Source organism: Oncorhynchus tshawytscha, linkage group LG33 (genome assembly GCF_018296145.1).
Source record: "Oncorhynchus tshawytscha isolate Ot180627B linkage group LG33, Otsh_v2.0, whole genome shotgun sequence".
Lineage (NCBI taxonomy): Eukaryota > Metazoa > Chordata > Actinopteri > Salmoniformes > Salmonidae > Oncorhynchus > Oncorhynchus tshawytscha.
In genome coordinates this window covers 35574837-35710107 of record NC_056461.1, presented here as the reverse complement: position 1 = coordinate 35710107, position 135271 = coordinate 35574837, and the positions used below count along the sequence as shown (strand labels likewise).

At 41.9% G+C, this 135271-nt stretch overlaps 13 protein-coding genes, 1 long non-coding RNA gene and 2 pseudogenes across 19 annotated transcripts in view; 7 read left to right on the top strand and 9 right to left on the bottom strand.

Annotated features, from left to right (window-relative positions):
- ehd1b (EH-domain containing 1b) overlaps positions 1–6746 on the bottom strand; it is a 24599-nt gene extending 17853 nt beyond the window's left edge. Inside the window, exon 1 of the mRNA XM_024398013.2 lies at positions 5895–6746. Coding sequence (XP_024253781.1) covers positions 5895–6283 — 389 coding nt within the window. The 5' untranslated portion in view covers positions 6284–6746. The remainder of the gene's footprint in view (positions 1–5894) is intronic.
- Positions 6747–24152: 17406 nt separating this feature from the next.
- LOC112231320 lies at positions 24153–28231 on the bottom strand. The gene is made up of 3 exons (XR_002950436.2): positions 27971–28231; positions 27139–27263; positions 24153–24915 (listed from the first exon to the last, which is right to left on the bottom strand). It is a non-coding gene; the product is annotated as an uncharacterized LOC112231320 (long non-coding RNA).
- A 3407-nt stretch (positions 28232–31638) lies between these two features.
- wdr74 (WD repeat domain 74) lies at positions 31639–35082 on the bottom strand. Its single transcript, XM_024398012.2, has 10 exons — positions 34928–35082; positions 34614–34720; positions 34338–34462; positions 33921–33984; positions 33635–33778; positions 33419–33520; positions 32968–33124; positions 32498–32640; positions 32306–32359; positions 31639–32199 (listed from the first exon to the last, which is right to left on the bottom strand). The coding sequence occupies exons 1-10, from the start codon at positions 34986–34988 to the stop codon at positions 32017–32019; spliced, it is 1140 nt and encodes a 379-aa protein (XP_024253780.1). The 5' UTR covers positions 34989–35082; the 3' UTR covers positions 31639–32016.
- An 897-nt stretch (positions 35083–35979) lies between these two features.
- On the top strand, positions 35980–46362 carry cnih2 (cornichon family AMPA receptor auxiliary protein 2). The gene is made up of 6 exons (XM_024398011.2): positions 35980–38047; positions 41745–41813; positions 42295–42342; positions 43131–43243; positions 43950–44093; positions 44322–46362. The coding sequence occupies exons 1-6, from the start codon at positions 37967–37969 to the stop codon at positions 44347–44349; spliced, it is 483 nt and encodes a 160-aa protein (XP_024253779.1). The 5' UTR covers positions 35980–37966; the 3' UTR covers positions 44350–46362.
- A 6160-nt stretch (positions 46363–52522) lies between these two features.
- Positions 52523–54826, top strand: LOC112231317 (ubiquinol-cytochrome-c reductase complex assembly factor 3). Its single transcript, XM_024398009.1, has 2 exons — positions 52523–52786; positions 54155–54826. Exons 1-2 carry the CDS (start codon positions 52670–52672, stop codon positions 54290–54292), a joined length of 255 nt encoding a protein of 84 aa, XP_024253777.1. The 5' UTR covers positions 52523–52669; the 3' UTR covers positions 54293–54826.
- Positions 54827–57613: 2787 nt separating this feature from the next.
- On the bottom strand, positions 57614–59042 carry faub (FAU ubiquitin like and ribosomal protein S30 fusion b). Its single transcript, XM_024398008.2, has 5 exons — positions 58962–59042; positions 58480–58561; positions 58223–58364; positions 58045–58100; positions 57614–57908 (listed from the first exon to the last, which is right to left on the bottom strand). The coding sequence occupies exons 1-5, from the start codon at positions 59036–59038 to the stop codon at positions 57783–57785; spliced, it is 483 nt and encodes a 160-aa protein (XP_024253776.1). The 5' UTR covers positions 59039–59042; the 3' UTR covers positions 57614–57782.
- On the top strand, positions 58998–62973 carry LOC112231315 (annotated as a pseudogene).
- A 1611-nt stretch (positions 62974–64584) lies between these two features.
- znhit2 (zinc finger, HIT-type containing 2) lies at positions 64585–66962 on the top strand. Its single transcript, XM_024398006.2, has 2 exons — positions 64585–64770; positions 64860–66962. Exon 2 carries the CDS (start codon positions 64944–64946, stop codon positions 66831–66833), a length of 1890 nt encoding a protein of 629 aa, XP_024253774.1. The 5' UTR covers positions 64585–64770; positions 64860–64943; the 3' UTR covers positions 66834–66962.
- A 251-nt stretch (positions 66963–67213) lies between these two features.
- On the bottom strand, positions 67214–70247 carry LOC112230664 (annotated as a pseudogene).
- Positions 70248–72369: 2122 nt separating this feature from the next.
- vps51 (VPS51 subunit of GARP complex) lies at positions 72370–79425 on the bottom strand. Of its 3 annotated transcripts, none has more exons than XM_024398002.2 (11): positions 79089–79425; positions 77806–77935; positions 77523–77669; positions 76551–76770; positions 74741–75662; positions 74387–74602; positions 74152–74235; positions 73908–74042; positions 73623–73744; positions 73370–73457; positions 72370–73270 (listed from the first exon to the last, which is right to left on the bottom strand). In XM_024398002.2, the coding sequence occupies exons 1-11, from the start codon at positions 79284–79286 to the stop codon at positions 73010–73012; spliced, it is 2523 nt and encodes an 840-aa protein (XP_024253770.1). In that variant the 5' UTR covers positions 79287–79425; the 3' UTR covers positions 72370–73009. The 3 variants fall into 3 exon arrangements, with proteins under 3 accessions (XP_024253770.1, XP_024253772.1, XP_024253773.1); XM_024398004.2 differs by lacking the exon at positions 79089–79425 and adding an exon at positions 78815–78939; XM_024398005.2 differs by lacking the exon at positions 79089–79425 and adding an exon at positions 78212–78304.
- Positions 79426–79493: 68 nt separating this feature from the next.
- frmd8 (FERM domain containing 8) lies at positions 79494–88620 on the bottom strand. The gene is made up of 11 exons (XM_024398007.2): positions 88392–88620; positions 87974–88061; positions 87664–87831; positions 86037–86138; positions 85694–85752; positions 83704–83870; positions 83366–83581; positions 83115–83238; positions 82757–82906; positions 82416–82641; positions 79494–81137 (listed from the first exon to the last, which is right to left on the bottom strand). The coding sequence occupies exons 2-11, from the start codon at positions 88059–88061 to the stop codon at positions 81025–81027; spliced, it is 1413 nt and encodes a 470-aa protein (XP_024253775.1). The 5' UTR covers positions 88392–88620; the 3' UTR covers positions 79494–81024.
- A 1190-nt stretch (positions 88621–89810) lies between these two features.
- On the top strand, positions 89811–100064 carry LOC112231311 (solute carrier family 25 member 45). 3 transcript variants are annotated; one of them, XM_024398001.2, is made up of 7 exons: positions 89811–89846; positions 93748–93803; positions 93902–93945; positions 94056–94127; positions 98510–98698; positions 98780–99032; positions 99327–100064. In XM_024398001.2, the coding sequence occupies exons 2-7, from the start codon at positions 93767–93769 to the stop codon at positions 99608–99610; spliced, it is 879 nt and encodes a 292-aa protein (XP_024253769.1). In that variant the 5' UTR covers positions 89811–89846; positions 93748–93766; the 3' UTR covers positions 99611–100064. The 3 variants fall into 3 exon arrangements, with proteins under 3 accessions (XP_024253769.1, XP_042166937.1, XP_024253768.1); XM_024398000.2 differs by lacking the exon at positions 89811–89846 and adding an exon at positions 92440–92600; XM_042311003.1 differs by lacking the exons at positions 89811–89846; positions 93748–93803; positions 93902–93945; positions 94056–94127 and adding an exon at positions 92439–92600.
- Positions 100065–101691: 1627 nt separating this feature from the next.
- On the bottom strand, positions 101692–111534 carry LOC112231309 (neutral alpha-glucosidase AB). 2 transcript variants are annotated; one of them, XM_024397998.2, is made up of 25 exons: positions 111374–111534; positions 111013–111114; positions 110735–110843; positions 110434–110561; positions 110116–110295; positions 109759–109824; positions 108965–109031; positions 108586–108679; positions 108373–108469; positions 107894–108065; positions 107661–107781; positions 107246–107481; positions 106984–107110; positions 105302–105381; positions 104941–105081; positions 104695–104791; positions 104466–104567; positions 104122–104365; positions 103490–103554; positions 103253–103329; positions 103050–103124; positions 102794–102907; positions 102579–102691; positions 102382–102482; positions 101692–102171 (listed from the first exon to the last, which is right to left on the bottom strand). In XM_024397998.2, the coding sequence occupies exons 1-25, from the start codon at positions 111391–111393 to the stop codon at positions 102062–102064; spliced, it is 2838 nt and encodes a 945-aa protein (XP_024253766.2). In that variant the 5' UTR covers positions 111394–111534; the 3' UTR covers positions 101692–102061. The 2 variants fall into 2 exon arrangements, with proteins under 2 accessions (XP_024253766.2, XP_024253765.2); XM_024397997.2 differs by lacking the exon at positions 109759–109824.
- A 4859-nt stretch (positions 111535–116393) lies between these two features.
- On the top strand, positions 116394–118988 carry LOC112231310 (phospholipase A and acyltransferase 3-like). Its single transcript, XM_024397999.2, has 4 exons — positions 116394–116743; positions 116921–117017; positions 117272–117540; positions 118206–118988. The coding sequence occupies exons 1-4, from the start codon at positions 116690–116692 to the stop codon at positions 118317–118319; spliced, it is 534 nt and encodes a 177-aa protein (XP_024253767.1). The 5' UTR covers positions 116394–116689; the 3' UTR covers positions 118320–118988.
- A 3335-nt stretch (positions 118989–122323) lies between these two features.
- On the bottom strand, positions 122324–125351 carry LOC112231308 (zinc finger protein-like 1). Its single transcript, XM_024397996.1, has 8 exons — positions 125212–125351; positions 124829–124945; positions 124601–124712; positions 124299–124492; positions 123963–124038; positions 123591–123797; positions 123245–123368; positions 122324–123036 (listed from the first exon to the last, which is right to left on the bottom strand). The coding sequence occupies exons 2-8, from the start codon at positions 124928–124930 to the stop codon at positions 122850–122852; spliced, it is 1002 nt and encodes a 333-aa protein (XP_024253764.1). The 5' UTR covers positions 124931–124945; positions 125212–125351; the 3' UTR covers positions 122324–122849.
- A 3728-nt stretch (positions 125352–129079) lies between these two features.
- Positions 129080–132811, top strand: LOC112230612 (sororin-B). Its single transcript, XM_024396885.2, has 5 exons — positions 129080–129423; positions 129864–129931; positions 130067–130135; positions 130252–130743; positions 131896–132811. The coding sequence occupies exons 1-5, from the start codon at positions 129390–129392 to the stop codon at positions 131974–131976; spliced, it is 744 nt and encodes a 247-aa protein (XP_024252653.1). The 5' UTR covers positions 129080–129389; the 3' UTR covers positions 131977–132811.
- Positions 132812–135271: the final 2460 nt, after the last annotated feature.

Here is a 135271-nt window from a genome sequence, read left to right as displayed (position 1 = left end):
TTAAATCATGGTGTACCTGACACCTGTTTGATTGGTGCCTGTCTGATTGGACTAATCCATTGTGAATGCTGTGGGGCTGGCACATTAGTGATGTGATCCATTAGTCTAAGACATGCTACTGAAATTGTATATAGTTATATTATGTAAGAACGGTGCAACAAATAAAAATGATATTATTCTATAACAAATGCGCTTTCTCCCGCATTGGATAGTGGTAGCTGTCCACGGTTCTGAAACAATTGCGCTGTTGAATTGGCACCTTCCTAGACCATGCTGCTATGTGCATAATAGCTAAGTAAACAAGCATATTGGTGTTGAGAACCATGTGGGGGAGGCACCAACAAAGAGTTAGGAGACGAGAAAACAGCCCTTCCATTAATTGTATAAGAACAGTGAGGAGAGGAAACCAACTTGTCTATAATCAATACCCTAAAATGTTATGTGCCTTATATATACAGTGCATTCAGAAAGTATTCAGACCTAGACTTTTTCCACATTTTGTTACATTACAGCCTTATTCTAAAATGGATTGAATTGTTCCTCACAATACCCCATAATGACAAAGAAAAAAATCAAGTTTATGCATTTTTTCTAAAATATTTAAAATTAAATATCACATAAGTATTGAGACCCTTTACTCAGTACTTTGTTGAAGCACCTTTGACAGCGATTACAGCCTCGAGTCTCATTGGGTACGACGCTACAAGCTTGGCACACATGTATTTGGGGAGTTTCTCCCATTCTTCTCTGCAGATCCTCTCAAGCTCTCCACAGAGTAATACTAGAGCTCTGTCAGAGTGACCATCAGGTTCTTGGTCACCTCCCTGACCAAGGCCTTTCTCCCCCGATGGCCCAGTTTGGAGGCCACTGTGTTCTTGGGGACCTTCAATGCTGCAGAAATGTTTTGGTACCCTTCCCCAGTTCTGTGCCGCAACACAATCTTGTCTCAGAGCTCTACGCACAACTCCTTCGACCTCATGGCTTGGTTTTTGCTCTGACATGCACTGTCAACTGTGGGACCTTATAGACAGGTGTGATCCTTTCCAAATCATGTACAATCATTTGAATTTACCACAGGTGGACTCCAATCAAGTTGTAGAAACATCAAGGACGATCAATGGAAACAGAATGCACCGGCGCTCAATTTCGAGTCTCATAGCATAGGGTCTGAATACATATGGAAATGTGTGTTTTATATTAATACATTTGCAAAAATTTCCAAAAACCTGTTTTTGCTTAGTCATTATGTGGTGGTGTGTGGATTGATGAAAAAAAAAACATTTAAAGCCTGTTTGAGTGTTTGTTTAATAACCTACTGATTCCGTGAGCACAAAGCCTCACAACACGTCGTATAAACAATTTTACAAATTTGTCTGTTATTATTAGTCATCAATCGTTATAATAAGTAATGTCATTATCATTAGCAGGCTTAGTATAGCCACCTTGTATAATCACCATTGAGCTGTAGAGCGCATCCTGTTTAGTTTTAATACTGTAACTTAGGCCTATATTTAAATACTTATATAGGCTACTGTATCAATTATTTGTTAATGTCATCACACAGCATACGAGTCAGTTTCAAATGCAATCAAGCATTTTAGTTGAAAAAAATAAACCATTAAATAATTAACGTAAACAATAAATAGGCCTAAACCGTTTCACTTCAGAAATTGAATTCACAAATGAATGCAACTTTTTTCTGTAATATAGGATTTACAAAACCAAACAAATTCTGGTATGCTTATAACTTTAGTGTTTACAATGTTCAGAAAAATTATAGTAAATCTATCAGCACCTGTTTGGCATGCAGCGCATGCTCCTGGCCTTTTTTTAATCTCCGGTATTTTCCACAACTAGTCAAATTTATTCCACACATCTGAATTCCCTTGTTTATATAGTTTAGTTGATCCTGTTTTTCCCATTCACATTATCAACACATTTGATCTCATTTATGCCTATAAATTCAGATGACAAGTAAATTACTGGAACTGAGCTTTGATGCAAACCTACATCCTCCGACATCTTACAAGACAATAGATGAGGAGCTGTATCTGAGCTGTCCAGCTCCTCTAGAAATAGACTGACTATTGTTTTTGGAGACCCTCCAAATCAAAGGCACAAAACCATATGCTACACTCAATACAACGAGCACACCCACACTTTCTGTCCACTCTGTTATAAAACTATTTAGAGGAAGAGCTCAACAAAATCACTTGTGGAAATGTTGGGCAACTACCTAGGCCTTAACACCAGATAACAATAAAACACATGACTCCTGCATGATTATTTGAACACCATGTACTTGAAGTAGCTTTCATTTTTCACCCACCCTCAGAGGCAGTCAGTACATTTAGTTGGCAATCTAGACATTTACTAGACGAGACAGACTTATCTATCAGCTGTCAGGCAATTCAAATGTAGTAGAGTCGTGTGACGGGCCTTCAGTGGAGTGATATAGTGAACCTGTACATGAGTTAATTTTCTTAGAAATGAGAGTAATGGCAAAAAGCAGAGCATACTGGAAAAAGTGATTTTCGCTTTCCTCTCCCTTCAATGTGACAGAGTGGCAGGAATTCCCTTATTGTGGCAGAGGTCTTATCTTTCTAACCCCTTACCTCATCTGATCATGGGAAAAGTTTCCTCAGTGTATCTGGATGCGTGTGCAGAACTCCTGACTAAACCACTCCATGTCGCTCACACAGCCACCATCACCCAATCCTAAAACATACTTGCCGGTTACAGTCATAAAATTAAATAACATAAAAAATGTAAAAAACACTAACCCCTCAATTGCAACCCTCCACATATCACTCAGCCAGAGGCAGCCCTTATCGTCACGACACACCCACCCTTCCTGGATGTTTCCCTTAGATTTTCCCCAGACCCATCTATGTTGGGTATCTTCCTCAGAGCCGCCGCTCCCTCAATTTTTTTCCCACATCTACTCTCATCCCGAATTCCTGGAGTTCCCTTGGCTCGGTTGCCAACGAACATGGTCTGTGTGTAAGCTGCAAACTCAAAAACAGAAAGGGGGCTCTGGGAGGCATTGACAGCAGCAGCATACACCACCCTGACAGGTTCATCATGCATCTGGAGTACTGTTAAGGGGTTTAGGGGTTGAGAGATGCAGCAGAGAGGGGCCGGCTAGAACAGCAAGGTTATGGATGACAGTGCTGTGCATGATTGCCAAGAGAGAAAGGAAACATTACGAGTCAGAATGTGCTGCCTATTGTTTGAAGGAGAAACGGCTGATTCAGTACCCGAGTTCTTTCTGCCAAGGCAAAGCTGAAGTAAGGGACTGACTGGCCTTTCTGCTCAGAAAGCCTGACCAGTCTACAGACACAGAAAGAGTTTAAGAACCCCTGGACTAAAATAGTGAATTAACGAGCCAAATGTTTCAGGACAGGGGGTGACAGTCGCATAGAGCCAAGTATAAACTCAGCTGGTAAGTACCGCTATTGTAGCTTTTTATCAGCGCTTCCCCAGGAGAGCCTCACCCCTCCTTCTTACTGTTATAACCCCAGTCCCCACTCCATCCACATGACGACATTCAATACAGAGGATCCCATTCCTCAAGTGGCAGGCTAGTGTCAACTTGGGTCACACCCAAGGGAAAAGCACAACTTATTGAAAATAGAGGTGTTCTGAACACAGTGCTAAAAACACTGACATGTGAAATGACACATCCACCTCAACTTTCAAAGGCAATTTTAAGTGGGGGGTTGTACAGTCTTTCTGTTCTCACAGTTCAAAATCCATAACTGTGTGTGAGTATTATAAAATATTTTTTACACAAAGCAAAAGACAAGCCTACATGTCAAAAACAGCATCTGCTTTTCAACTGCCACCCAAAATGTTATTTTCCATATGCACTACTGGAATGCAGGATAAAGTGATGCACACAGTGCAGGTAGTCACAAAATGTAGCTACAGTAGCACAGCCTAATGTGTAACCTAACTAATATATTTAATTATGTGAGAAAATGGAGGTGGGTCTTATTCTGTTGACATGATGATCAATGCTTGACAACCCTTCGACAGAAAAATATTCTCATCATGTAGACTAGCCTACCCACTGTATCTGCAAGCTATTGGCTAGAGCACAAGTGCCAAGGCCAGTCCACAGTAGGCACATTTGCCATTTAACGCAACGGTTTGTGACAAAACTATCGATAGAGGGGAGTCAAGTGCAAGTGTTGGTTCAGGGACGTGATTTATTTTATTATCGTTTGTGGAAACGCACCACTGGTGGGAAAATACAAATGTTCTATATGTGGATTTTTTAATAATCACCTGAAAATCTGTCACCAAATGGATGGAAACCTAGCTATAAACCATTTGAGTTGACATATTTTTTATGTTGAATAAATGAATGCGAAAAGGTGTATTTCCTAATCTAGACGTACTCCATAAATTAGCGCACACTACAAGTAGTATGACACCAAGATGTTGTCTGTATCATATACGGTTCACATATGATAAAGGTGTTGTATTCAGCGTATGTGACAAATACAATTTGAATGTATAGGTCTAAAAAGGGCCACTTCCATCATGATTTCCTCAAAAATGGTTTGTGATACAAATGTTAAAATGCATGTCAAACATAGAAACCTCATGGGAGGAACTGTGATGACTGTTGGAACAATCCGAGATTTCAAACATATTTTCCGCTCCCACTGGCATGGAATCGCCATAGACTGTTGCAAGTGTAATGATTCACAGAGCAATGGTCATGATTTGGCATAGTTTTAGTAAAGCAAAAAGGTCCATACCACTGACAATCCACTAAAGATTATGAGTATGTTTCTGACATCAGTTATACATTAAATAAAACAATGGTTGGTCAGGATACAACATTGTAGAATTGGTGTGTAAATTACAAATTTATAATGCCTTTTTAATGACTTGTTGCAGTTTCCCAGGAGGATAAATTACATATTTATTGGCTATTAACATGTCTTATCATGCCTTTTTTTCACTGATACAGGTCCGGTCTTTGTAATTTAACCAGTTTGATGCTGAAGTGATAAAATAATGTCCCAAATTGGGATTAGTAAAGTACTACTCTACCCTGTCTGTCCAGGTATTCTGTATGAATGTGGAAATCAATGTAACAATGAAAGCAGCACCAGTTAATAATTGATCAAACCCGACAGCCGCTTCCGCAGCTTGTACCAGGACAGAGGCTGTGTCAATGGGTCCTCTGAGCGGAGACATTCTGCAATACAATTAACATACTTACGTACAGTACATACAGTGTAATTAATAGGTCACACATTTTCTCTCAGAGTAAGGGTAATAGTCTAGCTACTATCAGAGTTGACTCTCATTTCTTACATAAGTTATGACATCTCTTGCATTCATGTACAGAAGTTGATTGCAAGTTGATGTCAAAACAGGATGGACCTATTGACCACACCCCATTTCACTTTTTAAGAGATGACCTTAATAAGATTTGCCATACTCCCATGACAGCTCTGTGTGGGAGCATTATGAAAGCATAGGGGGGGGGGTATTTTGTTCAGGTAGTAAACTTGTTAACTTGATCAGTCTCAGTCAAAGGACATGGGCTGAGCAGAGGTGGCTCTTCAACGTTCAACACAAACACACAGCCACTCCCCTGCATACTGTCACACACTGAACCGAGGATAAGAATGAATAAAATACAAAATATGAATATATGGAGTGAAAAAGAAAGTTGCATGTTTATCCGATGATCCTCGGGCAAATATGAGAATCAATAGAGAAGAGCTAGCTAACGTTAGCTGTCCACCAACAGTGCTAGCTCAGGCCATCTTTTTAATTCACTGGCTGGGGGATTCATAAAATATTCCAAGTTAGCTGTCCAAATAAACTATTATTTCGCTAAGTAGTTACACTGGACTGGGACTCACCTGTTAAGAAAAGCATTGCCAAAAGCGTTGAGTTTTCTGAAGGGTTTCTTGGGGTCAACTACTAGTGCGTTGCCTGGGATCAGCCCCTCCTGCTCTCCATGCATGACCGCTATGAAGGAGTCGGTGGTCGGTTCGGGCCCTATCCGCATGCCGGGGAAATCTTGCTCCATTAGATGCCGGATAAAGGTGGTTTTACCTGTAGAGTATTGGCCAACCAAGAGCACCATAGGCTTGTTGTCAAAGTCGGCATCTTCCAAAGCGGGTGAATGGAAATCGTGGAAGCGGTAGGTGTCTTCCAATGGAAAGAGTTTGGTCCTGTACAGTTTTTTCAGCCCTTCAGAGACATTTTGGAATAGTTCTGGGTCCTTCTTGCCATCCCTTTTAAACATGGTGCCCAAATTCGAAAATATTGCAGATGTACTTGTTATCTCAATGCAACGGTAGATGTTCAATAAGGTAGTTGTTGATATCGCTGGATAACGGTTCTGTGTCTCTCCCCGATGAGGTAGAACGTTTGAATTAGTAAATTTACTTGCCAGCCAGCCGGTTAGCTTTCTACGTGTCTTAAATAGATAGCTAGCTCAGTTTCTCCTCTTCACTCAGAAGAATGTGTTAACGGTCTGAGGGGTTCGGCTAGCTACCACAGTTTGTGCAAATTAACAGACGGTTTAACAGTTCGAAGCTATTTAGTTTTACAATAGATTAATGAAGCTATCAAACACGTTTGCTCTAACTCTGGAACTCAAACCGCAAGGCTAGCAGCAGACCAAGAAACCGTCTCTTGTCAGACAACCGTGCTTCTCCAGTCAGGTCTCAAGCCCTCCCTAGGTGGAACGTCAGAAAGCGTGTAACAGTGAGGGGATTCGATTAATATTGCCATGGTAGGCGTGTTTTGCACAGGGTGAAAGTTGATTGCATTCGTTTTGGAAAAGGGCTAACCCTCGGGCGTGAGCCAGGTGCCCCGTTCAAAGCCCACGGCGAAGTCGGCTCAAAACAAAAGTGATGTCATTATGCACGATGAGTATAATGAGTAGAATTCTGTGTTTTAACATGCAAACGTGATTGCTTTTGAATAAAACGCTTTATCTGCCTTCCCAATGAAAACTAGTTTTAAAATTCAAGCATATATTTTATGTAAAAGAGATGTATATTTCTGGCCAATGCACCATGCTGCCTCGTTGACAACATGGCCGAGCGGTGCAGATTACTGTTAGATTTGATAAGGACACTCCTCCCTCACCACTTTTGCCCGGTCACCTCACTGGCCATAGACCGGTGTCTTGCGGCTCAGCATAATTGAATCGATTCAGCATGGCGCCTGTATAGCAGTGTAAAAGGCAAAGCGAAGGGTATAATTTTGCCCAAAACCTGTCTTCTCCAGCAGTTGGCGTTTTTTCCCACTCACCTAGCGATGAGTTTTTGTATGGAGGTCAACGAGAGTGTCGAATTTGGTTAACGAAAATGGAATGGCTTATTTGCAACGTGTGGTTTATTTGATCGAATAGAAGTTATAAGTAGGACTGATATAAGTAGCACGGACACGTGACATCCCGGCAACTTTCTAAAAAAAAAAAACGTTATATCGTGGCGCGGTGGTCTAAGGCACTGCATCTCTGTGCTAGAGGTGTCATTACAGACCCTGGTTCGATCCTGGTATCACAACTGGCCATGATTGGGAGTCCCAACGGGCAGTGCACAATTGGCCCAGCTTGGTTAGGGTTTGGCCAGGGTAGGCTGTCATTGTAGATAAGAATTTGTTCTTAACTGACTTGCCTAGTTAAATACATGTTCAAAATAAATGTCAGAGTGTATCTGCCCTCTCATTGGCTAGAATCTTGCTTCCTCCCAATGCCTTCCATTTTTGAAGATATTTATTTTCATCCTTAGAGCGGCCACTATAGCATTTGATCAATATGATGGATCATCTGTGATAGGGCTCACCAGTCCTAAAAAACACAAATTAGTTATCTCTGGTTTGTTCATCCATTCCTATGGGAAAAATCTCAAAACCATTACTGACACCCCTCTCGACCCACTGCAGTTTGCCTACAGAACTAACAGGTCTGTGGAGGACACTATCAGCATGGGCCTACACTACATTCTCAAACACCTCAATAACCCAAAGATGTATGCAAGGATATTGTTTGTGGACTTTAGCTCTGCATTTACAGTTTTTTCTGAATGCTTAAACACTAACAGTGATTCTTGAAGCACTATCTCTGAAACCATTAATACTTGTAGCCAATGCATTTACCAAGTGTGCCAAACTGAATGCACGTTCTCTGCTTTACACTCAGTTTGCAATTTAATAACACACTTCTAGCAAAACTGTAAACATTGGTCTCTACATTGCTACACTATTTCGCCAATTGCCATCCCACATTGACAGGTGAAAACACTTTCAGATAATGAGTTAACTTACAAATCAGAGCTTGAGCACTATAAATAGGTAACAGGTAAACATTTGGTTTGGACAACAATGGAGGCCAATATTGGCCAGAGAGTAAGAGGGGTGAGAACTAGAGGAGGACAAGGATGAGGAGGTGAAGAAGTAAGAGGAGGAAGAGGTGAAGTGGGAGAAGGAGAGGACGGGGAAGAGGAAGGGGTGTCAGGAACACAATAACTGATGAAATCCGAGCGACTGTGGTTGACCATGTTGTCAACCAAGGGATGAGCATGAGGGAGGCTGGGCAACGGGTTTAACCAAATCTGAGCCGCTATAAGGAGAAGATGGGGAAGGGGAGTCAGGAACACAATAACTGATGAAATCTGAGTGACTGTGGTTGACCATGTTTTCAACCATGGGATGAACATGAGGGAGGCTGGGCAATGGGTTCAACCAAATCTGAGCCCCTATGCTGTTGTAGGTATCATCCGGATATTTCGAAATGAGTAAGTTACTGTTAGTGCTGTAGTCTTACTGGTACAGTAATATGTACTGTACTTTCATAATGAGAAGGATCTATCAATAAAACCATTCAAATGTTTTTAATTAACTGCAAGAAAACCAGTATCTGGTGGAATAGGTTGACTGTTCAACCCAGAGCAGGAGACCCACATTTTAAATATGGTCTTTGCAAATAACTGCATCAGACTCAGAGAACTGCAGGACCACATAATGGCAGATAACACCATATTCCAAAACGTCAACAGAGTGAGTCTCTATGCACTGTCTCGTCTACTGAAACTCAATAGAATTAGGATGAAGCAGCTGTACTGTACAGAGTTCCTTTCGAAAGAAACTCAGACCGTGTAAAACAACTGAGATATGAATATGTGCAGGTAAGTTATACTATCCTACCATTGGTGCTGGCTCTGGAAGTGTATGGTGCTACATCATATTGACTGATCCCTGTCTTTTCGTACTGTGCTACATTGTTTTGTCTTGTCTCTTTCAGAGAGACATGGAGCTAGAAGCAGATGCAGTGCATCATTAGCTAATATATGTGGACGAGGCAGGTTTCAACCTTGCAAAAACAAGGGGCCATTATCATCGGACACCGTGCCATCATCAACGTCCCGGGACAATGTGGTAGCAACATAACAATTGGTCCGCAATTGGTTCACAGGTCACTTTTCATCGCACTCAATCTCCCCCATAATCTCCGTTCTTGAATCCTATTGAAGAATTCTTCTCTGCATGGCGTTGGAAGGTGTATGATCGCCAGCCCCATCAACGCATACCCCTTCTACAGGCAATGGAGGAGGCTTGTGGAGACATCGATCAGGGGTCATGTCAGGCCTGGATACGACCAGACCCACAAAGAAGGCGAGATGTAGCCTCATTTTTTTCTGTTCTTTTTTTTTCTAGCACAAATGTTTTTGTTTTCTCCTACTGCGCTTTTGTTGTTTGAGGAGTGTTGGAACATTTTTTTTTAACTTAAAAAAAAAACTTTTCCCCCTTATTTGTGTTGATAGTGTGTTATGTTCGGAATACACAACAATAGTTTTGTGTGCTTATTCAAATTATGGTTTGTGTGGATTGTATTGACACAAAAACAAAAACTTTTTAAAGTTTGAAGAGTTTTGCAAGAATTGTTTGCTTTTGCAAGAGATGTATACTGTTTTGCTGGTTTAGTGAAAGGGTTTGTGGTTAGTGTGTAGAGTTTTGCAAAAATAGCCTATAGTTTCAAAGATAGTGCCTAAGCAATCAGAAAAAAACTGTCATACCATCATCCCAGAATTGCTACAAAACAAATTCTCCCAGCTGAACGTGTCCAGCTCCATCTGTCAGTGGATCAGACTTCCTGTCCAACAGGACACAACACGTGAAGCTGGGAAAAGACCTTTCGTACTCTTTATCCCTCAGCACCAATGCACCACAGGGATGCGTGCTCTCACCTCTACGATACTCACTCAGCGCCAATGATTCCACCTCCAACAACGCATCGGTCAAACTACTGAAGTTTGCAGATGACACTACTCTGGCCGGTCTCATCACCGACAGCGATGAGTCCTTGTAACCTAGAGAGGTCTACCAGTTAGTGGCCTGGTGCAGTTACAATAACCTGGAACTTAAAACAGAAAAAAACAGTGGCCCCAACTGGTCGATACACAAACACTCCCTAGATAAATGTGTATGTACTTTTTGTAACAATGGTTCTATTGAAACTGAAATTCATGCCTTGTTTTACTGTGGGTTATACAACAAAATTAGGGAAGTTATTTTTTGTCAGCTGTCAAGCCAAAATAAAGATTTTAATAGTAACAATAATGTAAATGCCTGTGCCAAAGCCTGCCATTTTGTCCTCCAACAGAGACGTTTCTTTATAAGTGCCTAATTGTTCTTTATGCATACTGGTTGAAAAACAGATTTAATGACTCCAACCTAACTGTATGTAAACTGCCGACTTCAACTGTACATCCAGGTACTCTCCGCAGGTTCTGGAGTTATAGGCAAACTCATGGAAAACAGAAATATATATATAATATGGGGCAGTACTCAGTGCCATCACTTCCTGAAACAGGAGGTAAAAAATGTATAACATAGTTTCACAATATTAACATTCAATGTATCAAAATATATGATCATACACAGGGAACGTGATCAATATTTACAGTAATATACATACACATACAATATTTACAGTAATATACATACACATACAATATTTTCAGTAATATACATACACATACAATATTTACAGTAATATACATACACATACAATATATACAGTAATATACATACACATACAATATTTACAGTAATATACATACACATACAATATTTACAGTAATATACATACACATACAATATTCAATTAGGATTTAAAAAACACAATTTAGAAATATTGAAACTATAAAAATGGTTTCAAGTCAAACTCCTCGTCTCCAAGAGGAGACAGTGTGTTGAGCCTGTGGATCCAGAAAGATTCCCTTTGAAGAAGTTTCCTCTCAATGTCCCCACCCCTGTGTGACATCTTGACCATTTCTATTCCAATGTATCTCGGAGAACTAATAGGATGTCCAGCTTGTACAAAATAAGCAGCAACCAGATTTGTTTTCTCACCTGTCCGTATATTGCTGCAGTGCTCACTGATCTGTGTCTTAAGGCTTCTATGGGTTTTCAGACCACAAGAACAGACCACAAGGACAATTCAACATGTAAATAACATTCGTGGACATAGGGGTAACGTTAGGAATTTTATGAATAATGACTAAACAATATCTACATTTTAAATAGAACTATAACTAATCAAACTCTACTCTGTTTTATTATATCTGATTAATAATATTAATTCATAAGGAAGGGATTGTGGAGCATGAAACAGGGGGTAATTAAATAAAATAAATACCATTCCAACCAGGTTGGAGAGGACTGGAATTGTGGGTTTTTAAGCAAGCAAAAGGGGTCGTTAACCTATGGTTGAACCGACTCAACTTAGCTCTGGGATGTTTAGATAAGGCAGTGAGTGTTTTCCTAGGTTTTCCATTAGCTGGAACTGTCTGCTGAATGGTGATGGATGAAGACTTCAGAAGTTTAATCTCAATTTAACTGTGTGTCTGGAGTGAGAGAGAGAAGGGGTGGGAATAAACTTTTGAACTGTTGGGAGAAAGGACGTTTTATAACCTATGATGTCATATTTTGTATATAAACTGTTGTTCGTGGTTACATGGCAGCGCGCTCCGAGAATAAATACTATTATAAATACTATCTAATTTTGATAAGACTGGTCTCTGTTTATTTTATGCAAATAGGAATCTTACAAATTCTTATGAAATAGACTGAGTGATTTAATTAATTTACAATTATAGGAATTATGAAATTCCAGTGACAGGTAATCAGGCCCATGATCTGTGAGGGGTTGGGTAAATTAGTTGCATTTGTACGCAAAGCTGCATTGAGCACATTGGCCACATTTGTAATTACCCTCCTTAATTACCCTCCCTCTGGTGGGTAATTAGATTTAACCACAATATCTCTCACGTTTGGGGTCTTCTAAAAACCATACGTGGGGGATATTTAAAAATGGGTTTCAATTGTGGGTCAGTATCAATAATGTACTAGTGCTTCCGGATAATGTCCTTAAATGCCTTCCCCAATGGTGAGTATTGGGTGAAGCATGATGGTACATGTTCTGCTTTTTCTTTGACTTTTGGTTGAAGGCTTTCCAACTGTGTCAGTCCTTCAAAATGATCATTGGCATGTTTAACGCAATTGTCTTTGTACCCCGTGTCATGACGTTGCCCTCTTTGGGTATAGCAAGCCCCATCCCCCTCTCCCTGCCTCCCCCTTGCTTCCTTCAACTAGGCTGCTGTAGTCAGAGAGAGGTCGTAAATTCCTGAGAAGACCCTGCCACATGACCACATAGTATAAGAGGCAGAGTAAATTTTCATAGAGCACAAAGGAATTTCTTCCACCTCACAGAACTTGAGGTACGTATACATTCAAATTGGTTGTGTGTGTGTTCCCATTTGAAGAGGCTACAGAGCGCCTCCGGTAGTGGTCTTTAGCGTCAGAGCAATGAGTGATAAATTCCAGATTTAGTCCGTTAGGCCAAACGGTACTACTTCTGTCAGTCAATATTAATTCATAGAGCCAGTAAGGTTCGGAATTAGAAGATAGAACTTCGGGGTTCGAGCCAAAGTATTTAGCTGCCTACCGCACTACACCAGTGTGGACAGACTACAGGCATATCCGTATTATGTACCGTGTCGCTCCGGTCAACATAACGCTAGCAAAGTATGCCGAATGGTTTAATGTGAGACTTCACTAGTAAACCCACCCTTTCCATGGTAAAAAGGGACCCTATTTGGTGGTTAGAACGTAATTTAGCTGGCACGAGAGGCTAAGCTAACAGAGAGGGAACATTTTTCACTTCCTGTGTTCTGTTTAAATTCCTCCGCCTTGCGCGACGGAAGTCCCGCCCTTTGTGCATCTGTTTGATTTCATCATTCTGCATCACTGGTGGTGAAGAATCGCAAGTACATCTCTTAAAAGAAGTGCTGGAAATCCAAACGTGGATCACGTTAAAATAATCCAGCAATCTCAATTGCTTGGGTCTCATTCAATTTATTTATTTAAATTGTTGGACATACCTTTCTAGGTTCTTCCAATTAAATGAGACACCTTAAACTTTGAAATAGTAACCTAGATGAACCAACTTTCCAGGTGAATTTAAAGTTTAATTCCCAGATTTCCTATTCAGGTTTGATTATTCATTAAATTTGATCAATCAGTAAAATCTGCTTCTGCAAAGCACAATCAATCAGTCCCGCCTCCAGCGGGAATCCCATATGGCTTTGGCCTGAGGGGAAAGTGTACCATAGTGGTAAATGTACCTAACATTATCTGTATGATAATCCAGCAATCTTAATTGCTTGGGTATTATCGTCTCATTGATTAATTAATTTAAATTGTCGAACATACTAGGTTCTTCCAGTTAAAATGAGACACTTTAAGCTTTGCAATAATAACCTAGATGAACCAACTTCCCAGGTTAATTTACAGTTTAATTCCCAGATAGCCTATACAGGTATGATTAATCATTATCATTGATTAATTCAATTTGCTTTTGCAAATTCATTCACGTCCAAATTCCACAGTACTGTCCAGTACTGATGGTACATTAACGTCTATAAATAGATTAAAATCGTCTTTGCAGCTCCCAACATATTCCAAAAACCAAACTTTGGAAAATTAGGAAAAACTATTTTTCCTTTCAAATGTTCTAATAATGAGCAAGCTATCAGAGGGGGTAGTCCCCACTAGCCCGCTAATTAGTGAACCTCCACCCGCAAATGGATTGACCTCAGCAGCGATACCAACCCTAATTATGCCATTAGTGGAAAAGCAGACAACAACGCTTTCCAAAATCAACCATCGGGCGCAGGCCTCATAAAGGTTCTCTCCAGTCTAGCCCTGATGTCTTGCCACCCGAGATTGGCATCTGTCCAATACCGCAGTGCACAGCTGAAGCACGAGCAGGCAATGGTAGACATAAAGGGACAGGTGGAGAGAACCGGGAAACCAATGCAGACCACAGACAATCAGTTAATGAACACAATGACAAAGTTGAATGACAAATCAACAGAACTCATTGAAGTCGCTGACCAAATGAATGATGAGAGAACTCAGGTGATGAAGATGGAAATATTGATTTCTAAGCAAGCGGAGGAAATCTCAACACTAAATCTCTCGCTCCGTACTCAAGACCTCTATCTGCAAACCATGACAGATAAGTTTGAGATCGAAAGGAGCAAGTGTGACACTCACGTGTCCAAAATCAGTACTCTAAGCGCTCAAGTGGACTCTGCAATGCAGCAGAATACCACCCTTAGGTACCATCTGGAGGAAGTCCAGAATGGTCACGCTCTACCTTGCCTCCCTCATGTGTCCCTCAGTCTTCTCCTCTTGGCCGTTCGGCACTGAGTAATATTGCACCTCTTGGCCAACAACAACAACAAGGCTTGGCTTCTCCTCTTTGCCTTTCGGCCCCAATCTTTCCACAGGATGAAGCCAACCCTGTCCGCCCGCTTGGCTAGGAATACCTTGACAAACTCATCAAGAATTTCCCTACCTTTGACCCCGTTCCAGGTCAGCCAAACGATACTGAGACGTTCCTAGCTGACATAGAGGACGCGTTGGATGGCTACCCGAACGCTACGGGTTGTGACAGGGTTTACCTGTTGAAGAAAACATCGAATAGACACTTGACAAGGTTCATTCGTCTACAACAGCAACACGTGCTAAATGACTATGCTAAACTTGCCACAGCTTTGAAATTAGAATTCAGTGGTTCTGCGACTCGCAAACACGATAGCTCACTGGCTAACACCGTCAAACAACCTCGGAACGAACACCCACAAGCTTACTATCATCGGCTTCGTTCAGCTTACTTTGGCCTACTCACTGAAACAGGCATGGAAGACCTGTTACCTTTTAAACAAATGTTCCTGTCGAACATGTATCCTACCTTCATTACCTATTTGGGCCCTGCCACCCACGTTGGCTTGCCTATCTTACAACTCAGAGAGCTTGCAAGCACAGCTTTTGAGGCATCAAAAGTTCACAACGCTAAGAGCCCTGACCACTTGGTTTTGAAGTTTGACCAGGAGCACTCACTCCAGTCAGAGGGTGCATTATCAGGTATTGGAGCGTTGAGAGATGACGCACAACAACAGTTTCTACCATGAAACCATGATTCCAATAACCTCAGCAGTCGAAATAACTGTAAAGTACGTCGCCATCAACATGACTACCACTACAATCGACCTGTTCACTACGTTCCTGCACCCAACCCACACCAAGTGTCAGAGCACAAGGGTAACAAAGGGTTGAAGGACGATCAAAATGTAGACCAATGTTCTCCAGAAGTTCCACTATGGGATGAACTAAAGCGAGAACAATTTGAGAAAAGGGTAAAAGATCAGTCACAAGGACTAGACGAGGAATTACCGGACACCAGGTCCGCAGGAATTAACACCCATAGCAAGGACGTTAAAGTTAAAATTTCTCCCGCTCTCATTCAAGACCCTATCCAGGGCTCGCTTGATCAAGAAACAAGCCCCCGGGCTTTGTCTATAGACTCTGATACAAAGGTTGCAAAGAAAAAGGTCAAACGCTTCATTAAAGCCAAGCCCACTCAAAATCGGAAAAGTCAATCTGCTTCCACCTTGAACAGAAATGGCACATCACATCGTTGCAAACAACCACTCCACTTTGTGGTGAATATGTCCACTAACCACGAATCTAAACAGCCATACCTGGAAACAGTCCTGGAGGACTGCTTAACTTGTCATGCGCTAATTGATTCGGGTGAGACAATATCACTCATCTCTCAAACATTGTTTGATGGACCTCAAAAGGGCTTTGAAGCCAACTAAACGTTGATTAAAAGTGGAACGATGCGACACTACACTTCGAGGGGTCACTCAGACTACCTCGTCTCTCACATTGAGAGTCATGCTGAAACTACACTTCAAGGATGTATTGCTTGTTCACCCTGTGTATGTTACCAGCCTCAAAACTGTAACCCTGCTACTTGGAGCAGACTTGATGGATCGGTTACTCCCATTGATGGATTGGAAAACCAACCATTTATGGTCACAGGCCACAGTGCCTTCTACACTGACCACACTGTCTTCCCCTAACGCTAGCTGCAACGCAGTCATTCACAAGGGGTATCTGTCGAAGGCAGCCCTTTGGAAAAATATGTTTAGAAACCTCTTTGGGCAGAATCCGATCCAAGGAGATATTACGATATCTCGACACATTCCATCAGCCAACTTGATTACCATTCTTTTCATGATTTAGAGCCAGCTGTCTCTGTGAATACGCAACTTCCCTCCTCCTTGCAGTCGTGCAATACGGTAGTTGAGATGAACTCCTCTTGCCCTTCGGACACTTCCGCAAACACTGCGGCCATCTCAGCAAGAAAAACATTGATGCGCAGAGTATACTCTGCTTCCGATGATTCACCTTCCGCTTTGTTGGGGACACTAATGGCATCAGTCCAGCAACTGATCCGATGACTCCCACTGGTGAAACACTTTGCGATATCACAGACAGATATCCTCGTCTCAGTTCGCAGGTACTGAAGAGGTTGCCACACGCGGACGCAGTGGTGACTGACATGCCTCGACAGCCACTTAGCGTTTTGAAGCACAAACACCAGGAGATTTGGTTGAAAGGTTACAGCCATTCTCATAACGCGGCCGCTGACAACTCGTACATAGCGTCCGACCTTTTCGTTTGCGCCTCGGACACCAACACCACCCGCTGGTGGGGGGGGTCCGAAGACACAAAGGGGGAATAGTAGCCCAGACCCATGATGAGCCTCATCGAGGCCGGTGGGGGGGTCGAGACTACGGACAACACTGTACGAGGCCGCCAGAGAATAAATCAAATCTAGTTGTAAACTCCCCTATGAGAACAGTGAGGAGCAGACAGGCCCCTAGACGGGGATTATCTTAGAACACATCTAAGATAGTACTGAGGTGTACCACACTGGTCGTAAAGGAAGTCCAGTGGACTTGTCCACCTCCAAAACAAATGGCAACAAAAATCATTCCTTGCCATGTGTAGGTTCAACTACAATACAACTAGTAAAATGCTCCAATAATGTGTTCCGGTAGTATAATATTTCAGAATAAATCGGTAGGATAACTGGTCCCTTTAAGCACCAGTACCAATACCAGCGACAGTCAGTCTAGCTACAATCAGTAAGAAGGTTAGAGACCTAACCAATCAAATTACCCTTAACAATAGCGACATAGGAGCCACTCAGAGTGCAACACGGGGAAGGGAATCTCCAGTGCACTCTTCCAATGGTTAACACACATGTCACTAATAAATAGAATCCTCCATTCAGGAAGAAAATTATTAGAATCATTATCCACGATCACACCACGTACGACTGGTCCAATACTTAAAGAGTACTTCCGTCGTGAGGTTAGCTCCTCCGTGGATAACATAGCTATGAAATAGACTTCATACCTATCACCACTACAATAGTGGAAGACACAGTGACTTGTAATAAAAACTACTACAGACTCCCTTGACACAAATTCTGACGGACCTCCAGGCATTGACCTGAAAATTATCTGACTACGTCAGACTCATTCTGAACAAGTTGTAATCTGCCAGGATACTTGGTTTTCTTCCCTTGACATGCGCACTTGTGTAAGCATAAACGCACATGCACAATGGAACATCCAATTAGGATTTATGCTAGGATCACTTAAGGGTCCGAGCAAAATACCAGCCTTAGTAAAGTTGAACATTTACTTCTAGGCCTTTGACTCTACAGCACTCACCAGTTTTCTTCCCAGAAGTCCATAGGTCATCCCTGTAGACTGCCCAAAACGAGTGCCATACAGCTGTAAACTTATCATATAGTTATCAACTTAGGATAGTGCCTAAGCAACACACCAAGTAGGAAAACCCTAGATATGGCATTAGAGACAATGCCATGATAGTCATTTTGCCAGAACATTGGATGTATATAGAATACAGTCCAATTAGATGATATTTGTGTGAGAACTATAATTTGTATATCTTTTGTTTATGCTTTCATTCCTTTTCGGTTCAGTTCCTTTGACACTTAGGAAGTGATAGAGCCATAAACAAAGTCCCCATACAACCATCACTTAGTGCCACAGCGCCGCTCATTGGGGAATGAATGTAATTATATATATTTCCTGAGTGTGTGTGTGTGTTGTTAACATCTGCCTAAGTTACTGCCCAGATCTTCCAGTCTGGATGACGACCAGATGACGGGTCCGGAACGGCGACCCCAAATCCGGACACCGATGGCCCATCCTTGTGGCGGCATGCCCCGCTGTCAGGGAGCCGACCAAGGTAAACCACCAGCACCAACCAGGACATCCTGCTACCCTGGAAGCTACTTTGCAGCTTCTAGGGAACCTACTAAGGTAAATCACTAGAAGGGACCGCAACGGCGATCACCAACCGGACATCAACTGCCATCCTTGTGGTGGACTGCTCCGCTTTCAGAGAAGCCTACAAAGTTCAACCACCAGAGGGGACTGCATCAATTATCTACAAACAAGACATCACGTGTTCATGATTTTATGATGATTTGTAACTTGCAGGACAAACAAGATCCAAACCACCAGGGGGGGTATGTCATGATGTTGCCCTCTTTGGGTATAGCAAGCCCCATCCCCCTCTCCCTGCCTCCCCCTTGCCTCCTTCAACTAGGCTGCTGTGGTCAGAGAGAGGTCGTAAATTCCTGAGAAGACCCTGCCACATGGCCACATAGTATAAGAGGCAGAGTACATTTTCATAGAGTACAAAGGAATTTCTTCCACCTCACAGAACTTGAGGTACGAACAAATTTCATGTTCCGGAGAAAGTATAAAAGATCGGTGAAGAATCCAGCTACGAACTGGTCCGTTTGTTACAACTTGGGGAAGCTCATGGGTGTAGCCACATTACCATAACGCTGTTTATATAATAGCCTCAGATATGAGGTTTACATCTAATTGTTGTATAAGATGAATGAGTGAGTATGATAATGTTTGTAAAATTGTGTAATATGATTTTGGACTGTTTAATTAAGGAAAATACAATTCCCTTTTGATTTGAAGTAAATCAGAGGACCGCCCCTGAGCCCAGTTAGGATCAGGCATCCTGGGACAGCCCCTTTTCTGCAATTCCGAATAAAACCCAACTTTGAGAAATTATCACCAGACCATGTTTTTCTCCATTAGGAGAGGACGAAGGTTGTAGACCATTGCTGAATCTTTTAACCATACCATGTGGTTAAACTCTTAGACTATCGATACCGACAGAATAAGAACAAGTTTTTGATAAGGAAGTGGATGGCTGCAAACTTTCTACTTTTAAACTCGGACAAAACAGAGATGCTTGTTCTAGGTCCCAAGAAACAAAGTTTCTGTTGAATCTGACAATTAATCTTAATGATTGTACAGTCGTCTCAAATAAAACTGTGAAGGACCTCGGCGTTACTCTGGACCCTGATCTCTCTTTTGAAGAACATATCAAGACCATTTCAAGGACAGCTTTTTTCCATCTACGTAACATCTACGTAACATTGCAAAAATCAGAAACTTTCTGTCCAAAAATGATGCAGAAAAATTAATCCATGCTTTTGTCACTTCTAGGTTAGTCTACTGCAATGCTCTACTTTCCGGCTACCCGGATAAAGCACTAAATAAACTTTCAGTCAGTGCTAAATACGGCTGCTAGAATCCTGACTAGAACCCAAAAAATGGATCATATTACTCCAGTGCTAGATTCCCTACACTGGCTTCCTGTCAAGGCAAGGGCTGATTTCAAGGTTTTACTGCTAATCTACAAAGCATTACATGGGGTTGCTCCTACCTATCTCTCTGATTTGGTCCTGCCGTACATACCTACACGTACGCTACGGTCACACGACGCAGGCCTCCTAATTGTCCCTAGAATTTCTAAGCAAACTGCTGGAGGTAGGGCTTTCTCCTATAGAGCTCCATTTTTATGGAATGGTCTGCCTACCCATGTAAGAGACGCAAACTCGTTCTCAACCTTTAAGTCTCTACTGAAGACTCGTCTCTTCAGTGGGTCATATGATTGAGTGTAGTCTGGCCCAGGAGTGGGAAGGTGAACGGAAAGGCTCTGGAGCAACGAACCGCCCTTGCTGTCTCTGCCTGGCCGGTTCCCCTCTTTCCACTGGGATTCTCTGCCTCTAACCCTGTTACAGGGGCTGAGTCACTGGCTTACTGGGGCTCTTTCATACCGTCCCTGGGAGGGGTGCGTCACTTGAGTGGGTTGAGTCACTGATGTGGTCTTCCTGTCTGGGTTGGCGCCCCCCCTCTAGTGGTGTGGGGGCTGTGCTCTGGCTAAGTGGGTGGGGTTATATCCTTCCTGTTTGGCCCTGTCCGGGGGTGTCCTCGGATGGGGCCACAGTGTCTCCTGACCCCTGCTGTCTCAGCCTCCAGTATTTATGCTGCAGTAGTTTATGTGTCGGGGGGCTAGGGTCAGTTTGTTATATCTGGAGTACTTCTCCTGTCCTATTCGGTGTCCTGTGTGAATTTAAGTGTGCACTCTCTAATTCTGTCTTTCTCTCTTTCTTTCTCTCTCTCGGAGGACCTGAACCCTAGGACCATGCCTCAGGACTACCTGACATGATGACTCCTTACTGTCCCCAGTCCACCTGGCTGTGCTGCTGCTCCAGTTTCAACTGTTCTGCCTTATTATTATTGGACCATGCTGGTCATTTATGAACATTTGAACAACTTGGCCATGTTCTGTTATAATCTCCACCCGGCACAGCCAGAAGAGGACTGGCCACCCCACATAGCCTGGTTCCTCTCTAGGTTTCTTTCTAGGTTTTGGCTTTTCTAGGGAGTTTTTCCTAGCCACCGTGCTTCTACACCTGCATTGCTTGCTGTTTGGGGTTTTAGGCTGGGTTTCTGTACAGCACTTTGCGATATCAGCTGATGTACGAAGGGCTATATAAATACATTTGATTTGATTTTGATATGATATTAATTACTAGTCTGCAGCTAGGAATTCGGTATCATTTAACATCCATTCTATAACAAATGAATGAATATCACTCTGAACTATCCCCTCTAACCAAGGCAGAGAGGCAGAGAGGCAGAGAGGCAGAGAGAGAGAGAGAGAGAGAGAGGAAACTCTCCAACAGAAACAAACTTTTCAACAAAGATCCCGACGACACACTGAGCGTAAATATATATATTGATTGCAATTGTTCCCGAATGAGTGAGCATTCATGTGCAAAGGATTAGCATTTCAATTGTTAGAATTATCAACTTTGTAGTGTCTCATCTCAGTTGACCCCCACTTCCACTTTTGTCTAACAAGCCGCAATGCCGGTTTAGCCCACTAGGGCACATTCCCCTATCATTTCTTGTAACCACATTTACCTTGTTTGTTTATGCATTTCTGTGAATTACTTAGTTAATAATAAATAAATTATTTTAGACAATTGATGTATGGATGACTCATAGTGAAGACTGGGTTCGTGCAGATAATCAACAATTTACGATGTTTGGAATGAGACTAACGGGAGGTAAAGTAAATCATTCATTAATCAGAAGACCATGGATCAGATATGAAAATATCTGAAAGGTTATATTAGGAAATTATAACCTTGTAATCTGAATATTTTTCCTTGGTGCCCCGACTTCCAAGTTAATTACAGTTCCATGATTAATCAGTTGATCGCGTAATACTAATTACAGAGAATCTTTGATAAAACTAAGTCTTCAATTTAATGATAGTAAAGACACGACACCCCTTTCCTTAAATCTTTGTGTGAGGTCTGTGGTCTGTTTCTGATATGAGGCATCAGAGCTAGAATTTTCAGGTATATGGTCCACAGATTTATACAAATTAATAAAATCAATAGAGTCTCTTGTGTATGTGGAGAGGGAGATCGCCCCGGGTTTCACAAAATGGTCTACAAAGGTAGAGATATTCTCTGTCAAAGATCCGTTACCTCTCACAATGGGCCTGCTTGGTAGAGGCGGTGTCATGCTCTTGTGAATTTTGGGTAGAGCGTATATGACAGATGTGGTTGGACAGTCAACTTTCATAAACTCATATTCTGTCTTTGAATTTCCCCTTCATTCAAAAAACTGTGACACTTTATCATGGATCAGCGATTTGAATTGATTAGAAGGGTCATTTGGGAGTCTTTTGTCAAATTCATCATCAGAATTTCCTTTTCATAGTCTGCTGCATTTAGTATCACTATTGCACCTCCTTTGTCAGCAGGTTTTATAATGATACTGGAGTCATTTTTCAGTTCCATAAGAGATTATTTCTCTGCTTTGGACATATTGTGGAAAACCTTGTATTGTTTTTTTCTTAGCCAGGAGATGATGTACATCTTTCTCAACTAGGCAGAAATATGTTTCAAGAGAGGGATTTATTTTGGGTGCTAAAAATGTGCTTTTCCTCGTTTTTAAAATATGTATTTTTCCTTATTCATGTCCTCAGGGTGAGAGTCAGGTTCATTGTCATTCAGGTTATCAATGGGGAAAACATTAGCATTGTTTCCTGTCTGGTTATTAATATTGTTCAATAGATTAACATTGGCAGGTGCATAGGGAGCAACCCCATTATCAAAAAACTCAGTCAATCTCAAACTGCAGAAAATGTTTGAAAGTCTAAAAATGTATCAAAGTCCTTGGCCTGTGTTGGGACAAATGATAATCCCTTACCTAGGTCAGATGAACATGTATAAGAAATAGACCTGTTTGGCAAGTTTATTACCGGAAACTTCTTCAAAGGGAATCTTTCTGGATCCACAGGCTAAATAAATATAACCTGGGAACATGAGCAGCAGTGTGCTGTGTTTTCCTTTCTGTTTTCTATGCATGATAGATGACCCCTGTACCATGTTTGATTATGATCGTTTTTAGTGTCTCAAAACTCAATTTCAGTGTTCTACAATGTGGTCAAAAAAAATATGGATTTTGTATTATTGTATCACTGTGACAGTGACACTTACATTTTTCTAACTCTACTTAGTCAGTCCTCTTTCTTCATGGAGTTTACTGTTTGGGGTCAAACTATTGACACTGTTGACATATCACACACACACACAAAATATATTTCTTGTTAAGTGCACTATGAAACTCCTCTGACTGGTAATATCACTGTGAGATTCCTGAAATGACTCATCCAGGGACCGCAATGTGAAAATTAAAGTAAGTTCATGACGTTTTCCCAGCACAAAGGTGATTTCATATAAACTGAAGAGACCTTAGGAAGATTAGTAGAGCTAAGTGATAAGGTAAGATTGGGTAAAAGGTGTGGGAGTGGAGAGTCTTATAATAGTACATCTGGGAATTTTTTTGCTTTCACTTTTAAAAGCCCCTCCCTGGCAGGTTTATGTTAAAACACCCCTCATCCTGTGGCAACACTCAGGAATACTAAGCTTCTACCAGACTAGACAACGTCTGTAAAATTCTTGAATTTATAGAGACATTTTTTTCACTTACTCTCATGCACTTATAACAGGTATTATAAACTGGGTGGTTGGAGCCCTGAATGCTGATTGGCTGACAGCCGTGGTATATCAGACCGTATACCACGGGTATGACAAAACATTTATTTTTACTGCTGTAATTACTTTGGTAATCAGTTTATAATAGTAAGGCACCTCAGGGGTTTGTGGTATATGGCCAATATACCACGGCTAAGGGCTGTATCCGAGTGCTCCGTCGTGCTTAAGAACAACCCTTAGCTGTGGTTATTGGCCACATACCACACCCTCTCGTACCTTATTGCTTAATTATATTATTTAAACAATCAGAGAGTGTTTTCAATCTTTATTTCCAAGGTTGGCAACAAAGCAATTGTATTGTCTTCAAATAACTTGCAAATGTATACTATACAGAATATTCTCAGGGGTTTCACAAATACATCATAGGTTTCTGACAATTTATCAAACATATCAATGAGTTCCTTTGCTCCATCTAAACCCCTGTGTGTGCTCAGTAGGATAGACACAGCAGTGGCCTACAGAACTGACAGGCAGTTGTGTTGCAGACACTGGCTGTCAATTCATAGGTCATCACCATGCATCCCATGCATCCCTACTCTGAATTCAAACCAAAGTTTGGAGGGCATACATATCTTCACATGATGTTGTCATTGAAAACAAGGAGCCCATATCTCTTGAATGATCTAGAGACTGTTCTTAATAATACAAATCAAAAAATACATGACAATGTGGTGAAAGCAGATATAACTGAGTTCAACCGAAAGAGGAGAAACATCAGAACAGCCATAATAAATAAGGACTGTGATATTCTAAACATTGATTCCATGTCAGAGCTGGCTAGGGGGTGACTCTCTGCAGGTAACAGCATCTCCACTGGAACACAGACAACTTCCACATGGAGTTGCTGTTACAGCCAGCAAGCACCAGATTTGTCCACAAGCTGTTCATAGCACACTATGCCTCCTACAGGATAACGATATTACTGCATTCATGCAACATTTAGCTCGTCCCATATATTGAGGTCACACCTTCAGTTGTTTCTGGTGGGCGTATGATATCTCACTTTGAAATACCTGAAACAGAAGTACATATAAGGTCAATTACAGGGAATTTACGTGGGGTTAAGGCAGGACTCTGACTTAGTCATTCGGTACTGGTACATGTGAGGAGCCTGCAATTGCAACTGACTTTGACCTGTCATTCCCCCTCTACCATCTTTATGACCGGCTATAGTCAACATCATAGCACACAAAGGCCAAGGCCTGTCTAGATAACAGGGTTTTATGGTGGCTGTCAACATAAGGGTGCATTGAGGATTGTGAACACAAGTTGAACATAATGGGTGTGTCTGGCTTCTCAATAACTATGTTCCCTTTTTAATCCTACTTTTACTTCACCATCAAATGTATTTAGTGTTTGGTATACTGATCATTTATTCCTGTTGGAATATTGTTACTCATTTCTTTATTTTATTTCTCTCCCCTATCATGCTCAGCATTCCCTCTCCTGCTCTGATACCTCTGAAGACTTTTCCTCGTAGTAAACCTCTCTATCTTGGGAAAAACAAAACAATAAAGCAATTAAAAAACAGTGACACTGACCCTGACGCCCCTGCCTGACTCATCGCACTTGTTGTCAGGCACACTCTCAAACACTGCCTTTTTCCTATTTTCTATCTCTCATCCATTTATCATTGTGTGTTGGCCGTGTGGCTCAGTTGGTAGAGCATGTTTCTTACAATGCTGAATGTCAAGGGTTTGGAGAAAAATCTGTCAATGTGCCCTTGAGCAAAGCACTTAACCCTAGTTGCTCTGGATAAGAGTGTCTGTTAAATGACTAAAATGTCAAAATGGCTGTAGGTAGCTTTGGATAAAAGCATCTGCTAAACGGCCTACATTCTTCTTATTTTTATTTTTGTTTCACAAGGTAGGTCAGTTGAGAACAAGTTCTCATTTACAACTGCAACCTGGCCAGGATAAAGCAAAGCAGTGCGACACAAACAACACAGAGTTGCACATGGGATAAACAAACGTACAGTCAATAACACAATAGAAAAGTCTATATACAGTGTGTGCAAATGTAGTAAGATTAGTGAGGTAAGGCAATAAATAGGCCATAGTGGCAAAATAATTACAATTTGGCAATTAAACACTGGAGTGATAGATGTCCAAAAGATGAATGTGCAAGTAGAGATACTGGGGTGCAAAGGAGCAAAAAAATAAATAACAATATGGGGATGAGGTAGTTGGGTGGGCTATTTACAGATGGGCTATGTACAGGTGCAATGATCGGTAAGCTGCTCTGACAGCTGATGCTTAAAGTTAGTGAGGGAAATATAGGACTCCAGCTTCAGTGATTTTTGCAATTCGTTCCAGTTATTGGCAGCAGAGAACTGTAAGGAAAGGCAGCCAATGAGGAGTTGGCTTTGGGGATGAGCAGTGAAATATACCTACTGGAGTTTGTGCTACGGGCAGGTGCTGCTATGGTGACCAGTGAGCTGAGATAAGGCGGGGCTTTGCCTAGCAAAGACTTATAGATCACCTGGAGCCAGTGGGTTTGGCGACGAATACGAAGCGAGGGCCAGCCAACGAGAGCATTCAGGTCGCAGTGGTGGGCAGTATATGGGGCTTTGGTGACAAAATGGATGGCACTGTGATAGACTACATCCAATTTGCTGAGTAGAGTGTTGGAGGCTATTTTGTAAATGACATCGCCCGAAGTCAAGGATCGGTAGGATAGTCAGTTTTAAGAGGGTATGTTTGGCAGCATGAGTGAAGGATGCTTTGTTGCGAAATCGGAAGCCGATTCTAGATTTAATTTTGGATTGGAGATGCTTAATGTGAGTATGGAAGGTGAGTTTACAGTCTAACCAGACACCTAGGTATTTGTAGTTGTCCACATATTCTAGGTCAGAACCGTCCAAGAGTAGTGATGCTAGATGGGCGTGCGAGTGCGGGCAGCGATCGGTTGAAGAGCATGAATTTAGTTTAACTTGCATTTAAGAGCATTTGGAGGCCACGGAAGGAGAGTTGCATGGCATTGAAGCTCGTCTGTAGGTTTGTTAACACAGTGTCCAAAGAAATGCTTTAAAATACATATGTATTACATGCCATTCTCCTGTACTCTCTGTCTCTCTCACACACACACACACACAGACACAGACACACACACACACTCAGACACACACACACACACACACACACACACTGAATGACAGAAATATAATTCAATCTGTTAAATGTATATCTCGAAATACTCTCTGGTTGTAAGGAACTGATTTCAAACCATCTGCTTACCCTGAAACTGCTCTACTCCAGCTGTCACTGTATAAAACAGTGGAATGTCAAATGATGTTTGTAGGCCTATGTGGCGAAACTTATTCAAACAGCCTCTTGTTAGGACAGCCGTTTAGCCTTTGAAACTGGAAGTAGAAAAATCAAGTACTGAGGTTTGTAAGATAATAACGTTGTGTTTTCCATTTTAAAGCAAAGACTGATATTGAGAGTTTATCCTACGAACAAAGGTTAGCATGGGATGGGTTGACACCTTTTGTGGATGGATACATAGGAATCTCAGTTTCAAGCCTTTACAGGTCCAATGCAGACATTTTTATCTCAATATCAAATCATTTCTGGGTTATAATTAAGAACCTTACTGTGATTGTTTTCATATTAAAATGGTCAAAAAGAAACAAAAATAACTTCTTAGCAAAGAGCAATTTCTCAAGCAAGAATTTAGCTAGGACTGTCTGGGAGTAGTCTGAGTGGAGAGGGGAAAACTAGCTGTTATTGGCAGAGAGGTTTGGAACTCTCTTTCTTATTGGTCTATTAACAACTTGGCCAAAACACCATCCTTACAAAACAGGCTGAAATTTTAGCCGGTCTTTTCAAACAGCTCTTACATTTAAAGATCATTATCATAATTTTTACTTTCACAGTATTATTCCAACATCATAATGTGGAAATATATATGAAACACAGGATAATCACGTTTTTGACTGAACTAGGCCTTAAGATTATTCTTATCCTATCTAACATGTCTTGTAAATGTACAGTTGTAGGAAATTTAAGTCCTGAATATGAGCTAACACATTCACACAGACAAACATCATACAAGCGCAGTACTCACCTTCAGATGCAGCCGAGCCTGGCCCGGTGACTTTCATAGCACGAGGCCAAAGGTTAGGGAGCGTCAGCTTTTGGGGGTTGCAAGGATAGAAAGGCAGAAATAAGGAAAGAGCGGTCTAATGTAGCAGAAAAGACTGATAGAAGGCAAAGCAGTGATGAACACAGACAGCCTCACTAAGAGGGGAGGTAGAAAGGATAAGGAGTTTAGGGTGCATTTGTCAGCAATGCAATGGCAGAGAGGGTGGCCAGTTTAAGAGACATCAGGAGTGGGAGCCAAGTTAATTATTACACTCCCAGTCAATATTTAACAGTCTCAATGCCCTGCCCCTCAATCCAACATCCTGATTCCACAGACTCACACTCAAGGTAGGGCTACAGAGAAACACACTCGTAGTTCTCATTTGTACCATTCACAAACACACAGTCAACACACAAAAACTGTGCCAATGACAGCAGAGCACACATTGTAAAACGCATTTGTAAATCCACCATTCCATTTGTCATTACCACTGAATGTATGATTATTTGACCTCAATGTGACTTCCCATGAATGCACTTGATCTCATTGGCTCGTCAGTGTGAGCTCCATGTTATGTGGCAGCACTGATTTATCATTAAACCCGTACTAAAGTATACAACTGAGTGGAACTCTGCACCTTGATCAATGTCAGATTTCTCCACCAACTCTGAATCAGTGCTCTGAGCGAAAATATAAATTGTTTCAATGAAAAAACAGTGGTGTGTTTGGCTAACATGGTGGGGATTGTGTGGTTGGATGAACTTTTGTTCTAGTTTGTGTTTTTTGGAGTCACTAGACTAGAGTCAGAAACATCCCAAACTATTCAGTGGTCGACAAGCAGGCGGCATTTTGTCAAAAAGGATTGTTACATACTGTGAAAGAAATGCAAAAGGGGTGAAACAAATTCATGCACACACACACACACACACACGCTTGTTTTACTATTCTTGTGGGGACCAAACAATTGATTCCCATTCAAAATCCTATTTTCGCTAACCCCTAACCCTAACCCAAAACCTAATCCTCAGCCTAACCCAAACTCCTAACCCTACCCTAATCCTAATTCTAACCCTAAACCTAACTCTAAAATAGCCTTTTTCCTCGTGGGGACCGGCGAAATATCCAAACTTCTGGTCCCCACAAAGATAGTAAGACTAAAAATACACACACACACACGCAAGCAAGCAAGCAAGCACGCACACACACACACACACACACACACACTGGCTCTTAATTACTGGAGTAAGCAAAGATGAAACTCAGTGAGATCATGAGGCAATAGTGCAGGGGAAGCACAAGACTCTGGACTCTAAACACTGAACAAGGGAAACAGATTTTATAATAGCATAATAAAAATGCTTTTGAAGAGTGTTAATGATTGTTAAAAACAGGGTTAAAGGGTACACGTCTTTTATCAGTGCAGAGATATAAAACATATCTAAAGTTACGGATATATTTCACTTCATTTCTAAGAGCACAGACCTTTTACAATTCAATTCAGCAACATCCTCTGGTTTCTCAGCTCCTACTTAATCCAACAGGCCATTGCTGTAAAATGTCATCTCTTCTCATAAAGTGTGAATGTCTACTGAGAACTGAGAGATGATTGTAAATGAAAACTTCCCACGGCATCGTTTTTCGTCATGTATAAAAAAGACGGATCCCTGCTTAGACGAGCAGAAAGAAAATACTAAATAAGCTCCACACCATTGATATGAGGAAACTGAAAACATGAATCTCACAAGCCCACAGTCTGTGTTGAGGCCCCCTCCCCTCCAATAGGTTTTGTAATACTAAAACATTCCTTCCTCCACCCTATGAGGTCTTAGGATCAAGTACATCATCTGGCCAGTTTAGCAACAATCTTTTCCTTTTTGTGCCGTTTGCACCTAAACTACTTACCCTTTCTAACTGGTCCTTATTGCGGTCTATCGACAATCAGGTGACAAACGTCATTCCCATTTTATTAGACACATGACATGTTGCAAAAGACCGTGTGGATGTGTTATTTCCCTGAGAGAACATGACACCTCTTCAGGGTATTATTTAGGGACCAAAAAAAAGTATTTATCCTTGAATGTCATTTTTGAACTGAAAGTAAATGCTGAGCAGTAATTTATTTGCAACTGACAAATAAAGAGAAAAGTCTTCTTTCTTTGAAGTTGTTTCCTCCTTGATTCAGACTGGTCTTATCGGGAGTTAAGGAATGGGTGTGTCCGTGTACAGAGTCCAGTCTCAGAATGAGTCGAACACAGGTATCTTATCTAACACACACGGCTCTCCATGAAACTAGAGAAACATGGTGCTGTCTTCAATACACCCACAAGGTCACAAGCAACTCTTAAATCCCAGCAGGTCAATTTGAAGACATAAAACCTAATGAAACTCACACTGCAATAATGTACTTTGTCAACCACAGTGATAAGTTACACAAGTGATTGTTCAATCATGGTTATAACTAATCCATTCAACCAACACTTATCGTTACACCAAGGTTTATTATACCTTGATTCCCTAAATGTAAGATAGGCCTATCTCTTGAATAAGGTAGCAATTAAATGGAATCATTCATTAGACCCTTACCCCCTAGGCTTTGAAACATCCATTTCCACAGAACACACCACTGCTGGCTAAAATCTAAACAATTAACAGAGACATATTTACTCAAACTGACAAACACAAATGATAAAACACTTCTGGGCTAACTTCACAGCTTTAAAGAGCAACTGCCCCTAAAAAGGTACTTCCAATTTTGAAATCAGCCTATGTGGCATTGATGAGTCAGAAACATTTATACTAGTGTCAAAATGTACTCGTGTGAATAGAATAATTTTGGTCATGAAGTCAGTCTCTTCCAAAACAGAGATTTGTGAGATAGGAAAAGATGGTGTGTCACAGAATGAAGGTTACCGTGACACTTTTCCTTTGGTTGGGTTTATTTTAATCCTGCCCACAGCACCCAAGTAATCATCAATTCTGAGCGCAGCTGCACACGACCCGATCATAATGCCCATGGTCCATTTGGTTAAGTTAACCAAAGTATTTTTGCTTTGATAGTCGATATCCCTATGGATCTAGTTAAGGAGCATCAGTCAATTACACAATGTACATGGGACAACATGTATATGTCAATAGCTCTTAAAATTAAACTAAAAAAACTAAAAACGATATACAAATAATTAAAGAGACAACTAAAATATGTACAACATGAAAACATTGTCCAAATTATTGACCGTTCCTAACGACCCCCAGAGATCGGCTATCCAATTTCAAACCAACTTTGCCACGGTCACACACCAGCCGGTTGAAGCTAATTGGCGAATATGGCTAGCATTAGCTAGCCTAGGCGACTTCCAAGACAAGACCTGGTTGGACTGTTTCAAATTATCTAGGAGGGTGAGTGACTATGTACTTAGCAGAGTGAATGTACAAACGCTCACCACTCACGAACACACATTAAACCACACCCCCAAGACAACTCGTTTGGCTTCAGTCACGGCCGTTGCATTTCTTAATTTCTAAAACAAGAAAAGAGGTCATATCGGGAAGTTCAGCTCCCCTTTAAAAAGACACCCATCGTGCTGAGTGATTTTCCTAATCAGTACACTCTACTCCATTCCAGCAGACACCAAAACAGAAGCAAGCCAACCAATGGTACCAGACGACGCCATCGTTCTTTTTATTAGGGGCGTTGCCCTCTCGCTGTCACACATACTTACAAGAACCAATCCTGTTCAGAGTTCTGAGATATTGTAATAGCCCTGGGGATATTGTACATACAATACTTATTTTGTGTGCCAAAAATAATATATATTATTTATGTTAGCTACATTTCAAGGAAGTTGGTATTGAAGGGCATGCAAACAACTCCAGAGTGAGTTTAGTTTTAATAGGAAAACTACAGCCATTTCGGTACAGACTCAACAGGAAAAGAGTCTGTACATCCGCAACACAGACTTTTGGCAGACCTCTAGAGCTTCTGCGTTTCTCATAGAGCACAGCCCTTTCCTTAAGCTCTCCACTGCAGGTCATTTGACCACTTTTCTTTTCTTCATAGTCTTCTCTACACCTGTAACTATGGCTTCCTCTTCGTCTGTTGCTCGCTTCTTAGCCTGGTCATTTATCATCTCCATAGTGTCCCACACCTCATCCACTTCCCCTCCCTCTTCTTTCACTTCCTCCACATCTCCGGTTACTGCTGAACTGCTCAGCTGAAATGGAGGACGGAGAGACTGAACACACTACAGTATATTGTTGCAGCAAAATCACATGTTCACAGCAAAAGTATAATTCATAGCACTTTAAATTCTCCCCTACCTCTAGATCTTTGCTGGACAGAAGCACACAGTTGAGTCGTGACTTCAGATACACCTGCAAGGGAGACAGAGAGAGAGAACATCTTGAAGACAAATATTTAAAAAACTCTAGGATGCTTCCCTAATGATGGTTTGTGTAGCTAGCTTCAGGTGTACTGAGAGTGTAAGAGAAAGATAGTGTGTTTGTGTGTACCTTGTGCTGTAGGGAGCGGTCCTCCAGGCTGTGTACTCTCAGAAAGCGATCCAAACCACAGGTAGCCACCAGAGGGAGAGAGGGGTGGCACTGCAGCCCCCGCACTCCTCCTGCCAGCCCCTTCAAACACCCACGCACCAGACCTGCAGCGAATGGAGAGGAGAAGAGGCGGCAGGGTTATACAACCAACAGACTGTAGTCAAGGAGAGGATCTCACGCAACATGCACACATAAAAAGCTCCATCCCTACATGACTATCAGAAGACAATAATTCTGATCATTACAGGCAAAGAACAATAAAGCTAAACAGATGCTTCAAAGAGCAAATACAGCAAAATGCCTCTCTAATGTAGTACAATGAAAAATAAATACATGGGCAAAATGATAGAGGCTAACATGGAAATGTTCTGATGCAGATGGCTAAGAAAACACAATCATGTCAACAAGCAGACATCCTTTGCGTCATTCACCTTTCCGCAAATCTAAGATGGCGAGTTCTCCATGCGTGTTGCCCACTACAACACTGTCTTGGTTGGCAGGGAGGGAGAGGGCTGTGAGGGGGTACTCCCCAAAATGAGCCTCCAGAACCGGACGCCTCTGGGGAGAGGCTGGGTCATACACTCGCACCTAACAGAGAGAGAACAAACATATGAGTAAAAATAGATGTCTTTTGTAACGTCCTTAGATAAATGAGGCAAAGAGACATGATCCAAGTCATTCATCCTGGTACCTGAACTTGACCAATATGAATTAAAATCTTTACAGAAAAGGGACTATTAAAACCATTAAGAGTCCCTTTTCACACTACTGAGCAAACTGCAACTGGACGTATCATTTGAGGACTTTGCTCTGGGTCAGTGGCTGGGAACACCAGCAGACCTAGTCTAAGAGCAGGGCTTTTACAGGAAGAGACAGACAGACCTGGTGGTGACCTGTGCAGGTGACGATCTTGTCGGAGTCCGGGATGAAGGACATGTCTCTGACCCACTCTGGCACTCGCATGTCCAGCCAGTCATTACGTACCTGCAACATCAAAAACACAGCACTGTGTTAATGCAAAAATCACCTAAAAATAATAACATACTATGTAGACATTCCCACTGTAATTCCTTGACATGTAGTTGTTAACGCTCTTACATTCTTGGAGGTGAAAATGGGTGTTTCAGGCCTCTCCAGATCCCAGACCTTTAGGCCATTCTCCTTCCCACCTGTGGCCACTTGGTTGCGCTGTGAGGGATTCTGTCGCATCCGACAAACATTCGTCCCTGCATTTATCTCAACCTGGATATAGGGACAGAGGTTATGTTCAAGGAACTGGCAGTGCACAAAAAGGCAGACAGTGAACCTTGTTCATTAATAAGTATCCATCAGCAATGTAACAACCCCTAGGGGGCCCAAGTGGTATTCTGGCAGTGTCACTCACGGTGTCTGTGCTGCCCTCCTTCCAGACCCTCAGCAGTCCTGTCTCCACACACGTGATCAGAGCACTGCAGAGACACACAGGGAGTGTGTAGTCCAGTGTCAACATCAGGGGTGTATTCATTATTCTCAGACCGTAGCAAAACATTTGGCTTGTTGCAAAACGTTTTGCAATGGAAACCGTTTACTGTAGGAAACAAACAGAACGGGGAGGGACCATTTGTCCAATAGAAACTCTAGTTTTAGTTGCAAAACATTATGTTTATGGCAAATGATTTCTGTTACAGAATGTTGAAACAGACCAAACGTTTTACTACAGCCTGCGACAAATGAATACACCCCAGTATCCTCAACACATGACCACGGAGCTGCTGGTGTGTACGGTTTTGTTAAGACTATGTCTTCATCTACAAGACTATACCTGTCTGTGACAGCAATTCCTGTGAACCTGCCCTGGGTGCTCTCCCCACACTGTCTGGTCTCAGTGAAGATGCCCTTCTCTGTGCTAAATGTCTTCACTGTGCCATTCACAGACCCCACCAGTACCTAGAACAGAGACACTCCGGTAAATAACAGAATGGCACAATACTCATGAGGCAAACTTTCAGACCTACGTCCAATCTTAGCCAACACATCAATGACCAACAGATCAGACATCATCAAGGGCTCCATTACTTTCTAGAGCCCCCACACACACCTCAGTCTCATGTTCATCTCCCCAGCCTAGGACACACACTTCCTGGTCCCGGCTCAGGCAGCTCATCTCACAGAAGTTGAAAGCCTGTTTTTTGGATAGGCTCACTCCTAATGAAACAGACAGACAGAGTAAGTGATAGACATTTAAATATCCTGATGATGAGCATCATTCCCAAACCTATCTGTGTTGGATTGGGTAATGCACTCTCAAGCTAGCTACAGCTAGCTAGCAAACACGTGGGGTGGTTAGCTAGCTCTAACAAACCAGCACACAAGCACAACATGGCTAAGTTTACTGAGATACAGAATTTTTACCTTTTAATATCCCTGTTTCCGATCCAACCCATACTGAGCACACTTGACTTTTGTCTGCCATGAAAAAGAACGAAAAGATTGTCAAGAAAACAATTTTTTTAACACGATAATGGTGTGTCCAGAATGTCCTCCGTAGGGATACACTAGTCACCGTACTTCTGTTCCCGACCAAAATTATCTTATATAACATTTCCAGGAGATGGTGCTCTTGAGTTTTACATTGTACATCACTGCATCTATCCAAAATCCACAGCCACTATTGCAGACAAAGTATTATGATATTTACAGTATCACTCAGACTGATAGATGAGGGCCATAAACAGAAGCAACCCACAAGACACCAAAGGAGAACATTCATTTTGCTGTTGTTTTTACATTATGTAAGATTCACTGACTTCATTTTCAAAAGGGTCTTTTTTCTGATGCTATTGGTGTTTTTCAAATGTTCAAGTTTGTCATCATTAGAGTGGCACTCAGGAGGGAGGTAGAGCAGGGGACAGGCATAGGAGAAGGAAGAGAAGAGAAAATTGGACTTCAGGTCACCCTGGAGGATTTACCAGAGATTAGCTATTGGCATGGATTTAGTGGGTGACAAAAGAGGGGACAGGGATAGGGATTAGGGGAAAACAGCATGGGCACTTTAATATCCAAAGCCAAAGAACTGTGGGAATTCAAAAGTTGTAGAAATCCTCCAAAGAGAATAAGAGTACCAGAGAGACTGGCAGGGTAGCAGGGTAGAAAGGGATGAGAGCGAAAACAGCAGGACCACAGAAAGATAGAGGTAGCTTTGAGAAAACAGAGAAGGGGAGGGAAAGAAAGTAAGAGAAATAATCATATACTTAAAAGAAAGAGAGAGAGCCTTTTCATCTTTCTGGAAATTACAGAAGAATAGGAGACACAGCATCATGACACAATGAGAGGGGAAGAGGGAGAGACAGAGAGAGAGAGCAGGAGAGAGAGAGATAGAGAGGGGGTGATAAAGAGAGTGAGAGAGAGAGAAGAAAGAGAGAGCGATAGAGAGAGAGCGGTAGAGAGAGAAAAAGGGAGCAGAGGGAGGGGTAGATAGAGACAAACAAGGGAAGCCGACAAAAAAAATATTTGGAGCTTCCCCTGCCCCCTCAACCATCTCTGGGGAACAAGGGAATACGGCAACGGTTCAAAGCCAGGGAGAGAGGGACCGAGAGAGAAAGAGAGAGAAAGAGGGAGGGAGAGACTGTTGAATGCACTTGGCCGGTATATTCTAGGGTGATCCAAATCTTGCTTTATCAGACCGTCTGAGAGAGAGAAGAAGAAGAGACTGAGGAGGACAGAACATGAGGGAGAGTCTTTCTCGGTCTGTTTTCAAAATCGTTCCATTCTTTTTTAGAGAAAGAGAAGAGAAAACATAAGGGGGAGCTTTGGAGAGAGAAAAGCGAAAGAGGATGGAGGGGGACAAGAGAAAGAGGGGAATTGATGAACTTAGAGACTTCTAAGGGCTGTGGAGATGTTTTTCCTTTCTTAAGAAAAAAGACTTGTACCCAAATAAGAGCAAAAAACGTTTTAAAATCTAAACATAGTTGATTCTCTAAATGCTGTTTTTCCACCCTGCAAGTGAGCACTGAAAAGCATATGCGTGAAGAAATCTGATGGACGCGACTGAGATAGATAGAGAAAGGCAAGGCAGAGAATTCTGACATGGTGTCGACCCAAATTGACAGAGTGGGAAGAGGAAGGAGTTGGATATTCAGTGATAGACACATCTACCACCAAACACAGGTACATTCTGATCAATAATAAGATCAGTCAAAATATCCATCGTCATCATCACAGATTATCATTATCCTGATACATCCATCGTTCATCAGTCTTTATTGATTTATGACCTCAGTGTGGAGTGCCTAAGTATTCTATCATATTGCTGCTTATTTATATTCTACTCTATACATTATAGCACCATTTATCAAATCATTGCAAGCTATTGTTATCAAATTGATAATTTGATTGTAAGCTGGTGATCTTTGCTCATTTTGTTATTAGAAATTATCACTAATAACTGTCATCGTAAGAATATTTATGGGGCACATGTATGAATTGCTGTTATTGTATGAAAAACAAAATATCCTTTCTCTTTACATTAATGGACAATTATTATATGCCTACAAAACAGTCCTTTCTTTCTTGACAGCATATCTGCTCTGTTTAAAAACATTGAAATATCAGAATATACCAAAATCAAAATATATTTTGAATAATCTCTAATACCAATTACAACTATAAATGTTTGTAGTTAAAATGTAAATAAATAAATATATTTGCCTATTACAGATGTGCGCTAACAATTATATTGTTCTTGAAATATGTGCCATCATGATTTGTTTCTAAGCAACTGAATAATAATAATAATAATAAGCCATAACACTGCAAACTTCTGCTATTATGACCACCAGCCATACTGTCTCTCACCAATAATCATTCCTCTCTTTACTTTACATACAGTCCAGTGTGTCAGGTAGTCACTTACTAGCTGTGTCACTGTGAGCAAGGTGTGTGGATATTGTGCAAAGTGGAGGTTACTGGAAGGGGGAGGGGACAGACACATAAAGTGCACAAAAGCCCTGTCTAGAATCAGAGGAGGCTGGGACCAGAGGAAAGAGCATTACTCAGCTGTAGCTGTTCTCCATGAACAACTGTGCCTGTCGACAGCTTTGCAAATTGTATGTGTGACAGAGAAGAAAATATTTTGCACAGACTCATGAAAAGGAAAGAGGAACTCAAGCAGAAGGAGCAACCTAGATAAGCAGAAATAGAGAGACCACAGCTGATAGACTGGAGAGTGGAGCAGGGATTTTTTCTTCCAACACAGTACTTCAGCTCCTCACCTGGACAATTCGGGCTCTCAATACAACGTCAGAGGGAAGGGAGTCAGAGAGTCAAGGGCAGGGAGTGGAAGAACAGACAAAAACCTCCTGAGGAAGGAGAGATAGTCATCAATAGAGAGAGAGAGGAGGGGAAGTTCCCCCTCTCTCGACCCAACTCGTTGTCAGGCTGGCTGACACAGCCATGGCGTTCACCTTCGCGGCCTTCTGCTACATGCTCACCTTAGTGCTGTGTGCCGCACTCATCTTCTTCGTCATCTGGCAGGTGAGTTGAGCTCACACACACACTCACCTTAACCATGTTTATAAACTCTGGGTGATGGCGGTTAAACCATGTTTCAGCAATATTCTCTTGTTTGCTTTGTGACTCAAACCTGAAATAAAGAATTGGTTGGTCTGAGAAATATCTATAATTCTGGGTGAAGACTACTTAACGTAATAGTAGTATGAGACAATGCAATAACTGAAGTCTAGCCATTGGTTGGTGTGAATGTGTGCCCACGTGCCCATCTGTGACTCACTATTTATTTTATTAATATCAGTACTGGAAGTGTCTCTCTCTCTCTCTCTCTCTCTCTCTGTTGTTATAATAAGCACATGTACAGTGCCTTCGGAAAGTATTCAGACCCCTTGACCATTTCCACATTTTGTTACCTTACGGCCTTATTCTAAAATTGATTAAATGTGTTTTTTCCCTTCATCAATCTACACACAATACCCAATAATGACAAAGCAAAAACAAACCCTTTACTCAGTACTTTGTTGAAGCACCTTTGGCAGTGATTACAACCTCGAGTCTTCTTGGGATGACACAACAAGCTTGGCACACCTGTATTTGTGGAGTTTCTCCCATGCTTCTCTGCAGATCCTCTCAAGCTCTGTCAGGTTGGATGGGGATCATTGCTGCACAGCAATTTTCAGGTCTCTCCAAAGATGTTCAATCGGGTTCATGTTCAGACACCTGTCCTGATGCCACTCCTGCGTTGTCTTGACTGTGTGCTTAGGGTCGTTGTCCTGTTGGAGGAAGGTGAACCTTTGCCCCACCCAGTCTGAGGTCCTGAGCGCTCTGGAGCAGGTTTTCATCAAGGATCTCTCTGTAATTTGCTCCGTTCATCTTTGCCTTGATCCCGACTAGTTAGGTTTCCTCCAGACATGTGCCAGGTTTCCTCCAGATGTGATACTTGATGTTTAGGCCAAATAGTTCAATCTTGGTTTCATCAGACCAGAGAATCTTGTTTTTCATGATCTTAGAGTCTTTAGGTGCCTTTTGGCAAACTCCAAGCGGGCTGTCATGTGCCTTTTACTGAGGAGTGGAGTGCTGCAGAGATGGTTGTCCTTATGGAAGGTTCTCCTATCTCCACAAAGGAACTGTAGAGCTCTGTCAGATAGACCACCAGGTTCTTGGCTCTTCTCCCCCGATTGCTCACTTTGGCTGGGCAGCCAGCTCTAGAAAAGTCTTGGTGGTTCCAAACTTCTTCCATTTAAGAATGATGGAGGCCACTGTGTTCTTTGGGACCTTTAATGCTGCAGAACTGTTTTAGGTACCCTTCTCCAGATCTGTGCCTCAACACAATCCTGTCTCAGTGCTCTACTGACAGTTCCTTTGACCTCAAGGCTTGGTTTTTGCTCTGACATCCACTGTCAACTGTGGGACCTTACATAGACAGGTGTGTGCCTTTCCAAATCATGTCCAATCAATAGAATTACCACAGGTGGACTCCAATCAAGTTGTAAAAACATCTCAAAGATGCACCTGAACTCAATTTCGAGCCTCATAGCAAAGGTCCTGAATACTTATGTAAATAATGTATTTCTTTTTTAGTTTTTTATAAATTAGCAAAAACATTTTTTTTTAAAATTGGTTTTCGCTTTGTTATTATGGGGTATTGTGTGTAGATTGCTGAGGATTATTATTTTTTAAATCCATTTTAAAATAAGTCTGTAACGTAACAAAATGTGGACATTTATTTATTTAACTAGGCAAGTCAGTTAAGAAAAAAATCTTATTTATAATGCCAAACCCGGACAACGCTCCTTTCTAGGGAGTTTTTCCTAGCCACCGTGCTTCTACATCTGCATTGCTTGCTGTTTGGGGTTTTAGGCTGGGTTTCTGTACAGCACTTTGTGACATCAGCTGATGTGAGATGGGCTTTATAAATATATTTGATTGATTGATTGTGCACAGCCCTATGGGACTCCCAATCACGGCCAGATGTGATACAGCCTGGATTCAAACCAGAGACTGTAGTGACACCTCTTGCATTGACATGCAGTGCCTTAGACCGCTGCGCCACTCGGGAGCCCAAAGTTTAGGGGTCTGAGTACTTTCCGATGGCACTGTATGGCACCATAAACAGGAAGTTTATTAATATGAGCTAGTGAAAAGGAATTTAAATTTGAGTAGGAATGGGGAGACAATTAGATGGAGGGCAAGAAAGATATATGTGCATTAATGCAACCTTCATCATAAGGACCAGCCTACTGACTGCAGAATTATGATAGGAATTTGTACAGGCGTCACTGGAGACTTCTTCACAATCAGTATTCTACATGTCTAAAGCCTCAGACACAGACTGCACAAAGGCCAGAGCTCATCTCTCTCAGCTATAGCCTTCTGTCGAGGGAGACATTGTTCATTTGAAATTCAACACAGCATTATCAGATCATTACAAAAGACTGGTTTGAAATTACTGTAAGTATTGACTACTAAATTGACTAGTGGGTGAGACTGCACTGCATGTGAGTCAGTCAATGTGTGTGTGTCTGTGTTTGTGGGAGAGATGCGTGTGTATGTACCTGTGTGAGAGAAGGGGAAGGTAAAAGGTGGGATAGAGTGTGTGTATGCGTCAGCAACGAACCATGTTATTGAGAATGCTTATTAAACTATAATTTTGTTCCACCCCTTACCCCCATCTGCCTCCATCCATGGTTTGCGACCCCCATCTCTGTGTGTCTTTCAACCAATGAGACGGCTTGTTCACTTCTATAGTAACCATGGTGCCCGCTAAGGGGCTCATCAGATCACTATGGAAACTGTATCTGTTTACTACGAAGAGGAGCGTGAAACAGAGAATAGGGGGTTGTGCTATCCGGGATCCTTGGGACATCCCTACCCTAACCTTAACCCGTACCTAACCCTAACACTTACCTTAACCCTTTTACATTTCAACTTCAAAGGGGTAGGGACATTCCAAGGATCCCGGATAGCACGGGCCGAGAAGAGGGAGTGGTTTAGATCCATTAGGTGGAAAGGTGTTGTTGAAAGTAAAATACAGATGTGGAGAGTTACATTGGTTAATGAAAGGGAAAGATGGATGCCACAGGGAGAGAGGAATGTTGAGAGGCAGAGAGGGATGCTTAGATGGAGATCTGAGAAACAGAGAGAAACAGAGAGAGACTAAGGATTTGAAAGATATAAAAGGATGAATGGAGGTATGGGAATTGCAAACTTAATGCGGCAATCAGCAGTTGACACAATAACAGAAGAACTCCCCGCCCCTCGTTTGGTAAAAAGCTGAGGGATGGAGCTGGAAAAATGTAGCTATGGATGCAAGGACTGACCAAAATTATAGCTTTAACCATTTTGTGAGGCCATATAGTGTATTTTTACATTGACATTGTTTAAAAACGTTGGAGTAAAACAAGCTTATATTTTGGGCTCTGATGGGATATGACAGTTGAGCTAAGCTCATGAGGCATTATAAATGATATTCTTCAAGAATCAATGTGTACATACCATTAATTTACAAGTCCAAAATGTTTGTAGCAACTGCAGATTACCCCTTTAAGATGATAAGAAATCTTGTGAAAAGAGGCTAAAAGGGATATGATTGGAATTGAACGAGAATAACACATTGTGAATGTGAAAGAAAACACCATCCATTTATGTTCAATATTAATGTATCTTTATCCAATGCAAATGACAGAAAATGTAACCATATACACTGTACATGTGTTTTTAGATTATTGCGTTTGATGAGCTGTGCACAGACTTCAAGAACCCAATCGATCAGAGCAACCCCACCAGAGCGGTAAGGCCCCCTGCTTTATGAAAGGGAGTGGAGTTCTGTGAAGTGTGACCCAGTTCTATGAGCCCATCTACAGTCACGGCCACTCAGCTGTGAAGAGTAGAGCACTATAGACAGACAGGCAGACAGACAGACATAGACTATGGCAATTTATTCAAATAGAAAAACCTTTGTTTATTTATCTATTTATTTATCATGTGTGAAGCATTTACTCAATGTAACGTTGCTTCTATTTTGCCAGTGATATTTTTGCTGAGAGTTCCTTCATCTAAAATAGCTACACAATAACGTTCTGTATCTGACTCTCCATATCTGACTCCCCATATCTGACTCTCCATATCTGACTCTCCATATCTGACTCCCCATATCTGACTCTCCATATCTGACTCTCCATATCTGACTCTCCATATCTGACTCCCAATATCTGACTCTCCATATCTGACTCTCCATATCTGACTCTGCTTTCTCTCTGTTCACTTTTCAGAGGGAAAGAATTCTGAATATTGAAAGAATATGCAACTTGCTGCGGAAGGTCAGTAAGTGGCTCCAAGGCACGCACACACACACACACACCTTGTGGGAGAGAAGATCTACGCATCTATTTACAGGACTGAGACGGATTGATTCACATCTTCCCTTCCTGCCTGTAGCCCAACTTCTCATTCTCTCTCTTACTCTCTCTCTCTCACACACACACACACACACACACACACACACACACACACACACACACACACACACACACACACACACACACACATAATTATAATTACCTGGCTTTCTATACTGCCACCACTCTCTAATTTTCTCTGTCAGTGTTAATGGACAAGCTGTAGAGTCGATGAGGGGAGATTGAAGGAGGGAACACCTGGAGGCCAGCAGGCTTTTATGAAAATCATAACTGATCCCTGCCACTCTCATTCCATATGAAAATCATAACTGATCCCTGCCACTCTCATTCCATATGAAAATCATAACTGATCCCTGCCACTCTCATTCCATATGAAAATCATAACTGATCCCTGCCACTCTCATTCCATATGAAAATCATAACTGATCCCTACCACTCTCATTCCATATGAAAATTGCAGCTTTTTCAAAGCATTTTGTCCTGAATTGTTTCTGATAACGACATTTGCATTTGTGTGGTGTGCACTCTATTTGTGTGGTGTGCACTCTATTTGTGTGGTGTGCACTCTATTTGTGTGGTGTGCACTCTATTTGTGTGGTGTGCACTCTATTTGTGTGGTGTGCACTCTATTTGTGTGGTGTGCACTCTATTTGTGTGGTGTGCACTCTATTTGTGTGTTTTATTTCTAGCTGGTGGTGCCAGAGTACTCCATACATGGGCTGTTCTGCCTGATGTTCATGTGTGCTGGGGAGTGGGTCACCCTGGGCCTAAACATCCCCCTGCTCTTCTACCATCTCTGGAGGTACACGACACAAAACGACACAACACAGCATGGCACGACACGAACAACACGACATGACAAGACGCAACAAGACACAACAGGACACGACACGACACGACACAACACAACAAACAACACAACACAACACGAACGACACAACACAATAGGACACGACACGACACAAATCGACACAACAACACAACACAACAGAAACAACATTACCTGACACAACACAAACCACACTAACAACACAACATGAACGACACAACACAACACAACACAACAAGACACAAATCGACACAACAACACAACACAACACGAACAACACGACACAACGACATGGCACAACACGACACAACAAGACACAAATCGACACAACAACACGACACAACACGAACAACACGACACGAACGACATGGCACAACACGACACAACACGAACAACACGACACGAACGACAGGGCACAACACGACACAACATGACACAACACAACAACACACGACACAAATCGACACAACAACACAACACAAACAACACAACACAACAGAAACAACATTACATGACAACACAAACAACACTAACAACACAACACGAATGACACAACACAACACAACAAGAACGACATGACACAACACAACACAAATGACACAACATGACACAACCACTCTCTCAAACAGGGTGCTTTTTAGTTGTTTCTGTTGTAAGAATGCTCTCTCTCTCTCGTCAGGTTTTTCCATCGGCCGGCAGATGGGTCAGAGGTAATGTATGACCCTGTCAGTGTGATGAATGCAGACATCCTGAACTACTGTCAGAAGGAGTCCTGGTGTAAGCTGGGCTTCTACCTGCTCTCCTTCTTCTACTACCTGTACAGGTGAGGTCATATTACAGGTGAGGTCATATTAATCAAGCTATTGATCATCAGTCAAGCCAAGTTCATTGGTGAATGGGAGCCTCCTCTTCTTACTGCACAATAACTGCTGTCACTCAGACCTAAAAAAAAGAGTGACAGGGGACATGATGTTATTGCTTGGCAACATCACATTCCTTCTAACATTGCTGTCCTTCTTTCCTATTTTCTCCCTCTCTCTGTCCTTGGCAGTATGGTCTACGCCTTGGTGAGTTTCTAAACACAGAATAGAAGACAAATCGACAAAGAGGAGATTGAAAGACCGTAAAAGAGAAAGAGCATGCAAGACTAAGACTGGGTGATGTCACTCACCCTTATTTCTCACCACCCATTACGCCATCTCAGACCCTGTTTTGCTCTCCTCAAATCTTTGGATGGAGGGACAAACATCGGAGGACATCGTGAGGAAATTAGGCAAAGTAAAGAGACTTTTTTGAGGCTGCTCAGACACTGCAGAGACATAGAAGAGGAGGCGCAGACAGAGAGGAGGAATGAAATAATGAAGAGAAAGAGAGAACATCTTAGCCTGTGTACGGGATGCCTTGATCTGACCATATCACATCTTAAGGGCTGTGGGTCTGCTATTCTTAGTGATACTGTCACTCAACTGTGAATTTATAACGTTTGTGTTGCCTAAGTCCTAGCGTAGATGTTGCAGATTCATACGTCAATATCCTTCCATTCCAATAAACCTCACCATTTTAAAAAATAAACATGTATTTAGTTATTCTACTAATTTGGTTATTATTAATTATTTCAATAATTCAGTACTTGTGGTAAATCATATTCCGAGGATATGAATAGTTAGTTGTTTAAGCAAATAAATACACAGTTCAATGCTACAATTTTGATCCAGAGTGATAGTAATTGTGTTATTCACAAATATCTAATATACGTAATTTATGAAGTCAACAACACAAACACACAATATGAACTGAACATACGAACACAACATGAACCAATGGAGCAAGCCAAGAGGAGAAATAACAAGCTGTAACACTGTTTTGATTACGATACAATGGCCATAAGCTTCTGCGAAGGATCACGGATACCCTGGAGCAATGTTTGAGTCTAGGTCCATCCCAATCAAGGCACTATCTCCCAGCCCCCGTTCCTGCCCAGGGCAAACAGGCGGATTTCATTCCAACAGAAAATGATTCAGGATTGAAGGGAATGTTTTAGCTCTGACAGAGTTGGTACTTGGGTGTTTAAGTATTCTGTGTTTGTCTGTTCTGTTCTAGGCAGCAAGGGATGATTTCACCTGGACTTTCCATGCTCTGTGCTCAGTGATTCTAGATTCTAGAAATCTCATTCAAGAAAAGCAATAGCTAGGAGTGATTACTGTACATGGGATCATATTTCCTGTGTGGACTAATACTGTGTGACACAAATAACTGATGAGGCTGCTGAAGATGCTAGTGTTGATAGGGTTCCAATGATGACTGTGTCAAGCGCAGAAACGCATCTCACATAGAGCATTATGGTGGGACATACATACTGTAACTGTTCTCACTCATAGGTGTCACAGTGAATGTTGTCAGACATTTTAGTCTTCAGTTAATTTCAAAGCCGTGACTTAGCTGGTGCTGTCCTCATCGTCATGAATCCATAGCGCTATGTGTAGATCATTCATAATGATCGGACTGTGTGATGTTAAAATCATTAGAAAAATGGGTAATACTGGAACTTGAAAAATACATGTAAAACTGAGTGATTATTTATTATAAGCTGACCATAATTGTAGTAATGAATTGTTTACAACAGTTGTGATCAGTTGGCATCTGAACACACACAGAGCCCTGCATTATAATGGAGCCACTCACATTTGAGTAATGTGTCAATATTGTTCAGCTAGGTTTCTTGTGCCAAGACACATACAGTATGTTGATCCTGACAGTTCCCTCTAAAAAAGGACAACAACTTCTCAACCCCTGCCAACAATGTGAGTCAATCACAGACAATTGCTAAAGCACAAAATGGCGGGTCACAGAGGAGGGGAAATATAGCTAGGCTGACCATCAATGACTGTCATAATGCAGTTCATCAGAATGAATGAATTAATATATATTTAAGAATAACTATTTGTAACTGTCTTCTATACATCTCTCATTACTGTATGCTATATTTGTTGGTGCGGTAGTTTGTATTCATTAGAATACAATATGATATACAGGTCACAAACAGCAATGCACATATTATAATAAAATAGCAATGTGTTAAAATATTATGTGGTACAACTACTGTGTTTTCTCTTGTCTAAATCTATATTTTCTTGAACATATAATTCAAAAGCCTATTTTGTTAAGAATTGGATTCATTGGTCCAGTTGTAGTGCACTGGGTGTTCATAGTTAAAAATGCAAATGAAAGAAATTCAATGCATGATTGGGAGGTGAAGGATCTGTCTCAATAGCTGTGTGTAACAGGTGATCAAAAGAACATTGGAAGATCGAAAAGGAGACGTATTCTGAAGGCCATACTTTGTTATGTCTCAATCCCAAGATATTCTGTTTGCTATGGACTCGAGGGAACCTGGAATAGTACAATAAACAGGAGCTGAGGATTGTACATCTACAAGAGAGCAAGTATGATGGAGGAAGTGAGTGTGTTAATTATGGGGGTTGGAGGGGAGAGTGGGTGAGGGAGAGTTGGAGAGGTAGAGACAGGCAACCGGACATAGACTGCATCTCATTATACGGTGTCACCATGGCAACATAATTGTGTTAGATTCCTATTGACTCACCCTGTCTCTGCCTCACTCTCTTGCTCTCATTCAACTCAGAATCAAATCCAAAATAGGCTTTACATGCATGGCAGCACTGAAGTATAGGTAGATGCATGATACAGCAAATACATTGTTATCACTTATCTTATTCAACTCAGATGCACAGCAAACCATCTCTCTACATTACTCACATACACCCACACAAAACCACACGCACGCACGCACGCACACACACAAAGACAAACACACATACAAACACACACACACACACACCCACAAACAAACACACATAGGCACAGACACACACGCACACAAGTCATATTATATACACACCACACGTTTATGTAAGCATGCACATAAATGCCCTCTCTCCTTACACTCTCTCAGATACTTGACAGTCCATACCATATATTTCATATTTCATTCATTCTAGGCCCCCCCCTACCCTCCGAAATAATCATTTTCTCAACTCCGTCCCTGCATTCTCTCCCTCCTCTCTGCCTCCAGAGAGTAGTTGCCATGGAAACTGGTTACAATTGATAAGTTTGAAACATAAAGTACGCGCTTGGCATATGCACACACACCCTCTCTTTCTCTTTCTCTCTCTCTCACACACACACACTTTCTTTCTCTTTCTCTCTCACTCACACACACACACACACACAATTGAAAATACACTAGGATTTCTACATGGTGCATATACTCTACTCCCCACATTATAAAGTGTAAGCAAAGCAAGACATCAGGCAATATTATGACTCAGACATTGTGTGTCCTCACAAACAGGGAATAGTCAAAGTAATTGGTGGTATGTCATGCCCATTGATGTATAGTTGGTCAAATGGCTGATTAACACTTTGCTAAATGATTGGGTTTCTAGAAGTGAACCCATCACCTATATTTGGAATTAATTCCACTGGAATAGTCAGAGAGAAGGGGGAGGAAAAATTGGGGGGAGATACAGTGGGGCAAAAAAGTATTTAGTCAGCCACCAATTGTGCAAGTTCTCCCACTTAAAAAGATGAGAGAGGCCTGTAATTTTCATCATAGGTACACTTCAACTATGACAGACAAAATGAGAAGACAAAAAATCCAGAAAATCACATTGTAGGATTTTTAATGAATTTATTTGCAAATTATGGTGGAAAATAAGTATTTGGTCACCAACAAACAAGCAAGATTTCTGGCTCTCACAGACCTGTAACTTCTTCTTAAAGAGGCTCCTCTGTCCTCCACTCGTTACCTGTATTAATGGCACCTGTTTGAACGTGTTATCAGTATAAAAGACACCTGTCCACAACCTCAAACAGTCACACTCCAAACTCCACTATGGCCAAGACCAAAGAGCTGTCAAAGGACACCAGAAACAAAATGGTAGACCTGCACCAGGCTGGGAAGACTGAATCTGCAATAGATAAGCAGCTTGGTTTGAAGAAATCAACTGTGGGAGCAAGTATTAGGAAATGGAAGACATACAAGACCACTGATAATCTCCCTCGATCTGGGGCTCCACACAAGATGTCACCCCATGGGGTCAAAATGATCACAAGAACGGTGAGCAAAAATCCCAGAACCACACGGGGGGACCTAGTGAATGACCTGCAGAGAGCTGGGACCAAAGTAACAAAGCCTACCATCAGTAACACACTGTGCCGCCAGGGACTCAAATCCTGCAGTGCCAGACGTGTCCACCTGCTTAAGCCAGTACATGTCCAGGCCCATCTGAAGTTTGCTAGAGAACATTTGGATGATCCAGAAGAAGATTGGGAGAATGTCATATGGTCAGATGAAACCAAAATATAACATTTTGGTAAAAACTCAACTCGTCGTGTTTGGAGGACAAAGAATGCTGAGTTGCATCCAAAGAACACCATACCTACTGTGAAGCATGGGGGTGGAAACATCATGCTTTGGGTCTGTTTTTCTGCAAAGGGACCAGGACGACTGATCCGTATAAAGGAAAGAATGAATGGGGCCATGTATCGTGAGATTTTGAGTGAAAACCTCCTTCCATCAGCAAGGGCATTGAAGATGAAACGTGGCTGGGTCTTACAGCATGAAAATGATCCCAAACACACCGCCCGGGCAACGAAGGAGTGGATTCGTAAGAAGCATTTCAAGGTCCTGGAGTGGCCTAGCCAGTCTCCAGATCTCAACCCCATAGAAAATCTTTGGAGGGAGTTGAAAGTCTGTGTTGCCCAGCAACAGCCCCAAAACATCCCTGCTCTAGAGGAGATCTGCATGGAGGAATGGGCCAAAATACCAGCAACAGTGTGTGAAAACCTTGTGAAGACTTACAGAAAACATTTGACCTCTGTCATTGTCAACAAAGGGTATATAACAAAGTATTGAGATAAACTTTTGTTAATGACCAAATACTTATTTTCCACCATAATCTGCAAATAAATTCATTAAAAATCCTACAATGTGATTTTCTGGATTTTTTTTATTCTCATTTTGTCTGTCATAGTTGAAGTGTACCTATGATGAAAATTACAGGCCTCTCATCTTTTTAAGTGGGAGAACTTGCACAATTGGTGGCTGACTAAATACTTTTTTGCCCCACTGTCTGAATGACATATTATAGAAGATTTCTGATAGTTACACCTGGCCAGAAATAATAAAATACTTTAACTGGAAGGGAAGGAGAGATGGGGAAGTGGATAGAGAAAAGGGTGACAAATTACTGGGGGTTAGAAAAAACAGGGCGCTGTGGAGATATCTGGGTAAGAGAGACATGGGAGTCTGGATGGGGTTATTAAACAACTGGGCATGGACTGTAAAGACAAATGAGGGCATTAAATACTGTCCATTTGGGCTGTGTCAGTTGAGGATCTGTCATGATGCGACACCCTAGTTTAAATATGCAGGTTACATGTAATCTATGAGCAAAGCATGTCAGAGATGAATGAACTAAACTGGTTGATACCAGACTCAGTAAGCTGAAGATGTACTGTATGTGTGTCATGTACTTTGTTCCCAGTGAGTCAATATGTCTGGAGACAAGCATGGTTCCCTGAATAAGAAACGCAGCCTATGCATAACATCTGCATATCATCACTTTTTTTGGCAGCAGTAAATGCTATACTAACTCACAAATAGATTTCCCCAATCTGCAGCCAAATCTGCAACATGCAACTGAAGAAGCAAGACTTTTTCACTTGGGCTTGTTTTCTACTAAATCTCTCAGTAAAAGGCACATGCTCACTAATATGCCAAGAGAGGTACATTAACACATACTGTATTCCTTCCCACCTTATCTCTCTCTAACACACACACACACACGCACGCACGCACACACACATGTACAAACACACACCACTGCTTCCCATTTGTACCCAAAAATGCATACTGAAGAGAGCCCAGATCCATCAATGAACATGTTGTGTGTGTTTCAGATTATAGCAAACATACAGTAGTTGAAAACAACAATAGGCATGTCCTCTCTCTCAGTCTCATCTGTTTGATGCTGTGTCATGCTGTGAAATATAACACTGGAACAGCTGGGGAATGGGGCTACGTGTTGGTGTGAAGAATGCTACCAATTCTGTTTCTGAGCTATGCACAAACACACAAGCATTAATATTCAAGAATACTAGAATACTCTCAGACAAAAATGTACTAGGACAAACAGAGTGGGACAGGATTTAAACCACAACCAGACAAAGAATGTACACATGGATGTTGACTCTTGTGCACATAGCACCTTCGGGAAACACGGGTGGCATGGCAACGGGAACTGGCATCTGCAAGCGTTACTGTTGCAATTAGAGAGGAAAGGAATGGAAGATCAGATGGGGTAGGTGTGGGGGTGGGATGGAGGAGGGGATGGGGTAGGGGTGTGGGGGTGGGACGGAGGATGGAATGGGGTAGGGGTGTGGAGGATGGGATGGGGTAGGGGTGTGGGGGATGTAGGATGGAATGGGGTATGGAGGATGGGATGGGTGGAGGATGGGATGGTGTAGGGGTGTGGGGGGATGGAGGATGGGATAAGGTAGGGGTGGCGGTGAGGTGGAGGATAGGATGAGGTAGTTGTGTGGGATGGGATGAAGGATGGGATGAGGCAGGGATGGGGGGTGGAGGATGAGATGAGGCAGGTGTGTGGGGGTGTGGTGGAGGATGGGGTGGGGGGTTGGGATGGGATGGAGGATGAGGTAGGGGTGGAGGATGGGATGGGATGGGATGGGGTATGTGTGGGGGTGGGATGGAGGGTGGGATGAGGTAGGGTTGGCGGTGAGGTGGAGGATGAGGTAGGGTTGGGGTAGGTGTGGGGGGGGTGGAGGATGGGATGGGGTAGGTGGAGGAGGATGGGAAGAGGTGGTTGTGGGGGGGTAGGGGTGAGATGGAGGATGGGGTAGGTGTGGGGGGGGCTGGTGGGATGGGGATGGGATGGGGGGGGCTGGTGGGATGGAGGATGGGATGGGGTAGGGGTGGGTGGGATGGAGGATGGGATGGGGTAGGGATGGGTGTGTGTGATGGAGGATGGGGTAGGGGTGGGGGGGATTGGGATGGAGGATGGGGATGGGATGGGGTAGGGGTGGGGGTTGGGATGGAGGATGGGATGGGATGGGATGGGGTAGGTGGGGGGTGGATAAAAGTGTCATTATTGACTCAGCTATCATGGAAGAAGGGAGGGAGGGAAAAAGAGTGAGGGGAAAATGTAATGTGCTGTTATGTATTTTGTGTAAAATGTTACACATAATTCTAAAGGGTCAGAGTGTTACAGTATGCCTAGGGCTAAGAGATATTTTGGAAAAGAAAGACAAAGTACAACGTCTAAAAACTGTGAGGAATAAAATACTTGTCTTAGAAAGAAATAAAGCACACTGCCTCACTTACAGCAACATGTACTTCTAGTGACATTTAAAAAAGCAGATTGGTAAAGACTAGTAAAGATTAGTTATCTTATATTGTTAAATTGTGTATAAAATAGTATACACATGTTATTATCAGTGATGGGCCTTTAAACAGTACAAAAAAATGTCACGGGGGTCTCTAGTTTTGAAAATGATAATTGCTCACAATGTCACCAACTCTTGAAGAGTTAGGAGTACATTTTAGCACATAATATCACAGCAGAACTGCGAGTTCTATTATGTATTTTTAGCAAGTTACATTAGCTGGCACTGAACCTTAACAATCTTTCTCCTTCCACCCTACCTGACACTGATGAATGCATATTATCAGCACTTATCAGCACTCAATACACCCCCACACACTATGACTCACACATATATATATACACACACACACACACACACACACACACACACACACACACACACACACACACACACACACACACACACACACACACACACACACACACACACACACACACTTTCTGCCAATGTGCACACGGCAACACAGGTGATTTTCTGAAGAGAAAGTGTACCGAACAGTACTGTATTTGACAAAAAAAAGACGCTACTTGACTGACACCTGGTGGTTTTGAGTGGAAATTGCACAATTAAGCTTATCGTCAGTGGTCCCTACGCATTAAAAAATGGTGTTAATAATGCACCGTCTTACATTTACATTAAAATATTGGTCAACACAAACAGGAATATGGTCCACTTCTTGAATTAAAAAAGAAAAACGTGGTTTGACATGACATCTCATAACTCACCTAAAAAAGGTTTTATAAAGAAGGGTAGGCTATCCCATAATGCACTGCAAATGTCTGTCAGCGGACATTGAGCACCTCCTAATGAACTTACTAGCTAACAGTCACAACAAAAACAGAACAGTGTATTGCTAATTAAGAACATACTCTCAATACGTCTTAGAAGGAGGATACAAACAAGCCTAACATAATGAGTGGTCTACGCACTGTCCTGGTCTCTACTGGGTTTGTCGGTGTGGTAGGCATTGGATATGGAATGTGGTCAGTGATTACACCAGGAGAGGAAAGGAAGAGGGAAATGCTCAAGGTAGGCCGCTAACGATGCACTTGACTTACACAGCACTGACTTTTTAAACCGAACAAAGGACTGCTTGTCCTTCGTTAGTCAGATGTGTATGATTTGTGCATTACATTTTATTTTTGTAAATGGCTTGCCAGTAGCTTCACCTATCAGACATGGATAGGTACATGACGTTGTGGTTATCTCTTTGCGCACTTGTCCGAGAGGTTCTCCTAGTGGTGCTTATTACTTAATTCAGTGGTTCCCAAACTGGGGGGTGCGAGGGGTCAGTGTAAGAATGCACAAGGTGCAATTTCGAAATTGGGAAGTGCATCAAGTTTTCCTCTTATGTCAGTCATTGCAGACCTTGGAGAGCTATTTATAACATGTCAGAAATGTCCAGATCAACTACCCCACGTCAGCTGTTTTTTTTTGCTAGTTTTTTAAACCCATTGATTTTGTTGTAATGTTTGAGTCACTCGGATATCATATGAACACACATAAGACATGGAAAATGTGTAGAATTTCAGGAAATAAGCTTTAAACTTGCGAAGTGACAGAAGGGGGACCTGAGTGAAAAGTTTGGGAACCACTGGGTTAATTGACGAGCCATAGAATGGCATAGTCTGTCACTAATACTCACCAAAGACAGAAGAGAAAGTGCTGATAAAAAAATATATAAAAAATGACATTTCTATTTATCTGTTATTTTACCAGGTAAATTGACTGAGAACACATTCTCATTTACAGAAATGACCTACAGCAACGACCTGAGGAATAGTCATGTGGATTGGAACATGCAATCATGTCCGTTCTATACATTTAATTTCTATCTGCAACCATCTGCAATTGCCTCCCACTGAAAAAGGCCTGATGGTTTCCTGGTCTGAATCAAACGGCGAAAGGAATAAGAAACAGCAGAGCAGACAGTCTTCAATAACATTATACCTTGCTTTGTTTTGGTGTCAGCTTCTGTTGCATTATCTGTATGCAGTATCTGTTTTACATTCACCTCGGCTATGAAAAGCCAACTGACATTTACTCCTGGGGTGCTGACCTGTTGCACCCTCGACAACCACTGTGATTATAATTATTTGACCCTGCTGGTCATCTATGAACATTTGAACATCTTGGCCATGTTCTTTTATAATCTCCACCCGGCACAGCCAGAAGAGGACTGGCCACCCCTCATAGCCTGGTTCCTCTCTAGGTTTCTTCCTAGGTTCTGGCCTTTCTAGGGAGTTTCCTAGCCACCGTGCTTCTACACCTGCATTGCTTGCTGTTTGGGGTTTTAGGCTGGGTTTCTGTACAGCACTTTGAGATATCAGCTGATGTAAGAAGGGCTTTTATAAATACATTTGATTTGATATGCTCTTTTTCCAATCTGACCATCAGAATCTACCTGAAGCTAACCCACTGAGAATGGAGGAGACAAGGAAGAGGAACGCCCTCATGATGCAGGTGCTGAAGGAAGCTGCAGAGACCGATGACAACATTGCGAGAGGATTGGGCCCTATGAGATCCCAGAAATAGTCATGCTCACATGCTGGTTCTCCAACTCAGACATCACATGCATCATCCAATGGTTGCGTGCCATGTCATTGACTGTGCCATCAGGCACCAGATTGCTACAACGTGGTTAGCTGATACGTAAAAAAACTATCCAGATCTGACATGTGACGTCTGAGCAGGGGAACCAGACCATTGTCTTCACATTGATTTGAAAGACGTGGGGAAGAGACCATACTATTACAGATGACACACCAGTAAACCTGAGCTTCACCACTTCCTCTTAAGAGACAAGATTATATTGACTAAGTGTTTGCATTTATGTTGAGTATGAATGAGTGGAAGGGGTGTTAAGTACTTTGTTTCACTGAATTGAGAAAGTGCTGAAAATAAGAAGCAATGGTTCCCAAACTTCACAACTTGAACACATGCTCTGTTACATTGAAACAAAGCATATTTATTACAATAAGTGTTGTATATAATTCATTCATCATTTTTGCTAGCTGAACGTGCTTGTGATGGTCACAACAATGTATGGCTAATAAAATGTAAACAATCCTCCCTAGTTTTTTATATTGGATATTTTCTGTTACATTTTGTAAAACCAATTCGATTTAATGGATAGAGTAACGTTTTTAAATGATGTAGTTTACATGATCATGAATATAATTATGTTGTCACTTGTCAGCGGACCAGTGTTGGGGACCCTTTTACCGGTTGCACCCATTTCCGGCTTGAGAAAATGACGTTAATTTCAATTGATGTCGAAGGTTGCGGTCAGATTCATGCACAACACATGCAGTCGTAATCGTCATACCTGAGTGGTCGTAACTGGGATCGAGATTACATTTTTAACTGATGTACGTTTTAATAATAAGCGATTATAGTAATTTGTCAAGTTAGCTGCTTGGTAGTAATCACATCAAGCCAAGCACAGCTAACGAGCTAGTTAGCATAAATCCATATTTTTTTGGGACAATGTCAACACCAGAGCCATTTCCCGTACCACCGGGCTCAGTATCACCTGCAGCGGGTCAAATGTTTGGGAGCTGTTGGAGTTGTCGGATTCTTTCAGGTGGAGGTCTGCTGTTAGGAGCTGGATATGTCTTCCTAGCCGCCCGAAAAGTAATGCGCCAAGGTGGGACAACCTCAATGGGAACTGTCGCACAAGTCGCGTTTGCAGCAAGTGAGTATTGTGATTTATTGGCAGCATGTCTAAATGTACAGTGGCAAGAAAAAAAGTATGTGAACCCTTTGGAAATACTCAGATTTATGCATAAATTAGTCATAAAGTGGCATCTTATCACCTAGGTCACAACAATAGACAGTCTGCTTAAACTAACACACAAACAATGATACGTTTGCATGTCTTTATAGAACACACTGTGTAAACTTTCACAGTGCAGGGTGGGAAAAATATGTGAAGCCTTGGATTTAATAACTGTTTGACCTCAACCAAACGTTTTCTGTAGTTGCGGATCAGACCTGCACAACAGTCAGGAGGAATTTTGGACCATTCCTCTTAACAAAACTGTTTCAGTTCAGCAATATTCTTTGGATGTCTGGTGTGAACTGCTAACTTGAGGTCATGCCACAGCATCTCAAATCAGGTTGAGGTCAGGACTCTGACTGGGCCACTCCAGAAGGTGTATTTTCTTCCATTGAAGCCATTCTATTGTTGATTTACTTCCATTCTGGGTCATTGTCCTGTTGCATCACCCAACTTCAATTGATGGAAAGATAACATTATCCTGCAAAATGTCTTGATAAACTTGAATTCATTTTTCCATCGACAATAGCAAACTATCCAGGCTGAGGCAGCAAAGCAGCTCCAAACCATGAGGCTCCCTCCACCATACTTTACAGTTGGGATGAGGTTTTGATGTTGGTGTGCTGTGCCTTTTATTGTCCACACATAGTGTTGTGTGTTCCTTCCAAACAACTCAACTGTCCACAGAATATTTTGCCAGTAGCGCTGTGGAATATCCAGGGGCACATTTGCCAACTTCAGACATGCAGCAATGTGTTTTTTTTTTAGACAGTACTCCCATGAACACCATTCTTGTTTAGTGTTTTACATATCGTAGACTTGTCAGATGTAGGCATGTTCCAGAGATTTCTGTAAGTCTTTAGCTGACAATCTAGGATTCTTCTTAACCTCATCGAGCATTCTGCGCTTTGCTCTTGCAGTCATCTTTGCAGTACGGCCACTCCGAGGGAGAGTAGCAACAGTGCTGAACTTTCTCCATTTATAGACAATTTGTCTTACTGTGGACTGATGAACATCAAGGCTTTTAGAGATACTTTTGTAACCCTTTCCAGCTTTATGCAAGTCAACAATTCTTGATCTATTTTGCTCAAGGCATGGCTCACATTAGGCAATGCTTCTTGTGAATAGCAATCTCAAATTTTGTGAATGTTTTTTTATAGGGCAAGGCAGCTCTAACCAACATCTCCAATCTCATTGATTGGACTCCAGGTTAGCAGACTCCTGACTCCAATTAGCTTTTGGAGAAGTCATTAGCCTAGGGGTTCACATACTTTTTCCAAAGAAGATCAGATCAAATTTGATCACCAATTTATGCAGAAATCCAAAGGGTTCACATACTTTTTCATGACACTCTCCTGCATTGTATTAGCAGCAGGAATTTATCCAACATTACTAAGGTGAAAGCAAAGGCAAGAGCTATGATCAGTTGAAGCTATTCAAAGTATTCTAGCAGGGCCTCTGAGGTGCAGTCAACTCAATATTTCTGTTTCAGGTTTGGCTGCTTGGGGAGTCGTGGTCATCGCTGACCCTGTGGGGAAATCACACAGGAAGGCTTGAAGATGCTCTGACAGATGGAATTATTTGAAGCTGCTGAAGTATAAGCCATGGTCATATCCAAGAATACCTTGACAGATAGTGATCTTGGCATAATGGATGAGAACATGCCAAAGACTATTCTCAGTCAGTGTGACCTGTCTATAATACATTAAATAAATTGAGAATATGTGCACTTGGAACTACCTTGTGCAACTAAGAATTTCATTGGATGATATATACCATGCGTATCCTGTACATACGACTAATACAACTTGAACTACCTTGTGTTCATGCCACCATGACTGTATTTAGACAGGCAGCCCAATTCTGATCATTCTCACTAAATTGGTATTTTGACCCATCAGATAAGCTCTGAAAAAGATCTGAAGTGAAAAGATCAGATTTGTCAAAAGACCAGTTAGTGGGAAAAATATCAGAATTGGAATCTTGAGTCCATTTCATCTACTTCTGAACCATCAGAAAGACAGCCAATCATACAACTGCTCAATTCACCCAATGTAAAGGAACCATCAAATTGGTGCAGAGTACCACTCTTTCCTCACTGAGGTTTATTGCATTTCATCCCAGTGACAAATGTAATTATAAAAATGACAGATATTGCTCCCAGTACATTGCTCACACTGCATGAATGGTCATGTCAATGTTGAACTGTGATGAGACAGCAGAAACAAGGCTTTGGGAAAATAGTTATGAGTTGGCATTGGGTCCCTTCTTCTTGCCAAATGTTGGTACCACATTCACAAAGCGCCGATTATACTGGATCCTCCTTTTAGCCCTGCCAGTCTTCTTTTTCTTCTTCTCTTGCTTATCCACCTGTGAGAATGGTTATAAACAGTTAGAGGTGTGGTGTCTTGACGTGCACACTAGAGACTAAGCAACCTTGCCAGAAGAGCAAGTCATGTTGAATATGCCACATTAATTTAATTTCTATTACACACAAAACACCCACCTTGGGAGTCTGTCCCCTGACTTTCCCCGCTCGGGCCAAGGAGCCATGGACTTTGCCTGGGATAGGAAATGGAAATTGATCAAAGCAAGCCCCACCAAATAATGGTACAGAAACAAAGACCGTAATAATTTCACTTATTTACAATAACGTCAAGAATGTTTAATTATTGATCACTTACCCCCCAACAGTCGGGGGGTAACCTCAAGAGTGCTTAACTCCAGTGCCGATTGGCCAATCACAGCATCATCCTGCAGGGGTTCCCCGCACAGAAAAACCACCTGGTCATCACAGGAGAGTCCCTCCAATGCCTCAATATGAGCCTTGTGGAGAAGGGACGAGAACAAAGAGCTGAATGTGGTTAACCTTTCATGGTCATCAATGAACTTTTAAACCAACAAAGTTGGCAGACCAAAGCACAGTAGTGCTATACTTTACCTTGATGTCAGCGACAGTTTCTAACCCAGACACCTGAAAGGTGTGGAGAGTCTGAGCACGCACAAACAGCTGCATGATCAACCTGTTCAAAACAAGATGGATGATGTTAGGTCCGTGTGTTCTACAATCCTGAAAGACCTTGTGCAGGATTTTGTTCCAGCCTAGTACTAAAACACCTGATACCAACAGGGTTTAATTGATTTAACTAAGCAAGTTATGTATTAGTTTGTTTCTTCAGGCTTATGTCAGAATAAACGGTGAATCAAATGTCCAACAACTAGTTCAAAGATGAGTAGTTCGTGTTAAATCATTAGCAACTGACGTTATAGCTAGACTAGCCAGAGCGGTAGAACAATTTATATTTCCTGTCGACATCAACAAAGACAACTTTTTTTAAGAGACAATGTTTAAAATGTCATGAAACTTTTGAGTCCCTTTGTTATGAGTTACAAAACAGAATTGAAACTTATTTCATAGCTCACCAAAGTCTCGCAGTGTAATAATCGCGTGCTTCGCCAATGGTGTTTGGCCTGGAGATGGAAAACAGGAAGCATTTCATTGCGCATACCTGTGACGTAGTATTCTCTGATCCCGCCCACGTGTGGTGGTCGAGAAAAATGATGTCGCGCTCCTTCATAAACAGGACCACAATGTTATGCAGATGATTTAGCGAAAGTTTCGAGCTTTACGACCACACGGCAAGAATACCAATACTACGATACGGTTACGAGTGAGTTGGCTATTTTATACCCATATACAGTACCAGTCAAAAGTTTGGACACACCTACTTATTCAAGGGTTTTTCTATATTTTGACTATTTTCTACATTGTAGAACAATAGTGAAGACATCAAAACTATGAAATAACACATATGGACTCATGTAGTAACCAAAAAAAGTGTTAAACAAATAAAGTATATTTTATATTCTTCAAAGTAGCCACCCTTTGCCTTGATGACAGCTTTGCACACTCTTGACATTCTCTCAACCAGCTTCACCTGGAATACTTTTCCAACAGTCTTGAAGGAGTTTCCTTCTCTCTGCAGTCCAACTCATCCCAAACCATCTCAAATGGGTTGAGGTCGGGTGATTGTGGAGGCCCAGTTATTGTCCTGTTGAAAAGCAAATAAGCAAATTACAATTTAGCATTAATACTGAAGTGATATATGTGCAGATGATGATGTGCAAGTAGAGATACTGGGGTGCAAAAGAGCAAGAGGGTAGGTAATAATATGGGGATGAGGTAGTCAGGTGTGCTATTTACAGATTGGCTGTGTACAGGTACAGTGATCGGTAAGCTGCTCTGACAGCTGATGCTTAAAGTTAGTGAGGGAAATATAGGACTCCAGCTTCAGTGATTTTTGCAATTCGTTCCAGTTATTGGCAGCAGAGAACTGGAAGGAATTGCAGCCAAAGGAGGAGTTGGCTTTGGGGATGACCAGTGAAATATACCTGCTGGAGCGCATGCTACAAGTGGGTGCTGCCTAGCAAAGACTTATAGATGACCTGGAGCCAGTGCGTTTGGCGATAGATATGTAGTGAGGGCCAGCCAACGAGAGCATAGAGGTCACAGTGGTGGGTAGTATATGGGGCTTTGGTGATAAAACGGATGGCACTGTGATAGACTGTGATTGACTACATCCAGTTTGCTGAGTAGAGTGTTGGAGGCTATTTTGTAAATGACATCGCCGAAGTCAAGGATCGGTAGGATAGTCAGTTTAACGTTTGGCGGCATGAGTGAAGGAGGCTTTGTTGTGAAATAGGAAGTCAATTCTAGATTTAATTTAATTTAATTTTGGATTGGAGATGTTTAATGTCAGGATGGAAGGAGAGTTTACAGTCTAACCAGACACCTAGGTATTTGTAGTGAAGAGCATGCGCTTAGTTTTACTAGAATTTAAAAGCAGTTGGAGGCCACAGAAGGAGAGTTGTATGGCGTTGAAGCTCGTTTGGAGGTTTGTTAACACCGTGTCCAAATAAGGGCCAGATGTATACAGAATGGTGTTGTCTGCGTAGAGGTGGATCAGAGAATCACCAGAAGCAAGAGCGACATCATTGATATACACAGAGAAAAGAGGTAGCCCGAGAACTGAACCCTGTGGCACCCCCATAGAGACTGCCAGAGGTCCGGACAACAGGCCCTCCGATTTGACACACTGAACTCTATCTGAGAAGCAGTTGGTGAACCAGGCTAGGCAATCATTTGAGAAGCCAAGGCTAGTGAGTCTGCCGATAAGAATGCGGTGATTGACAGAGTCGAAAGCCTTGGCCAGGTTGATGAAGACGGCTGCACAGTACTGTCTTTTATCGATGGCGGATATTATATCGTTTAGGACCTGGAGCGTGACTGAGGTGCACCCATGACCAGCTCGGAAACCAGATTGCATAGTGGAGAAGGTACGGTGGGATTCGAACTGGTCGGTGATCGTTTGTTAACTTGGCTTTCGAAGATTTTAGAAAGGCAGGGCAGAATGGAAATACGTAGGACTATAACAGTTTGGGTCTAAGGTGTCTCCCTCTTTGAAGAGGGGGTTGACCGTGGCAGCTTTCCAATATTTGGGGATCTCAGACAATTCAAAAGAGAGGTTGAATAGGCTAGTAATAGGGGTTGCAACAATTTTGGCAGAAAATTGAAGAAAGAGAGGGCCCTGGGGCCTGCCCTGCATAAATGTGTGGAATTGGGATGGATTGACTGCTTATTTTCCCTTTTCAATGCATTTGTCAATTAATTTTTTCATGAATGAGTTATCTGGAGCACACGAGAATACATTTCTCCCTGTCACTTTCCCTTCAAAAACAGACATTGTGTATCCCAGCTGGAGAAGCCAAGAGTGGGATATTAGCATCTACAGAAGAATACAAATTTGTGGAACAACTGATATCAACTTCACGAGTGCCCTTTCCCCCTAAACATGATGGTCCTTCCCCATTTGGCTGGACTCCTCCATCAGGTGAAGCTTGACACCTTACGTTATCCTTTGTTTTAAGGCAAATGGAGAGCAATGGCTTCGTTTATCACACCGATTCAACTTCTGCTTCAAATATCTTACTACATTTAAATTTGTTGTTCGAGTTGTTTTACACTTCTAATATTCTGTACATGATTTATCTGCCAACACTTAGTTGTTTATAGTCTCATACACACATCTCTCATAGGCCTTTTCTCAATTGGATTTGCTGAAGTCCTGTGTCCTCTCCGTCCTCTCTCGACTCCTTTTGAAAAAAGTCAAAGATAATGAAGGAGGGGAGGCAAGTAGAGGGAAGGTGTATCGAGATGTGCTTGTTTGAAATGAAATCGTCCTTCTCCACTGCACGTCATCAGGCAAATTAAGTTTACAGCGGTGGAATCCCAAAAGAAATGTGTAATGTGCTAAAAACACATTTAGTTGTTGTGCTAGACATTTTATAGATTGTTTTTAAATGTTTGCATGCTTTTCTCCTTTGAGAAAGAAATATCTGATTCAAATGGGGTGTGGCAGATTTCAAAACTCTTCCGCAAAGAACTCTGGTAGGTTACACAGCACTCGGTAGGATACACATGACTATCCTTGATGAAAGTGGCTATCGAGGAGGGCCGGACACTCTTCCATTAGCCTGTAAACAAATGAACACTCTCCTCGACCATGTCAGTCTCCACGTCATGTAGGAGAGAGGAAAGAGGACAGACTTTTTCTCAAATGAGACCATAGTCTCAGCAAACACACTTTGGGTATCAGGTGCTATTTACTTTATGGTTGATTAACCTCAATTAAATATTTTTCCTATTTTTCTCACCCCCTTTAACCCAACATTTTATAGAGGTGCCTCTTGCTTTACCATACATGATCTGTCGCTCCCGAATGCACAATGTTCCTGTCTACATTTACATCACCTATGGCAGTCACAAGACAAGGATGAAGGGAACATCTGGGTGAGTGAGACAGAATTTCTAGGTTTCATCTGTCAAAGCATTGTTGAAACTGTTGCAGTATTGCATATCAGTAAGTATGACTGGCTGGAAACCAGAGTATAAGTATAAGAGCTCTTTTATTTATCTAGCAACAACTTTGGGTTGAATGCTATGTTTTCCTCATCACTGTGCAGTTGTTTTCCCCTGATTAATGCTGCTACTTTTGTGTCTCCTGTCAGGCTTTTGAGAAGGATGTTAAGGAGTACCTGCAACAGCTTACTGGCAAACACTTGCCAACCCAGGTCAATGAAGTGACCATGACAATTCGAGTCAAAGGTCACTTTGATACAGCGCTGAAGGAGTGGCTGGTGAAGAAGGGATTCTAAGTGGACCTTTGGCGAGGAGGTAAACTGTCGCAGAACAGTTGTCAAAGAAAAATAGTGCTTACTTTTCTATATGCACCCAACATTTTCAAATGAGTGGATAAATAAGAGACAGTTGTTTATTTATGTCCATGTCAATTATATTTGTTTGTATGTAACACCTTACGCTCAAATGACAAGAGTTCTTCAAATTTGAATAATTAAATGGCCAATTGCTATGGGGGATGTCTGCTTTATTTAAAAAATGTATTTTTTATTTTTATATCCACAGGAACAATATCAGTTGTAAGTTTGATATGTGATTTGGGTATTCATTGCTGTAAAATAATACCACAGCTTATCAGTGGAGGTTCCTTAGATGAGGAAGAGGAGGACCATCCTCAGTGAATTTCCTAAAAATGAAATTATAAAATATTTAGTAGTAGTTGACTCGAAAAGAGAAAGACAATAGTTGAACAGTTTTTAACAAATACATTTCCTCTAAAATGAAGGAGCCGCAAGAGAGAGATTTTGTTTAAAAAAATGTAGTTTCATTTTCACTTACTTAGCTAGCAAATGCAGCTAGCTAGTTTAGCCTACTCAAACACCCTGCTCAAACAAATGGATGCTATGTTAGCCAGCTAGCTATGACTATCCAACACAACACTGAAACTCTTCCAAGTCAGGGTAAGCTTTTGGTTTTACAAATGTATTGCCACCAGGGCCTGCGGATGTAAGTGCTAACTAAACTGCTTACTGACTGTGCACTAACGTTACTGCATGATTGTAACATATGACGTTACTTTAGCTAATATGTTGACAACGGTGTAGGCTGTGTATAGCGGTTAAGATATGGTTTGGCTTGGAAAGTTATTTTTGCCTGGTCACATACAGCTGATGTGTTGTGCATTGAAGTCCACAAGCGAAGGGAAAAGGTGAGAGGAGGAGAGCCCATAGATGCGAGAAGGAATACAACATGGCTGCTATGATAGTGAGCTGGGTTTACGTGTGATAAGGGGTGTAATTCATTCTGCCAATTCTGTAGAAAAAATAAATGGAATTAAATGGGGATAAACCTACCTGAATTTGTCCATTAGAAACTTGTTTGCAACTGTTGGACTAATGAGTACACCCTAGATCAGCTAGATGCAGGCAAGAGTGTGCAAGGTGGTATTGAATGTGTCACTGTTTACCCATGTGTTCGTCTGTCTCCTGAAATGTTTCTCTTGACCTGCGTGCACCTACGTTGTAAACTTTCATTCATAGGCTAGGTTTTAGCAACCTCATGCAGTAGCCTAAAACTATCACTGTTACATTGGACTGGGTGAATGGAATATGAATGACAGTCATCCAATATGCTGTAATAGAGATAAGGCCATTACCGACCGCCAGTGGTGTTCATTGTTTTGTGGTGTAGTCAATACTCAATACTGGCAAGTTCATTTAGGATTTGGTGTATTTTTCATCGCTGTTGATGGATTTTTTCATGGGAATTTAAACTTGAGGGAAATGTTCCGAAAGATGCTGATGTTTTCTGTGACTTTTAAATGCAGCTCATTTCATTATCCAGTTTCTATGGCCGTCACTAGTTACCACAGCCACAACGTCATACACCCCGCCTGTTTTTTTACAATTTATCTTCTTAACATGTGATTTGAAACCTAACCCTAGCGTTAACCATATGTCTAACCATAACATTAAATTAAGACCAAAAATATTTTTTATGTTTTCATACATTATTACGAAATAGCCCATTTGACTTTCTTGCTGTGGTAACTAATGGAAACGATCTTCCGTGTCTGACAGTTATTTGATTTTGCGAGCGTTTTACGACGGGGAGACGTCATCCAATAGCGACAAGCTCAGAAACCATTTACGGCAGGAGTTTTAACAACGTTTAGTCCGAAATACTTAGTCGCACATGTTGTGTTCTTTGATAGTTTTAGGCTGATTAAACGCCGAAAAATTGTAATTACTGTACTACATATTGAAGTATTGGGATTTTCATGTGTCTGACGACGTACGGAGAAGGCTTCTAAAGGTACGGCCATAGTAGTGAAACTATTATAATATATCTTACATTCAATTCTGTGAGAGGACTCGAGTTGTAAAATCTGTCTTTCCTTTCAGGCAAATTGGACGTTCATCGTTTCACTCAACAGAATTACATCAGCATGCAATGAGAAGTAGAAACTAATTTGCCCACCCAAAATCATGAATCCAATACTTAGACAGAGAATCCCTCCATCTGTGCGGAAGTTGTTGACCGACATTGGACCAAGGGATGAGCACCACTGCAGTGAATGGCCTAACACAGAGCCTGAGACTGTCACTAGAGATGGAATTGAGCTTCCTGCCAGAGGAACCACCAATAGCAGTGAATTTCTGACACCAGCTACTGGGAAAGAGGATGGAGATGCAGACCATACAGATGCCACAACACAAAGCAAAGTGTGTGGGCTGTGCTTATGCAAACTCTCTTACTACACCTGTCCACGATGCAATGTACCTTACTGTGGCCTGGAATGCTACCGGAGTACAAATCATTCTGTGTGCTCAGAGGAATTCTATAAGGAGTCTGTGTTAAAGGAGCTGAAAGATATTGGAGAAACAGAGTGTGAGGGGAGGAAGAAGATGCAGGATATTCTGTTAAGGCTGAGACATATGGCAGATGGGGCAGAGGGAGGGATGGAGGGTGTTTTAAAGACCGTAGAGGAGGAGATGGGAGGTAGTGAGGAGACAAAGGAAAGAGCACAGGTTTTAGACCTCCTCTCCAAGTTAGCAGAGATTCAATCATCTGGGCAAGGAAATGTGGAGGAGATTGAGGAGATTTTAACCAAACTCAAAGAGTTAGGAGACACGGATGAAGAAGCAGGGCAGGTGGTTTCTGCAAATGTTGGAGACGTCGATGAGGGGGTTGAAGACGCCGAGGAGCTAGACTTGGCTGACAGGCTCTTGGGGCTGGATATCGATGCTCTCTCTGAGGAGGCATTGTGGGACCTGTTGAGCAGCCAGGAGAAGGAGAAGTTTAGGAGTCTGGTGAAGGGTGGCGCTGTAGGAGCTCTGGTCCCCCTGTGGAGACCGTGGTGGGAGCAGCACGAGGAGGGGGAGAAAGCTCTGATGGAGGTACTGAAGGAGGAGATGGGCGAGCCAGAAGGAGATGATGCAACAGAACAGAGAGGGAGCAGGACAAGAGAAACAGTGAAGACAAATAAAGAAGGACAGGGGGGGAGTCTGCGGAAGGAAGTGTCAGGTTTATCCAGTTGTGAAAAAAGAGAGGCAGAAAGTCCAATTGTGGTCATTGCGGATAATGAAGTCAAGGATTCTGGGAAAAGACTTGAGAGTGTGGGTAAATCAGGGAAGGAGCAGGGACAGAGAAAGTGTAAGGGAAAATACAGAAAAGAGGCGAGCAAGGCTAAGGGACCAAAATCAATCCCTGGTGTGCCTCCAATCAATGTCAAAATCCCACCTCTGAGCTCCTTGTCATCCCATCCATCCCCTCTTGTTCGCCATGGCTTGGTCGATGCACTGTTTGGCTACACCTTCACCCTACGCCTGTTCAATGGTGTCATCGAGTCAGACGTAACTCAGGAGTTTTGTCAAATGGTTCTCACTGTGTCCGAGGCCCTGAGCTCAGGCAGGGTGTTCAGCTCCCTCCAGGAGACCCTTGAGGGAGGGGAGGCAGCCATTTTGGCCGGGGGCTACTTTGACCGAGAGGACCCCAGTTCCCCAGCCAGGGCTGTGGAGGCTGTGGCTCATATTCTGACTGGGAGAAGTAAGCAGGATGTCGTTGGATACTCCTTGGCAGCTTTGAGCCAACTCCGTATGGTGCTATCCCAAGCCAGGGCAGCTCTGCCCAAAGAGGGAGAAGAGGGGGACATGAGAAAGAAGTATTTCCTCGCAGGGAAGAAATGTGAGTTCTTTCAAGCTTGGGTGTCTGACAATGCCCAGGAGGTGAGAAGACTGGCCGCTGGGTTATGGAGAGAGCACAGGAAGAGGGAGGATGAGAGGAGTGCTTTGCAGAAGGAGAAGAGAAGAGTTGAAGAAAGCTGGAAGAAGGGAAGAGGAAAAGCGAAAGGTGTGATGATTAAAGAAATAGATTAAGAACATTTTGGTATTTTATGACAGTTAAGTAAATATGAGTCTCTTTATTTTCTTTTTCAGGGCAAGCCTGGTATTTGTATACTATTTTGTAAAAATGTATTCTAACTGCAATTACAATTGAGACATGTTTATTGTTTTGTTTTTTAATTACAATTCAGTTATGCAATAAAGGTAATGTAAACTAATAAGGCTTACATTTCAGTTATCAATATTAAAGAAATAGGCCTATACTGTCATTCTAAAAGAAATTGTCCAACATTACCTTAATTTCAATACATGCATAAATTGTCATGATAATTTGAATATACTTCAGATTAGTGCTATTTATACATCACAGTTACAGAAATGTGAGTAATCTATTAATTTGTCATTTAGTTTTGGGCTGGTTGCCCGGACAGAGATTAAGCCTACTTCTCGACTAAAAAGCACTTTCAATGGAGATTCTCTATTGAGCATGTTTTTTAGTCTGGGAAACCGGCCCATAATGTCCAATCTTGAGGAAGTATAGCTTCTCTTCACGTTTAAAGTACATATTCTTTATGACAGAAAAAAGACAGCATTTCACTAGTTTTTGTTTCATCCAGTCTGTTGAGGTTCAAAACATTCACTTTATACAACAACGCTGGCTATCCTATTGCATGTCCCTGGGCCCTGGTTCTGCCCTGACCGGTCCAGCTCAGCTCAGTAGACATAGGGGAATATCCTGTAGGGCACACATCTGCAGTAGGCGTCCTAGGCCAGGCCATACTTGGCCCTGCAGTGCCTCTCATCACGGGCTTCTCGTGTATCAAATCAAATTTTATTTGTCACAAACACATGGTTAGCAGATGTTAATGCTAGTGTAGCGAAATGCTTGTGCTTCTAGTTCTGACAATGCAGTAATAACCAACAAGTAATCTAGCTAACAATTCCAAAACTACTACCTTATAGACACAAGTGTAAGGGGATAAAGAATATGTACATAAAGATATATGAATGAGTGATGGTACAGAGCGGCATAGGCAAGATACAGTAGATGGTATTGAGTACAGTATATACATATGAGATGAGTATGTAAACAAAGTGGCATAGTTAAAGTGGCTAGTGATACATGTATTACATAAAGATGCAGTAGATGATATAGAGTACAGTATATACATATAAGATTAATAATGTAGGGTATGTAAACATTATATTAGGTAGCATTGTTTAAAGTGGCTAGTGATATATTTTACATCATTTCCCATCAATTCCCATTATTAAAGTGGCTGGAGTTGAGTCAGCAGGACAGTGAAGTACACGAAGTACACGACATAGAAGGTAGAAAATGGTTGAATCCTGAGGAAAGACATAGTACATGGGAATCAGAATACTGTCGGTAGTAGGAGGGATAGTGTATCACTGACATTCTATTCCGGAACAGCCTCTGGTTATGGACACGTGTGCAAGGGTGGCTGCAAGAGAGGATCTTATGTATTTTCTAGGTACTTACCACACGGCAGGGACCATGCCAGGGCCATGAGAAGGTCTCCTATGTAGTTAGGGTGGCGGACGAGGCCCCACCAGCCTGACACCAAAAGGCGCTTCCCCGTTGCTGTGGCAATAGTCTCCAGGTCTACAGTAAGGCACAGGGGGAACATAGTCTTTTTTCAGTTTTGGCAGTCATTTGAGAGAGCTCAGATTACAAATTATTCACACTCCATCTGCTCTTTCTAATGGGCCCAGATTCTACTCTGTGGTGCTTCCTACCATCCACTGTATTCATATCTGCACTTCGATCCATTATGGAAAATACAATTTGAAACAGACATTAATAAAGCTGTCGCCAGAGAGAAGACCAAACACTATCCTCTCAAAACTGTTAAACTGATTTAAGAAAAGTTTATTAACAAATAATGTGTGGATGTTGACATGCCAGGAGATACCAGAACTCTAATAAACTATTTGAATACCAACATGCCACACTGGGATGCATAGGGTCTGAATTGGTTCTTCTGGGAGTTGGATTTTCTGAAGATATAATACCCAACACCTAATGCCAGGGAAACAGGAAGAGAAAAAATTACAATCCATGAATAAGGGTACATACAATACACCAAATATTCAAATGATTAAAATAAGAAGCATTCACACTGCCCCACCCCACACCTTGAAACTTGATTTACCATTCAATGTGACTATAGCTGTGGCTCCTAGAGGACTGAGGGACTGTGGGTGCACCACCAGGAAGGCAGCCTGCATGCCGTATGTGAAAGGAACCCAGGCCAGGTCCCCAACGGCTAACATAAACCCAAAGCCATCATGCACTATGTCCATGGTGGTTAGTACAGCCTCCTGCAATATTACATATTCTACTTTCAAATGAAACATTATACAGCACTGCAGAAATGTAATGAATTAATTCAGGGCTCAATGATACATTCGTACTGTACCACCACAAATTAAATTGGCATCATCATCGGAGATCACTCTGCTACCACTGTTATTTTCTGTGGACTGTTCCTGTGGACCATCCTCCTCTCACCTCATTCCACAGAGCATCCGCCACGTAGAGCAGCTGGAAGCTGTTGACCAGTATCATGGCCAGGGAGGCAGAGTCCCGTAGCTCCACCTCTTTCATCAGCATCCCAAGGTTAATCACCACCGAATTGGAAGAGAGTCAGATAAAAAATTAAAAAATCAACACAATTACATTTAACTTGATAAAATGTAGTCATCCTTTTCCACTCACCCAGCCAATCAGACCTGGTCTCAGCTCACAAAAGTATTTCAGATCGAAGCTTCCAATCCGCGGGTTCAGCTCTCGTCCCATAAATCAGAGAGAGAAAGAGATACAAAAACAAGAATTAGTTGGGAGAGGGAATCATAAAAAAAAAAAAAGAGGTCGAGTTTGGACTGAGTAACTTACAAAAATATAAATGAGTCTTTGGACCAACGGCATGCATAGCTCAAGAGGACAGGCAGTAGATAAAAGGAAAACATAACCAGTTAACTCCTTCCACCCAGATCAATCAAACCTGCCAGAAATTGAAACTATACACACACAGGGGTAACTGACGATTGACATTGGAACCCACTGCTTAAAAAGCATTACTATAGAGAGCAATAGTAATGGAGTCTTTTTGTGGGCACTAACCCGCCATGGTTCGTTGGGCAATTTAGGAATTTCGTTTTTGAAGGGTGTTTCTATAAATGCCAAAAATAAAGTCTGTGGTAAACACAGGTTAAGGAGATCTCCTATGATATCATCTTCATCAGCTAATGTCACTTTTTGTGAATAGTGGAGGTGCATAAAGATGGCGGCCCCCATGGACGTGTTTAACTATTCTTGTGGGGACCAGAAGTCCCCACAACAATAGTGAACAAAAAAACATTTGACCAACTGGGGATATTTTGTTAGTCCCCACAAGGTCAAATGCTATTTCTAGGGGGTTTAGCGTTAAGGTTAGCATTAGTGTTAGAATTAGGGTTAAGGTTAGGAGCTAGGGTTAGTTTTAGGGTTAGGAGCTAGGGTTATGTTTAAGGTTTTCAGGTTAATGTTAGGGGTAAGGTTAGGGATAAGGTTATGGTAAGGTTTAGGGAAAATTGTATTTTGAATGAGATTGAATAGTGTCCCCACAAGGTCAGTTATACAAGACTTTGTGCACTTACCACAAATTCCTTCTTTTACTCAGTTCGCAGTATTGTACTTTGCTATCCGTTACTCTTTTCCTGTATGGTGATAAGCAGAGTATACATGATCCCAATTCTAGCACCAAGACAGCAACAATAAAAAAAAAATGTAAAAAGTAGATTGTGCTGATTTGTTGGCACATTCAACCATATCGCGCTCAGTAGTTTAAAAAAAAAAATCTGTGGATAGTGCTAACACCATGTCATAACTTAATTCTGCTATCTTTATGCATGTTTGCCATTTTGAAGCATTTATATAATAATTTTAAAAACACATAAAATATAGTCTTCAATATTCATAAAGGTCATGTTTACTGACTGATATTATATCATAGACCAAAACGTCTGAGATCTTATAAGCCTGTGTTAACCTCAGACCTTATTTTAAGTGTTTATCCAAAAACCCAATTTTTTCTCCATATATTTTCCCCATAGGAATGGCTGAACGAATCAGAGTAACTCATTTAGGACTACAAGCTGGCGAGCTTTATTGCATCCACCAACCCTAAAATACCGTTTATAGGGTACGTGAGTCTCGATCCATCTTTCAGCACCATACCCTCAGACAGCTACAGATAAGACAGAGACAAGTATATCAGCCAAATCTCACATGACAACACAGTCAATCGACAAGAACTCAAAGGTATTCCTAATTAATAGCTGGTCTCACCAAGGGGTCCCATAGCTGGGCTGTGGAGGGAAGGACAGGGGGCCACTGGAGCACGCTGGCCGCAGGGGAGCGACACACACAGCAGGTAAAGCACCGTCAGGGTCAGGAAGACAGGGATGCAGGTGGCACCGTCAGGGGCAGGAAGACAGGGATGCAGGTGGCACCGTCAGGGGCAGGAAGACAGGGATGCAGGTGGCACCTTCAGGGGAGAAGAAGTGAGGTGAGTTGAGAAGACTGACTGAGAGTGGGTTGAGAAGACTGACTGAGAGTGGGTGCGAGATGGGATTGCGCAATATCCCTTTTTAAAGTGAACATACAAAATTAGTATTATTTTTATTAAAACACACACTATTGGACTCACCCAAAGTCCCTCCAAATTCCCTTTCTGCTTGTGAGGATTTTTGTTTGTTTAGCTTCATGATCTGTCTCCTGTGAGAAAATTTTAAAAGGAGGACCCTGGTAGACAGCATTCGAAAAAAATCTGTATAGGCAGCTCCATTTCGGACCCTCAATGTATTCGGACTAGCATAGACTGTAATGGTCGTACTGTATTGTTGATGTTGAGAAATAAAAACATAACTCAGAGCCAAAATAGTTTCTCTATAGCGTAATAAGGATACGATTCGATTGAATTACCAAAGTCATAGACAGATTATTCAACATATCTAGGTTATATCACAGCAGAAAAACAATTACATGTGCTTTAATAGATACCAGGAACAGTAAACCGTTTTGTGCTGGACGTAAACCAACAATATTAAAGGGTTTTTCATCGTAGCATAATTTCTAGCATCACTCACCTGTATTCCTCATGTATGCATACTCCAAACAATCAGCACTGTGCGACCATAAGAACGCGTGCAACGAACCGCCCCAAAATAGCCCCTCTGAACATATCCCATCTCTAAACCAATGAGATTAAGCCATGGCCATCAGAAGCGCGTGGAAGGGAGTGTTAAAACCAATCAAATTTACGCTAGGGCGATGACCAACTTTATCAAACGGCCGAGAAAAGTGATGGTCAAATTCCTACTGTACACCTTTTTACTCGACTGCGCGCTTATTGGTTGCTAGAGACGGGACTCATGCTTATGAAATTTATGGAAGTACTGATGTTACACATTTCCAATGACTCCAGTCATTGATTCAAACTACGATCATTCAATCATGATTGAAAAATAAATTGAAAAAGAAAATAATTGAGATCACATGACCTTGAAGGTAGGAGAGGCAACTCAGTACCTCATCTGTTTATGAATGTAACTTTTTTTATTACACCATATTACCACGTTACAATTTTAGTAATTAGCAAACAAATGATTATAGATGCACCCCACCCAAACATCATAATTTAAACAGGCAACCCAATTCTGATACTTTTTCCACTAATTGGTCTTTTGACCAATCACATCAGATATTTTCACATCCTCTCTCAAGGGGTTGGTACAAAGTGGATGTTTCCCGTTTTTCAGGGATACAATATTTTTAACCAAAGCTTCCGTTTCCCCTGAAAAAACAGATGTGGGAACTCCGCTCAGGCGTCTTTTTATGCCTGCCACACTAGGTTATTTCAAATCAGATCTTTTTCAGAGCTGATCCGATTGGTAAAAATACCAATTAAAGATCAGAATTGGTCTGGGTGTCTACATGCAGCAATAGTAAGTAACCTTAATCCTCCTACTAATACCACATTTACATCATGGGAATCCAGTGTGTCCAGCAAAATACCTATTTTTTAAGTCTTCCAGTTCAGTTGACTTCAATGTTCTTTTTTGTTTGTTTTAAACTCTGTTACACACCATTCAATTTCACCATCGCATTTCACCAGTTCCTCAACCAATGTGACCTCTAGCCTTTAACCTCTCTCACAGATGACCTCGATGACGCTCTGCTCCATGGGAGCGGGGTCCAGACAGCGGTGGGCAGTGCTGCCCACTATCTCATCGAGCAGGAAGTGGACCAGGTTCTCATCGGAGACGAAGCGCCAGAGGTACATCTGCAGGTAGTGGCAGTCCACCTGAATCTGTTGCAGGCCATAACGACCAAAGGTACGCAGGCGGACACACTCCAGGAATGTCTTCAGACTGATCTTTATGATTCCCGTCAACACAGAGACCTGAGAGCAGAGAGATCAAGACAGAAAGAGTTGAGGCAATAAAAAGGCTAATGGGGGGGGGGAAACCAGAGCTCTGTATCCAAACCACTCACTACCCACCTTGTTAAACTCCACAGGACTGAATATTTCAACCCGCTCAGAGAAGAGCTTGTGTATATTACTCAGGAGATTGGTATCCATAGGAGCACTGCAGAAAGACAAAACCATTCTTAAATCTTTATCCATTGGGGAAGATAGCAATCATCCTAACATTTGACTGACCCTGCCTCTGCCAAACCTCCACACATTGTGATGCAGTGTATATTATGTTATTATAAACATATTGTGTGTTAGGCAACTGTAGTTCAGGTACCTAGGTGTGTAGCTAGGGGCGTAGCGGGTTTGCTGCCTCGAACTGCTATAGACGGAGAAGGTCCTTTTGCTGGAGTCACTGCTGTGGGCTTTCCTCACCCCCTCCTCATAGAGAAGACCCACCTGTAGGGCAACACAGGGAGAGACAGATCAGGGAGGTAGTAAAGCTGTTAAGATTCCTAGCACTGATGTTGCTTTTGTCCACTCACAATTATACATTAATTACAGTTTACCCACAGTGTAAAGTATGTTTACCAAAGGGTTTTAAATAGATACCGGGCGTTACCTGCACATCAATAGAGGTGGTATCCTCCACCACTCTCTTCATCACAGCACGGACATTCCGTGGCTCGATGGTGTTGACCCAGTCTCGTGTCTCCACACTCTTTCTCAGCATCTGGGATATGATCAGGCCCTGAACCTGTCCACAGCAACAGAGAAGGGGTCAGCAGAGAAATAGAAGGACGAGGCTTGAAGTGGCCATTTGCAGAAATAGTCATTTGTTGGTAAGAAGGTGGGAAAATGTGTACCTTGACATAATGGTTCAGTAGCTTCTGTGCTGCTTCTCTGGCCTCTCCACATAAAGCTGTGACTGCAGTTACAGGAGAGTGATGCTGTGAACACAAGAGAGAATATAACAGCATTTGTAGTAGCATGTGATACACATTTCTCATGACTAAAGAGGACTTATCATTTGCACATTTTTTTCTTACATTCCCATCAATTGTCTTCAAGAAATCTTCAGAGGTTCATTGGCACATTTACCTGCACAAGAAACTGTTCGTCTGTGAGGGTGAGGATGTAGGTGATGGTGGAGGTTTCATAGTCCAGGCAGAGGCGTGACAGCAGCAGTAGGAGGGCAGGGGGTGTAGAGCCGCCCCGGTCTCCTGCACTCTCACAGAACTGACGCGAGGACTGGCACACAAACTTAATGAAGTTAACCACCAGGCTCTCACGCACACCGTGGCTACAAAAATCCCCCTGAAGAAAGAGAGAGAGGAGAAAAAGATCCAACCAGGATGTCAATGTTAACATCCAGTTAGTTACATAAATGGCATTAAAAAAATATATGGGGCCAACTAACTAACCACCAATAGCATGAATATTCATCTAGCTCACCTTGAAGTAAGGCTTGTTGGAGAAGGTGATGTCCTTTGCAGTAAAAAGGTGCACGGATGCCAGGACTGACTTGATCTGATTGAGAATGGAGGCAGACAGAGTGGAGAGGAGCTCTGGCAAGCTGGCCGGAGCTTCTTTCCCAGTGGCTGGCCCCCCTAGATGAGACCCAACTCCGGCAGAGCTTCCACCCAGCCGAGGGGCTGCTAGGGCCTGCCTCACGTCTGTCAGGCTGTTCAAGTAGAAGCTCTGCAGGGCTGCCAAGTACTGCTTGATCCTCTCCCTGGCTGCTCGCACTACGATCTCAGTCCCCTGGCTGGGCACAGCAGACCCAGGCAGCAGTTTGGCCACGGCCTGGAGCCTGCGGTGGAAACGATCCAGAGCCCGGACCAGGAGAGAGTTGTCTCCAACACTTTTCTCCTCCTGTATCCTCCTCTCAACCAGGGAGAAGTAGCGGGTGGCTAGTGCATCCACAAAAGCATGCAGCTTGCCAATAGCCATCTGTGGGATGTTTTTAGAGGCCAGCTCACCCTCTTGCGGACGGTTGACAAACAACTCTTGGTACGAGGCAATGACCAAGCAAAGGCTGCTGACGAATTCATTGCAACCTCTGTCTATGAATTCCAAAATATCAGTCCTTGAGCTGGGAGAGAGGAAGGGATTGTTTAGAGAGGAGGGGCCAGTGGGAGATCCAGCAGTGGGTTCAACTGACAATCTGTGGGCGGGGCCAGTGTAGGGATCTGTCACTGCTGTGGGTCCATAGGACAATGGTGGTCTCAGCTCCGCTTCTAGTCCTAGGAGGTCTGCTTCCAATCGTGACTGGGCGTGACTCAGGAACTTGTCACAAAGTTCCTCTGCCGGCTCATCCAGCTGCAGCAGAAGCTCCACACACTCTGAAAGGTCTTTCGCACTCGAACCTCCATCTCTGCAAACACATGCAACACCAAACAAAGATTAAGCATTCATGCAGTTATAGTGTAGTATTAACCACGTTTCCATCCACAATTGTTATGCGAGTAAAGTCATAACGTACAAAACAAAATCACGACAGCTGTGATGGAAACAGGAAGTTTCGATTAAATTTAATAAATGGCGACATGGTGGGATCTTTTTGTTAATTAAAATTAATTATGTGAGAAATGGCAGTAGAAACACCTTTATGCACAAATATTAATATAATAACCATCATAGCGAAGTAAACTTGGAGTCATGCGATGATATGGTGTGTGGTCCTCCCACTACGACTCGGGAAATCATGCAGTTTATTAGGCTACAGATTAAATATGTTTTTATGAACTCATAGGGTGCTGAAAGTGCACGGTGACGAGCTCGATGCTCTTTTCCAATAAATATCGAGGGTCTTATTGACATGATAGATGCTCGACTGCCATTTGACAAATAAAAATATTCTCGCTCGTATCCATAATAATCTCAACCACACTGTATCTGTGAGCTGTTGACTAGAGCGCATGTCAACAGCTCACAGATACAGTGTGGTTGATGAGATTGTTTTTCCTCAAAACTATCGGTAGAGCTGAAAATACGATGGAAACCCAACTTTATATTTTTATTTGGTACATGAAAACAAAAGTGAAAAAGTACATTTTGTGTGCACTACGTCATCAAGCACTGATTTTTAATCCACAAGAAGTCAATTTGGTGGAAACACACCACTGGTGGGAATATGCGCATATTTTCTTTATATTCATATATATACTGCTATATAATATGAACCAGAAATTAAAATTAAAACACCATTGTTTTGCAACCATACCAAAGTGAATACCAACTGAACGTTTCCTGAGACTCCTACCTGAATTTCTGCCTAAGCTCCTGTGCCAACTTGTCCATGATGGCATGACAGTCATCCTGGATGCCCCTGAAGGAGGGCATGTGGCTGTACTGCTGCAGCACGCAGCGGGCACGACGATGGGAGCTCACTGCCTGGGCATAGGCCTGCAGCTCCAGGCACTTATTCAGCCTGGCAGGCAGCTCAAACAGGAACTGCAGCTTCCTCAGGAGAGTGTGGACTCCTGGGTGAGGGATGGGGGGGGCTGCATTTAGACAGGCTGCCCAATTCAAATATTTTCCCCACTAATTGGTCTTTTCACCAATCACATTTTTTTCAGAGCTGATCTGATGGTCAAATGACCAATTTGTGAAAAAAATATCAGAATTGGGCTGCCTGTCTTTAACACCGTAGTAGCCAATAATGCGTATAAACCCTGGATGACAGAGTCATATTGACTCTGCTGTATTGAAGACACTGCCCAGCCATCTTGGTACTCGTCCTCCATTATGAAGCTATAAAAATGCATTTATTAATGTCTACATTCGTTATTGACACGTTTACTCTATTACAGACAGCTACATGCATACTTTAATGATATTATGTGAGCTAAACATAAAAATAAAATGTAAAATGTATATAAAAACATTGTCCTTCAAGTATTTCAATAAAAATCACTTCAATAAAAATTACTTAAGTACTTTTGTCCTTAAAACATTTAATTGAAATACTGTAGAATTCAATTCATTCCTATGGAGGACTGCTCCTACCGGGGAGTGTCAATATGGCCAACCGATGGCTTCAAAGACTCAATGGCCAATACATAGCATCAGCAATCTAGGGTTTATATACATCATTAGTAGTAGCGTAATATGAAGTGGTTCACAGTCCACACAAGTAGTCTTACAATGATAGATATATGACCAAGAAATACAATTTGTTTATCTAGTTGTCATTTCAGGCGGTGGAGGCGTCACCTCGGGTTTCATTACCAACCTGACAGTTTGGTGATCTGTGCATGCTGGTCCTGAAGAGTCCCACTGATGCGTGCACTGAAATCTGTGATAGAAGCCATGTTGGTAGAGAGACAGTCCATTTCATCCTCCATCTTCTTAAAATCATTCTTCATTTTTCTGATTGTGTCTAGTAGGAGAAGATGAGGACATTCATTAATTCATCACATGGTACAGTATGTGCACAGAACAGAGTGAGACCAACATGATCCAATTCAGCAACATGATGTCCAAGGCATTGCATACACTATCACCTATTGTCTTACCTGTGGCAGAGATGAACTTGTTGTAGTTCTCATACACCAATGTCTGCATGTCACTGTCCAAGGAGCGGATCTGCTTGACCATGCAGGTCTCCTGGTCCATCAGCTCTCCAAGGGAACATTCTCTCCTGAGCTGCAGACACCAGTAGGACTCAAAGGTCAGTTTTGAAGACAACAGACAGCTACTGTACTACCTGGATGACACCAATCATTTCTATATACACTAGATGACAGGTGTTTTGTAGCCTCTATTTTGGCACTCCCTCACCATTGTAAAACATATTTAGGAAGCTATATAAATGTATTTATTAATGTCTAAATTTGTTTTTTGTCACGTTTATTCTATTGCAGACACCTTAATGCATACTTTTAAATGATACCATACAAATTAAATATACATATACACTACCGTTCAAAAGTTTGGGGTCACATAGAAATGTCCTTGTTTTTTAAAGAAAAGCTATTTTTTTTGTCCCTACAAATACCATCAAATTGATCAGCAATACAGTGTAGACATTGTTAATGTTGTAAATGACTATTGTTTTATTGCTTCTTTAATCAGAACAACAGTTTTCAGCTGTGCTAACATAATTGCAAAAGGGTTTTCTAATGATCAATTAGCCTTTTAAAATGATACATTTGGATTAGCCAACACAACTTGTCATTGGAACACGGGAGTGATGGTTGCTGATAATGGGCCTCTGTACGCCTATGTAGATATTCCATTAAAAATCTGCCGTTTCCAGCTACAATAGTAATTTACAACATTAACAATGTCTACACTGTAGATCAATTTGCTGATCAATTTGATGTTATTTTAAATCGACAAAAGTGTGATTTTCTTTCAAAACAACATTTCTAAATGACCCCAAACTTTTGAACGGTCGGGTATATACAAGCAAAGTATCATTTTTGGAAAGTTCAAATCTTTCTGTTCCCACTACAACAAAAAAATACTTAAATACAGGTAATTTTTATAATACATTTAATTAAAATACTGTAGAAGAATTACATTATATCCTATGGAGGACTGCGTCTTCTGGGGAGTGCCAATATGGCCTTCGAAGCCTGTCATTGGCCAATACATTGCGTCAGCAATCCAGGGTCTTGTTTATATACACCACTTGGTCACACCAATGATAGACAAGCAGTTGGCTCCCTTGCACGGTAAAATAATAGCAATCCTTTGCCACTGTAAAAGCAAGTTTTGCCTTTCACTTATTGTCTTATGGTCAGTGAATAGCGAACTAAATATGTCGTATCCAGACACAGAAACTGGATTTTACCTTATTGAGATAAACCTCAGGATCGAAATGCGGCCCGTTGATATCGCAAGGATCCATGGACTCAGCTTGATCCACGGTCTTTCCTTCCTCGTTCAGCCCGTAGTAGAGCTTCAACATACCGTGCACTCTGCGCTTCCGCGCTGGGTCGGTGTCAGGTGGGGTGGTGCCCGGAGCCGTAGCATTAATATCCCCGTCCATTTCGACCGAATATCGGCGAAACAATCCAAATAATAGCTAGCTAAATACAACTGACAGCCACCTAAACAGACAACCAGCTATGTGCCCCGACACTACCAAACCTGCAAGAGAATGACCGTACTGTCATGACGAGATGCTTGTAAAACACGAGCCAGTAGGTGGCAGCAAGGACTCAAGGAACACAAAATCAAGACATTAAGGCTCGGATATGGACAAATGTTTTTATTGTAAAAATGAACAAAAAAAAAGTTTCAAATAAAAATATAAAAATCAGTTTCACCGTTTTGTCAAGACAGTATAAAGCTGAATAAAAATGTATTATGGGTTTGACTAAACCTACAGCCACTTGTTTAGTAGTGCACATTATAGAAATTACAAAGAAAACATTGAAGTTAAAGGGTTTGATATATTTGACTGTCTCAATGTGTACACACGAGGTCATGTAAATTTATAGCAAAACGAGCAGATAAAAAGGAATATAGTAACATTCTGATGATCAGGTTTAACAGACAAACAAGGCGACACAAATACCAGGTAATCTCTCAATGCCAAATTAATACTGAAACAAAAGGCACTTGGTCTTTTTATACAGAGACTACATTGTGAATGAATAAGGCTTCAAATTACCCAATGCCTAATTTGTGTGAGAAAGAGAGATTGGTGTATGAGAGTCAAAAGGTATTACTCCAATAATATCAATAATTACCAAATGTAAAAACACTACAGTATTTCAGATAGCAACAGTACAGTCTAAGATAGTCAGTCATGTGCACAAAAAAGGCAAGAGTACAATACAATTGTTTTAAAAGAAGAGCTTGACTTAAGAACAATGAATTTTACCATTTTGTTCTGATTATTTTTGTAGGTTTGCATAATTGACAATATCAGTTATAACAGTGGAAACCACGTTCTTCCATTTGTATTAACACTAAATTGCATCAGATAGAGTAGAATCACTCCTCTCAAACTGACAGGAGATGCCAGCAGAAAACATCCTCTTTTTGAATGGATAGCTCCTAAGTCAAACTGCCCTTGCATGTTGTACAATATAACAATAACAAAAAGTGAAATCTAAACCCACTTGGAAAAGGGTGCAGTCTGGAATATGGTTGACCTTCTGATTTCTGGGAGGAGGACACAGATTCAGTCTCATGGTCATCATGGACTGTATGTTTAGCACATAGCATCAGACTACTGCAGGAGACATGTTTGTTTTGGTAGAGACTGAGGTTTGAGCAATATAGTTGCAGAGCCTTCAATATCGCCCTCCTTTTAGACAATACAATGCCCTGTGCTGTTTGGTTTCCCAAGAGTGTTGCATACGTCTCAATGGGTGATACTGTACATAGTCATAGTAGATCAATTCCATCTGAGGGAGAACAGTAAAAAGGTCCCTTATCACAAGGGTAAAGATACAAAGTGGTGCAACTGTGAATGTTACCATCACTCCACAGTTTCATATTAAAACTACCAATAGGTAGCCGGTTCAACTTGACCTGTGAAGCAACGACATCACTTTGCAGCACCTAAAGAATGCCAATATTCTCATCTAACTTCATATACACACAATTATGCATAAATATTTATTCACACAAATCCCACTCTTGGTCCATTGTGTTTTCACAAACAAGATAAATGCCAACTCTTTGCATATCTTTTTTCCTCTCGCAATCTTAACATGCATGTTCAGTTTAGTCTCCAGTTAGCATAGAGCAGTGCCTATACTGGAGATGGAGGATCACCGTTGCTCCAAACTCTCTTGCACATGTACTGCGGAATATGTTGGTGGCTGTGCCTGCCTGGTGAAGAAGGAAGCAGCCCGCTTTGGTTTCAGACGTTTGATTTCTTTACCTGCCGTGTCAACAAATACATTTAACAGTTAGTTTTACAACCTTACATCAAACAAGTGAAACTTACACTACCTGGCCAAAAGAATGGACACCTGCTCATCAAATGTCTCGTTCCAAAATCATTGGCATTAATATGGTCCCCCCTTTGCTGCTATAACAGCCTCCACTCTCCTTGGAAGGCTTTCCACTAGATGTTGGAACATTGCTGCGGGGATTTGCTTCCATTCAGCCACAAGGGCATGAGTGAGGTTCGGGCACTGAAGTTGGGTAATTAGGCCTGGCTCGCAGTCGTGGTTCCAATTCATCCCAAAGGTGTTCGATGGGGTTGAGGTGAGGGCTCTGTGCAGGCCAAATCAAGTCCTTCTACATCGATCTTGACAAACCATTTCTGTTTAGACCTCCCTTTGTGCACATGGGCAATTAAAAAGAAATTATAAAAATAATGCTGGAAAGGGACTTCCCCCAAACTGTTGTCACAAAATTTGAAGCACAGAATCGTCATAGCGTTAAGATTTCCCTTCACTGGGACTAACGGGCCTAGCCTGAAACATGGAAAACAGCCCCAGACCATGATTACACCTCCACCAAACCTCAGTTAACGGTCTCCTGGCATCCGCCAAAACCAGATTTGTCCGCCAGACGGTGAAGTGCGATTCATCACTCCAGAGAACGTGTTTCTACTGCTCCAGAGTTCAATGGCGGCGAGCTTTATACCACGCCAGCCGACACTTGGCATTGCGCATGGTGATCTTAGGCTTGTGTGTGGCTGCTCGGCCATGGAAACCCATTTCATGAAGCTCCCGATGAACAGTTCTTGTGTTGACGTTACTTCCAGAGGCAGTTTGGAACTCTGTAGTGATTGTTGCAACTGATAACAGACGTTTTTTACGGCGGGCCGGTTCTGTGAATTTGTGTGGCCTACCACTTTGTGGCTGAGTCGTTGTTGATCCTAGACGTTTCCACTTTACAATAACAGCACTTACAGTTGACAGCATCAGCTCTAGCAAGGCAGACATTTGATGAACTGACTTGTTGGAAAGCTCGTATCCTATGACGGTGCCACATTGAAAGTCACTGAGCTCTTCAGTACGGGCCAGTCTACTGTCCATGTTTGTCTATGGAGATTGCATGTCTTATCGATTTTATACGTCGGTCAGCAACAGTGTGGCTGAAATGGCCAAATCCACTAATTTAAAGGGGTGTCCACATACTTTGTGTATATGGATGGTTAATACTGACTAAATTAATGGCATGCATGATTCTCCCTCCCCAGACTAACCGTTGTCCACATAGCTGATGGTGTTCAGTGTATGGATCCGACTGCAGACCACACTGTTCTGCCTACGCAGTTTGCCACGGCGACCGTTCCCTTCTCCACTGCCCCCCGCCTGTCCAGCAGGCTGATGGGATGGACCGACAGCGCCGTCTGTTTCCGTGGTCGTCCCGCCTTCGGCTGCAGAACGTAGCTCCACACAGAACTCGATAAGGCCGCTCATAAGCTCTGCCTAGAGGTACAAGGAGGGAACAAAGACTAGTAGGAATTCTGGTAACGGCAAGGGAATCTATGACCGCCTACTAAGGAAAAGCACAATGGGAAATGGAGAAGTTAGGTTTTATTACTTGTTTTGAGTAGATCTTCAGTAACTTGTTGACAGGGGTGCCAGCCTCCTCCCCATCAAATTCGAGCCACAGGATGTGTGAGTCACCCTCCCCTTCAGGGTAGCTGTGGTCCCAAGACAGCTCACTGAAGCGCAGGCCCAGGAGCACGTGCTGTCATGGAGTAGGGATGTGAGAGAGAGAGGCAGAAAGGGAGACGGTTGGGTCAGTCAGTGAAAAGTATTTTTGCGTTGATAAAGGATCCCTCTGGTTCATGCCAATACTTAAAATCACACAGAATAAAAAAATTAAAAACGAATATTCTGCTTTTTATGGAAAGGAATTATCATTCATTTTAACTTGACATTATTCCAGGTCTCACCTTCTCTTTGACGTCCATTACATACACCCCCTCCAGACTGATCCCCACATTGACAGCTTTCCGTCCTGCTCTATAAAGAATACCCTGGGCTGGCTTGTCGATCTCCCCCGAGAAAAAAGCACACCTGCCCAGAATTTAAAAAAAAAAAATTAAAAACAGCGAGACGTGATGCAAGTGGCACATGAAGATAGAAACTGAATGTGTTCCATGCACCATGCAGTGGAGGCCATTTTGTCCAGCTTGTTCCTTACCCGTAGTAAGGCAGAGAGTGGCATGTGCTGAGGTACTGGCGTAGACGCTGAGTGGGCTCCAGGGGGGTGCTTCCGGAGGTGCTGATCTTGCGATATTCCTCCAAAAGGTTATGCTCTAGCCCTGCCTGACGGCCCCCTTTCCCCCTCAGGGTAGAGAACAGCCCCCCACCTCCCCCTGAAACATGTACAGGCAGGAAGGATATCAGCTTCTTCTCCCTGAGTGAGTTGGGAGAAGAGGGGCAATAATCAGGGTATGCAGCCAGGTATTGAAAAAAAAAAAGAAGAGTTATACAACATAACTCCAGCAAGAGGCAGATGTTCAAATCCCTTCAAATGACCTTAAAGCAGCAGTGGCTTTCTGGTCATCCAGACCAATTCCCAGCTCCAGAGCAAAAGACAATGCGCCCAAACCCATCCAAGTCTCAGGGTCACAGGGGAAGCGGCCCGCGAGGATGTTAACCCGTGCCTCATCATAAAGGAGTCTCAACACCCCCTCGTCTTCAATCTAGAGGGAAAGGCCATGCAATGGCAGGTGGAATAAAGGATGCAAACAGAAACAAGGGAATTTTCATGTAAAAGGACCCATGAGCACCAACATGTGAAGTTCATAAGAGCATCTCAAATTGAGTGTCAAATGAAAGCTAAGTTATATTTGAGAAATTAAGGCATATACATGTTTTTGAACCATTTTCCATTCTAAAATTAAGAATAAGCATGGCTTTGATTTCTGGTCAAACAAATAGAAAAACAAAACATTACCAGAAAGGCTTAAAAAGGTATTAGAAATAAATCTAAAACAACGTTGAAGACCCATGCTAATGAATAAACACATATTTAGTTAAAATTGTTCTGCCTTCTGTAAGTTTAAGAAAACTTCCATTGTGCCTTAAAATTCCATTACCAAAACCCCACATACCTTTAAGATATTTTCTAATTTCTCTCCCTCATGAGGAAGGAAAATGAAAGTTCACAAGGTAGACCTATCAATGAGTGTTTTTACTGATATCAATTTTGTTGATGAATTAAGTGATTAAAACTCAATTCTGTTAACAATTTGGTAACGGAATTTCAGCAATTGAATTGGCTATAATTGGAAATCATTAGTAATCAAACCAGTTGTGTTCACAAGCTTGGACAGTAAATAAGAGTATCGTTTAGTACAGTAAAGAATCATAGTAATGTACAGTAGAGTAAAGTTCAGAACACAATAACATACTCTATTGTAATTTACCTTCATGGGTCAGATTTGTTCCAGTCCAAATAAATGTCTTGTTTAGGGACAGATCTCATTAAAATAATAGCCAGTGTGTAGAATAATACCCAAATATGCAAAGGAGGATAGCATATTCACGCCTTTTCTACCCATTTAAAAGATACCATGAAGAGAAGGACATTCATAACCATAATTATGCTGCAGTAGTTTGCGTCGGGGGGCTAGGGTTAGTCTGTTATATCTGGAGTATTTCTCCTGGCTTATCCGGTGTCCTGTGTTAATTTAAGTATGCTCTCTCCAATTCTCTCTCTCCGAGGACCTGAGCCCTAGGACCATGCATCAGGACTACCTGGCATGATGACTCCTTGTTGTCCCCAGTCCACCTGGCCGTGCTGCTGCTCCAGTTTCAACTGTTCTGCCTGCGGCTATGGAACCTTTACCTGTTCACTATGATTACTATTATTTGACCATGCTGGTCATTTATGAAAATGTGAACATCTTGGCCATGTTCTGTTATAATCTCCACCTGGCACAGTCAGAAGAGGACTGGCCACCCCTCATAGCCTGGTTCCTCTCTAGGTTTTGGCCTTTCTAGGGAGTTTTTCCTAGCCACCGTGCTTCTACACCTGCATTGCTTGCCGTTTTAGGCTGGGTTTCTGTACAGCACTGATATGTCAGCTGATGTAAGAAGGGTTATATAAAATGTGATGTATAGTACAGATCAGGGACTCATGATGAAATTCCATTACCGGGTGTAAATCACCTTCACTTAGACTACTGTAGTTCAATAACCAAAATATCATTTTTCAAAGTTAATGTTTCATGTCATAGCTGACACCCCATTTGTTATGTAGACATTGTTGAATCTTAATTCAGAGCAGATATTTAACCGTTTTTGGAAAACATAGAAACAAAATAACGGAAGAAAATTTTACAGAAATGATTTGACCAATCTCAGCATCTTTTCTGAGGGTTGGTGCTAGAGTACTCGGGGTATGTGTCTACGACCAGGAAAGTATCATCTATCCATTTGACAATATAATCTTACTGATATTAAGGAAAATGTTTTCCCCATCAGCTTCATGTAAAGTTTGAGAAAATGGAACAAGTAGTACCTGCAGCTCTTTAGACTTGGGATAAAACACATTCCTTCTGTACTGCAGGCTCGGCTCATCTGGAGAAAAGAAAGAATACAGCATGAGGGTATTACAGAACATTTTATATGATGGCAGATGTACAGTTTAGGATTAGTGATGTTGGGTCAGAGTTAACAGGAAGTCATGTTGACCAAGCAATATGAATTCAGCAGTGGGGATGAAAAAAATGTAACAATTTGGGGGGAAAATAACATGGGAGAAAATATGAATCTGCTCAAAATACAGAAACAAATGTAAAATTAAAAAAATGTAAGTGTTTTTTGTAACAGTCATCCCTACACACAGACACAGGCAGTCTCACCTTGAGATATGTCTTCCTCCGAGGCCTCAGTGAAGCGATACAGAAGGTCCTGCCACTGGCGGCACAGTTTGTAAGGCTGATGCTTCGGCTTTAACTGCAGTTCTGAGAGAGCAGGAAAAGGCAGGATGTAGACAACCAAATGTCCTTATTTATGAAAGGATGAATAAACATTCTCATGGTATAACAGAGATCAAATGATTGGCATGACAAAGCATGCTAATCTTTCACACTACAGTCACAAGCTATAGACTTGGCCTAGACTAATTTTGCTGTAGTGATCTCTTCCATATTTTACAAACAATGCCAGTCTTCCAACATGACAGTAGTTCAAGAGAGAAGCATACAAACGGTCAGCGTTCCACTTATGGCCCAAGGGCTCTCTACAATCTCCACACACACATGATACTAGAGGTCGACCGATTATGATTTTTCAACGCCTATACCGATTATTGGAGGACCAAAAAAAATGGATTAAAATCAGACGATTTTTAAAAATGTATTTGTAATAATGACAATTACAACAATACTGAATTAACACTTATTAACTTAATATAATCCATCAATAAAAATCTATTTAGCCTCAAATAAATAAATGTTCAATTTGGTTTAAATAATGCAAAAACAAAGTGTTAGAGAAGTAAAAGTGCAATATGTGCCATGTAAAAAATATGGCAATATGTGCCATGTAAAGTTTGAGTTCCTTGCTCAAAACATGGGAACATTTGAAAGCTGGTGGTTCCTTTTAACATGAGACTTCAATATTCCAAGGTAAGAGGTTTTAGGTTGTAGTTAATATAGTATTTATAGGACTATTTCTCTCTATACCATTTGTATTTCATTAACCTTTGACTATTGGATGTTCTTATAGGCACTTTAGTATTACCAGTGTAACAGTATAGCTTCCGTCCCTCTCCTCACCCCTACCTGGGCTCGAACCAGGAACACAACGACAACAGCCACCCTCGAAGCAGCGTTACCCATGCAGAGCAAGGGGAACATCTACTCCAAGTCTCAGAGCGAGTGACGTTTGAAACGCTATTAGCACGCACCCCGCTAACTAGCTAGCCATTTCACATCGGTTACACCAGCCATTAAGCTGATAGGCTTGAAGTCATAAACAGCGCTGTACTTGCAAAGAGCTGCTGGCAAAACGCACAAAAGTGCTGTTTGAATGAATGCTTACGAGCCTGTTGCTGCCTACCATCGCTCAGACTGCTCTATCAAATCATAGACTTAAACATAACACACATAAATACGAGCCATAAGTCATTAATGTGGTCGAATCCGGAAATTATAATTTCGAAAACAAAACATTTATTATTTCAGTGAAATACGGAACCGTTCGGTATTTTATCTAACGGGTGGCATCCCTAAGTTTAATAATTCGGCAATCCAAAAATACAGATTTCCGATTGTTATGAAAACTTGAAATCAGCCATTCCGATTAATCGGTAGACCTCTACACGATACAGTGAGCCATGGTACTAGACCAGCCACAACACTATTCCTTTGTAATACAAATCAGCTCTCCCCCTGATTAAATCAGCATAAATGTCAAATTAATGACCCAGCACAGCTGTTTGAGGGCTAGGGGAGGAGGATGCATTACAGAGAACGCTGTCATTACCGAGCAGAGGAGAGCAGAGCCAGAAGGCAAAGACATCCATTGCCGAATCAGGAATGTGGAGAGCCTCCCTGACACTGTGGCCTAGCTCCTGGACACTCACACAGCCAACCCCTTCCACACACAGGTGTACAGCACTGTCACCCACCAGGTACACAAGCACATCTTGAGCTGCAGGAGAAAACACACAGAGGGAAGTTGACATAACACTAACATTAAGGCAAAACACAATCTTGGATCTTCCAAATATGAAAACACAGAGGGACAAAACAATATTACATTGTTAACACCAGACTGAAAGAAAGGCACTGACCGCGGGTGACTGAGGAGGCCACACTTCCCCTCTGTGATTTACCCTCTGATGGTTCTGGAGGAAACCTCCCACACTCATCTCCTTCCATCTATGTGGGACACAAATATTAAATAGGGTTTTATTTTGAAGGTTATCCTGCAAATTCTCGGACATACTTAACGTTAGACATTTCAGAAGCTACGTTGGTTGCTAGCAGCTAATTATATTCTATATCAAGGCTTTGATTTACTCATCGTTGTTTAATCGTAAGAAAATAGTAATTGCTAACGTTAGCGGCCAGCTTTTGACAGGCGGGATAGCGACATTTCACATCTAGCACCCTGCGCGAACAGTAGCTATTCGTACACGAGCTATGTTAGCTAGCTAGTTACTAGTAGCAAGAAGTCAGCGGTGCGCTAAACCAGTAAGATTCAATTACCTTCTTTTAATGACGAGGTGGTATTGACAGTGTATAACAACCTCAACAGTTTACCAGCAAACTGACAACTCTGGGGAACTGCGCCCACCGCGGTCCAGACTCCAATCCGGAAGTGTCGAGCCAGTAAAAACAAATATTTTATACGTAAACCAAGATAAACCACAGCCTGTCGTTTCCAATTGTAACAAATTAGTCATAGTAGGCAGAACAAGCAAGGAGGTGGGCAGAGCCAAGCACGAGCTCCTATTGGCGTGTTCTACTAGCATACATCTGCACATGTCCATTAGGGACTTGGGAAGAGTCTTTCTTTTCCCAACGCAGTTACGCAAAAACCACGCCCCGTTATTCAAAGAGACGTTCTACGCTCCCATTGGCTAGTTAGCGTTGTCTCACTCACAGGCAATCAGCGCTGGGACCGTGGCTAATTAACGTTACTAGCTCGTTATTTGAAGTTGTTCAAATTTATCGTTAGTAGTCTATTTTCCGGTAAAAGTATATGCTTATTATTCATACTTTCTCAAATATTTACTCTGCTACAGCCATTGAATCTGTCTTTGAGCGTCAATGGACGTTAATGGCTAGCTTGGTCCACGACGTTATGTTGTTATATTTTTCAATCTTGAAATACAAGGGCACATGTTATTAATCAGTGACTGAAATTTCGCGCTCGGTGATATTCACTTCCGGACTTGGTGGTGGCTCAAAGCGTTGTAGAACGCCCCTCTGAATAACGGGAAGTGATTTTGGCTTAACTTTTTATTTTTTTATTTTATTTTAATTTATTAATATCAAATCAATACATAAAGCACATGAGGGAACACAAGCATACATAGATTACAAACAATAGACAATCGAGCTAGGGGGTACAATATCACATTACAATTACACAAGGACCTTAAGGGACATGCATTATACTTCTTTTTGTAGGGTACGAAAATGTGGTTTTCTGTTTGTAAATTTACATTTGTGTATATGAAATTTGGCCAAAAGAATAATGAAATTAATTACATAAAAATTATTCCGCTTATTTCTATTGTATGTAAAGAATCCAGACAGTACATCTCTCCACAATAGTGTAAAATCTTCATAAATGTGTTCAATTATAAACCTACTGATGTCTTGCCACAGTTTTCTTACATGCATACAATGCCAAAAAAGATGTACAACTGTTTCTGGGTGGTCATTACAAAAGGAGCAATTTGAGTTGATATTTTCCTTAAACTTCTTCATATAGTGGCTGGCAGGATAATATTTATTAATAATTTTAAAGGAAACAAGTAGGTATGTGTGTGGCAACATCCAAACTTTTTTCCAACAGATATTATCAATAAATCCATTCCAATAAGGCATGACATAAGGTATAGATACAACATCCTGCTGAAACAAGGATCGTATCGCTCTGTTGTTGAAACAAATCTTTCCTACTGATGAGTCAACAGGGTCAACAGAAAGAAGGTAGGCTCTGAGGGTCAGGTCTTGACATGTTCCTGAATAACATAGCAACACCTGAGGGAATGGCATCTAAAACAATTGCAAAATCTTTAGGTGTTACAGGGACCTGATTTTGGCTTAACTGCGTTGGGGAAAAGAAAGTCGCGTTAGGAAACCCCTACTCTGTGCAGTGCTTGTGTGCAATAGCTCAATTCGCCTTTGCACAACTTCTAAACGCGATTTTAAAAAACTTTTACAAAGGATAAATATACAAAACTTAATCCACTCTTTTCATAACAGATTGTAGTTTGGGGAACAGAAAACCGTATTGAGATCAAATGATTAATCGATGAGAAAATGTGCAGAATGTCGGACAAAATCCATCTCGTTCCATCTTCGCCCACTGCCCGCCATCGGGCTTCCTCTGAAAACGCCAAGTAGCTGATTCACATTTATACATCCAGTGAAATATCTGTCTCATTGTTCTTTGGTAAAAATTTTCAGATTTTTGTTGTGCAGCTCAACTTTTATGGTGCATTACCGCCATCTATCGTTCTGAAATTGTAGTTTGTTGCTTAACTATTATTCTGTGTTTAGATATAATTGAGTAATTATGCTAATACCAGAGGCAGTGTGAGCACTGTCTAGAGCAGAAGCAATACAATTGAACTCGCCTAATGGGATAGGGGAACACTGTCTGTCTAGCTATTCGAAATACATTTGGGTTATATCGCTACTTGATAGAAATATATACATTACGTAAGGGGGCTATGCGTTCTATGGAAAATAATGAACCACGTTGAAGGCGTGTTCCACGACTTTCTAGAGTGGAACTGAACTTCTACGGAGTTGCATTATTTTCCATACAACGCAAACTCCAGAGTTGATTTAACCATTGCTATAATTGAACACATTTGCCACCAGAAATGTGTTCAACATCCACTGAAGTAGCTAGCTGGCAATTTGACTACATAGCTACAGTAGTTGCCGTGGTAACCATTCAAACAGACTTGCTAGTTTAGCTAACCAACCCATCAGTCCAAGCTTGCCATTATGAAAATCCAATTCAACAATGGCAGTAATGTTTTCAATTGGACTTATGCTTTCAAAAGCAGCTCAAACATAGAACATGTAAAAATGAACTATAACCATTGAATTCATGCTTGCAAAAAATACCTGCAATTATAAACTGGATGGTTTTGAGCCCTGAATGCTGATTGGCTGACATCCGTGGTATATCAGACTGTATACCACAGTTATGACGAAACATTTATTTTTTTACTATTCTAATTATGTTGGTAACAAGTTTATATTAGCAATAAGACAACTCAGCCGTTTTTGGTATATGACCAAAATACCATGGCTAAGTATTCAGTTCTTAGATAATTTATTATAACATGGGAGAGAGGGGGCAAAGGGCAGGTCGAGGATAGGCAGAGGTTCGTAACCAGGTCAGAGTCCGACAGGTACAGGACGGCAGGCAGAGGTAGGTAATCCAAAACAGCGTCAATAAGGGACAGAATGGTCAGACCCAGAAGGACGAGAAAACACGCTAGTAAGACTTGACAAGACAAACTGGTAACTGACCAGCAAAAAACACAGGTATAAATACACAGGGGATAATGGAGGAAAATGGGAGACACCTGTTGGAGGGTGGAGACAAGCACAAGACAGGTGAAACAGATCAGGGTGTGACACTAAGGGCTTTGCAACAGCTGTGGTATATCAGACCGTATACCATGTGTTTGACAAAGCATTTATTTTTACTGCTCTAATTACTTTGGTAACCAGTTTATAATGGCAATACGGCACCTTAGGGGTTTGTGATATTTGGCCAATATACCACGGCTAAGGGCTGTATTCAGGCACTCCGCATTGCGTCGGGCTTAAGAACAGCCCTGACCCATGGTATATTGTCCATATACCCCCTCGGGCCTTATTGCTTACTTATAAACTGGGTTGTTCGAGCCCTGAATTCTGATTGTCTGACAGCCGTGGTATATTTAAACAATAAGGCCAGATTAGGTTTGTTATATATGGTCAGTATACCATGGCTAAGAGCTGTTCTTATGCACACCGCAATGCGGAGTGCCGGAACACAGCCCTTAGCCGTGGTATATTGGCCATATATCACAAACCTCTGAGGTGCCTTATTGCTATTATAAACGGGTTACCAATGTAATTAGAGCAGTAAAAATACATGTTTTGTCATACCCTTGGTATACAGTCTGATATACCACAGCTGTCAGTCAATCAGCATTCAGGATTTGAACCCCCAATTTTATGATAGACCATTTACCACGAGTATGACAAAACGTTCCTTTTTCTCTTCTAATTACGTGGCTAAACAGTTTATAATAGCAATAAGGCACCTCGGGGGTGGTGGTATATGGCCAATATACCACGACTAAGGGCTTTATTCAGGCCCTCTGTGTTGCGTTGTCCGTTGCATGCACTGCACTTTAATATATATATTTGTATATAAACTTTGTATATATTGTCTGATATATTTAAACAATAAGGCCAGATTATTTGTTATATATATATATATGGCTAAGAGCTGTTCTTAAATATATAAATATATATAGCGGACAGTGCACATTTTTACCGCTAAAGGCCAGCAAAACCCTACCCTAGAAAAATGAATCAAAGACGATTTGCCTTGAGATATAGTACTTTGTAGGCAGTCATACAATAGTGCGGTCGATGAAGAAAGTATAATGCTCCGATATAACTTGTGTTGGTGTGTATTCTACGATGAGGTAACGCTCAAATCAGGTAAATCTTCCTCTGATCTAGGTCACCAACCAAATTTTCTAGTCGAACGCACTCTTCAAAATATTTGCTTTCATTCTTTTAAGCGCAAAAAGCAACGTGGACGTTCGCCCCAAATTCATTTAGCATATTTTTAACTGGTTTACTGCTCCAGACTGATGTGTGCGTTTATTAATTCTGCACAGGTTGAAAAGCAGCATATCACTAGCCATATACAAGCCATACAAGCAATGCTATATGCTTTAGCGACCTATATTTTCTATCAATGATTTAGAATGGGACTCCAATAGATATCTTGACATTGAACAGTCAACCCTGTGCAGACTTATCTTTTTTGGTACTGTACTTGCGGTGGCTTGTTTTTGAAGACAGGTAAGTGATAATGTATGTGTTCAGATGGACCTACGAACAGTAGGCATACTGTTAAGAGATCTGAAAAACCAAGATCAACCAATGGGAAATATGATTATACTCTTCGGTAAAGTATTTATTTTTAGGGCAATCTAGGTTGAAACGGTACACATATTTAGGTTCAAGAACCTCGTTAGACATCACAGTAAAATAGAAGGATGTATTGTCAAAGGAAACAGTAAAATAGTAATGTACTGAGAAAGATGGGTTAGTTTGTTAGTTTCTGAGAGTTGGAATTAAGATTGCAGTGTGCTGTATGTGAGTGAAAATAGCTGTAAGTAGCAGTAAAGGCATATTGTTGTCTGTTAGTCCCCACCCCCTGCCCCCATAAAAACAATAAAACAAAACATTGACATGCACAAGACTGCAAGGATTGCACTCCCAAGCTCAAAGATCACTCTTTGAGATCCAGAACCATGTGCTGTGAAATCTGTATTAAAGTTGAATGAGTCTACCCACTGGGCAAACATTGGTTGAATCAACGTTGTTTACACGTCATTTCAATTAATTTATGTTGATCCAACGTTGATACATTGAATTGACGTCTGTGCCCACTGGGTAATGTCATCAGAGAAAATGATTAATCATTTTATATTTTCCCCTAAACTGTAATGGCTATTCATGTATCATCATAAAAAATGCTGAATTCTGACTAGATGGTTACAAGGTGAGAGATTGTAAACCCCACTACCTTGATTAACCTGGGACTGATAGTTGTACTGTAATTTATCTGTTTTAGTGTGATCAAGCAACTGAGCATGCTGTTTGTGGAATTCATAGCAGGATGCCTTTCAGGTAATGTATAGGAGTAACATAGATCTTTGTGTATAAAAACATTTTTGGACATGAATATGGAGGGTGAATTTGACTAGGCGTATATGAATATGTTCTAGGAGCAGTAGGGTTGGCTTTTGGTCATCCAATGGACACAGTGAAGGTACAAGTATTGGACTCACTCAAACTTTATGATTATATCCACTAATTTAGACCAAGGAATCTAAACTTGTTGACAAGTCACATAATATGTATATTATACTCCATATGTAGGTGCGTCTGCAGACCCAGGTTAAATACAAGGGGATTTGTGACTGTGTGGCTAGGACATACACTCGTGAAGGGGTAAGGTTTTGAATACTTTGGTATTATATGACTCATCCCACTGTGCATAGCATGTAATTTCAATGTCGATAATTGGGTGATATTTGGTTGAGACGAACAATGAGATTACAACCTATATTCACCAACTCAAAAAGACAGCCAAAAGTTAGATGAATTTCCAGTGTGTTATGACTAGTCTTTCAACCATCTAAAAGCACAACCAAATTCCAACGAAAAAAACAATGTCTTCTTTTTGGTTTAGTTTTCACTCAAATGTCTATCACTGCGCTTTCAACCATGCACAGCAATGTTCAAATGGGAATACAATGTCAGGATTTTAGTTTATTTATACAATATATTTAATGTGTTAATGTGTTATCGCTGTGCTTCATCTAATAGCAGAACCAAATTACCTGGATTGCTGTTGAGATTACATTAAAAGTACATAGTGCAGGGGATCTATGCTGTTCGAGATTCTGCACAGATTATTACACAAAGGTAAAGATCTCCACAGACCTGTGACGACTTATGCGTGTTATCTTGAACATCCACACTATACATTATTACATAAAAATACATGTATAGTTACAGCAACCTCAAAATGTGGCCATGGATATGTTACTCATTTTGAGGTAAAATGTTACATTAGTTTGTAAAATAGCCTTAACGAAGGCTATTTACTGTATTACAAAAGTAATATTAAATTGTATTTGGTTGACAACACAACCAAATATTAACATTTAAAGGAGATCTACTGCTTGGATAGTTCCATCTGTGCAGCTGGCTTATGCCCATTCTTTAACTTTTATTTTTTGGTTGAGTTTGAGACGTAAATCCAACATAAAATTTGTTAACAAGTTAATAGGCTATTTATTGTATTTTAAATATTGAATTGTATTTGGTTACATTTCAAATGTTTACATTTGAGTTATTTAGCAGAGGCTCTTATCAAGAGCAACTTACAATTAGTGCATTCATCTTAAGATAGCTAGGTAAGACAACAACATCACAATCGTATCAAGTACATTTTCCCTCAACAAAGTATTTATCATCAAGGTCAGTGCTAGTGGGAAAAGAGAAGTGCCTTTTTTTTTAAATTGGGAGGAGGGGGGGGGGGCTCATTGGTTGTCAACACAACCAAATATCAACATTTGAACGAGATTTATCTTCTGCTTGGATAGTTCCATCTGTGCCACTGTCTGGCTTTAATTCCAGTTTGTTTATGAATTAATAATCAATATGTTGGATTTATGTCTCCATCTCAACCAAAAATCTAATTTAAAGAATAGGACTAAATCAAAACAAACTTGAAATGCACCTTAAATAAAGTTTGATTTGATTTAGTCCTATCCTTTAACTAGATTTTTGGTTGAGATAGAGACGTGAATCCAACATATCTATTATCAATTTGAAAACAAACTTGAATTAAAGTCAGTGGCACAGAATATACATCTCCTTCAAATGTTGATATATGCTTGTGTTGACAACCAAACACAAAAAATGTAATATTTATCTGTATGTTATATATGCCATTACCCCAACCTCTTAATGTTTTTGTTTTATTTATTCATCGAATGGTTCTCTCATTGATCGGGTTCTCGCTTTAAATATCTGGGCATTTGGATTGACAATGATTTAACGTATAAAAAACATACTGATGAGCTTGTTTAAAAGCTACGTAAGATTACATATCTTCGTTGTTGAAGTATAAAAACAAAGTATTGGTTAACTCTTGAGGTACCTCGGGTCTCCACCGAATTACAGTACCAGTCAAAAGTTTGGACACACCTACTCATTCAAGGGTTTTTCTATTTGTTTTTACTATTTTCTACATTATAGAATAATAGTGAAGACATCAAAACTATGAAATAACACATGGAATCATGTAGTAACCAAAAAAGTGTTAAACAAATCAAAATATATTTTATATGTGAGATTCTTCGAAGTAGCCACCCTTTGCCTTGATGACAGCTTTGCACACTCTTGGCATTCTCTCAACCAGCTTCATGAGGTAGTCACCTGGAATGCATTTCAATTAACAGGTGTGCCTTGTTAAAAGTTAATTTGTGGAATTTCTTTACGTTTGAGCCAATCAGTTGTGTCAGACAAGGTAGGGATGGAATACAGAAGATTGCCCTATTTGGTAAAAGACCAAGTTCATATTATGGCAAGAACAGCTCAAATTAGCAAAGAGAAATGACAGTCCATCATTACTTTAAGACATGAAGGTCAGTCAATCCGGGAAAATTTCAAGAACTTTGAAAGTTTCTTGAAGTTCACTCACAAAAACCATCAAGCGCTTTGATGAAACTGGTTATCATGAGGACCGCCACAGGAAAGGAAGACCCAGAGTTACCTCTGCTACAGAGGATAAGTTCGTTAGACTTAACTGCACCTCAGATTGTAGCACAAATAAATGCTTCACAGAGTTCAAGTAACAGACACATCTTAACATCAACTGTTCAGAGGAGACTGCGTGAATCAGGCCTTTATGGTCGTATTGCTGCAAAGAAACCACTACTAAAGGACACCAATAAGAAGAAGAGACTTGCTTGGGCCAAGAAACACGAACAATGGACATTAGACTGGTGGAAGTCTGTCCTTTGGTCTGATATGGTCCAAATTTGAGATTTTTGGTTCCAACCGCTGTGTCTTTGTGAGACGCATGGTAGTTGAATGGATGATCTCCGTATCTGTGGTTCCCACTGTGAAACATGGAGGAGGAGGTGTGATGGTGCTTTGCTGGTGACATTGTTGTTGATTTATTTAGAATTCAATGCACACTTAACCAGCATGGCTACCACAGCATTCTGCAGGGATACGCCATCCCATCTGGTTTGCGCTTAGTGGGACTATCATTTGTTTTTCAACAGGACAATGACCCAACACACCTTCAGGCTGTGTACAGGCTATTTGACCAAGAAGGAGAGTGATGGAGTGCTGAATCAGATGATCTGGCCTCCACAATCACTCGACCTCATCCCAATTAAGATGGTTTGGGATGAGTTGGACCACAGAGTGAAGGAAAAACAGCCAACAAGTGCTCAGCATTTGTGGGAACTCCTTCAAGACTGTTGGAAAAGCATTCCAGGTGAAGCTGGTTGAGAGAATGCCAAGAGTGTGCAAAGCTGTCATCAAGGCAAAGGGTGGCTACTTTGAATAAACTAAATTCAAAAATATTTGTTTAACACTTTCTTGGTTACTGCATGATTCCATGTGTTTTTTCATAGTTTTGATATCTTCACTATTATTCTACAATGTATAAAATAGTAAAAATAAAGAAAAACCCTTGAATTAATAGGTGTGTCCAAACTTTTGAATGGTACTGTAGTTTTAATGCACCTCACTGAGTATAGAAAACATTACGAACACCTGCTCTTTCTATGACATAGACTGACCAGGTGAATCCAGGTGAAAGCTGTGATCCTTTAATGATGCCACTTGTTAAATCCACTTCAATCAGTGTAGATGAAGGAGGAGACAGGTTAAAGACAACTTTTTAAGCCTTGAGACTCGATTGTGTATGTGTGCCATTCAGAGGGTGAATGGGATAAACAAAAAATGTAAGTGCCTTTCAACACGGTATGGTAGTAGGTGCCAGCCCAGGTGCGCCGGTTTGTGTCAAGAACTACAACGCTGCTGGGTTTTTCACACTCAACAGTTTCCTGTGTGACATCCAGCCAACTTGACACAACTGTGGGAAGCACTGGATTCAACATGGGCCAGCATCCCTGTGGAACGCTTTCAACACCTTGTAGAGTCCAGTAAATCTTAGTTTTTAGGGGAGCTCTCACAACAATCAATGTCATGATAGCACATTGGTAATAGTCAGTGGAAAATATCATAGCTAAGCAGCGATGGGCTTGGTTAAAACCCTGGATGGGATACCAAAGGGTAGCTTCTGATAGATCAATTCTCCAGGAGGAGGTGCTGCCCAGCCTCTAGTTTTCTTTCTTCTGATAGTAGATTTTATCATTGAAGATCTGAAGTTCTTTTAAAAGGTACAAATTTAACATATTTTATTCAAGGTTTGTCTATGTTGAAATTTGGTTATCATGACATAATCCTGTGGTTGAAATGTGGTTATCATGATGACGTAATCCTGTGGTTGAAATGTGGTTATCATGATGACATAATCCTGTGGTTGAAATGTGGTTATCGTGACAACATAATCCTGTGGTTGAAATCTTACCCAGAAAACAACAGTTGATTACTTTTTTCAAATCTAATATATTTACCTCGTAGATTTCACGTCACAATATGTTGACAAATTATGTTGAAACAACGTTGAGTCAACCAGTTTGTGCCCAGTGGGACGTGTCGATGAACGTTTTATATTTTCGCCACAATGTTGTACCATCATTAATTCCTTAACTATACTATTTTTGTATTTTTTGGATCAGATCCCTGGGTTCTTCAAGGGCATGACATTTCCTGTCCTGACTACTGGCATCACCAACGCTGTGGTCTTTGGTTCCTATAGCAATGCTTTAGACTGCCTCACCCAGTCCCAACGGAATGACCGAATCCAAGGCAACCCTGCCTCGGCATCAGCAGTCTTCGCAGCTGGCTGTTTCTCAGGTCTGGCACAGGTAATATGGAACGTGCTTTAAATAGCCCTGAAATATGGCATTATGTGTACTTTTTAACACCAAGCTTGTCTTTGCTGCCAGGTGGTGGTTACTGCGCCTGTTGACCTGGTGAAGGTACGCTTGCAGTCCCAGACCAAGGGCTGGGCTGGGGTCGGTGGTGACGGGTATCGAGGTCCCACTCACTGTGTGACTGTCATCCTGAGGGAGGAGGGGCCAAGGGGATTGTTTCGAGGGGGGTTGGCTCTTACCCTGAGAGATGTACCCTGCTATGGAATTTACTTCTTGCCTTACGAAATCACCTGCAGGTTTCTGACGGAAGAAGGCAAACGGCCAGGTCAGTTGGAGAGAGAGATTGTGTTCCAGGCCATCTTTTCATGTGAAAAGATTGCTATATTATATGTGGTTCCTGAGATGTTACGCTCATCTCCAGGCATTTTGAGATATAAACTGTTATAGGTCACTGCAATAGAGACGACTTGGTGTGTGTGTGTCATTAACAGTTCAAAGGCCATGCTAGTCTGTGAGAAGAGAGCGAGTCTGTGTCTAGATTTGACTGTTTATTGCTGATGGTTTGAGTGCTAGTGCAATTACATAGATTTTCAGGTAATTATTTGGTTTGTATCTGCAGGCACATTTGCAGTATTGATGGCGGGTGGGGTGGCAGGCGTGGTGACGTGGGCCTTTGCCACGCCCATGGATGTGGTGAAAGCGCGGCTGCAGATGTCCGGTGCTGGGGGCCGGGTGTACCAGGGGGTCCTGCACTGCATGAGTGTGAGTCTGAAGGAGGAGGGGGTGAGAGTGTTCTTTAAGGGGCTCCTCCTGAACAGCCTGAGGGCCTTCCCTGTCAACGCAATCACCTTCCTCAGCTATGAGAGCCTGATGCGTTTTCTCACCCGGCCGTCTGCAGACTGACCACAAGACTATATGCATCTCCTGGATACACTCCGGTCGTATCAAATGATGGAAAGAATAGCAACATTGGATGGGCAAACCATTATGTGAAATGAACTGGTATATACAGTATACCTTAGCATGCTATACTCAGAATTATATCTTCTAAACTGGAGTTTCACACTTTGTGTTATCCTCAATGTGGGCACTCAGACAGGGCTCATGATGCTGTTTTAGTAGGACACAGTGCTGTGATATCATAGGGTGTCACCATACTTATGGATGCAAACTGTCATACAGCATCACCTCTCACAGATCTATGGTACCATCAGTATTTTATATCATGAGACAACAAAACCTTGAATATGAAAAACACCTGGAAACCAAATGTTTATACCAAGACATGGTGTATTTATGTACGAACTTCATAGCCTTCATTTATAATAACTTTTTAATAAACAAAATATGAAGCAAATGGGAATGTAGTTGGTTTATTGCTGACAACCAATCCTCAATTCAAATCAACTTTTTTAGTTAAATAAACCCTTCCCCAAAATGTAAACATTTAGTAAAATGATGCATCTTTTACTTATTGCATAAGTTAATGTATTCACCCCTTTGGATTTATTCACATTTTGTTGATTGACAAAGTGGGATTGAAATGGACTTAGTTGTGATTTGTCATTGAGCATCACAGAATACCAAAGTGAAAAGATTTCAAAAATGTTAACATATAATAACAGTTGTTGCAAAACTATTCAGCCCTTTTGTTTAGAGAAGCCTAAATTAGTTCAGGAGTCAAATGCGGCTTAACAAATCACAAGTTACATGGACTCAGTGTGTGAAATAATAGGGGTTGACATTTCTTTTAATGACTACCTCTTCCTCTGTCCCCAATACATACATTGAACTACAAAGACTAGGCGGCTTTTCAAAAGCCTCAGAAGGGCAGTGATTGGTAGATAGATTAAATATCTGTTCTGGTATTGTTATCCATCTTTAAGCATGGTCAAGTTTATTATGCTGTGGATGATGTATTAAACCACAAAGACAGTCGTTCTTCTCAACTGAGCTGCAAGACAGGAAGGAAACTGCTAAGAGATGTCACCATTGGTGCTTTTAAAACAGCTCCAGTTAAATGGCTGTGAAGGGAGAAAACTGAGGATGAATCAACATTTCAGTTACTCCACAATGAAATGTAAAGAATAAAAATAAAAGAATAACCTTTTTGGCCTAAATGCAAAGCCTTATGCTTGAGACAAATCCAACACGTCACTGAGTAACTGCCGCCTCCTTTTCAAGCATGGTGGTGGCTGCATCATGGTATGGGTATGATTGACGTTGGCAAAGACAGGAGTTTCAGGATAAAAATAAATGGGATGGAGCTAAGCTTTACACCAAACACAGAGGAATTTACCTTTCAGCATGACAATAACCAACAACCCAAGGCCAAATCTACACTGTAGCAGGACAATAACCAACAACACAAGGCCAAATCTACACTGTAGCAGGACAATAACCTACAACACAAGGCCAAATCTACACTGTAGCAGGACAATAACCTACAACACAAGGCCAAATCTATACTGTAGACAGTGGATGTTCCAAGTGGCCAAGTTACAGTTTTGACTTAAATCTGCTTGGAAATCTATGGCAAGACTTGAAAATTGCTGTCTAGCCATGATCCTCAACACCTTCCCAGATCTTGCACAATCCAGGTATGTTAAAGCTCTTAAGAGACTTACCTAAGAAAATCACAGCTGTAAATTGCTGCCAAAGGTGATTCAGGAGAGTGAATACTTATCTATTCAAGGTATAGTTATTTTTAATTTACATTCTAATCAAATATTCCACTTTGACAGAGCAATAATGTAGATCAATTACAAAAAACAAAAACTATTAAATTAATTTCAATCCCACTTTGTAACGCAACAAAATGTGAAAAAAAATCCAAGGGGGTGAATACTTATAATACCCACTGTATTTCATAATGTCCGATAGAAGGTCATCTCCTCTTCATACATGTCTAGTCACAATGCTAACCCATGTAAAAGCAAATTCATTAACTTGTAACAAAAATGGAAAGGAAAAAAATACAAACATTACGTTTGGACATTCATTGTCATCATTTATTTATTTTATTTAGCTAGTCATAGAGTCTTATAGGGAGTCATCATCATCAGTTATAATTTCAACCCTGGAAAAAATATTTCTTAAAATTAAGTATCAAAGATTCAGCCTCTTGTTAGTGGTGCAGAATTTCTCCTGACTAACACCATTTGTGGTCCTGAGTTTCATACTCTTTCAACAACCCTGATCCATTTCTCCTGCAGTTTGGGTAACTGCTCCAAATCCTAGCCACACTTTTGAATCTGGTTGTGTGCTTTTCTGTAGTTGTATGTTTACTTGTTTGTCCAAAAGTCTGTGTGTGACATTTCATTTGTCTCTTGACTTCTATGTGTGTGTCCTGTGTTACCGCAGATGTAATGTCCAGTTGACCCCTGCGTTCACGCCAGGCTTACGAAGAGTTAAGACTGCCGTGTCCGGGTCAAACTCAAACTCCACAGAAGACTCCCCACCATCTGTGGAGGATGGGTGAAGAACAGGCACATTGTAACAAACCCCAATGTTCACAACCCTTACCACTTTCTGCACTAGCCTGCCAACACAAAAATAACTTCGCTGCAACAAGTTATTTTTCCATTACATTACCAGACCAGAAGGACATTCAGGGGAAACTCCTGGCTCTACGTGACACCATGTTGCCTGGTTATTGATGGTACATGACTAACCTGTCGTTGTGAGGGTGACAGCATCAGGCTTCTGAGCTCCCAGGATGTTCACTTGCTCTACCCAGGAGGCCGTGGGAAACTGGGAGTCAGGAGACAGATCACTGCAGCATCAGAGAAAGAGACAGGTTACACTCGATACAGAAACACAGGGAGAACATGGCCTGGTTGGAATGATAATGTTAGTTAGAGGGACAGACCTCGATGAGAGGCTGTTCGCAGTGAAACTCAGGCGTCTGTGAATAAACTGCTTGTCTGTCTTATGTTTAAAGGTGTGACCATCATCTATGTAAATCTCTCCTTCTGCTTTGCCCTGGAACAAAGAGAAACATTTAAATGACGACAAAGCCCCTGCAAGTAAAATGGTACAACAACAATGGTAGTGATATCATAGTGGTGTAAACGAAGGTTATACCTGTGAGTCAAGGGCCACGTAGAGGGTGTAGGGATCGTTCTCCATGCAGGATGAGGACCTGCGAACACGGTTCTTCCGGCAGATAATGGAACCTCCTCGCTGGAACACTGGAATCTGAGAGAGGAACAGGTGGTGGGACAGAGAAGAGAGAAAAGCGAGAGAGTTATTTGGAAAAGGTGCTGAGAGGTGGGTGATGGCTAAAGACCATAGGAGTTGAGAGAAACAAACAGCAGATCCATGTTAACAGAGAACCTACTGAGCTCATGGTGACAGGGATAGAGAGGTTCTGAGCTCCGTCATGTCTCTGGAACGTGTGGACGTCATACCAGACCTGTGACGGGGAGAGAAGCGCGAGGAGGTCAGAGGACGAGAAGGTATCAGGTTGATTGAACATGTGGTATATTTCAACAGGCAAAACTCCAGGTCAGCCTTCCCTCTCTCTCCATCCTCAAAACTCACCTCTCCATTCCCAGGTAAGTAGGCTGTGACCCCACTAGACCTTTCATCTGTTACAGGGTGAACCAGAAGATCTCTGCCTGATGAACACACAGGGGGGAGAGGTAGCCTGGGGTAATGCATCATCCTCACCAGGTTGAAGAGCTCAACTTCATCCAAACATTTAAGTATTCAAAAGTATTGTACCATAAAAAGTTAAGTACATACCGGTCTAAAGGCCGCTCTCCCTAACCTACTTACCAATCAGGAACTCATTGTCAATGGAAAATGTGGCAATATCCTCTGGATACTCCACCCACAGGGGCCTATAGTACAGAGAGAGAGAATACAACCAAAGGTGAATCAAAATACAAGGATTCTCTCTAATATCTTCTCAAAGACTGGTGCCAGCTATAGACCTTCAAAACATAGACGCGGCAGGGCTCGACATTAACACTTGTCCGCTTGCCTGGGCATGTAAAACAAATAGTCAGAAAGACGATTATAGAGTTAAGTTTTCCGCATGGACAAGTAAAAAAAAGCCTACTCCGATCAGAATTAGATAGTGTGTGGATCAAAAACCTGTACACCCAGTAGCTCTCCACATATGGGTTTTATACAGTAGCCTATCAGTGCAGTATTTTACTTGGTGGGGGGTTTAAGTGCGTTGCTCAAGGCCACAGAGGCAGGAGACAATACATGGGATCAGAGATCAGCAGCCTTCCATTGTCAATACCAGTGATAATAATGGTTATTATGGTGTTACAGAAGATTGTTTATTTTTGCACTTAGTGACTTGAGCTGACAAGTAAAAAGTTAACAAAAAAATAAAACTAAAAAGTGTCTAAAAAAAAAGTTAATGTCAAGCCCAACATGGGGCTTGATGAGCCTACCTCATGACAGGCTGGCCAGTGCGTTGGGCATGGTAGAACTGCAGGTACCAGTAGGGCAGAAGGGTGTAGCGCTGACGCACAGCCTCCCGGATGAGAGCTGTGTTGTCAGGGCCAAAAAGCCAGGGCTCCCTCCGCGGGGTGTCCAGGTGGGCGTGGGCACGGAAGAAGGGCTGGTAGGCCCCCGCCTGGTACCAACGCACCAGCAGCTCCGCACTGGGAGTCTTAAAGAAACCACCCACGTCAGCTGGGATGAGAGGAGTGATTAGGATACTTTAAGAATTACCATCAAACGAGGATAGACCGAGCCATCCAATCTGTGCAGCACCAATCCCTGCCAGCCTCACCTCCACAGAAGGAGATGCCAACCAGGCCCAGGCTGAGACACATGGGGATGGACATCTTCAGGTGGCCCCACTCAGCTGCATTATCACCAGTCCAAACTGCACCTGGAGGAGAGTGGGTGAATGCGTGTGTGAGAGAGTGAACACTTCAAGAGTGGGTTGGGGTTCAGTGAAGACATACAGTATACAACATTTATGGTAACCAGAGGGAGGTGTTATTGAAGGGTCTAACCATAGCGCTGAGACCCAGCGAAAAAAGCCCTGGTCAGGACAAAAGGCCTCTCCAACCCCCCGGAGCGCTGGATCTGACCCTCTGCTGTCGCCATTTGCTGAGAGAGGGAAAGAAGGGAAGACTGAGTAGATGGCAGTAAATAAGTAAGGATGCTGTAACTAATCCAAAACAATCCCAACAGTGTGGACAGTGAACACCCCCAGGGCTATCTAGTCCTAGTAACGCCCTTCCCTTCCCCTTCCTCACCACGTAGAAGCCGTAGAGGTTGTGGATGTCTCTGTGCTCCCAGGGCCCATGGAGGGCATCCTTGTGCATGGTGACCTCTGGACCGTTGAACACAGACGGCTCGTTCATGTCGTTCCACGTGTACAGGTTCTCCATCGAGCCCTGGAGAAGAGAAACAGGAGATAATGACATGTCAGTACATCTGTGGTCTCAGTAGCTCAAGGCTCCAGCAGTTTTACTGATTAACCAGTAACATCAATGCTAACTGACTCAGTGAAGAGGACAAAGTTTCCAAAGGAAGTCAAGAAAGAAGAAGGAAAGAGAAAAAAGTAACTGCGTTTAAAATGTGGAGATGAGACTAACTGACACGGGATTTACTCACCTCATACTGGTCATAGGCAAACATGCTGGCCCACCACTTCCTCATCTCAGGGTTGGTAAAATCTGGGTAACCTGCATTCCCTTTTACAAGAAAATATAGAGTACATATACATAACAGTTCTAAACAATTCTAGCCTTTGGGTGACTGAATCAGTAGAAAAACAGGCAAATCTTACACTGCATTGACATTTATTGCCAAAATATTGCCCTGGAGGTAGAACTGAGCGATTTCCGTTAGATGGGGCAAATTGTCTATTTCAGAAAAACGTACGATTGAGCTTTTTGGTCTTAATTTAAAAGGTTAGTGCAAGGCATTAGGGTTAGTGGTATGGTTAAGGTTAGGTTTAAAATCAGATTTCATGACTGTGGCTGTGCCAGCAAGTGACCACTCTGCAGATCTGCTTCCAGGGCAACATTTATGACAAATGCTAACCTGCACTGTGTTGTCTGGTACGTTTTAGAATTTATCAATCCATAAATACACTAAATTACCAAAAGTATGTGGACACCTGCTCGCCTAACATCCCATTCCAAAATCATGGGCATTAACATTGAGTTGGTTCCCCCTTTGCTGCTATAACAGCCTCCACTCTTCTGGGAAGGCTTTCCACTAGATGTTGGAACATTGCTGTGGGGACTTGCTTCTATTCAGCCACAGGGGCATTAGTGAGGCCGGGCACTGATGTTGGGTGATTAGGCCTGTCACGCAGGCTTCGTTCCAGTTCATCCCAAAGGTGTTCGATGGGGTTGAGGTCAGTGCTCTGTGCAGGCCAGTTGTCACCGATCTCGACAAACCCTTTCTGTGTGGACCTTGCTTCATGCACAGGGGCATTGTTATGTTGAAACAGAAACTTCCTCAAACTGTTGCCACAAAGTTTGAAGCACAGAATCATCTAGAATGTAATTGTATGCTGTAGTGTTAAGATCTCCCACCACTGGAAGTAAGGGGCCTAGCCCAAACCATGAAAAAAATGCCCCAGACCATTATTCCTCATCCACCAAACTTTACAGTTTGCACTATGCATTGGGGCAGGTAGCATTCTCCTGGCATCCGCCAAACACAGATTTATCCGTCGGACTGCCAGATAGTGAAGTGTGATTCATCACTCCAGACAACGCGTTTCCACTGCTTCAGAGTCCAATGGCAGCAAGCCTTACACCATTCCAGCCAACACTTGGCATTGCACATGGTGATCTTAGGCTTGTGTGCAGCTGCTCGGCCATGGAAACCCATTTCATGAAGCTCCCGACGAACTGTTATTGTGCTGACGTTGCTGCCAGAGGCAGTTTGGAACTCTGTAGTGAATGTTGCAACCGAGAACAGACTATTTTTATGTGCCATGCGCTTCAGCACTCGGCGGTCCCGTTCTGTGAGCTTGTGTGGCCTACCACTTCGCGGCTGAGCCGTTGTTGCTCCAAGACGTTTCCACTTCACAATATCAGCACTTACAGTCGAACTGACTTGTTGGAAAGGTGGCATCCTATGACGGTGCCACGTTGAAAGTCACTGAGCTCTTCAGTAAGGCCATTCTACAGCCAATGTTTGTCTATGGAGATTGTATGGCCGTGTGCTCAATTTTATATACCTGTCAGCAACGGGTATGACTGAAATAGCCGAATCCACTAATTTGAAGGGGTGTCCACATACTTTTGTACATAGTGTACATATTGACGTGTTCCTACCTGGCCAGCACCAGCCCTCATAGTCTCCGCCATCTTTGTTTTTTATGTAGTAGCCTCGAGAGCGAATCTCAGTGTGGATCTTATAGCTGCTGTCCACCTTAATGTGAGGGTCCACTATGGTCACCATCTGTGGACAGCCGGGACAGGAGAGGACGCAGTGAGTGGAGGAGGAAGAGAGAACAGTGCCAAAAATTTAAATTATCTTCTCATTACCACACACACACACCATTTCAAAATCCTATGTTTCCATCATTAAGTTCACCTTGCGTCTCTTATGCAGGAGGCCCTGCAGCATGTCTTTGGGCTGTGGGAACTTATTGTTGTCCCAGGTGAAGTAGCGCTTGCCGTCCGTGTGCTCAATATCCAGCCAGATGAAGTCATAGGGGATGTCGTGTTCATCAAAGCCCTGGTCGACCGCACTCACATCTTCCTGGTCGTTGTAGTTCCAACGGCACTGGTGGTAGGCCAGCGAAGAGAGAGGGGGGAAGGCCTGAGTACCTACGACAGCCAGAGAACAGGTCATTTCTAAAGTGAAGGTAACACTTCTGGGATAGGGAGCAGTGAAGCTATAAACCGACCATGTATTGAACATTAAAATGTGCTTGGTGTGAATGTGTAGAATATACCGTGAGTGACGTGTACCTGTGTTCCTGTTAGTGAGTGTGTAAGTAGTGTACCTGTTAAGGAAGAGTACTGTGTGAACACATCATTAGGTCGTGGTCCCAGCATAATGAAGACGTCAATGATGCCACTCTCAGAGATCCATCGGACGTCTGTCTGAGGGACCTCACTGGAGCCCTGAACGCAATCAAACATGCACAAAGATGATTCAGAGATCAAACCAAGTGGATCCAAGGGCAAAGAAGGAAAGGCAAGACAGTGTGTGAGATCCAGTCACACACACACCCACCTGTCCAGAGCTGACATCCACCCATGTCTCTGCTGCGTTAAGCCAGAAGAGACCCATAGTCCGGTGGGTATTGTGTGAGAGGAGGACAGGCACTGCTCCATACAGAGCCATAGGGTTAAAGAGCTCATACTGGAACACATCCAGGTTATAAAGCCTGTAGGGGTCTCCTCCACTAAGAAGAGGAACAGGAATCACTGGGTTAGCACTGGATGACCAACAAAAGGGGCGGCAGGTAGCCTAGTGGTTAGAGCGTTGGACTAGTAACCGAAAGGTTGCAAGATCGAATCCCCGAGCTGACAAGGTTAACATCTGTTGTTCTGCCACTGAACAAGGCAGTTAACCCACTGTTCCTAGGCAGTCATTGAAAATAAGAATTTGTTCTTAACTGACTAGATACTGACCTAGATAATAAAAAATAAATCAGAAAACTACACTTTGATGAGCAAATGACATTGGGGCAAGGGCGTTTATAGTCTCACTCTGTGTTTTTCAGTCTGAGGCCGTCTGCGTGTTCAGGGATGCCGTAGACGTGTTCTACTCCAGGCAGGGAGAAGTCCAGACTGATGGAGGAGGGACCTGGAGGACAGGAGGCAGGTTACATTAGAGCAGTGTTTTTATTTATATATATTTAAAAAATTAAACACATGATGTCAATAGGTTTTACTATGGAATTGTAGTGTACAACGATGTACCATTAGGCTTGGTGTCAGCATGGGTCTTGAACGTCTCCTCCCACATTCCTGGCTGATCCACCTCTTCTTCTGCCTCCTCCTCTCCTTCTGACACCTGGAAAGAGAGGGGTTTTGTGGAGAAACAGAAAAGAGGCCAAACGTGTAGCTCAAGTGTCTCAGAAAGGTGCTACTCGTACACACCATAGTTCAAAGTTCACATAAAATTGATACCAGAAGTTGGAGCTCTTCTCGCACCCTACTAGGCTACTACTCACAACCTGTTATCTCTACACACTTTGAACACAAAAAAATGGACAGAACGGAGTCTATAAATGCACCAATAAACCCATGCAGTGTTTGTATCAGAACAATAAGGTATTTGGAATAGACCACCACACACCTTTTCCTTGTCATGCTGCTCTGTGTCCTCTTTCTCCCCAGCTTCCTCTGTGTCTGTTTGGCTTTTGCTGCATCACACAATAATACATATCAATGTCAAAAGACTGATTGATTGCTATAGAAACCACATAGAGAAATGTGAAGAACAAGTAAAGCAATATAAACTGCTTTTCATCACCTGGATTGACATGTTGTTAGTGATCAATTGAAGGACAAACTCTTTCCATTTGATAATTGTCATTGAGTTAAACATGCATTATGTACTGGCATTTTGTTGACATAGCAGTTCATCTTAACTTGTGTTTACATTGATCTTAATGTGGGGGTTGCACAAAAATGTGCAGATTTTAAGTTAGGATTCAGCCCATAGAAAATAACTTGGTAATGGGCTTGGTAATATGCCCACATTTCTAAACTTTGCAGGACAATGATTCAGAAGATTTTTTATTTGTTCATAATTATCCATGGGTAAACCAATCAAATCACTTAACAATAAAATATGACATGCAATAATTTGTTTAGTTTAAAGGGTGGTGGGAAGCTTAGTAAATATATGTACACTACACTGAGCAGTAGAGGCTGTACAGACCTATGGAGAAATTGCACACAGCAACATGTTTACATTTATTTATTGTTGCTCTAGTAAAGTTAAGATCTGTTGACTTTTGATCTTTGATCAAGATCTTTTGACTTGTGGCATTTCTACTATAAGACAATACAGCCGCAAGCTATTTCAGTAGTTCAACTCAGGTGTCACACAAACATTACATCAAGAGGCAAGCTAAGACCAGTTACCTAGAGAAAACGCTCTTGATCTTATCCCACATGCTACCGACTGTGCTACTTATTTTGTGGGAAATACTGGAGGACATGGTGAGAAACAGGAGGGAAAGGAACAGGGCGGGAAAACAGATCAGTACAGCACAGCTAAGTGCATTTTAGAAAACCTTTGAGACAATTATCAAATTCAGCAGGAGAGCACAAGTGGCAGCCTTCATTAAAAGCCTTCCATGAAATTACACAACATATATTACACGGCAATATTCCGTCAAAGTCCATCACAGGTCTAGTATATGCATTCAATTGCATTGTTCCATGTGATATAAATGCATGGTTTCATCCTGTACATGCAAGACTGCATAAGCGACTCACGTGTCCTTGCGTATGCGGAGCTGCTCGAAGGCTAGCAGGCCCCGGGAGTTGAGGGACAGCAGCACCTGTGGGCCCTCCATGATGTCCAGGCGGAAGGGCTGGGCACTGAGGATGAGCCTCCAGTCCTCCCCACCCAGAGACAACACCACCCTGTGCTCATCTTGGGCCACCACTGACATACTGCATTGGAGAGAAACAGCCATCACACCCATGCCAACACACCCACTATGGACCTTCTCTATACTTTACATCCATTACAAAACCACCCCAGAATGTGAGATATCAATAGTGGGCTGATATTGAAATGAACAAACTCACAGTTCAGTGGGAGGGTCAGTGATGAGAACATCAGGCACCTCATATCGAGCCTTGATGGGCTTCAGCTCATTGATCTTCACTCTGGTCATGTTCCCCTGAAGGCGATACAGCTCGAGCAGCAAGAGCACCTGAACACAGGCAATGAAATTATCACACGGTTTGCACGATGTGGAAGAACACTTAAGTGTATGGTGGATTTCCATTGTGTGCCATTCAAGTAATCCATTATAAAAGCAAAGTAATTTCACCCAATCTCCATGACAACTTATTTACGTGTGCAGCAGGTCTTGTTCATTCTAACCTTATTATTGTTATTCAGGAGCTGCACTGTGAGGTGGGAGTCACTGAGTTCCAGGGTCTCCAGTAAGGCTGTGTATGATGACTGGCCTGGCTTCATCGCCCTTTGACGACTACACACACACACACACACACACACACACACACACACACACACACACACACACACACACACACACACACACACACGTTATTTCGTTTAGGTCTCAAAATGTCCATCTAGGTAACGTTATTGTTGTTACACATTTTTCTACAAGTGAATTGATGGTAGGCAGCCATCACCTGCAGAAGGCACTCTGGTCACATGTTTTGAAGTTGCTGCGATCCACAGCTTGAGTGATGCTCATGAAAACAGACAGCACGAGCACACGATATAGGCACATCCTAGGGAAGAATGGAAATAAACAGTGATGTAACTATGTTTGCAATTGTCATATTCCAGCTAGCTAAATCATGTTGCTGCTGAACTGATTAGTTAGGTAGGTAGTTTTTCTCTAGGTAGCAAGCTATCCGTGACAAAAGACAACTGACCAAATGCGGCATTTATAGATAATATCCACAAAGACTGATGCAATAGTACACATGTTTTCTGTTGTAATGGCTTGCTAGCAGGCTAACTGAACCTGAATTCTGAAATAACTACCGTTCAATGAAGCTCGCCATCTTGATTCAGCTTGCTTACGCTCTCTATTCAGCTTGCTTACGCTCTCAAGCCTCGCCCCTTCAAATCATGTGCACGCAGATGATTTGACAAATAGAAAGTATAGATGCCTATAAGAAACAACATGTGTTATTTGGGGGACAGTCAGAGCCAACCCTGTCCATCCTGTAGACGTATTGGCACATTTTCGAATTAGACGAACTCCTGTTATTGCCTTAACTTGAAATGGTAGTGGGATGCTATAATAATAAACGTTCTAAACATGGTGCTTTCTGTTAACCGTTGCTAAGCGTTTCGATCTTGAATGCGCTCCACATTGCCGCGAGTCATTCAATGATTGGTCCGTTCATTTTGACGAGGGAGGCGCGTGTGCATAGCAAAGGTGCGTTAAACACGTTGGGGTTTTGGAACGTTCAGATATAAATATACTATGTAGAACAGGAAGCACATCGGCTCTATTCGTTCATGTAATTTCTATTTGCAACGTTCGGCAACTGAAAGTAGCCAGTAGTCCATCCCAAATTAATGGAAAAGATGGGTATGGTACTGTCTAAAATGAAATGAGAAAGATGCTACGTGGCATGGACTCAACATTAGACTATTTCTGAAGTTTGCTATTATGGAAAGCAGGAAAGCTTTTTCAAAAATAAATTTGCATCCTCTAGCTCTAACTCCAAAAAGGTTTGGGACACTGTAAAGACCATGGAGAGCAAGAGCACCTCCTCCCAGCTGCCCACTGCACTGAGGCTAGGTAACACTGTCACCAACGATAAATCCATGATAATCGAGAATTTCAATTTCTACGACTGGCCATGCTTTCCTCCTGGCTACCCCAACCCCGGCCAACAGTTCCGCATCACCCGCAGCTACTTGCCCAAGCCTCCCCAGCTTCTCCTTCACCAAAATCCAGATAGAAGATGTTCTGAAAGAGCTGTAAAACCATTACCCGTGCAAATCAGCTGGGCTAGACAATCTGGACCCTCTCTTTCTAAAATTATCTGCCGCCAACCCCTATTACCAGTCTGTTCAACCTCTCTTTCGTATCGTCCGAGATCCCTAAAGATTGGAAAGCTGCCGCGGTCATCCCCCTCTTCAAAGGGGGTGACGCTCGACCCAAACTGTTATAGACCTATATCCATCCTGCCCTGCCTTTCTAAAGTCTTCGAAAGCCAAGTTAATAAACAGATCACTGACCATTTTGAATCTCACTGTACCTTCTCCGCTGTGCAATCCGGTTTCCAAGCTGGTCACGGGTGCACCTCAGCCACGCTCAAGGTACTAAACGATATCATAACCGCCATTGATAAAAGATTGTACTGTGCAGCCTTCTTAATTGACCTGGCCAAGGCTTTCGACTCTGTCAATCACCGTATTCTTATCCGCAGACTCAACAGCCTTGGTTTTTATTTTTTTATTTTTTATTTCACCTTTATTTAACCAGGTAGGCAAGTTGAGAACAAGTTCTCATTTACAATTGCGACCTGGCCAAGATAAAGCAAAGCAGTTCGACACATACAACGACACGGAGTTACACATGGAGTAAAACAAACATACAGTCAATAATACAGTATAAACAAGTCTATATACAATGTGAGCAAATGAGGTGAGATGAGGGAGGTAAAGGCAAAAAAAGGCCATGGTGGCAAAGTAAATACAATATAGCAAGTAAAACACTGGAATGGTACATTTGCAATGGAAGAATGTGCAAAGTAGAAATAAAAATAATGGGGTGCAAAGGAGCAAAATAAATTAATTAAATACAGTAGGGAAAGAGGTAGTTGTTTGGGCTAAATTATAGGTGGGCTATGTACAGGTGCAGTAATCTGTGAGCTGCTCTGACAGTTGGTGCTTAAAGCTAGTGAGGGAGATAAGTGTTTCCAGTTTCAGAGATTTTTGTAGTTCGTTCCAGTCATTGGCAGCAGAGAACTGGAAGGAGAGGCGGCCAAAGAAAGAATTGGTTTTGGGGGTGACTAGAGAGATATACCTGCTGGAGCGTGTGCTACAGGTGGGAGATGCTATGGTGACCAGCGAGCTGAGATAAGGGGGGACTTTACCTAGCAGGGTCTTGTAGATGACATGGAGCCAGTGGGTTTGGCGACAAGTATGAAGCGAGGGCCAGCCAACGAGAGCGTACAGGTCGCAATGGTGGGTAGTATATGGGGCTTTGGTGACAAAACGGATTGCACTGTGATATACTGCATCCAATTTGTTGAGTAGGGTATTGGAGGCTATTTTGTAAATGACATCGCCAAAGTCGAGGATTGGTAGGATGGTCAGTTTTACAAGGGTATGTTTGGCAGCAGGTGTATTTAGAGTGAAGGATGCTTTGTTGCGAAATAGGAAGCCAATTCTAGATTTAACTTTGGATTGGAGATGTTTGATATGGGTCTGGAAGGAGAGTTTACAGTCTAACCAGACACCTAAGTATTTGTAGTTGTCCACGTATTCTAAGTCAGAGCCGTCCAGAGTAGTGATGTTGGCCAGGCGGGTAGGTGCAGGTAGCGATCGGTTGAAGAGCATGCATTTAGTTTTACTTGTATTTAAGAGCAATTGGAGGCCACGGAAGGAGAGTTGTATGGCATTGAAGCTTGCCTGGAGGGTTGTTAACACAGTGTCCAAAGAAGGGCCAGAAGTATACAGAATGGTGTCGTCTGCGTAGAGGTGGATCAGAGACTCACCAGTAGCAAGAGCGACCTCATTGATGTATACAGAGAAGAGATTCGGTCCAAGAATTGAACCCTGTGGCACCCCCATAGAGACTGCCAGAGGTCCGGACAGCAGACCCTCCGATTTGACACACTGAACTCTATCAGAGAAGTAGTTGGTGAACCAGGTGAGGCAGTCATTTGAGAAACCACCCTCTGCCCCCAGCTGTGCTCTGGACACCATATGTGAACTGATTGCCCCCCATCTATCTTCAGAGGTTGCCTAGCTCAACACCCACCCGTAGCACGCGCTCCAGCAGGTATATCTCACTGGTCATCCCCAAAGCCAACACCTACTTTGGCTGCCTTTCCTTCCAGTTCTCTGCTGCCATTGACTGGAACGAATAGCAAAAATCGCTGAAGCTGGAGACTTATATTTCCCTCACTAAATTTAAACATCAGCTATCTGAGCAGCTAACCGATCGCTGCAGCTGTACATAGCCCATCTGTAAATAGCCCATCCAATCTACCTACCTCATCCCCATATTGTTTTTATGTACTTTTCTGCTCTTTTGCACATCAGTATTTCTACTTGCACATCATCATCTGCACATATATCACTCCGGTGTTAATTTGCTAAATTGTAATTACTTCGCTACTATGGCCTATTTATTGCCTTACCTCCTCACGCATTTGTACACATTGTATATATACTTTAAAAAAAATGTTTTATTCTATTGTGCTATTGAAGCTTGTTTATGCCATGTGTAACTCTGTGTTGTTGTTTGTGTCGCACTGCTTTGCTTTATCTTGGCCAGGTTGCAGTTGTAAATGAGAACTTGTTCTCAACTAGCCTACCTGGTTTAAATAAAGGTGAAATATATTATATATTTTTTAAAGATTGTTGTGTAATGGCATTTTATTATGGTTAATTGAATTCCTATTGGATAGCCATTAGCAACATTATGAGCACACATTGTATAGAAAGGCTTTCAAGTTTAAAACCCATTGTGGGTATAGGCTTCCGAGTGGCACAGCGGTCTAAGGCACTGCATCTCAATGCTAAAGGTGTCACTACAGACCCTGTTTTGGTTCCAGGCTGTATTACAACCGTCCGTGATTGGGAGTCCCATAGGACGGCGCACAATTGGCCAAGAGTTGTCTGGGTTAGTGTTTGGCCGAGGTAGGCCATCATTGTAAATAATAATTTGTTCTTAAGTGACTTGCCTAGTTAAATAAAGGTTAAAGAAAAAATTAAGTTGAACTATAGTTGATATAACTGTATTTGCTTTCCAAATTCAGGTCTGAACATTTTCATTATATATTTAAAAAATACTAATTTGAAAAATCTTATTGTTGTGAATTTATATGTACATTATACCACCCACCACTGCGACTTGTATGCTCTAGTCGGCTGGCCCTCGTTACATATTCGTCGCCAGACCCACTGGCTCCAGGTCATCTACAAGTCCATGCTAGGTAAAGCTCCGCCTTATCTCAGTTCACTGGTCACGATGGCAACACCCATCCGTAGCACGCGCTCCAGCAGGTGTATCTCACTGATCATCCCTAAAGCCAACACCTCATTTGGCCGCCTTTCGTTCCAGTACTCTGCTGCCTGTGACTGGAACGAATTGCAAAAATCACTTAAGTTGGAGACTTTTATCTCCCTCACCAACTTCAAACATCAGCTATCTGAGCAGCTAACCGATCGCTGCAGCTGTACATAGTCTATTGGTAAATAGCCCACCCATTTTCACCTACCTCATCCCCATACTGTTTTTATTTATTTACTTTTCTGCTCTTTTGCACACCAATATCTCTACCTGTACATGACCATCTGATCATTTATCACTCCAGTGTTAATCTGCAAAATTGTAATTATTCGCCTACCTCCTCATGCCTTTTGCACACATTGTATATAGACTCCCCCCTTTGTTTTCTACTGTGTTATTGACTTGTTAATTGTTTATTCCATGTGTAACTCTGTGTTGTCTGCTCACACTGCTATGCTTTATCTTGGCCAGGTCGCAGTTGCAAATGAGAACTTGTTCTCAACTAGCCTACCTGGTTAAATAAAGGTGAAATAAAAATAAAAAAAATAAAATGTGTCATTTGTATTGCAGCGCTTAAATCGTTGCAGCTTCCTTCTTGCCTGGTATGGATTGTTGTTACTTTTTATGATCACTTTATAAACAATCCATAACAGGCAAGAAGAAAGTTTCATAAAAGAAGCCGACCATAACACACCAGACATGTTACATCATTTCAATGCCAAACCTGGTCTAACAGTGGAAACTGTTGGTCCCAAGAAAGCACCAATCACTAATTCAATTAGACAGTTACATAGATTATCTCATTGGCAAAGGAAACTCTAGTTGAAAGCCATCCATATTTTGAGGTCAGCTCTGCATATTTTGAGAGGTCCGCTCAACACAACTCACAAGTACTACTCCAACAGTCAGAGATCAGTGTTTACTACCCAAAATAGACTGTGAAAATCCAATTAATGGCTTGATCCACTGTAGCCTAAGCGACACACGCTTTAGGTTAGCATGTCTGTTTTAATCAACAGGGGAGCATATTGCAAGTATGACATTTTTTCACATGCTGGATAAGTACAGTATAAGCGAGAACAAATCAAAACCTGGATATGTTATGTTTTTGTCACAATCTTATCAAAAGGAATGACATTGTCCCAATAATGGTAAGTCAGTAACACCGTGCAGTGTATTTGACTTGATGACAGACCTGCTTTGGCATTTTTGTTGTGTTTGTGGGGTAATCTTTGTCAAATACTGAATTAACATTGAATATAGACTTGTTTACTAATTGCCAGTTGTAATGTAAAAATCTGATATTGTGTTGTCAATATCAAACAAAGCCTCAACCTGGGGACCTGATTGAGATATTCCGGGGGACCTATCAGCACTGGGCCTTGTATGTTGGAGAAGGCTACATCGTCCACCTCTGTCCCCCCAGTAAGTACAATTTGGTCCTGATCTTTAATACTGGATGTCATGGCACAGAGAAGCCTATAAAGTACACGTATAAGGGATTCATGGACCTAGAAAAAATATGCTTATGATTATGTTTATAAAATCGTATATATACTCTATCAGAAAAACATAGTACACATCACTGATCTGATTCCCTCCTAAGATTTTCCTTTCTGCTCTTTCCTCCACTCTCACGTGCCCGCCTCACCCCACTGATCCTACCTCCCCTACCTAAGCTGAGGCAGCTGGGGCTGGTGCCTACAGCCTAGTGTCTGTGTTGTGTGACACAGCCGTTGTGACCAAGGAGAGCCTGGAGGAGATAGTGGGGAAGGACAGGTTCCTTGTCAACAACCTGCTGGATGGCAAACACAAACCCCGGAGTGTTTATGACATACTGAGGGATGCCCGCAGCCTGCTGGGCCTGGAGATGCCTTACTGCATCCTGAGGGGAAACTGTGAACACTTTGTCACAGAGCTGAGATATGGGAAGGGAGAGTCCCGGCAGGTGTGTGTGCTGACAATCATGATATCCTTCTAAGGATATCATGACATATCCTGTGATGTTGGTAAAGCAATACTTTTGGTCTATGCCTTGGTTTATTGTTTCTGCCAGTTGCCAAGCTGGACTAATGGGCTCCCGAGTGGCACAGCGGTCTAAGGCACTGCATCTCAGTACAAGAGGTGTCACTACAGACACCCTGCTTTGAATACAGGCTGTATTACAACCGGCCGTGATTGGGAGTCCCATAGAGAGGCGCACAATTGGTCCAGCATCGTCCGGGTTTGGCCGGTGTAAGGCTGTCATTGTAAATAAGAATTTGTTCTTAACCGACTTGCCTGGTTAAAGAAAAATGTATTCAGTTTAGGAACAGTTGACCTGACCAAGGAGACTAGTCAGATAATCAGACACTACCTTGTAAAATGGGAGATGCATGTTACATATTAAAGCCCACATGGCTGCGTTTAGACAGGCAGCCCAATTCTGATATTTTCTCCACTAATCACATCAGATATTTACCCATCAGAGCTGATCTATTAATGGGGAAAATTTTTCAGAATCATTCTGTTTAGGACATGAGGTCTCTATTTGCATTTGAAAACAAGTTTATTTGGGGATAGGTGTTTCTCATCGGTTTGTGGTTACTGTTATGATCTAATCTCTTTTTGCAGGTATATTATGCTCTGGGCGTAGGTGTTAGAGCAGTGGCGATTGGCTTGAAGGCCCTGAATGCAGCGTCAAACATCTCTTGTGTGAAGTCAAAACAAAAGCGGATACTCCTTTGAACCTTCGAGTCACCTTCCTCCGTCTACCTCTGGGGTGAATGCAGAGAAAGCGGATTTTTTTTTTTGACAGGGGGTATAATTCCCGACATTTGGTAGGCTATTTGTAAGTCAATTAGTCTAAAATTAGACACATGCATTTTCTTTTCTACCCTTCGCCTACTAGTTGCCCCCTAGAACAGGGTTTCCCAAACTTGGTCCTGGGGCCTCCCCTGGGTGCACATTTTGGTTTTTGCCCTAACACTACACAGCTGATTCAAACAATCAAAGCTTGATTATGAGTTGATTATTTTAACCAGCTTTGTAGTGCAAGTGCAAAAAGGGGGGGTGGCACCAGGACCACATTTGGGAAACCCTGCTCACCAGGATAATGTCATAAATTTATAGAATTAATGTATACATTTCTAGTTGAGTGTGCCTCTTGTGAAAGATAAAATATTTGCTAATCTTATTAATTGGCCCCCTAGGAAAACTACAGCTTTTCAGAACAATAAGAAGATTGAGTGCCTATCCTGTTGTCCTACGTATTGTTACAGACAATACGTAGGCCTAAATATGTGGTGTGATTCCATGCATGATTGTTGACAGATTGTACATGATGAATTTCTTAATGTTTGTTTTATTGACACATGAAATGGTAGCTTTTTGTCTAATCACATTAAACTGTATGATGGAGAATCAAATGTTATTTTCATTCTTCTGATTGGTGAGTCTTCAATTTTGTTAATTAAAAACTACACCCTTGGTATGACTACAGTACATATTCCTAATTTAGAGGACCCTTCACTACACACATTATAGCCGATGATGTGGATGTGGATTAAGGCAGCCCCCCGCACCTCTCTGATTCAGAGGGGTTGGGTTAAATGAGGAAGACACATTTCAATTGAATGCATTCAGTTGTACAACTGACTAGGTATCCCCCTTTCCATGCCCAGAGCCTTCTATTTATTTGTAAATAGGCTTGTGTTCATTACAATGAAAAGATTCAAGACAAAAATGTTTCTTTTGGTCCAATATTTAGAATCTTGGTTCTTGATGTTTCTGTGATGTCATAGCTGGAGAATATGAACATTCTATTACCTTCAGACAGATCCACACTTCACCACAGTAGGTGTGCTGACAAATTACAAGTTGGGACAATTTTATCCAGTCCAAGAATCTGTATCATTGTGCAAGTGTCGGTCTAGGTCTCTCAAGCCACCAGTAGTTTGTGACATGGCAGAAAGTGGTGACCTCTTCGAGAACGTAAACTATGTTCCGTTTCTTCTTTTACACACAAATCAATTCACACATACATAAATAGTAAATGTCTTACAATCTGCTGGACAAAGACAATTGCTTTACAAATATAATCATATAATGAATGATATGCATGATATTTATCCTAGATCCAGTTACTCATTATTCTTATTTTATATTCAATTACAGAAAATGCTTGTTCTCATCTCATCCATTTTGTGAGCAGGGCAACACCTCTGCTTTGATGGCGTGGCTGTTTTCCCTGTCTGTGTCAAAGAGAGGGCTGTACACAACCATGTCACTGCTCCTCTGCATCTTTCAGCTAGGCCTACTGGTCGCTGATGTCATCCTGCACTTTGTTATCAAGGACAACAGCTTTCCAAGCCAGCACCACACAGAAGCCATACTGGTGGCTACTTCTCATTTGATAATTATCATTGATAGAGGTTATATGAAAATGGAGATATTTTGTCTGGGTATTGATATTAAGACAATCCCTGATATATATATATTTTACTCAGTTGTTTCAGGTGGTGAGTTTCTACTGGTCACTGATGGGCTCAGTGTATTCACTCCAAGCAGGAAATCGCAAGATGGGCTTCATTGCCCTACTGTCAGTCTGTGAGTCAATCAATGTCTGCATGGTCATCACTCCTAATTTTAGAGATACAGAGCTTATTTGTTTTGCATGCCCGTTACTGTTTGACATGAGCGCCTTCATTTCTCTTTTTTCTAGTTTTTAACTTGGTCATTTTCATCACTCGCTTCTGTTATGAGTTACTTATGATCCAGTACAGAAGAGAACAGTTCTGAGAACAATAAATTAAATCACCTTAACCTCAGGAAACAGACCACTTGCAAGAGTCATCGTTATTTCTCAGAGGACATGTTGCCATGTGAAAATTATCAGTATGACATGATATAAGGCCTACAAGTGTGTGTTCATAGATAAATGAAGTATTTACAGATATTTTAATTGAGAAATATGTGAATAGTATAGAAAAACGTAATGGGTGTTTTTTTTGTATGTCTGCTTTATCAAAAGCATAGATTACTCAAAAACTACATATTGTTACACTGACAGAATTGCCTTCTCTCTTGCTGATGCTTACTCTGCAGATGTTTGTTCCTCAAATAATTTAACGTGTTTAATGTCACTTGGGGAAAAGTGCAGAGATATATAATAACAGCAGACTGATATAGGTGGTGTAGAATTTGATTTCAATACAGAAATGTGACTTCTCAAACATATATACAGTGCATTCGGAAAGTATTCAGACCCCTCGTCTTTTTCCACATTTTGTTACATTACAGCCTTATTCTGAAATTGGTTAAATAAAAACAATTCCTCAATCTACACACAATACCCCATAATGACAAAGCCTAAACCGTTTTTAGAATTTTTTGCTAATTTATTAAAAGATAAAAAACAAATACCTTATTTACACAAGTATTCAGACCCTTTGCTATGAGACTCGAAATTGAGCTCAGGTGCATCCTGTTTCCATTGATCATCCTTGAGATGTTTCTACAACTTGAGTGGAGTCCACCTGTGGTAAATTCAATTGATTGGACATGATTTGGAAAGGCACACACTGGTCTATATACGGTCCCACAGTTAACAGTGCACGTCAGAGCAAAAACCAAGCAATGAGGTTGAAGGAATTGTCCGTAAAGCTCAGAGACAGAATTGTGTCGAGGCACAGATCTGGGGAAGGGTACCAAAAAAGTTCTGCAGCATTGAAGTTCCCCAAGAACAGTGGCCTCCCTCATTCTTAATTGGAAGAAGTTTGGAACCACCAAGATTCTTACCAGAGCTGGCCGCCCGGCCAAACTGAGCGATCGGGGGAGAAGGACCTTGGTCAGGGAGGTGACCAAGAACCCAATGACCACTGACGGAGCTCCTCTGTGGATATGGGAGAACATTCCAGAAGGACTACCATCTCTGCAGCCCTCCACCAATCAGGGCTTTATGGTAGAGTGGCCAGAAGGAAGCCACTCCTCTGTAAAAAATGGCACATAGCAGCCCGCTTGGAGTTTGTCAAAAATGAACCTAAAGGATTCTCAGACCATGAGAAATAAGATTCTCTGGTCTGATGAAACCAAGACTGAACTCTTTGGCCTGAATGCAAGCGTCACAACTGGAGGAAACCTGGCACCATCCCTATGGTGAAGCATGGTGGTGGCAACATAATTTTGAGCGGCAGGGACTTGGAGACTCGTCAGGATCTAGGGAAAGATGAACGGAGAAAAGTACAAAGAGATCCTTGATGAAAACCTCAGACTGGGGTGACGGTTCACCTTCCAACAGGACAACGACCCAAAGCACACAGCCAAGACAATGCATGACTGGCTTCGGGACAAGTCTCTGAATATCCTTGAGTGGCCCAGTCAGAACCCAGACCGATGAAACATCTCTGGAGAGACGTGAAAATAGCTATGCAGCAACCCCCCCCCACCCCCCAACTTTAATCCTTTTAAAATAAGTCTAACATAAGTTAAGGGGTCTGAACTGTCCGAATGCACTGTACTTATTTTAGAGGTCCCATCAACACACCTTTCATAACACTTCAAACTCAGGAGAAAGTAGATCACTCTATCAAAGTGTCTGAGCACAGGGCACTTGTGGATTTAAGACTGCATGTGCCATTTTAATGCTAAACCAAGATCAATGTCCAATGGGTTAACCACTACTTGAATATCCTCACAGTATCTGTTGTACATTTTGTTTATCCACAAAATATGAACGTATATTGCATACAGAATTTGAGAATTGGTTAAACATTTATTCCAGTTCAACACAAAACACACTATTTACAGACTCATTTAATCACCATACAATGTAGTATGTGAATGTCAGGCGTAGCATTCTTCCAATTCAACAAACATCACTCTGTCAATTAACTTGAACAACTTATTGACGCCCCCTTCAAAAATACGTTTTAGCAGATGTTGCAAAAAGCCATGTCATAGAATACAGTATTTCTGTTGTGAAAATCTCTTTTCCCCATCACCATTCATTCCAACATTGCAATCTCATTTGATGTGGAGTGGGTCAAAATATATAAATTCATTGTACATATAGCTCTAAAAGCAACTGCCTATCCCAAAGAAGGAAGAAGGGTGTAAGGTTGCCATCATTTCCAGGACAAAATGCACCATCCCATCCTCTTTTCTTTCATGTCTGAGAGAGAGAGAAGGTATCTCTCTGCCTTTACTGGTCCCACCATCTTAGATGGCCTTTATCGGCCCTATGTTCAACACTCACTGGGACTTGGAGGTGGGTGCTGGTCAGTTGTTGCCCACTCGGATGTTGGGATTTAGTAGGGGGTCTAAGTTGGGGTCGGAGTCGGCTGAAGCACGGCCCAGTTTAGCCATAATGATGATCAAGGTAAAGAATCCCAGAACTCCAACCAGAAGGAGCATGAAGACCCTCTGCTTCCAGGACAGGCCTGTCCTCTTGGAACCTGCCCGGTTTCTGAGAACACAAATTCACTTACATTTTCAGAGTTAAGAGAAATTGGAAAAAGGACTCGACCTTTGGAGTCAGAGTAATAGATAATCGGATCTATAAAATGTAGGTCAAATACTGTTGTCCATATGTAAGGAGGTTTGCTAGGAAAGATGTACTTGCTGTGTAATAACAAAATGAAGAAAAACTTTAAATAACTAGTAACATTACTGACTTGAGAATCCGTGCTAACCAGCTGAGTGCTGGTCGTCGCCGGTACTTGTCGTCATCAAAGTCGATCTGTGTCACAGAGCTGTGTCCGGAGTCCCTAGTGTCATAGATCTTCCTTGGGGATGATGCTGGAAGCAATAATTCACATTAAATGAATACACCAAATATATGAGGATACAGCATACATTATACACTACGTGAGGAATATCAGATGTGTCATCAAAAATGTCAGGAACTAGGATTAGAGTTGAGGCTAAGGATTGGATTAACGTATGGCATGACAACACTGTGTGTGTGGCTGGTAATGGTTAGGATTCCACTAAACCTGGGTACCAGTCATAGTCCTTTACCTGTGTGTAGGGTGATGGTGTCACTGGTGGTTGCAGTGATCATGTTGACCAAAGAGTGTTGTTCATGAGCCACCATCTCCCCGTTGTTGTGGAGACTTCCATGATCTTCCTGAACTGTGTTTGGAACTGGAGTAGGGGCGAGGCTAGGGTGTGGTTGGGAGGCGTAGGAGTGGGCGGGGTAAGCTTCAGTAGGCTCCAATGCTGGTGCTAGCAGAGTAGGGAAGGCAAATGTTACAGTAAACTCCCAGATTCAAACAAACATTTCCAACATTCAGTTTAGCATATGTCATGACGCCCTGGATTTTTTTTTAAACACATCTGAAATGGCATATATTATTATGTATTGCAACATTCAGTTTCACAATTACTTACCATCAAACGTGGACCAGTCAGCATAATCAGTGACATCCTGTGTGCTGTCTTGAATAGCTTTTACAGGTTCTTCAATCTTGCAGTGGAGAAACGATGTACCTGTTAGAGTTGAATTGTCACAGAATACCTATTTCATAATATTTGTGTCTTCTTTCTAAAAGAAACACTTGATTTATGGGGTCCTAAAAAGTGAATTATGTTTAAGCTCTGACATACAGTATTTTACACAAATATAATACACAACTGAATGTCAGCCAGCATTTGAACCAGTATCCCCCTTGTCACTATTCAATATCCCTGACTGCTAGTGTGACTCAGCCCACCCATATTCCTCACCAGAGGTAGGCCTAGTCCAGCTCTGGCCCAGTTGACTAAGGACAACTGTTCCCTCAGCATGTCAGCTATTGGGCTGGCCAGGTTGGAGGGGGGGAATACTGGACCCTGGCAGCTGGGGCACTGGTATCCTGCAGGAGCAGTGTGTAGGGGCAACCGGGCTGCCAGGTGATGAAGACAGGCCCAGTGGAATACATCTTGGATAGAGAGAAAGAGCAATGAACCAGAGGGTTTGAGCAAATTCCATACAGCAGTAATATCAAGCAACAGCAATAAGGATCTATCCTAGATGTTGACATTCTTACCATAGCAGACCAATCTGACAGTATCCTGGGAGATCAGTGGGTTATTACACAGTCGACAGTTAGGGTTGTAATCACTATCCTGAAGCCACTGGAGGTAGGACTGCACTATACACTTGGGATCAGACAGGTAGAGAAAATAGCTTAGTTTAGTGGCAAACACAACTACTTTGTGGTCCATATTTAATTTAACATGACACATTGGGTACTTAGAGCTGTCCATCCACTGACCTTGTTGTGGTTGGAGACCAGGCAATGCTCACACACATTCACCCGATGTTCAAAGCAGAACAAGTTGGTCACCTTCCTCTTAGGACACTTGCACAGACCCATGGTCTGTCTGTCGTGCTGTAGACAAGTGATCACCAAAACAAGCTTCAGCAACGACATAATAGTTATAACGTTAACTAGTTAACTAAGCAATAGTCTGATAACCAAGGCAAATCTACTCATGGTTCAAATGTAGTTTGATTATTACATATTGCATAGGTGCAAGACACTACTTGTATGTATTGAAAATGTAGATTTATAGTTAGAGCTAACGTTAACGAAGCTAATTCACGAGCATCAGATGCGTTTCGGGTGGCTTTAGTTGTAAGTTAACTGAACCCTACCTGTCACACAAGTTTTCTCCTCGATGATTTATCGTTCGAAAGAAAAGGTGGTACAAATAACTAAAGCTAGAAAATGCGAACGTTTTCAGAAGCGGACATTTTGCCACGTCTCTTCCGGCAGTCGCAGTATAATGATGTCACATAAACGCGGAACATATACCGTAATGTTTAGAAAGGATCCAGCTTTTATTCAAATTAAAAGTCAAAAGTTTATATTTTTTTGCATTTTAGCTAACCTTTTACCTAATTATCCTAACCGGCTACGTTAATTCTCCTAACCTGCTTCGAAAAATCTAATCTGACATTAAATTGACAAAAGGTGGAACCATTCTAGCCAGTGACCCACATTTTATACCAGCTGGTCCACGGGCATGTTTTACAGTTTGAACTTAGGTTGTCATGTTACGATTGGTTTGGAGAGAGCTGATCATCAATTCTATTTTATTTTACATTAGAAAGAAACGTTGGCGCACTTAATGGGCGTGTCAGCCTCACCCACATTAAAGTTTGATTTATTTACTAATTCAAATCAAAATCAAATCAAATGTTATGTCACATGCGCCGAATCCAACAAGTGTAGACCCTACAGTGAAATGCTTACTTGCAAGCCCTTATTAACCAACAATGCAGTTGTAATAAAATACCCCCAAAAAAGTATCAAATAAAAGTAACAAACAATTAAAGAGCAGCAGTAAAATAACAATAAATCAAATCAAATCAAATTTTATTTGTCACATACACATGGTTAGCAGATGTTAATGCGAGTGTAGCGAAATGCTTGTGCTTCTAGTTCCGACAATGCAGTAATAACGAGCAAGTAATCTAACTAACAATTCCAAAAAAAACTACTGTCATACACAGTGTAAGGGGATAAAGAATATGTACATATGTACTGGGTATATGAATGAGTGATGGTACAGAGCAGCATAGGCAAGATACAGTAGATGATATCTGAGTACAGTATATACATATGAGATAAGTTTGTCATGTAAACCAAGTGGCATAGTTAAAGTGGCTAGTGATACATGTATTACATAAGGATGCAGTCGATGATATAGAGTACAGTATCAACGTATGCATATGAGATGAACAATGTAGGGTAAGTAACATTATATAAGGTAGCATTGTTTAAAGTGGCTAGCGATACATTTACATCATTTCCCATCAATTCCCATGATTAAAGTGGCTGGAGTAGAGTCAGTGTCATTGACAGTGTGTTGGCAGTAGCCACTCAATGTTAGTGGTGGCTGTTTAACAGTCTGATGGCCTTGAGATAGAAGCTGTTTTTCAGTCTCTCATGGTCCCAGCTTTGATGCACCTGTACTGACCTCGCCTTCTGGATGACAGCGGGATGAACAGGCAGTGGCTCGGGTGGTTGATGTCCTTGATGATCTTTATGGCCTTCCTGTAGCATCGGGTGGTGTAGGTGTCCTGGAGGGCAGGTAGTTTGCCCCCACGGTGATGCGTTGTGCAGACCTCACTACCCTCTGGAGAGCCTTCGGTTGAGGGCGGTGCAGTTGCCATACCAGGCGGTGATACAGCCCGCCAGGATGCTCTCGATTGTGCATCTGTAGAAGTTTGTGAGTGCTTTTGGTGACAAGCCGAATTTCTTCAGCCTCCTGAGGTTGAAGAGGCGCTGCTGCGCCTTCCTCACGATGCTGTCTGTGTGAGTGGACCAATTCAGTTTGTGAGGCTATATAAATAGTGAGGCTATATAAGGGGGCACCGGTACAGAGCCAATGTGTGGGGGCACCGGTTATATAGATATTCAGGAGTCTTATGGCTTAGGGGTAGAAGCTGTTTAGAAGCCTCTTGGACCTAGACTTGGTGCTCCGGTACTGCTTGCTGTGCGATAGCAGAGAGAACAGTCTATGACTAGGGTGGCTGGAGTCTTCGACAATTTTTAGGGCCTTCCTCTGACTCCGTCTGGTATAGAGGTCCTGGATAGCAGGAAGCTTGGCCCCAGTGATGTACTGGGTCCGTACTCACCACGCTCTGTAGTGCCTTGCGGTCGGGGGCCGAGCAGTTGCAATACCAGGCAGTGATGCAACCCGTCAGGATGCTCTCGATGGTGCAGCTGTAGAACCTTTTGAGGTTCTGAGGACACGTGCCAAATATTTTCAGTCTCCTGAGGGGTAATAGGTTTTGTCATGCCCTCTTCACGCCAAGAAACTCTCAACCTGCACCACTGCAGCCCCGTCGATGAGAATGGGGGCGTGCTCAGTCCTTAATAAGGGTGTTGGAGTCGTGCATGGCCATGCAGTCATGAGTGAACCAGGAGTACAGGAAGGGACTGAGCATGCACCCATGAGGGGCCCCCATGTTGAGGATCAGCGTGGCAGATGTGTTGTCACCTACCCTTACCACCTGGGGGTGGTCCGTCAGGAAGTCCAGGATCCAGTTGCAGAGGGAGGTGTTTAGTCCCAGGGTCCTTAGCTTAGTGATGAGCTTTGAGGGCACTATGGTGTTGAATGCTGAGCTGCAGTCAATGAATAACATTCTCACATAGGTGTTCCTTTTGTCCAGGTGTGAAAGGGCAGTATGGAGTCCAATAGAGATTGCATAATTTGTGGATCTGTTGGAGCAGTATGCAAATTATAGTGGGTGACCAGCCTTTCAAAGCATTTCATGGCTACAGACGTGAGTGCCACTGACGTGACTTAACTGACTTGCCGAGTTAAATAAATAAAAAATACATGTGATTTGGTAAGAATGCCCCTCTACCTGTGACTGGCAGAACAGGTGTTATATGTTGAGGATGAGGGGTGCAGTAAATATCTCAGATAGGGGGGAGTGAGGCCTAAGACGGTTTTATAAATAAGCATCAAGCAGTGGGTCTTGCGACTGGTATACAGAGATGACCAGTTTACAGAGGCGTATAGAGTGCAGTGATGTGTCCTATAAGGAGCATTGGTGGCAAATCTGATGGCCGAATGGAGAGCACCCTTACCTGCCGATCTATAAATTACGTCTCTGTAATCTATCATAGGTAGGATAGTCATCTGAATCAGGGTTAGTTTGGCAGCTGGGGTGAAAGAGGAGCGATTATTATAGAGGAAACCAAGTCTAGATTTAACTTTAGCCTGCAGCTTTGATATGTGCTGAGAGAAGGACAGTGTACTGTCTAGCCATACTCCCAAGTACTTGTATGAGGTGACTACATCAAGCTCTCTTAACCCTCAAGCTCTAGTGTGTTAAAGGTCCCCAAAGCACACACATCCCTGGGTCGCTCCTCTTTTCAGTTCACTGCAGCTAGCGACTGGAACGAGCTGCAACAAACACTCAAACTGGACAGTTTTATCTCAATCTCTTCATTCAAGACTCAGTCATGGACACTCTTACTGACAGTTGTGTCTGCTTTGCATTATGTATTGTTGTCTGTGCCCAATAATGTGTGTACCAAGTTTGTGCTGCTGCCATGTTGTGTTGCTACCATGTTGTTGTCATGTTGTGTTGCTACAGTACCATGCTATGTTGTTGTTTTAGGTATCTCTTTAGGTAGTGTTGTGTTTGGAGGATCTAAATTGGTGCCAGAAGAAATGGCAGCTGTTTTACGGGCGCCCAACCAATTGTGCTATTATGTGTTTTTGCACCTTTTTTGCACTATTGGTTAGAGCCTGTAAGAAAGCATTTCACTGTACTACACCTGTTGTATTCAGCGCACGTGACAAATAAACTTTGATTTGATTTGATTTGTTGTCTCTCTTTATCCTATATATTTTATTTAAGTTTATATTTTTAGTCCCCCCTGCAGGAGGCCTTTTGGTGGGCCGTCATTGTAAATGAGAATTTGTTCTTAACTGACTTGCCTAGTTAAATAAAGGTTAAATCAAATAAAAAAGAAAGATAAAATAACGGACAGGAACTGCACTCCAATGTCACTTCCGGTACTTCCAGGCGGGGAATTTTGAAACTTTTGAGGACTGACGAGTTAAATCAAAAATGAACTGCTCTCAAGTTATTCAATCGTAGTTTTGCATTAGTTATTTGTTGCTTAGTTAGCTTGTGCGATATATGTATTTGCTAATTAATTACTAATTTGTTTTACTAATTTCTCAAGTTAGCTAGCTTGTTGTCGATAGCTACTAGCCTGATAACGTTAATGTGTATTATTGCTAGCTAATCACCCACCGAATTCATGTATTAACGTTAGTAAATAAATTGGACAGACGGCAAGGATGAGCAACGAGACACATCAATCATTTTTGGCTGGTCAGTATGTTTACTATTTTGTTGTTTATTTTTTAATTTAGAGAAGTGCTTCTGTTTATAGTAGTGCTTGTCTGTAATTAGCAGATGTGTGGTTCACTCAAATGGCGAGATTATTCTAAATCAGTCAAATGGTGCCTATTGTACAGACTCCGTTAGACAGCTAGCTATATGCATCAATCTCAAATCAATGGCGAAGATGGACAGTACAATTATGGAAACAGATGGTCGTCTTCATATTGAGGCATACAGCTGGATCTTCACAACATCTCGACATTACTCCCAAGTTTTTAGATAACAAAAAAAAAACCTGTCAATTGACTTTATCAGTCAAGGGACCAGTCAAGTCATGTTGCTAACTAAATATCTCACATCATTGTTAGCTGTATAAAGGGAAGCCAATGTTGTTGATGGTTGGACCATTATTTGTCTTATCAAACCAGATTCTACCAGCCAGCCACGAAGGAGGTCAGCGCGGTTGACCTCTCCAAATCAAAATGTCCCCAACTCAGTAAGTAGTACCTTTTGTCAGCACAACCAGTAACATTTCAATTTACCTTTTGATGTAGTCAAACTGCATCCTGCAAGCATATTCAGTCTTGTCAGTGCTTTGTCTAAGTATATATAATGTTACTGTAATCCACAGACTCCTACAGACACTGTGAAACGCAGCATAACTGTGAGGAAAATTGCACCCAGGAAAACACAATTCAATGTGAGTTGAAAGAACACAGCAAATTAATTTACAGAATAAGCTGCATAGTTTTAATATGTTTGGTCCTGCTCTTTCATATCAGCCCAGTCATATGTGCACAATTGCTTTTGTTTCAGGTACCCTCGGAGGACAACAAAGAAAATGAACAAAGATTGTCTGAAGGCAGTCTGAAGAAGGCCAAAATTTCTATCCCAGGAACTGCCCAGGTACCTCCACCAAAAGCCACCATGCTCTCCCTGATCTTGGCCCCCTATCCCCAGGCTACAGGGAACCCTGAGGACTCAGCATGGTCACAGAAGGTTCGTCGGTCCTACAGCCGCCTAAGCCTAGGGGACCGTTCGTTTGAGCATCCCCAAGGCCAGGACGTGTCCTCCCCATCTCTGCGTCGGGAGACCCTGTTTGGGTTTGAGAAGCTTCAGACACCCCAGGTTCTCCGCAAGCTGGTGCAGTCCAGGGTGGGCTCTGAGGCCTCAAAGTCATTCTGTGGGGTCAGCTCCTTCACCCTGATAGAAGGGGATGACAGTGCTGCTCCTGAGCCAGATGTCAACATTCCTGGAGTTGCTGTGGTAAAGGAGAAGAGGAGGAGGAAGAAGGTTCCTCAAATGAAAGTAAGTGAGACCATAACTGTATCGCATTAGTGGATACCCACTGCTCTCAGGGCAGGTCTGATGGATTTGACTAGCAGAAGTGACTACGTAGGAGGTTAGAAGAACTTATGCAGCAGGTTAGTACAATTACGAATAGGGTTAGCTAAAATTGTCCACAACTTGAACATATCTAGCTATAACCACGCCTGGCTGAGAACAGTCTGGGTTTCCAATAATGTGATTCTGTGAGAACAGAGGGCATATGATACTACTGCGGTCACTGTTGACAACATTAATAAACAACTTAACCATAGTAGACTACAGTGTATATTCAATCTAATTTATTCATGAAGCCCTTCTTACATCAGCTGATGTCACAAAGTGCTGTACAGAAATCCAGCCTAAAACCCCAAACGGCAAGCAATGCAGGTATAGAAGCATGGTGGCTAGGAACAACTCCCTAGAAAGGCCAGAACCTAGGAAGAAACCTAGAGAGGAACCAGGCTATGAGGGGTGGCCAGTCCTCTTCTGGCTGTGCCGGATGGAGATTTTAACAGAACATGGCCAAGATGTTCAAATGTTCATAGATGACCAGCAGGGTCAAATAATAATAATCACAGTGATTGTAGAGGAGTAAATGTCAGTTGGCTTTTCATAGCCGATCATTCAGTGTCTCTACCGCTCCTGCTGTCTCTAGAGAGTTGAAAACAGCAGATCTGGGATAGGTAGCACGTCCAGTGAACAGGGCAGCGTTCCATAGCCACAGGCAGAACAGTTGAAATTGGAGCAGCAGCATGACCAGGTGGACTGGGGACAGCAAGGAGACATCAGGCTTGGTTCTAGACCTCAGGTCCTCTGAGAGAATTAGAGCGAGCATACTTAAATTCACACAGGACACTGGATAAAACAGAATAAATAATCCAGATGTAACAGACTGACCCTAGCCCCCCGACACACAAACTATTGCAGCATAAATACTGGAGGCTGAGATGGGAGGAGTTGGGAGACGCTAAGGCACCTTCCGACGATACCCCCAAAGAGGGCCAAACACCATCAAGAAATGAAAAGTAACACTTATTGCTTGCTTAAACTATTTTCAAGATGGAGATGTGTAAGACCCTATAGCATATGTACCTTTGTGTTGATCTACTTTTCCATTTCCTTCCTACCCAGCTGGCAGAGTTGGACGACTTTGCTGCAAAGATGAATGCAGAGTTTGAAGAGGCGGAAGGATTTGATTTGGTGGTGGAATAAACTCATAGGTCATCCTCAAAGACTTTGACATGTAACTAGAAATCCTTTTTGCCAAGATTGGAGAAAGTAATCTTTTACACTTCTATGATTGCATTTCAAAGGTGATGAGGTGTGAAAGTAGTTGATATTTGCATAAATATGGCACCTATGGGAACAACAAACAGGATTAATTTACAATACAGATGTAGATGTAGGCTTTTTCAATGTTCTAAATGTGAGATTGTTTTAAAAAAGTGACTTAATACGAGTTGTGTAATCTTAAAACCAGTTTCTATCTTCACTGATGTTCCTGTCACTTTGATAGGTTGATATTTCTTTTATTTTTGAGATGACAACTTCATTAGGTCACAGGGACATTATCTTGTGTTGAAGAGCACCCTTTTATATTTTAAATCATTGTAAATTGGATTACAGACATCAGGTGTGTTATAACTTGTAAGATTTATTTACAAAGCATTTCCTGTGATGTTGAGATTACAGCTGTTTGCTTTTTACTTTGTTCTTTTCCTAAGTGTTAGAATTTGGGATAGAAGATGTCCAAACTAAGAATCTTTATCATGCCAGATTGTCATGTCCTACTATGATTTCAGAACTTGTGTTTTTGGATTTGATTGAAGCCTGCATGTCATGCATTCCCTTATCACATTTGTTCTCTAGATGGTGTTCTCACCCTCTCATTGTGGAAGCCATCACTGTTTTTACATATAAAATATTAGTTTAAATGTAATTATTTATTCCTCTCATATACAGTTGAAGTTGGAAGTTTACATATACCTTAGCCAAATACATTTAAACTCAGTTTTTCACAATTCCTGACCTTTTAATCCTTTTTTTTTTTTTTTAAATCCCTGTCTTGGGGCAGTTAGGATCACCACTTTATTTTAAGAATGTAAAATGTCAGAATAACAGTAGAGAGAATGATTTACTTAAGCTTTTAGAATTTTGGCCCATTCCTCCTGACAGAGCTGGTGTAACTGAGTCATGTTTGTAGGCCTCCTTGCTCGCACACGCTTTTTCAGTTCTGCCCACAAATGTTCTATTCGATTGAGGTCAGGGCTTTGTGATGGCTACTCTAATACCTTGACTTTGTTGTCCTTAAGCCATTTTTCCACAACTTTGGAAGTATTCTTGGGGTCATTGTCCATTTGGAAGACCCATTTGTGAGATCTTGAGATGTTGCTTCAATATATCCACATCATTTTCCTCCCTCATAATGCCATCTATTTTGTGAAGTGCACCAGTCCCTCCTGCAGCAAAGCAAGCCCCCGTGCTTCACGGTTGGGATGGTTCTTCAGCTTGCAACCTTCCCCCTTTTTTCCTCCAAACATAACAATGGTAATTATGGCCAAACAGTTCTATTTTTGTTTCATCAGACCATAGGACATTTCTCCATAAAGTATGATCTTTGTCCCCATCCCAACCGTAGTCTGCCTTTTCTATGGTGGTTTTGGAGCAGTGGCTTCCTTGCTGAGCGGCCTTTCAGGTTATGTCAATATAGGACTCGTTTTACTGTGGATATAGATACTTTTGTGCCTGATTCCTCCAGCATCTGCACAAGGTCCTTTGCTGTTGTTCTGGGATTGATTTCCACTTTTCGCACAAAAGTACTTTCATCTCTAGGAGACAGAACGTGTCTCCTTCCTGAGCGGTATGACGGCTGCGTGGTCCCATGGTGTTTGTAGAGATGAACATGGTACATTCAGGCATTTGGAAATTGCTGCCAAGGGTGAACCAGACTTGTGGAGGTCTACACATTTTTTTCTGAGTTTTTGACTGAAATTTCTTTTGATTTTCCCATGATGTCAAGCAAAGACGCACTGAGTTTGAAGGTAGGCCTTGAAATACATCCACAGGTACACCTCCAATTGACTCAAATTATGTCAATTAGCCTATCAGAAGCTTCTAAAGCCATGACATTTTCTGGAAGTTTCCAAGCTGTTTAAAGGCACATTTAACGTAGTGTGTAAATTTAAGACCCACTGGAATTGTGATACAGCGAAATAATCTGTAAACAATTGTTGGAAAAATTACTTGTGTCATGCACAAAGTAGATGTCCTAACTGACTTGACAAAACTATAGCTTGGCCAGTAGCATACCACCCTGCATACCACTACTGGCTTGCTTCTGAAGCTAAGCAGGGTTGGTCCTGCTCGGTCCCTGGATGGGAGACCAGATGCTGCTGGAATTGGTGTTGGAGGGCCAGTAGGAGGCACTCTTTCCTCTGGTCTAAAAAAAAATATTCCAATGTACCCTGTGTAAGGTGCTGTCTTTCGGATGGGATGTTAAACGGGTGTCCTGACTCTGAGGTCATTAAAGATTCCATGGCACTTATTGTGAGAGTAGGGGTGTTAACCCCTGTGTCCTAGCTAAATTCCCAATCTGTCCCTCAAACCATCATGATTTGATTTGATGGGCACCTAATAATCCCCAGTAAACAATTGGCTCATTCATCTCCCCTGTAACCATTCCCCAGGTCGTTGCTGCAAATGAGAATGTGTTCTCAGTCAATTTACCTGGTAAAATAACAGATTAAAATAAAAAATAGTTTGTTAACAAGAAATGTGTGGAGTGGTTGAAAAATGAGTTTTAATGACACCAACCTAAGTGTGTGTAAACTTCTGACTTCAACTGTATGATGGTTTAGATTTGAGTGATTTAAGACTTTATCTGATCAAATTTATTATCAGATTTAACACTTTCTTATTGGCTGTCTTCTCCATGACTGACTCCAGTATATTGCATTTTTGTTGTTGTAAGGACTAGCTTAGTGGTTGCTTTTTTTGTAAATTTCTGTTTCATGAATATAATAAATAGTTTGAGCTATATTCTGTCTAGTAATGGTTGTACGAAACACACTGAGTTGTAGATGTTGTGTCCTTTTGTATGGGTTTGGTATTAAGGTAATTCATGTTTCTTTAAGCATACTTTTTGAAGGAACATTTTACCAGGCCAGTGATCCTGAATGTCAATTTGTTTATATTAAGTATCAATGTTCTAGGTCTCTGAAAAAAGATTGTCCTTAGAATTTAAGGAGTCACTTGATTTCTGAGTTATCTAACCTATATTTGGGTTGGGTCTCACATTAGCCCCACACTGCTTTATCCTTCCCTTCTCTTTGCTGGAGGGTCTCAATGCAGTACTGCCATTGATTGTGAGTGGAGGGCTGTGCTGTATCACACAATTGGCAATCGATTCGGGGAAAGGGGCTGCGGGCGATGGACAACTACAGACAATAGGATTGTATTGCTATAACCTCAGAGCTAGAAATGAATTAAAATGAATGTCTATATAACT

Excerpts from the sequence above, each read along its gene's own strand:
- wdr74 (XM_024398012.2), bottom strand. The coding sequence starts at position 34,988 with ATGGCAGACAAAAGTCAAGTGTGCTCAGTATGGGTTGGATCGGAAACA. Across the intron at positions 33,985-34,337 it reads GGAATTGCTGTCACAGACAG|TGCTCTGATCACGTGTGTGG; the intron begins GTATAGTCTTGT and ends GTGTCTCTGCAG. Across the intron at positions 32,200-32,305 it reads TGTCCAGCAAAGATCTAGAG|CTGAGCAGTTCAGCAGTAAC; the intron begins GTAGGGGAGAAT and ends CCTCCATTTCAG.
- cnih2 (XM_024398011.2), top strand. The coding sequence starts at position 37,967 with ATGGCGTTCACCTTCGCGGCCTTCTGCTACATGCTCACCTTAGTGCTG. Across the intron at positions 38,048-41,744 it reads TCTTCTTCGTCATCTGGCAG|ATTATTGCGTTTGATGAGCT; the intron begins GTGAGTTGAGCT and ends ATGTGTTTTTAG. Across the intron at positions 42,343-43,130 it reads TATGCAACTTGCTGCGGAAG|CTGGTGGTGCCAGAGTACTC; the intron begins GTCAGTAAGTGG and ends TTTTATTTCTAG.
- LOC112231317 (XM_024398009.1), top strand. The coding sequence starts at position 52,670 with ATGAGTGGTCTACGCACTGTCCTGGTCTCTACTGGGTTTGTCGGTGTG. Across the intron at positions 52,787-54,154 it reads GGAAGAGGGAAATGCTCAAG|AATCTACCTGAAGCTAACCC; the intron begins GTAGGCCGCTAA and ends TCTGACCATCAG.
- faub (XM_024398008.2), bottom strand. The coding sequence starts at position 59,038 with ATGAAATGCTTCCTGTTTTCCATCTCCAGGCCAAACACCATTGGCGAA. Across the intron at positions 58,365-58,479 it reads AAACTGTCGCTGACATCAAG|GCTCATATTGAGGCATTGGA; the intron begins GTAAAGTATAGC and ends CTTCTCCACAAG. Across the intron at positions 58,101-58,222 it reads TACCCCCCGACTGTTGGGGG|GCAAAGTCCATGGCTCCTTG; the intron begins GTAAGTGATCAA and ends TTCCTATCCCAG.
- znhit2 (XM_024398006.2), top strand. The coding sequence starts at position 64,944 with ATGAATCCAATACTTAGACAGAGAATCCCTCCATCTGTGCGGAAGTTG.
- vps51 (XM_024398002.2), bottom strand. The coding sequence starts at position 79,286 with ATGGACGGGGATATTAATGCTACGGCTCCGGGCACCACCCCACCTGAC. Across the intron at positions 75,663-76,550 it reads GAGCTTAGGCAGAAATTCAG|AGATGGAGGTTCGAGTGCGA; the intron begins GTAGGAGTCTCA and ends ATGTGTTTGCAG. Across the intron at positions 74,236-74,386 it reads ACGAACAGTTTCTTGTGCAG|CATCACTCTCCTGTAACTGC; the intron begins GTAAATGTGCCA and ends TTGTGTTCACAG.
- frmd8 (XM_024398007.2), bottom strand. The coding sequence starts at position 88,061 with ATGGAAGGAGATGAGTGTGGGAGGTTTCCTCCAGAACCATCAGAGGGT. Across the intron at positions 85,753-86,036 it reads GGAGGAAGACATATCTCAAG|ATGAGCCGAGCCTGCAGTAC; the intron begins GTGAGACTGCCT and ends TCTTTTCTCCAG. Across the intron at positions 83,582-83,703 it reads AAAGCCACTGCTGCTTTAAG|GGAGAAGAAGCTGATATCCT; the intron begins GTCATTTGAAGG and ends CAACTCACTCAG.
- LOC112231311 (XM_024398001.2), top strand. The coding sequence starts at position 93,767 with ATGCTGTTTGTGGAATTCATAGCAGGATGCCTTTCAG. Across the intron at positions 93,946-94,055 it reads ATCCAATGGACACAGTGAAG|GTGCGTCTGCAGACCCAGGT; the intron begins GTACAAGTATTG and ends CTCCATATGTAG. Across the intron at positions 99,033-99,326 it reads GGAAGAAGGCAAACGGCCAG|GCACATTTGCAGTATTGATG; the intron begins GTCAGTTGGAGA and ends TTGTATCTGCAG.
- LOC112231309 (XM_024397998.2), bottom strand. The coding sequence starts at position 111,393 with ATGGCGAGCTTCATTGAACG. Across the intron at positions 109,825-110,115 it reads CTCCGCATACGCAAGGACAC|TATTTCCCACAAAATAAGTA; the intron begins GTGAGTCGCTTA and ends CATGTCCTCCAG. Across the intron at positions 107,111-107,245 it reads TCCTGCATAAGAGACGCAAG|ATGGTGACCATAGTGGACCC; the intron begins GTGAACTTAATG and ends GGCTGTCCACAG.
- LOC112231310 (XM_024397999.2), top strand. The coding sequence starts at position 116,690 with ATGTTATGTTTTTGTCACAATCTTATCAAAAGGAATGACATTGTCCCA. Across the intron at positions 116,744-116,920 it reads ATGACATTGTCCCAATAATG|CCTCAACCTGGGGACCTGAT; the intron begins GTAAGTCAGTAA and ends TATCAAACAAAG. Across the intron at positions 117,541-118,205 it reads GGAAGGGAGAGTCCCGGCAG|GTATATTATGCTCTGGGCGT; the intron begins GTGTGTGTGCTG and ends CTCTTTTTGCAG.
- LOC112231308 (XM_024397996.1), bottom strand. The coding sequence starts at position 124,930 with ATGGGTCTGTGCAAGTGTCCTAAGAGGAAGGTGACCAACTTGTTCTGC. Across the intron at positions 123,798-123,962 it reads TGACTGGTCCACGTTTGATG|CACCAGCATTGGAGCCTACT; the intron begins GTAAGTAATTGT and ends CTACTCTGCTAG. Across the intron at positions 123,369-123,590 it reads CACCATCACCCTACACACAG|CATCATCCCCAAGGAAGATC; the intron begins GTAAAGGACTAT and ends TATTGCTTCCAG.
- LOC112230612 (XM_024396885.2), top strand. The coding sequence starts at position 129,390 with ATGAGCAACGAGACACATCAATCATTTTTGGCTG. Across the intron at positions 129,932-130,066 it reads ATCAAAATGTCCCCAACTCA|ACTCCTACAGACACTGTGAA; the intron begins GTAAGTAGTACC and ends TGTAATCCACAG. Across the intron at positions 130,136-130,251 it reads CCAGGAAAACACAATTCAAT|GTACCCTCGGAGGACAACAA; the intron begins GTGAGTTGAAAG and ends CTTTTGTTTCAG.